This window comes from Myotis daubentonii, chromosome 11 (assembly GCF_963259705.1).
Source record: "Myotis daubentonii chromosome 11, mMyoDau2.1, whole genome shotgun sequence".
In the NCBI taxonomy this organism is placed as follows: domain Eukaryota; kingdom Metazoa; phylum Chordata; class Mammalia; order Chiroptera; family Vespertilionidae; genus Myotis; species Myotis daubentonii.
In genome coordinates, this window is record NC_081850.1 from 57,276,779 (window position 1) to 57,420,957 (window position 144,179).

Sequence of the window (144,179 nt, forward strand, 5' to 3'; positions counted from 1 at the left end):
GTGATGAAAACAATAGATGAGCCGAGTGGAGGAGGAGTGATTGTAAATCTGCCATGTGTCCACATGATATCTGCACAGAGCAAGGGGAAAGAAGTAGCCATTCCCTGAAATACAGCTGTTTAGAAGTTGAGTGGGAAAACAACGTGTGACCAAAAACACATACTGGTTTTGAGGCTCCCCTTTTTTCTTTTAAAATTATTACGTTTTTTTTCTTAGTACAAAAGCAACATATGCTAATTGTAGAGAAAAAAAGGAAACATAGACAAAAAATAACACTACCTATAATCCCAATGCCAAATTTTGTAAAGGATTAAAGAATAAATGTGTGCAAAGAATGAACTACTCTTTAAAGACTACAACATGTTGGTGTATATCCCTCTGATCTTTTATGTCATCTTTTTGTAAAAATGTAGTCAAATGATATTTGGTGTTTTATACTACTTTTTGGTTTAATATATTACAACTATATAGCGATAGGGTTTTAAAGCATTTATGAACCCAATTTTATAGCTGCATAAATTCTATTGTAAAATTTATTATAAATATCATAATTTATTTTACCTACCTCCTGATTTTGGACATTTGGATTACTTCTATCCTGTGACTATTGTTGTACATAAATCTTTGGGCATATGAGTTATTTCCTTAGCATAAATTCTTAGAAATTAAATTGCAAGCTCAACTTTTAAAATCAATTAATTGTTAATTCAAAGCTTACATATATTTTAAGGATCTTGATAATTTGCCAAATTGCTCTGAAGAAAAGGACTATCAATTTATGATTTATATACCAGCTTGTATAAAAATGTCCAATTCTATCTTTAATAATTCTAGTCATTGCAATTATTTTTTATATTTTTATTCTATAGGACTAGTCCTGCCCTCATAAAGATTTCAGTTTAGTGGTGCTGGGACAACTGATTAAGCATTTGGGAGAAAAAATGAACTTCAAGGCCTATACAGAGATCTGACAAAAGGGATGTATCTAGAACATATAAAGAACTCTACCACTCACCAATAAAAGACAAACTGCCCAGTTTAAATGGTACTAAGGACATGGCAAGGGGCTCCATATCTGTCATTAGGGAAATGCAGATTTAAATCACAATGAGAAGCTACTTCAAGCCTACTTACATGGCTAAGATTCAGAAGACTGCAACAAATGGTGAGGATGGGAGGCCACAGGAACTCTCAATTTTGCTTGTATGTGTATCAAGTGGTACAGTCATTCTGGAAAAAGGTTTGGCAATTTGTTTAAATTTGTTAAAAAGTTTAAATCGTCATCTACCTGAAGACATATCTATCCTAGCTATTTCCCTGGGGAGAAATGAGAAGATCTATCCAATTTGTCCATAAAGATGCGTGTTTGTGAATGTTCATGGATGCTTTATTCATTAGAGTCCAAACTGGAAACAACCCAAACATCCATCAACAGGAGAATGGGTAGACAAACTCTTGTATGTTCGTACAATGGAATACAGCTCAGCAGCCTTAGCAATAACGTGGAAAAACCTCAAAAACATTATATTGAGTGAAAGAAGACAGACACTGTACGATTGCATTGAAATGAAGTTCAAAATAGGCAAAACTAACGTATGCAATGGAAATCAGAACAGTGGCTATCAATGAGGTCTGTGAATTGATGGCAAAAAGCCACATGAGAACTCTTTGGAGTGATGAAAATGTTCTGGAGCTCAATATTTTTCTTGTTTATTTGGGTGTAAATGTTTGTCAAAAACCATTGAATCATACCCTTAACATCTGTGTCTTTCTCAGTATGTGAATTTTACCTCAATGAAAATGCATTGTGGATATATTAAAATTTTTTAAAGATATATTAAAGAGCATATTTTCATAATCTTGGGAAGGGAGAACTTCCTAAGCAAGACAAGAAACTCAGTTGCAATAACAGACTGAGACATTAAACTTCAGAAACTTAAAAACATGTACATTTAAACATAACAAATGAAAGCAAAAGATAGAAGACATAAAGGAAAAATATTTTGACATCTATGATAGACAAATTTAATAAACACTAATAAACAGTGATAAAAATAAGGCTAATGCCCTAATTGAAAAAATGAGCAAAATACATGCACAGAAAATTGACAAAAAGAATGCAAATATCCAGTAAATACATAAAAAGGTGCTCTGTTTCACTAGTACTTAGGAAAATGGGAAATTTTGAAAACACTACATGTTGGTGAAATTAAAAATGGGTAGTCATACATTGTTGATTGGGATTAGAAATGTGAGAACTTTTTGGGAAAACATCTGGCAATACCAGTCAAGGTTTAAAATACATCATGCTTACCATGTGATGTGCTAACAAACCACTTGTGAGAGCCAAATGTTAATTTTCAAGAACTTTGTGAGCAGTTGTTAAGTAAATTATATAAACATATACCTAAATAAATTATATTAAAAACAAAGGCAATACTTAGATTGAGGTGATGGTTGAACAGTTCATGTTGGCTCACCATGAAAACAAACAAACAAAAAAACACATGGTGAATTTAAGGAAACACACGTGTAACCTAGGTTGGCTGCTAGGCCCTCATTTTGTGGTTGAACAGGAGCCCTGAGCAGGAAGAATAGTTGTTATGCAAGAAAGACCTCTGAGAGCTGTTGGGTGCCTGGGTTCACACTGCTTCCCAGACCTTCTGCCTGAGTGTGGCACCAGCAGGGGGGCGGGGGGATTCTCCCCCTTCATTACCCAGAATTGGGGGCCGTTGGCTGCTGCTGTGCAGCCTCAGGCGTGAGGGGTCTTGACATAGCTTCTCACTGGAGCAGAGCAGGAGAGGAGGAAATAGGGAACCTCAGTGTGAAGGCGGAGACACCCCAATTGGGAACCTCAAAAATAGCTGGGGAGACTTTTGCAGGGGAGTGTCTCAAAGCCCTGAAATCTTTGGTGAGAGTGTGTTAAGTCACATGGAATCTGGAGAGGACCTTATATAGGGTGACCGTACAATTTACATTCCCAAACAGGGACACCTTTGAGAGTAAAAGAGGGTTGTTATTACTAAAAGCCAGGACAAAAGGCGACAATAGTCCTGGGCAAACTGGGTGTATGGTCACTCTGCTTCTAAAGGATCGAATCTAGTAAGTAGTTCGGGAAGGGGACGGGCAATCACCTGTGAGGAGCCTTTTCCAGAATAAATATGCAGCCGAGGTTGGGGAGATGAGTGGAGCGGAGAGCACAGTTATTCAGCAGAGTTCCTCCGGGAGAGTATGCATTTACAAGAGCTCTCGGGGGACTGCCTTGTTTGCCCATCCTGCCACCCACACTGAGCATCACAGAGGTACGAGGGTCCCAGGCGGCAGAGGCAGGACGGTAGCCAGAGCCCAGCACTGCGCCTGGCACAGAGAAGTCTTGACTGACTGCTGGACGGACATCAGACGTTTTGCCCTCTAGTCTGTTTTCCTTCCCACGCAGTTCAGCCAGTTTCCGGGGCGGGGCAGCCTGAAGCTTTCGAATGCGCCTGCGCACCTGTCTGGGTGTGGTGTGCGCCTGTGCACCTGTATGGGTGTGGTGTGCGCCTGCGCAAACCCAAGGCTGCAGCCTGGCTCTCATCCGCTCGCTCGCACCTCGCACCTTGAGGCCAGGCCGCCCTCAGGCTGTTCCTGGCTTCCCGGCACTCACTTGTGTAAGTTCCCAGCAGGGGGTCGCGACCCCAGCCGCCCAGGCCCCAGCCGCCTGTGTCAGGGTTTCGCTCGGGAGACAGTGCCTTCCAGCCACCAGCCAAGAGCCACGTGGCGCAGGGCGGCGGGACCGGCGCCATATTTCCTGGGTCTCGGCTGTGAGTAAATGATGTGGCACAGATGTTGCTGAATATTTTATGATGCACTTGCCCCAGGGGTCCCTAAATGTTTTACAATTTCTGGGTAAAGAAAGAAAGCATCCAGGGCTGTGTGCTTCCTGTAGCAAGCGCGGCACCCCAAGATCGGAGACCTCCTCCTCGCCATCACGCTTTTAAAAGGAGATAATAGCCGTGAAGGTTCACGCTTCGGGTTTAATGAGAACAGTAGGAACCCAGGGAAATAACCACATCCAACCGGTGAGGTGGAGACTCATCTCAGGACCCCAGCAATGATCTGCGGATTGGATTTGGACGGGATCTTGAAACTGAGATTAATGTCTCATGAGAATGAGTAGGGCGCCTGCTCACTTACCATGCTGGAGTTTTGAAAAACGTTACACACCAAGGTTATATATATATATTAACTGACTAAAAATAATCCTTATAAGATGTGAGTAGGTTTTGCTGATTATTTCATATTGGTTTTCCATTTATTTGAGAGATGCTGGTATTTCACATGTAAATGACGTGAGAGTGTGGAATTCTGAAATAGAAATTTGAAATCATTCTCTGAAATAATGCTACGCTGTTTCAGGGAGAAGCTCGATACACCCAAGAATCAAACCAGTTTAAAGAAGAGAGACATAAACTGTTTGGAGGTGCTTTCCAAACGTTGTTCCAGATTTGGGGTCTGAAGATGCCAGGCAGTGGCTTTCTATCGCACTTTGCTCAGAATGGTAGGAACCTTTCTTCGATGCAGTTGATAGAATTTCAGTCTTTAAGGTTTTTTAGAAAAATCACCTGTTCCGTTCTCTCCCCATCCTCCAATTCAGTAAAAATTTCCTGGCATGAGGCCAGGTTATCAGCATTTTTACAAGCTTCTCAGGTGGTTCTGCTTTGCAACCAGCATTGTGAGCACCTTGATTTACACCTGTGGTTCTCAACCTTCTGGCCCTTTAAATACAGTTCCTCATGTTGTGACCCAACCATGAAATTATTTTCGTTGCTAACTCATAACTGTAATGTTGCTACTGTTATGAATTGTAATGTAAATATCTGATATGCAGGATGGTCTTAGGCGACCCCTGTGAAAGGGTCGTTCGACCCCCAAAGGGGTCGCGACCCACAGGTTGAGAACCCCTGATTTACACCAACTCATTTTACTGATGGGGAAAGTGCTTTTTGCTGGTGGGGAAAGTACTTGTCCATCTTCCATGGAGTCTCCAGAGTAGAGAGGCTTAAAATAGAAATCCAGCAGGTCAAAAACCTTCAATGACCCCTATCCCTTTTCTGCCATCTCCCCTCAGTTTTCAGGACAAAGTTCAAGGTCTTCCATTTAGCTCACAGCTTTCAAGATTTACCTCCTGCTAGCCATCTCACTTCACTTTTCCTGTTCTCCTTACTTCTCCCCTTACACCCCCCTGCTTGCATTTCTAGAATGTCATGTGACGCTTCACACTACCACACTTTAACACATGATTTTCCTTCCTCCCACTTGGCTGCCTGTATCTCTTTTTTCATTTTCAAAATGCAGCTCAAGGTGAGATAACTTAATATAGAGGCAATGAGGGGACATTCATTAGCTGTGGCTGACTGGGTCAAAACACTGGATTTCTTTCCTTTTTTTTTTTTTTAATGGGGAAAGACTATTTGAGATTCCTGAATTTCAAGCTCAAATGGGTGGAGTACCAAGTATAAGACAAAAAGTGATGGACTCTGGCTGCCTAGCAGCATATGCCTCATTTAAAGATGACTAACTTCAAATTTTTGAGAAACATGGTGCGGTTATCCCAGGGGCTGTCAACTCACAACCCTTGCAATCACCCTGTTTTGCAGATGAGGAAACAGAGCCAGAGAGGGCCCTGGGAACTTGGTAGTGAATGTCTGTGTCAGAGCTCCAGGTCTTCTGAATATAGATCCAGTCTTTTTCACAGCACACCATAAAATTTTGGTATATTTCCTACTGCATTTATTCCAGAAAATAATTCTCAGTAACGTATATATAATCTTAAACCATTAGGAAAAAGAAGCACCAACTTCTTTTTCTAAACTATATGTTGGGAAGGTGCTATAAAAAAGATGTTTCATGCTTCTAAGTCAGACCTTCTGTTTGCGGAGGCAGAAGACAGTTTTCTCAGGTCTGCCTGGAGTGGGCCTGCTGTGGAGTCTAGAATCTAGTCTGAGACTGTGTAGGGGTCAGATGGGTCTCTGCCACACTTCTCTCCCAGCTCACAGTTAATATACAGCAAAATCTTTTTTTATTTTTATTGATTTCAGAGGAAGGGAGAGAGAGAGGGAGAGGGAGAGAGAGAGAGAAACACCAATAATGAGAGAGAATCATCAATTTGCTGCCTTCTGCACGCCCCCTACTGGGGATTGAGCCTCGTTCAACCAACTGAGCCACACGGGACAGGGCACAATGAAATCTTAAGCTCTGATATATGATTTATTGATTTCCTTCTCTAGGTTGCTTGGGTTGATTTTACCCCTTAACCCTTTTCAGTCCAACCTTGAGGCTGACTTGACAGACCAGGCGCTAGGAGCAGGTCCAATGTCGAGCAATAAGAACATTAAAAAGTTCAACATTCAATCCCGTCAATTAATTTGGACCAGAGTGTTTGAATTCCAAAAATAACATTGGACTGCAAAGGGTTAAGGATTTCTGAAAAGAAAAGCATCTTCCCCAGTCTTCTTTTTGAAAAGAAAGGAGTTTATTCACCCAGAAAAAAGTATACACTAAAATGTTAAAGCTATTCTCATGCAGAGATTGAGGCAGGGCATTTTCTCTGGCCTGGTAGACAGCTACTGTATGGACTGGGTTCTGAAGGCTTCCTTGCTAGGGGAAAGATAGGGCTTTGTTCTGACACCTGGACACCCTGGGCCCATGTGCCTGCTTCAGGTGTCATGTCCAGCGTAAATTCTGGAGAGCACCTGGGTCTGCTTTGACTCTTTAGTGGGATTTCTCTTAATTCCATGTTTCTCTAGGTCTCAAGAGACAACTAAAATAATAGCTATGTTTGCCTTTTTGCCAAGAGTCTCGTCTCACTGTTGGAGATAGAGTCTTATACCATACCATCAACAGGAATGGGAAAGAGCAGAAGTACTGACTGGGTACAGGGAGTACTCCTCATTACTTGCTCAGGAGATGGCACAGATTTGGAGAGGAAAGGCTGGGAATTTGGGATGTTCATTGTGTTTAAGATGATTCCCCCCTTGGCCCCTTACACTAAAAGCATCTTGTAATAGATGGGAGATTTCCTTCTTAGCTCCTGGGCACTTGCAATCTTTTTGTATTGTCCTCATATTGTGGTGACCCATAATGGTTTATGAAATGCAGGCAATTTCTGGCCCAGTCTTTATGCTGTGGTCATAGAAAGGGTAACTCTTTTTGAAAAGCAGGAAAGTGTGTTTAATGCCAACTTTCCTCAGTTAATACACTTTCAGACATTGAAAGTCTTTTTTGAAGAAATATAAATATTTACGTTAAAAAAATATAAATTTAAAATGAAAATAAACCAACAGGGTCTGAGGAAGGGAAAGGGACAAGCTATAGGTTTATTTTATTTTATTTTTTTAAAATTACATCTTTATTGTTCAGATTATTACATTTGTTCCTCTTTCCCCCCCCCCCCCCATAACTCCCCTTCTCCCAGTTCCCACCCACCTCTGCCCTCACTCCCCACCCACTGTCCTCATCCATAGGTGCACGATTTTTGTCTAGTCTCTTCCTGCATCTCCCACACCCCTTTCCCCCCCAAGAATAGTCAGTCCATTCCCTTTCTATGTCCCTGATTCTATTATAATCACCAGTTCATTCTGTTCATCAGATTATTTATTCACTTGATTCTTAGATTCACTTGTTGAGAGATGCGTATTTGTGGTTCATAATTTGTATCTTTACCTTTTTCTTCTTCTTCCTCTTCTTAAAGGATACTTTTCAGCATTTCATATAATACTGGTTTGGTGGTGATGAACTCCTTTAGCTTTTCCTTATCTGTGAAGCTCTTTATCTGACCTTCAATTCTGAATGATAGCTTTGCTGGATAAAGTAATCTTGGTTGTAGGTTCTTGGTAGTCATCACTTTGAATATTTCTTGCCACTCCTTTCTGGCCTGCAAAGTTTCTGTTGAGAAATCAGCTGATAGTCGTATGGGTATTCCCTTGTAGGTAACTGAGTTTCTTTCTCTTGCTGCTTTTAAGATTCTCTCTTTGTCTTTTGCTCTTGGCATTTTAATTATGATGTGTCTTGGTGTGGTCCTCTTTGGATTCCTTTTGTTTGGGGTTCTCTGCGCTTCCTGGAGTTGTAAGTCTATTTCTTTCACCAGGTAGGGGAAGTTTTCTGTCATTATTTCTTCAAAGAGGTTTTCAATATCTTGCTCTCTCTCTTCTTCTGGCACCCCTATAATTCGGATGTTGGTACGCTTGAAGCTGTCCCAGAGGCTCCTTACACTATCTTCGTATTTTTGGATTCTTTTTTCATTTTACTTTTCCGGTTGGGTGTTTTTTGCTTCTTGGCATTTCAAATCTTTGACTTGATTCTTGCGCTCCTCTGGTCTGCTGTTGGGAGTCTGTATAATATTCTTTATTTCAGTCAGTGTATGCTTAATTTCTAGTTGGTTCTTTATCACAACATCAAGGGTCTCATTAGATTTCTTGAGGCTCTCACTATATTTATCGGCGGTCTCACCAGTTTTTTTGAGGGCCTTACTAAATTTATCGGCGGCTTCTAGACAGTTCTTGAGAGACCTTAAAAGTGTGGTTTTGAACTCTATATCCTCCATTTCTGACATTTGTGTCCTGTTTCTTTGTCTCCGCATTTTTTATGCTTTCTTGGTCCACCCCTAGTGGTCTTTGTGCGCAGTCTTGTTGTAGTTAAGCCTAGATTGTTGTAGGTAATACTGGGGGGGATTTGACCTCCAGGCCAACTGGCTGTGAGAATCAGCTGTGTCTGCAGTGGGAGAACTTCTGTCCTCTAGGGAGGTGCTAATCTAGCCTTTGCCTGAGGCTATCCGGCAAATGCCTCTGTGCAGGGCTTGGGCAGGGCGGGTCCCAGGGGATCAACAGGGTGGGCTGAGTGAGCAGTTATGGCTGCTCTCAGTCCCATCCCCAGTGGCTCTGCCTCTCAGTGTCCCAGCAGCCGCTGCAAACCTTGGAGAGAAAGCTGCCCTCGAGTTCTGACCGATGCCAGACAGTCCTGCTTCTCCCGTTTGAGTCTGGGTCCCTAGAGACTCGCCAGGATCTGGAGCTCAGAGCCTGAGACTCCCTCCCAATTGAAACAGACAACCGCGCCCTCAGCCACCAGCCCGCTCTGCGAGCACCTCCGCACCTTAGTATTTTACTTCTGTACTGCGCCTCCTCTGAGTCTCGGTATGCTTTTCTCTTTCCTTCTAGTTGTAGAATTTCCACTCAGCCAGCCTTCCTGTGGTTCTGGGTGATGTCCATTCTGTCTTTTAGTTGTATTTTTGAAGTGGTTGTGGGAGGCAGCAGTCTCTGGTGTTTACCTATGCTGCCATCTTGGTTTCTCCTATAGGTTTATTTTAAATACCAAGATCTCCAGTAATTAAAGTTTCCTTTTATATACAACTTTAAGGAAACAATATTATTTTATTTGTATTTGTTTATTATCTACACTTTTCTCACTGTTCATCTATATATACTGGAGGCCCAATGCACGAAATTCGTGTAAGAGTAGGTCTCTGCAGCCCTGGCTGCCTTAGCTCTCGCAGCCTTGTGGCCCAGCGGCCCCACTCCCTACCCGCTCTGGAGGGTCGTTTTGCTGTCTGGTCTAATTAGCATATTAACTCTTTATTATAAAGGATAAAAGCCTAAGTGACCGACCAACCGGTAGCTATGATGCACACTGACAACCAGGGGGCAGATGCTCAACGCAGGAATGGAAACCACAGACATGGAAATATGGAACAGACTGATGAATCTCAGAGGGAAAGGGCAGGGGGAGAGGGCAGGAAGAGATTAACCAAAGATCCTATATGCATACTAGAGGCCTGGTGCACGAAATTTCTACATGGGAGTGGGGGTGGTTCCTCAGCCTGGCCTGCGCCCTCTCACAGTCCGGGACCCCTTGCTCCTTACCGCCTGCCTGCTTGCTGCTCCTTACTGCTCGGCTCGCTGCTTCTTAGCGCTGCCACAGAGGCGGGAGAGGCTCCTGCCACTGCTGCTGCACTCACCAGCAGTGAGCCTGGCTTCTGGCTGAGCAGCGCTCCCCGTGTGGGAGTGCACTGACCACCAGGGGACAGCTCCTGCATTGAGTATCTGCCCCCTGGTGGTCAGTGTGCATCATAGCGACTGGTCATTCTGGTTGTTCCGCTATAAAGGTCACTTAGGCTTTTATTATATAGACTAGAGGCTGGATTCGAATCTGTGCACTGGGCCTCTAGTTTTAAATAAAAAGAACTTTATATATAGAAACCTAAGTCATCTTTATAGATAAGAAAGTTCATATTTATAAAAGCTTCTTTTCCATTCAGGTCTTATGATATTCATAATTATGACTAAATTGAGCTTTGTTTTATCCCATGGTTACAAGTTTCAAATTTGTATTCACAACCTGATAAAGTTGTAATTAGACATTATATATTTTATTTCCTGTGTTGCAATGTCCTTATGTATCTGACACTATGACATTTTCTGGATTTACTGCTGGAGATATCCCTCTTCACAGACCAGTTCTTAGAAAATACATAATATTCAAAAGGAGCTAATGAGTGGGAAGCATCACATTTATTCTTTAAAAGATTTTAAATGCTAAATGAATCCAAAGGAAAGCCATCTTTCATAGTGGTTTCCATGTTCATAAAATCCCCCAAATGTTCAGTTTTTTCCTTTGGTAATTTCATTTCTGCTGCGGATGTCTATTCAAATTATCTGTGATCTATCATACACTTTAATTTATAGTGAAAGTGCTGGCCCAGATTTGCAAAGAGATAACATTTTTTCCTTACCTCATTCCAGTTTCAATAGATATTTTTTCATTATTATTAAGTTATCTTTGGACATTAATGCTTTTGGATATTGACTACTTTCACAAAGTTTCCCCCAGCTGTCACATTTTAAACCCAACACACATGGAACCTTCTTGTTCCAATATTGCTTTATATTTATCTTAATAAAAATTATTCTAGTCTTAAGTCTGAGTCATTCTACATTAAAAATGGACTTAGAGAATCAAAGGTTTGAAAAGAATCTTAGAGGCAAATAAAACATGTAATTTATTTGATTAATAAGTGTTATCTATATTATACCTGGAGAGTGATCATCTGATCTCACTTTGATCTTCTTCAGAGACAAGGAACTTATTCTTGTTGCAGATACCCATGGTCGTCATTTAGGCCTAATTTCTCCAAATACAACTTGTGAGTCCTTGAGCAAGTTACTTACCCTTATATAGGTCAGAATGTTCTCATGTATATAGCAGAAGCGTAGTATTTGCCCTGCCTACTTCAGAAAAAGGCCAGTGGTTGTGAGAAATGAGTTTTGTGGTTAGAGGGGCCAGCGTTAAAGTCTTAGCTCTGCTACTTAGTACAGTGTGATTCTTGAAAAGTTAACCTTTCTGAACCTCAATTTCTTCATCTAGACCAGTGGTTCTCAACCTTGGCTGCACATTAGAATCATCTGGGAATCTTTTTAAAATCCTGATTTCTGGGCCTCCTCCTCTGGAAATTCTGTTTCTTTGTTATGGTGCGAGGCCACAACATTAGTAACAAAGAAACAGAATTTCCGGAGGAGGAGGCCCAGAAATCAGGATTTTAAAAAGATTCCCAGGTGATTCGAATGTGCAGCCAAGGTTGAGAACCACTGACCTATACAGTAGGGAAAATAGTAATACCAACCTATAGGTTGAAGATGAAACTCATGTGTGAAATGTAATTCTGGGCGTATTGTGTGTTTCCTCAATTATTTTTGGCATATTTATACAAAATTTATAGGTACCTATTTATGAAGATAAAATAAAATATACACAAAAGTGGTTTGTAAGTATTAAGGAGCTATTCAGATGTGTTGGTACCATTACTTGAACATTCTAGGTGTTTTTTTTTGTTTTTCTTTTGAGCTGGAGACTTACAAACCTCCTGGGAATCTGAATGAAGCAACCACTCAGCCACAGGAAGGCAGATCCTTCTCAACCTTCTGTCTCTGACCCCAAATAGCACCACCCTCTATTGGGCAGCCACTGTATTACAGGTCCTTTGCTTTGCCTGTTTTAACATTGACCCTCACAACAGTCTTCCAAGGTAGGTATGGTGGTGCACATTCTACAGATGAAGAAACTGAGCTCAGCAAATTTAAATGCATTTAGTAACTTGTTTACATTTATATTAAACAGCTTAAGTTGGAGAATTAAAGTCAAAACTGAAGTTTATCTGTTTGTAAAGATGTATGCTTTTCAATATGCCATGTCTCCCAGTGAGAGTGTAACAATAGTTGTTAGACAGATTTATAGCTTGTCCTGGATCTGCCTCTCACAAGTCCCATGTCATAGGTAATTTGGCTTATTACTCAAGCCTAGGTTTCTTTATCTGTAAAATGGCAGTAGCAAGACCAACCCATGGGGATGTTGTAAGTATTAAGTTAGAAAGCACATAGTAAGTGATTAATGACAGCTGTTCATATTTTGTCTTTTGGTGCTTTCCATCTCCCCAGGGGTTGCTGGAGGTCTGCTTCTTTCTCTGAAGGCCAGCAGGGGGCAGTAGAGACCATAAAGGATATGACCAAATCAGGGCTATATACTTAGACACTACCAGCTGATGTCCACCTCACAGTCTAGGAATCTTTGAATCAGATCCTGGTGCTCTCTAACTCTGAATCTCATAAGAAAAAAAAACCCTGATATTTTTAGACAGAAACAAATACAAATACAAAACCACCACAATAGTAAACCCTAGTGTTTGCATAAGGCTGAGATTAGATGGTTTTATATTATACACGAAGGCAATCACAGTTGGCTCATGTTAATGGTTTCATTAACCTCATGAGGATGTTAACATCATTAGGAAAACAGAAGGAGAATACTTCAAACTCCTCCATTAGACCCAATTAGCAGAGCGCTGCAGCACAAAGTAGGCCCAAGCATGCCTGTCTGTGCTCACGGTTGCAGCTGCTATGATCCCTATTAGATTGTCACTTGCCAGAGTCATTAAAGCAACCTCATTTGTGGTATGGAGACATCATTCCCAAAATAGATTGCTTTCAAGAAATGACTATTGGCCCTAACTGTTTTGGCTCAATGGATAGAGCGTCGGCCTGTGGACTGAAGGGTCCCAGGTTTGATTCCGGTCAAGGGCATGTACCTTGACTGTGGGCACATCCCCAGTAGGGGGAGTGCAGGAGGCAGCTGATCGATGATTCTCTCTCATCGATGTTTCTAACTCTCTATCCTTCTCCCTTCCTCTTTGTAAAAAATCAATAAAAAATATATTTTTTAAAAAAGAAATGAATATTGGTAAGTAATAATGATGACAAATTAACACAAGATGATAAAGTAAATACAAATGCAGACTGTATCCAACATTGATAGATGGAATGCAGGTGGTATATCTTAGTTGCAGTTGCTTTGAAATATTATCTTATGTTTCTTTCTTCATTTTTACAACATCTATGAGATCCGCATTATTTTTATTTTTAGTCTTGGTTTTTCTGGCTTGCTCTCACTTGCTGTCATGTGCCCCTGCAAAGTCCTCTGTGTTTCTCTGGTAGTTCTCAAAGGTGGCAGTGGTGTGGGAGCTCACATGTATTATGAACAGATACAACTGGTTTCCACGTGGCATGTGTAGCTTAATTCCCCTTCTGGCCTCATGTCCTCATAGGCAGGGATCATTTCCTCCCACTGGCCATGGTTCCCTGTGCTCTGTAATGTGGCTGCTGCTTTTCACTGGCTATTCGTATAGGTGCCCTCCAACTCTAGAGGTGTCACACTTGTGGTGCTTTATGTCCAAGTGTGTGTGTGTGTGTGTGTATGTGTGTATGAAGGTTGTGCCTTTCCTTTTCTTAAAAAGATCACATTCTTTTAGACAATCTCAGCACAGTACCAAGGGGCCCCTGGATTCTTTATGAACAGAGACATCTTTTGGTACACCCTACCAATTCTCATCCTTCCAGATTGAGTTTAGATATCCTATTCTCCAGGAAGTCTTCTCCAAATCCCAGGTTGTGTGTGAGAATCCTCCACCCCTTTGATCCCAAAGCACCCTGCTTATTGCCAAAGTGTAGTGAGCACCCCTTATTCACCTTTGTATCCCTAGCACTAGGACAGTGCCTGTCCCATAGTGCGTGCTAAATCCATGTTCATGAAATGAACCTAATCTCCTCTTTGGATTTTTTTTAGAGATTGCTCCTGTTCCTGTCCCTTCCACCCCTTTACCTTGCTCTAATCATCTCTGTCTGCTGCCTGCCTTCTTAGATATATCACCTTGAATGCCTCTTTTTACCTAGGTCTCTGGATTACTGGTCTGGTTTTGAATGGAGCCCCAATTTTTTTTTTTTTTTTACATTTACCTTTTGATAAGGAGATCTTAAGCACATTGCCTTACTTACATAGTACTGGAAAACTTGAAGGGTCAGACCATAACCCAGCCTGATGTAAGCTCCTCAATCGCTGCTGCCTTCATAATAATTAGAAGCAGAAAATACACTAATAACCTTCTCATCATGTCAAATTCCATACCCTTCAGACTTATGTTCATGAAACCTAATGAGCATCTTCCACTGGCATTTATTGAGAAATATAGTAAGTATTGGGAGATAATATCTGGTCCAAAATAGCAGCCCCCCTTCTGAACATGTGTTTGGATACAGCCTCTTTTGCCTCTGGGATCACGCCACACAATATTGAAAACCTGTTCCCACCACTCGTGCTTTGTTAACGGTTCAGAAAGGGATCCATCTGTTCTGACTCCCTGAGGTATATCTACTTTATTTCTCTTCAGGTCAGTATCCTGGTCTCCATCTATTGGAATTAGTGACATCAGCACATATTTCATTTTGTTTCTTTGTAGATGGTGAAGTAAATTCAAATCTTTGGAGTTTGATACCCAATCATGTGTGACCAAGACTTTATTGTCAATGATTGTATGAATTGGGAACCAGGCATAGACTTCTTCCAAGATTTATAACACCCCCACCCCCCATGTAGCTTATATTTATGTATGACTTCTTTTGTGAAGCTGAATCTCATATTTGTCAAAAAGTCTTGATGGTTCCCTCTGTTCAAGTCCAGGTCACCAGGATAGACAAGAAAAGTCACAAACAGGATCATCAGGATTTCATGAAGTTTTTCCTCCATCTAAAAAATCACCATTAAAAGCATACGGATTCCTCCCTGAGGGGAAGCTATTCTTGTAGAAGATGAAACAGAGATACTCTAGTTTCCCATGTAGATCATCACAGATTGCTAACTGTTTAGAGGGGCAAGTTTTTTTTTAATTAATTTTTTTCAATTATAGTTTATATTCAGTGTTGTACTCTAGTAGTTTCAGATGTATAGCAAAGAGGTTAGAAAATAATATGCTTGACAGAGAGGTCGCCCCTGCTGCTTCCGGTACCCACCAGGCCCCATTCATATTTATCACAATCTTATTGACTATAATCCCTATGCTGTAATCTCCATCTCTGTGGCTGTTCTGTAACTACCAATTTGTAATGCGTAATCCCTTCACCTTTTTCACCCAGCCCCCTAATCCACCTCCCTCTGACAACTTTTAGTATTTGTCTGTTTCTAGTTTGTTTTTTTATTTTGTTCATTAGATTCCACATGTAAGTGAAATCACATGGTATTTGTCTTTCTCTGTCTTATTTCACTTAGCACAATACCCTCTAGGTTCATCAATGCTGTCCCAAAAGGTAAGATTGCATTCCTTTATACAGCTGAGGAGTAGTTCACTGTGTATAGGTACCACAGCAATTTTTATCTACTCATTTATTGATGGGCACTTGGGTTGCTTCCATATTTTTGCTATTGTAAATAATGCTGCAATGAACAGAGGGGTACAAATATCTTTTTGAATTAGTGTTTCAGGTTTCTTTGCTTTTCTTTTCAGAAGTGGAATTGCTGGGTCATAAAGCAATTCCATTATTTATTTTTTGAGGAACTGCCACACTCTTTTCCATAGTGGTTGTACCAATCTGCATTCTGGAGGAATATGTTTTATGTGAGTAAAATTCAGCATTTGTTTTAGGACTTTCTTGGTTTCCAATAGCATTTCTAAGACATAATAAGCATGAAGAATCTTTGTTCTTTGAAGGACTCAATAAGTAAATCAGTATCAGTAGATGTGAGTAGAAATTACAGCCAAGGGCCACTATAGGAGTCTGGGACACCTATCAGCCCCATGTGTAGTCCTGTCTGTCCTTGTTTTCCTGGTGTAACTAACTAATTCTGAATCTTTCTCACTTTCATTGTGTAGTTTTCCAACATGAAGGAAAAGAAGTTGGAGAGCTGCAGTTGGCCCTGTTCACTGGCATATTTGATGGACTGGAAGATGGTGAGTGCATAGTGTTGTCTTATCTTCAACCGAGTGCTGTAACCTTGGTGCCAGTTCTGGATGATCAATGCAGATCTTAGTGCATTCTCAGATTTCTTGCTTTTTGTTGAAGATGAAGCCCACGTCTTCTAGATTTTGTACATTCAAAAAAGCTTCAATTTCTTATTCCAAGATGGTTTGAAGAGTGCCTCCCTTATGCCTGGCTGGCGTGGCTCAGTGGTTGAGCATCAACCTACAAATCAGGAGGTCACAGTTTGATTCTGGTCAGGGCATATGCCATGGTTGCAGGCTCGATCCCCAGGAGGGGGTGTGCAGGAGGCAACTGATTAATGATTCTCTCTCATCATTGATATTTCTATCTTTTTCTCCCTCTCCATTTTTCTCTGAAGTCAATAATAATAAAAAAAAGAATGCCTCCCCTTATGCTGTCCCAACTTTTTGGGTGCTAAGAACATTTAACATGTTGTCTAGCCTCTTAAACATTTTTAAAAAGTGTATTGACACTGTATTGTTAACTATAGGCACGATATTGTAAAGCAGATCTCTAGAACTTATCTTGCATAACTGAAACTTTATACCCATTTAATATCTCAATTTTCCCCTCCTCTCAGCCCCTGACAACCACAATTCTACTTCTATGAGATTGATTATTTTAGATACCTCATATCAGGGCAGTATATCTTTATAAGGACATGTTTATATTTGATGAGAATCAATTTGTTGCAATTATTTGAACTTACATGACAAATTAATTTGTGTGTAACTAAAATCCAACAATTCTGAGCCCATCATTGTCTGTTTCCATTATTTAAGTCCCATATGGTCAAAGTCATATTTATTTTAACATAGTTTTGAGCAATGTTCATTAAAGAACTAACTCTTGGTTGAGTACATGCTGAGTATTAGATTATTTATATCAATATTTTCATGAGGTAATATTGTTTATAGATAGAGAAATGAGGTTCAGAGAGATTAAATAATGTGTTGAAGGTCACACAGCTACCAAGTGTATCAGCTGGAACACATACCCAGGCTAGCTCACTCCAAGGCAAGAACCAAAGCTCTTACCACCCAAATCTCTGTTGCTGGAAGTTTGAGTTATTGGCATAGAAGGCTCTTAATTACATGTGCAGAAAATAAACTGGCGGACATTAGGCAGGTGTGGCCATAAACACTGCTTTGTTTCAGTGGATTTAATTGTCTCCTGCTATGGCTTGATTGGCGATGAACACACTGATAGAAAGTAATCAAGGAGCTGAATGCTTCATAGGGTCTCCACCAGGCCAGCAGAGAAGTGAATGTGTCCTTTGTTTTTAATAGGCCAAATATTTCTCTCTTGTTCCCTAGGAGGCAATTGGAAGAGACATGCTGATAGCTCCCCTTGGGGCATTAACCAGAATCAAATTAGTGAAGTGAAGCTTAACTTGGTCATTGTATTCCCAGTTCACAAAAAAACAGGAAATGAATGGTAGTGGGAACAGACATATTTTCGAATTCATCAAACCTTACAAATTGTATTATTGCAATATATTCATTATAGTAATTACTTCGTGGGCTTAGTAATATAAAAGTATCACTTCAGATAAATTCCCATTTTTCTGCTGTGGTTCTTTTAAGGCAAGTCTTTTCTACTATAATGAATATATTGATAACCAACATGGACCCCTCCCCTTGCCTAGATTACTGATTCCTCAGTGACAGAGTCCCATGATCTACGTTTAGTTTGTGCCTTATAGGTGATAAGCGCAGCTTCCCTGTCTGTGGGGCATGGATGACCTCTATGAAAGTGAAGTGTGCCCACCCTCATGAACTCTGGCCATATGTTTTGAGTGTCTTATAATCATGACGTAATTTTCAATATATCATTTGAGGAGTCAAAGAAAGAAATAATAACAATCCCATTTGCTCTTTTAACATTTTTTTCCCCCTGAGATAAAGTAAGAGAGGTTGAAAATATCTTAAATCAGAAAAGAAACTTATGGGCAATAGGAATCCCCGGTGTGGGGATACTTCCATTCTGGGGGTTTAGAGTTGTTTCATGGAGGATCAAAGTGCAACTTTAAGTAACTTCTAAGGTTCCATGTAAACAGAGGCCTGAAAAGAGAAACAAGACAGGCTTTTAGTGTTTCAGTGCACTGTGTTTTTCTCATAATCCACTAAATTACAAATTTAATGAAGTTTTTCAGATACCTAGGAAATCAAATGAGAGTTGTGTATTTTCAGTTGAATTATGCAGCTTGACTATTGACATGTACAATACTTAATTTATTGCTACTTACACAGTTATGGACAATCATTGTAAATGAGCAATGAATTTGGCTGCATTTTCAAAGCAATAGCCTCACCTGGGAATATGAACAATAAATGGATGTGGCAGCTCTCCAAAGGGAAGAAAATTTTTTCACGGATATCCCATTTGATATCATAACTATATATAACTATTTAGTTGAGCAACAATATGTTTTTATCTCCAGAGCTGTCATTATCTTCCTGGCCTGTGCTAGAATCTGTGGTTTCTGCAATAAATAAAATAGTCCTTTGATTTTAAAAAAGCCCATAGTCCTTTATTGTGTGTACCCTGAGAAAGAAGATACCTACTATGAAGTGTTTCTGGTGGCTAATTGGGTTCAAATTTAAAAAGCAGAACCCAGCAGTCATTTCTATATAGGGGCATCTCATGTAAACTGTACTGCACAGAAGAATCTGTACTGAACTGCCTGCCTGTACTGTGTTCCTGCCTTCTGCGCCAGCCCTTATAAAGGAGTTCCTGGAATCCTATTTTAACTAAGAGAACTGAGGCTTTCCCCATCTAATTGGAACTACACAACTTCAACCAATCAGAGTAACTCCATTCTGACCAATCAGGACAGTGCCTTTTAAAGCAATCACACTGTATATTTGGAGTCCTCATTTGCATGAGGACAGACCAATCAGGAGTCAGGGGTAGGGACATTTTTTCTATATAAACCAGCTCCCCGCTGGCTTGGGGAGCACACTTTCCCTTTCCACTGAAGATTTAAGACTATGTTTTCCTGACTGAGCTGAAACACCAAAGATGTCTTGCCAGTGCATAATGGAACAGACCAGCCCAGACCAGCACAGTGCCAAGCAGACCAGCATGGAGCAGGGCCTGGCCTCAAGTCCACCTAGCCCAGGGCCACCTCCATAGCTAAGCTGTTTTCACAGTCTTTGCACTGAATAAAGTTTCCTTCTTCACCACACCATAAGTTGAGGATTCTTGTTGGTGCTGAATTGGTGCCAGCAACCATTGGTTGAGGATTAGAAGGTTGAATTATTTATCTTTAGTAAGTTGAATTGTGTCTTACACCTATTATCATATCCAATGAATTAAGGTTCTGTATGATAAATTATTTTGTAAAAATATTATTTTTGTAAAAATAAGTTACTACAAATTGATCTTTTTGTATTCTTTTTCTTAATGTGGGGGCCTATCTCAACATATCTGCCTCTTAAAACAGGTGTTTCAGATAATAAGATGGGGGGACTTCAGGCTTTGTGAGCCTCCTGTCTTCTGGCTACTTATTTCCCACTTCCCCTCCCTCTCAATCCTCCACTTCAGGGCTGCTTCCCTTACTGGTTCTCACAGCACTTGTTCTCACCTTCCTTAATAATTTGATCAGTATGTCTCTTTCACCCAGAATTTATTTACTCTGATAATACAATCTTTCATTGATTTTTAGGGTTTAGTCCAACTTCTTCCTTCTTAAAGCTTGCCATGCCCTTATCCAGAACTTCCTTTTAGTCATTGAATTCTGGGAATAATGCCAGACCAATTAGCACTTTGTCAGTTTCTAGTGTTATAATAATATTAATGATAACAAAAACAAGAACAACTTCGATTAAGTGCTTAGTGGGTTCCAATGTTACAACCACCTAACACACAGGCACTATTATTATCTTCATTTTATAGATGAGAACATTAAAGCCCAGTGGACTTTAGTAACTGAATCATGGCCACAGAGCTGGATAGTGGTGGGGCTAGGAGTCAAACCCAGACTATTGGACTCTCAAGCCTGAGCTCCTGTTCACTGGTGTTTCTTGGTGTGTCCTTCTGGCCTAGTGCATTAATTAGAGTCACCTATGTGGGTGCTGTTAAAAAATGCAGATTGCCGAAACCACCCCAGATCTACTGTCGTGGAATCCTTGAGTCTAGATGTGGAGCCTGGGAATCTGCATCCTCAACATGCTTTCCAAGTGATTCTTATAAACTGTATTTTGAGAACTATTGCACACACTTTGCTGACTTTTCATTTTTATATTCACCTCTCTAATCAGACTGCAAACATTTTGAGGTCAGGGATTGTTATCAACTACATTCGGAATCCTAAAATTCCCAAAGTCTGCTATAGACATTTAGACATTTACTACCTGTCTACTCAATACTTGCATTTTTGATGTAGGCAGCAAAATTAAATCTATTCATTAACAATGGGAAAGATTCAATACGATGGAGCTTCCAATCAAAGCATCTGGTAATAATGGAAGGCCCCACAGAGTTAGAACCCAGAGTTAGGACACAGTCTCATGAATACTCTAGGTTCTGACTGATACTCACTGCATCTTAATTTCCTGCTTCAGTTTGCCTGCCTTTAAAATTGAGGAGATTTTAATAATAAAGGAATAGAGATATTGGTCAGAGTTAATTATAACTAGAATATAGAATTTTAAAAGTGATAAGACTAACATACCACCTAGAAATTTAAGATAAATGAAATTAGCTCATTATTGGAGTGAGATCATACAGGGTCCAGAAAAGCACTCTTACAATCCATTGTAACAAAACTTCCATATTAATTCAATTTAATAGATATTAAGGGGCCACACCAAACTGTCCTATATATTCTGAGGGTCTTGGCAATTGTTGGACAAGCCATGACAAGTCTGTCATTGTTGTGTAGTGACAAGGTCTTCTTGCCCACGCCATCCTGTCCATTGTTTAGATATCTTCCAATTCAGTCTCATAGTTTTAGAGATGAACTATGTAATCTCCCAAGGTCAAGCCAGATTTTTAATCCAGATCTTATTCCAGATTCAGTGTTCTCCCACTACTTCATACTGCTTCCTTTGTAACATGTCACTGAACATATGGGCAAGAGAATAGCCTAGGTAACATGCAAATAAGCCAATAACAGAAAAGAGACTTATTATATGCCTCATTTGTTTTTGCTAACCAATCTCTTATATGGTATCAGCTCCCAAAGGACCATGATTATTGAATTAGTTATTTAAATTTTATCCATTTACACTCAAAATTATGAAATACGACCCTTTATTTTTAATCTGAATGCTAAGTATATCACTAGGCACTTGTTACCATTAAACTTGAACAATAGGCTAATGTACAATTAATAATTTAAACCTTGTGGAATCCTGTGGGTTACTCTCCTACCTAAATGTGTTGCTAATTCTAATCAAAATTTTGTATAAGGAATAGTATTGGAAATAACAACAAATGGAAAATGTGAACATCATCCATGTACTCTGTTGAGGATGGAAAATGCCTAAAATTTACTTAGAGATTCAATGAACTGAGGATAGACTACGCTACCTTTGCCTTTCTGGATGTCATTTGTTAAGGTTTTGCTGTGACATATCTGTCTGTTACCTGCCTGTAAATGTTTATAGATATGTCCATAGAAATTTGTTTATTATATTTAGATATTCAGTTAGATATTACTGACAGGGGAGTTTAGACGTTATAAAAATACATAATTAAGTAGTTTCTTAAGCATCTATGTACTCCAAAAAGCTTCTCTTCTCTTAGAGAAATCTTAGGATGAGTTAGCCAGTGTACACGCATTGCTGAAGGCCATCCAAATGGAAGATGAATTCGGCAGCCTCATTCCTTTAATGGCCTCCTGCCTGAAATAAAACTGGTGAGCAAACAGTACTTATCGTAGTGATGTTACCCTTTCATATCACAGAGTGATCGTGTAGTGTCATAAACAGAGTCCAAAAGTGCTGACTTTTAAAGGCAGTTGATTTTTTTACTTGCTACTGTTTTATAGCTTTGCATTAAATGCTAATGCCACGACATTTGTAGAACTATTAAATCATTTTAACGAAAGAGTAAAATGAATTAGTTATATAACTAATTCATTAGAGTGTATTTCCCTTGCAGAATTCTTTAGTAGATGATTGTAATGGGAAGGAGGTTTTTGTGTTTTTTTTAGCTCCATAATTTTGTTCTCACATGCGACCAAATCCCATTATTTTTGTGTAGTTTGTCCCTAAGTCTAATGGAGCCAAATCTATTGACAATTTGTTGTCCCAAATCTGGGCTCATTTGCCTCATGGCCCCCACTTAATTTGATCTATAATCTAGGCAAGCCAAGCCTGCTTTTATTGAGAAATATGGCGTTCTGCTTCCCTTTTAAAGGTTTAGGGGTCAATATATAGTCGTGCATTTTCATTTACTGAAAAATGAGCTCAATTGCCATAACACTCAATCAAGGAAAATATTTGGGCTTTAACAATTATCTTGTGATCACATAAAAAGACAGCTGGGATTGATTCTTATCCTGGGGCCCCATTCAGCATATGCTGTCAGACCAGGGCCTCTGTAAGAGGAAATGGCTGAAAATTCTTGGAGACATTAAGCACTGTGAACAGCAGAATCAGATCTGCACTCCCAAATAGATCGCCACTGTACAAACTGCAGCTTTCTACTGGAGGAGAAATGATTCTTGTCTCTCTCTATCTGCGTTCTCTCTGTCTTTCCAGACAAAAGTCCCGTCCCCATTTATAAATAATTCTTGAACAAAAATTTTCTTTCAGAAAATTGCATTTTCCGATACCCTCAAATGCTTGGGAATCGCAGAGAATTAGCTTCATTGTCAACATATTTTTTACCCCTCATAAACACATATGTTTTCTTGTGAAATGTGGGCGCCTGAATTTACTTCGCTTATCCTGCCTATAATTTTTTTTACTTTTCATCACTTGATTTTCTTTTGAACGAGCTAATATTATTCTACTATAAGTTAAAAGGTTTTCCTGCTGAAATGTTCAGTCATTCAGACATATATATATATTTTTTCACCCCAGGCTTTTTTTGAGCATAGTTGCAGAGAGATGCAGAAATTAGAATGTATTTCCTCAGGATGAACTAATTCTTTATTAAACCCAATATCTGGAACAATAATGCTTTTCTGCATTTTATCTAGTTTTGATTAATCATTTTGGAACAGAATTTCCTTCTAAAATAATTTCCATACATATCACTCCTAAGATACAACAGTGAAATTGATGTCCTTTTAATTCCCTGGTGTTCAATAGTTTACCATTCACACAGTGTTACTGATTAGATGAAACACATTTGTGCAGGTTCTTATTGGCAGCCTAATTTACTATATTCCATCATTTACAATGAAAGGGCTAGAGTTTCTGTTTGTATTTGTCTATAAAATTTAATAAATATTTTTCAGATAGTTCATCAGAATGCAAATTTTGTCTGTTAAAATGTCACATTTCTTGTGGTTACTATTTTACTCATTATTTTTTATAAACTGTAGTAAAAGTAAATTGAAAATCACTGACATTTAATTCTGTGTAAGATTAGCTATACATTAAACTTTAGGGATCTGATACTACTAAGAACAACCAACAATTGTACAGTAATTGAAAGTTTGTAAAACATTTTCACCAGTATTTGGCCTTCACAACATTCCTGTAAGGTACATTTGTAATCCAAGTTTTACTATTGAGAATACTGAGGTTTCTACTAATAAACTAGATGTTTGGTTCCTGCCCCCCCCCAACTTTATTGAGATGTAACTGACAAATAAGATGGAATATATTTAAAGTGCATAGTGTGATGCTTTGTGAAATGATTACCACAGTCAGGTTAATTAATATGGATGTTAGCTTCTGACCAGTGTCCTAGATGTCATTTACTATATGTTGCTGAATGAGCTGAAAAATTACATCTAAATTGTTTGTTAGCGGGAAATAAGGATGAATATAAATACCTCATTTGCATGGGATATTGTGGCCACAACAGTACTGGTGCGTTTCCGGAAAGTTGTCATTCAGGTCTGCTGCGTAATATTATTGCTGGATAGATTTGGTTGTCATGAACTTACTAGTAGATGTATTCTATTTTTATGTATTTAGGTAAATAGATTAAAATATTTTAATTTTTTTTTAGTATATATTTTTTATTGATTTCAGAGAGGAAGGGAGAGAGAGAGAAAGAGATAGAAACATCAATGATGAGAGAGGATCATTGATCGGCTGCCTCCTGCATGCCCCACAGTGGAAGCAAGCCTGTAGAATGTGCCCTGGCCAGGATCGAACCTCCTGGATCATAGATTGACACTTCAACCACTGAGCCATGCCAGTTGGGTTAAATTGATTTTTTTTTAAAATATATTTTATTGATTTTCTACAGAGAGGAAGGGAGAGAGAGAGAGAGAGTCAGAAACATCGATGAGAGAGAAACATCGATCAGCTGCCTCCTGCACATCTCCCACTGGGGATGTGCCCGCAACCCAGGTACATGCCCTTGACCGGAATCGAACCTGGGACCCTTCAGTCCGCAGGCCGATGCTCTATCCACTGAGCCAAACCGGTTTTGGCAGTTGGGTTAAATTGATTTTTTAATTTAAGAATAGTTGGTCTACAATCTTATATTGGTTATATTAGTTTCAGGTGTATGCTGTAAGTATTGGACTATTTTATACCTTACAATGTGATAACCCCACTAATTAGATGCATTTTAGATGGTGCCTGTGCCATTGCCAGTTTAGCATCAGCCCATGAAAAGGCCAGGCTTCTATCAGTAAGGTGTAAGGTAAGCAAGTGTTTTTGATGAAAGAGCATTAAAAGATTACAGATTCAAAGACTAGCAAGGACCTCACAGACCACTATCATTTTCTCGTTCTTTCAAAAAGCCTTAACTAGAGAGAGTAGCTGACTTTCATGGGTGTATTTGAGTACAGAAAAACTTTCTTGCTTTTTACTACTTCTCCCTTAAGCATGATCTATTCCTCTTTCCACCTATTTCAAATATAGGAATCGTTCTCTTGGGTAATAGGCATTTGGCTGAAATATCTGCATAATTACTTTCGTAGTCATGACACATTTTTTCATGTGTAAACAAATTTAGTGTTTTCTAGGCTGTCTCTTCCTCTTTTCCTTCTAGACATTTTTCCTGGGTAATTTTGTGCATTCCCAAGTATTCAGATATCACTAATATACTGGATTCTTGATTCTGTAGCACATCATTCTGATGTTCCAGGCTTTTTGTTTTTCAAATTTAAATCCAATTCATAATCTTGTCCCCAGAATTTTATTTCATTGTCTTCATTAATGAATGGCACTCTTATCTCATCAGATGCATAAGTTAGGAACCTCAGTGTTTCTCTTCTTATATGTGAAATAGGTTGTTATTGTGTTGATTCTACCCCTCAAAGACTACTGATGCTGCCTTTTTCTCTGCATCTCCGTGACCACAGCCCAGCTTTAGCCCCTCATCATCTCTTTCTGTGCTATGGTTCTCTCCTTTCAATTCATCCTCTGTGCTCTTATCACTGATTTTACAAAGCTATGCCTTTCTGCTAGATTCAAATTTCTTTTTGTTTCTTTTTAAAAAGAAATATATTTTATTGATTTTTTACAGAGAAGAAGGGAGAGGGAAGGGAGAGGGATAGAGAGTTAGAAACATCGATGAGAGAGAAACATCGATCAGCTGCCTCCTGCACACTCCCCACTGGGGATGTGCCCGCAACCAAGGTACATGCTCCTGGCCGGAATCGAACCTGGGACCCTTCAGTCCACAGGCCGACGCTCTATCCACTGAGCCAAACCAGTTAGGGCTAGATTAAAATTTCTGAATGGTTTCCCTTAAGGTCAAGTTCAGTTCCGTAAGAGTTATAGTCAAAGACCTTCACAATCTGATTACAGTTTAACAACAACAATATATATATATATATATGTATGTACATGTATGTTTATATATGCAAACATGAGTATACACACACGTGTATATGTATATATGTGCACTCTATTTTATTTTTGCTATTTCCTACCATGCTGCCTATGTGCTAATCCCACTAGACCAGTGGTTGGCAAACTCATTAATCAACAGAGCCAAATATCAATAGTACAACGATTGAAATTTCTTTTGAGAGCCAAATTTTTTAAACTTAAACTATATAGGTAGGTACATTGTTATTAACTTAATTAGGGTACTCCTAAGCTGGCCTTTGCTAAAAACGTCCTCAATCTGTTGGGTTGACCTCAGCGAATGTACCCCCACTTCTTCTAATGCTACTTCTTCAAAATAGACTCGCCCAGGCCGAAAACCGACTTCTGCGCATGGACCACGAAGTTTCAATCGAACTGTATGTGCGTGCGTGCCTGCATGTGGTATTTTGTGGAAGAGCCACACTCAAGGGGCCAAAGAGCCGCATGTGGCTCGCGAGCCGCGGTTTGCCGACCACTGCACTAGACCAGCAGTCGCCAACCGGTGGTCTGCGGACCGCTGGTGGTCCGTGAGGTCCAAAAGGTTGGTGACCACTGCTAGACAAGCCATAATTCCTCAAGTGTAACCTATATTTTAAGCCTCCTTGCCTTTCCTTCTTCCTATATGATAATATTCAATTTATGCTCTATAATCAAGATCAATATTATTTCCTTATGAAACTCCTGTTGACTATTTCTTCTCAATTCCTTGTCCAACCTAGTGCTCCCAGGTGGAATTAATGCCTGAGGCTCCCCCCACCCCCACACAAACACCTTGTTATAGAATGGATCTGAGCATTGCATGTAGAATGGATTCAGTGGTTGCAATTTTTCCCATTCTTGAAGGAGGGAAATAATCAAGATTTACTCATGAGGCTTGGTCAGTGGTTTTATTAACCTTAGCTGAGATGGTCTGATTTCTCCTTACCTGAGCCTATCACATCCCTTTTATTCTCAGACTTTTATGGTTAATCTCACCTGGGCAAACTATTGCCAAAGCTGGGGAGGGAAATTGTTCAGTAACCCAAGCTCTTCAGATGGAATGATTCAGTTTCTATGAATTTATTTCTCAGAATATTACTGATTTTTCTAAATCTGTGCCTGACCTAACTTTAGATAGCTGATCTTGTGCTGTTAGCCACCTGCCTGATTATTTTCTTCTGTCAATTACCTGCCATCTGAATCCCTGGGCACTGGACTGCTGCCATCTGTACCTGCCATCTCTCTTGGCTATTCGCCAAGCTGTCCAGTATTCTGTGCTTCTCTGGTCATTGGAAGTATTTTACCTTGATCCTCCTTGTTCTGACCAGTGACCTCTAGCTCAGAATCTTGGAGCCAGACTGATAATTTGTTACCTTTGAAGAGAGATATTCTAAGGTACTTATAATTAGAATATAGTGTGGTTTTTTTGGTGCTAAAAATAGAGAATATGGCTGAGAAAATGAGACTCTGTACAGGTAATTTTGACAGAGAGAAAAAATAGGGGATATGCATTTAGGGGGCTCTCTATGGGCAGGTCTGAGTGACACATGACAGTAGTATGGTATCTAGGGAAAAGGTGAAGAGACATCAAAGACAGCTTCAGCAATTTCAGTATTTGGCATAGGCCCAGGCAATTCGGCTGCATATGCCCTCACTATGCAACATAAAACAACACTCTCATGGTGGATATAAATTCACTAGCTAATTTATATAAGCTTTTAGAGTTGGGAGTAGGTCTGATCATTTAAATACATAATAAAAGCTCCATGTATCGCTTTATGCATACTATTACAGTTTCCAGGATCTAGCACCTGAAAACTATTATTGGAGAAAATAAAAATTTAATTGTAATATTTCATTTCATAGAAAAATTCAAATTTAATTGCATACATTTATAGTATACAATTTATTATTGAAGTATTATTTAAGGTGGGACAGTGTCCTTCCTGTACATTGGTAGGATTAAGCATTCAAAGATTTGCAGTGAAATAACATGACTTGGGTAGACATGGTTTGGGTATACTCGTTATCCAGAAATGCTGGCTGTCAAGGAGGGAGTGGGGTCTTTTCACCAGGCATAGGGTAGGGGTTGGTGAAAACTTGCCTAGTGATAGAGGCTTGACTTGGAGCAAGAACACAATGGTCTCAAATTTATTCTGAAAGGAAAAAGGTGGGTATAGCCCCAGGTAATCCAAAATCAATGCAGGGTGATCATTGTTTTGGGATATCTTTCCATATCCATGTGGAGAATGTGGAGATAAATTCAGATTCTAGGGAAAGGGGCTGGAAAGATCTAGAATCCAGGAGGCAGTATGGTGCAATGGAACAAGTACCCCCTGTTACCTTGTCTATAAGATGGCAATAGCACTCACCTGAGGTATTGTTGAAGGTTAGAGGAATAATATGAGAGGTAATGTGTTAAATATATGAAGAACTTAGTATAGGGCCTTACTATTAGTAGATGCTCTCCGTAGATCAGTCACTATCCATAACTCCTAGCTATATCCAAGTATTTTTATTGGGCCTGGAAATCAAAGTCACCTTCATATAATAGGACTCTAGCCAAAAATAATGGAAATGTGGGCAGAGGTCCAGTCCTAGAAGAGGCGCTGCAGCCACAGGAAGGGTAATAAGTCAAATGAATGGGGCAAAGGTGGGTGGGCTGCAGCTGCCTGGTGCTGTCACAAAGCACTGATTTCTGTTCCGGGCTAGCAAAATGAGGGGATTAGAAAATACTTGATCATAAAAAGACAGTTTATATGATTTATTGATGCCAAATGTGCATAAGAGATGATCTTAAAAACAATAGTATAAAATGTCCAAGTCATTCTCTGGGGTTATAATAATGTTGTCTTGTCCTTTTCACCAAGAATGCTAAAGCATTTTTTTTCCTGTTTAATGCTGTAATAACAATTGTTATTATTACTGACCTCATATCCCATTAACTTCTATGTGAAACAGGATGCTATGCAAATCTCTAGTGGCCAGACTAAACTCAAGGAAGACACTTAAAATCACGTGCCAACCAAAGAATGCCTTCCTTTATTACCCTGCCAGGGTGCTATATGACATGAGAAAAACAACCATGATGGGGTGATCTCTGGGGAAGATACTAAGAGGGATAAGCACAGAGGTGAATGGGGTACTTCCCTATGCTGTGGATGCAGCTTCCATGGGGATTATCAGTTGTCAGTAGAAATGTGATTTCAGATCATAATTCATTCATGGTAATGCCCTCTATTGCTGTACATGGCTGATTTCCCCCAAATAAATGAAAGCAGGGGTTAAGAAATCTAGGGTCACTTATTTGTAAATCACACATTGGAAATTCTGTTGAAAACTTTATTAGAAAAAGACTACATGTGAAACATGAGTGAGGTTTGGCAAGTTCCTATTCGTTTATTCTGCAAGGTATGATCAGGTGACGGAAACACTCAGGCAAAACAACAGTTTTCATTTAGCAACTGTTTGTGTAAGCTGCTGCGTTTTCTTATGGTCCAAGAGCTAATGGTGTTTACATTTTTATATGGTTGAAGAAAACCGGAAAGAAGAGTATTTTGTGGCATCTAAAAGTTATATAAAATGCAAATTTCAGTGCCTATAAAGTTATATTGCAACACAGTCACATTAATTATTTTCATATTGTCTGTGGCTGTTTTTGTGCTTCAGTGACAGAGCTGAATAGTTGCAACAGAGACCCTATGGCCCATAAAGCCTAAAATATTTACTCTCTGGCCCTTTATAGAATCAGTTTGCTGAGACCTAATCTTGACTTTCAGTAGAGCTAAAATAACATAACAAATCATGACTATTTTACTCTCTCTTATGTATAAAAAATTTAGGTCCTTAGAGGTTGAAGCACATTGAATGAGAAGGATTGACAAGTCCCTGCACTTATCATTTGAGAAAACGTGAAATTATAGTATCTGACACATAGTAGGTCTTTTAATTATTTATTAGATGAATGAATGAAATGACTATGACCTGAGGCAGAAAACATATGTATGCTAAATACTTAAATATGGTTTTTGGTAATAGGAAAGGCTGTGACCATGATAGAAAATAGATCATAATATATATGTTAGCAGTATATCATATGATATGCTGTTTATCTAAGATGATGATGATATGCTAATACTATTTCCTCCTCAGAATCTTATGGAAACCAACACTATATGTAATAGCCCTATTAAATAATGGTGGTGTTCTTAATATTAAAAAAGAATAAAGGATCAAGTTCATTTGTTTTGGCAAGTGTCACATATATTCTCAAGCTAGAGGGCAATTAATCTTTCCCCCAAAACCTACTGTATCAATAAGGAATAAGTTCTGCTGCAACTACCAGGCAGCCTAGTTAACAGAGGCCTAAACAAATAGGTACTTACTTGTTTATTTATCTTTCTAACTCAACTATGCCATTGGGGACCTAAGCCTTTTCTATTTCTCCCTCTCTTGTCCTTGGCATGCTGACTTGTAATTGCATGGCTGCACTACAGCTGCTGCAGGTCCAGACATAACACCTGTGTGTAGAGAAGGAAGACAGTGCTGTGGGATGGGTTGGGATGGGTCATGGGGGGTGTATAAACCTCATCAGGTTAAGCAGAAGTTTCCAGTGGCTGCTGAATGATTTCTGTTTATGACCCAGTTTATGAATCAGTGGCCCAGTGCACAGATTCGTGCACATTCAAAGGAAATTAATTAGAAGAAAGATTTGTGTGGTAATTACATTACTGCAAAAAATTACATGTCAAAATAGTATATATAATATAGTATTATAAAATTAAAATACAAAATATTTTAATATTGCTATTTGCCCATTCTCTAATAGAAGTGTTAGAGATGAAAGAAAATTAGTAAAATGTCTATGAAAATAATACATAAAAACAACAAAGACATTTTATATTAAAACATGATATAAAAAAATTGATTAAAAACAATGATTGATAAATCTATATAATAAAAAATCAGTGGTTGTAACGCCATAACGACCAAAGACTGGTCACCAGGAGGTTGCGTGCATGGCGAGGTGTGCATGGGTGGGCGGGGCTGTGTGCACAGCAAGGTGCGTGCGGGTGGGCAGGGACTTGACTCTGGGTCCCGTGGTGTGCTGGGACCTGGGGGAGTCCTGTGGCGCCAGTGGGACTTGGCGGTCCCAGGTCTCGTGTGATTTCCTGTGGGTCTGGGTCACTAGTTGATTAATAAATAAACAACAACAACATGATATAACAACAACAAATGGCCCATAGTTGGTCTTCAGATACATTCTGGCATTGTATGCGATTGGTGCCAGCAGGAGCTTTATATATATCCTACCTGTGTGAGTCAACGTTTATTTTTAAACTAGAGGCCAGTGCAAAAATTCGTGCATGGGTGGGGTCCAGCTGGCCTGTCCTGATCGGGGGGCTGATCAGGTCAGGCTGGCCAGGGGGAGGGGCTATGGGCAGTTGGCCAGCAGGCCCAGCTCCCGATTGGGGTGGGGGGGCCAATCGGGGGTGGGGCTGGCTGGGGCCAGGGGCCGCAGGCAGTTGGCCGGCTGGCCCCATCCCCTTGTCGAACTTCCAGTCGAGGGGACAATTTGCATAGTACCCTTTTATTATATAGGATTGCCAGTGCGCATCATATGTACCGGCCGGTTGGTTGGTTGGACGATCGGACGGACGTATGGTCGGTCACTTAGCCTTTTATATATTTAGAAGATAGCTAGAATTGTCATATGTTCATTTTTAACTTTAAGAATAGGGTGGAGAAAGACAAATATCACATGATCTCATTTATTTATGGAATCTAATGAACAAAATGAATTGACCAACAAAATAAGACCTGAAGCATGGGAGCATGGAACAGACTGACATACCTCAATGTGGGGTTGGGGAGATGAGAAGATATAAACCAAAGGACTTATATGCATAGTCCATGGACACAGGCAATAGGATAGTGAAAACCTAGGTTAGGGGGTAGGGGCTGGGAGGGGAAGGGTAAAGGGGAAGAAAATGGGAGATAATCTGTAACACTATAATAATAAAAGCGTAATATGCTAATTAGACTGGATGTCCTTCCAGACATCCTTCTGACGACCTTCCAGACAAAGCCAGGGCTGTGAGAGAAGCCTGGGTCCCAGGTGCCTGCCAGTGGCTGGAGGGAAGCCCAGGTTCCAGGTGCCAGAGAGAAGCAGGTGCTGGCAGCCAGGGGAAGGAAGGCCTACTCTTGCATGAATTTTGTGCATCAGGCTTCTAGTCAAAAATAATTATATATCTATATCTATATCTATATATATTCTGATTGTCCAGATTATCATGACCACCAGATGTTTGTAGGCAAATTAGCCGTACACTCATCGTATGTGATATGGAAGCCAAAGGCCTGTTTGAACACCTTTGCTGTCTGCAGTTACCAAGATAAAACATCTCCAATTCGCACAGGATCGGACAGTCGAGCATTGGAAAAAAGTCATGTGGTCCGATGAATCACGTTTCCAGTGGCGTCATGCAGATGGCAGAGTGAGAATTTGGCGGAAACAGCATGAAAGCATGCACCCCACATGCATGAGTACAACCCTTCAGGCTGGTGGGGGCAGTGTTATGGTTTGGGCATGTTTTCCTGGCATGATTTGGGCCCTTTAACTCGTGTGCAACAATGTCTGAATAACACAACATACCTAAGTATCGTTGCTGACCAAGTTCATCCTATCGTGTTGATGGCATATCCCAATGGAGATGGCTTCTTCCAACAAGACAATGCGCCATGCCACGGTGCTCGTATTGTGCAGGAGGTTTCAAGAACATGAGGGAGACTTTACCTTGCTTAGGTGGCCCCCACAGTCTCCAGATCTCAATCCAATTGAGCATTTGTGTGACGAAGTTAAAAGAGCCATCAGGCAGCTGGTTCCACAACCATCAAATCTCACAGAACTGGACAGTGCTATTCATCAGGCATGGTGTCAGATTCCTCACATCACCTTTCAGCATTTCGTGGAGTCAATGCCAAGAAGAATCGCCGCAGTATTGAAGGCAAAAGGTGGCCCAACGAAGTACGGATGGGGTGGTCATAATAATCTGGCCACTTAGTGTGTGTGTGTGTGTGTGTGTGTGTGTAAAGAATAGGCTGGAAATGTATTCAAACTTTAATGAAGACAGGTAGGTAGAAGAAGGATGGCAGGCAGGCATAGGTATTGGAAGTATTTGCCACACCCACCAATAAATGTAAGTAACCACTGTAGATATAAGTGCTCTAGCTTTTTGTTTGTTTAAGTACACTTTTAAAAGACATAAATGTTCTTAAGGGACAAAGCCAAAATGGGCAATGAACAAAGCAAGATTCAGAAGCACCTGCTGACTTAGATACAAGTGATAGCTATTTTAGAGAATATGTCCATGTTCATTTCCAAATAATCCCAAAACATGTTTTCTATACCATACAAGCATAGTTAATAGTTTCACATATTTGGAGAGGAAAGGGGCATTGCATCATCTTTGTGACTTTTGCAAAGCGATTAAACATTTTTGTGCAGAAACATTTCACATGAAACTGGGACTGGCTGTGAAAATGTTCATCTGTTTCCATTTTAATTCTCATTTTATGATTAAAATGCAAAATCAGAATGTTGGAGCAAGTAGGAGGGCCTTCACAGACCATTTAGTCCGAAGTCCTAATCTGTGATTCAAAGCGGGAGTCCCTGTGCCAGCCCTATGGGAAGGTATCAGTGTCTTCTCCAGGACGACAGGACGGAGCTGTCTGTTGCCTCAGTGACTTCCCTGTGTTGATGTACAATATACAGGTCAGCACTTTCCCTTTGCAGAGATAGTCTTTGCATGTATAGCAGATGGAAACTTAGGGAGTGCCAGATAGTCTTTCTGCCCTCATTGCTTCTGTCTGTTGGAATGGTGAGTGATTTAATTGTGCCCAGATGCAAGTCCTACTGCTGGTCTAGAATCAGTTTTGACAGGAGGAGTCGTTCTGTATTACCTATAATCTGATTCACAGGAAATCATAGATGCTGAAGTTTAAGGGAGCATCCAGTTCAATCTCATTTTTTTTGAATGAAAAAATAAAAAATAAAAAACAGCACCCAAGGTTTGAGCAGTATGCTAAGGTCACACATATATTTAGTGCTAAAATAAAAATTTGCTTCTGATTTCTAACCCAATACTCTGCTTATTATACCACACTCCAGAGACTATTATTTGAGGTTATACATAGAAGCAAAGGGTAAAACCAAACCAAACCAAAAATGATTATAGGATCTGAGACCAAGATGAAAACCTATGTTTTTGTCTTTGACCTGATCTTTTAAAAACAGCTTTATTGAGGTATCCTTGATATACAACAAACTGTACATATTTCTTTTTTTTAAAAAAAAACCTATTTTATTGATTTTTTACAGAGAGGAAGGGAGAGAGATAGAGAGTTAGAAACATCGATGAGAGAGAAACATCGATCAGCTGCCTCCTGCACATCTCCCACTGGGGATATGCCCGCAACCCAGGTACATGCCCTTGACCGGAATCGAACCTGGGACCTGAGCCAAACCGGTTTCGGCAAACTGTACATATTTCAAGTGTACAATTTGATAGTTTTTGGCGTACACAAACACACACTTACACCCAGATATCTGTGTATAAATACAATGTGAAGCAATAGCCAGAATCAAGATAATGAGCATGTCCATCACCCTCAAGTGTTTCTGAGGGCACCTTTGTAATTTCTCTCCCTCTCTTTTTAAAATACAGTGTCTTTTATTTCTGGCTACTTTTATTTTTTATTTATTTTTTTATTGCTTAAAGTATTACAAAGAGTATTACATAGGTCTCCTTTTTTTTCTCCCCTTGACATTCCCCCGGGCTCCCCTACCCCCCAGTGTCTTATGTCCATTGGTTATACTTATATGCATGCATACAAGTCCTTTGGTTGATCTCTTACCTCCCTTCCCGCCCCCCCAACCCTCCCCAGCCTTCCAGCTGTAGTTTGACAGTCTGTTCGATGCTGCTCTGCCTCTGTATCTATTTTTGCTCATCAATTTATAATGGTCTTTATTATCCATAAATGAGTGAGATCATGTGGTATTTTTCTTTCATTGACTGGCTTATTTCACTTAGCATATCTGGCTACTTTTATAATTTATCTTCTCCTCTAATGATTATTTTATTTTTCCAATTTGATTATGATGTGCCTTGGTGTAATTTTCTTCTCAATTCTTTTATTTGAGTTCATTGAGTTTCTTTGATCTGTGGGTTGATAGTTTTTAACAAACTTTGAAAAATTTCAGCTGTAATTTTTCGAATATTTTTGTCCTCTTTTTATTTTTCCTCTTTTTCAGGACCCTGAAGTCACATATATAAGCCATTTGAATTTGTCCCACAGCTCACTGATGCTATGCTATTAAAATATTATTTTTTCTCTTTGTTTTTCTTTTTGGGTATTGCTGTTTTCAAGTTCAGTAATCTTTTATTCTGCAGTTGCTTTTTTCCTATTAATACTATCAATGTATTTTAATTTTATGCATTGTATTTATAATCTTTAGAAAATCAATTTAGGTCTTTTAAATATCTTCTCTGTATCTACTTAAGATTGTGAAATCATGGATCACAGTTATAACTCTTTTTAATGCCTTGTTTACTAATGCCAACATTTGCGTCAGTTCTAATAGAATTTTCTCCTCACTATAGATGATAGTTTTCCTGTTTTTTGTTGTTTTTTTGTAGGCATGGTAATCTTTAATTGGATTCCAGACATTGTGAATTTTATTTTGCAGATTCTAATATAATTTGTGGAGGTATACTGACTAAAGAAGCAGTGTACTACTATCAAATATCATTTACATGCAGAATTTAGTAATGTGGATTCATTCATCAAGTATATGTGTAATTTGCACATTATGGTGATTTGAAGAAAGAATTAGCATATTTTTTTTCACTTAGTTGCCATCAAACATAATGAACTCTAAAATGTATAAAACTATGGATAATTACATTGTCAAAATGTGGTTTAGCGTTAAAGTTTTGCATAGGAGCATCGTCTAATGGTGCAGCTACAATGACACAAGTATTCAGTAGTTACTTAGATTATATTAATTTATGTTATATTTATTTTTTTAAATAAACATATTGCCATCAAACTTATACCTACAGTTTTTTAGCCTGCCTTATTTACTATCAAGATAATAGTAATTTACCAATACAGTAAGTCCTCATTTAACATTATTGATAGGTTATTAAAACTGCAACTTTAAGCAAAACAACGTGACACCAATTTTGCCATAGGCTAAATGATAATTGAATTTAGTTTCTACAGCATATTTCCAGCCACAAAAACATCAGCAAGCTTCTAAATGAAGACCCAAACAATTATAATATTAAACATTAAAATGAATGTGAACCATACATACATTTAAGAAAGATTAATAAAAACAAGTAAGATGATTTTCAACCTGCTTATTCTAGTTCAGGGTCATGGGTGGCTGGAGCCTATCTCAGCAGCTCAGGGCATAAGGTGGAAACCAACTATGGATAGGATGCCCTTCCATTGTAGGATGCACTCACACCCACACTCACGTTCACTCAGACTGGGACAGTTTAGGCACACCACTTCACCTCACCTGCACATCTTTGGAGTGTAGGAGGAAACTGGAGTGTCTGGAGAAAACCCACACAGACATGGGAGACCATGCAAACACCACAGACAGTGGTCCTGGCAGGGAATAGATTTTTCCCCCTCATCAGTGTTATAACAAAACAATGTTGAATGACACAATTGTATTCGAGGACCTTCTGTAGTATATTGGCATCTTTCTCTGTTATCAAAATTTATTGCTGGGGGAGGTAATTGAAAGGACATGATTTTGTATTCTGCAACTTTACTGAATTCATTTATTAGTTCTAATAGGTTTTTGGTGGTCTTTAGAATTTTCAGTATGTAAGATCATATCTGTAAACAGAGACACTTTTACCCTCTTCTTTCTGATTTGGATGCCTTTTCTTTCTTTGTCTTGCTGGCTAGGCCTTCCAGTATTATGTTGAATAGGAGTAGGGAGTGGGCACCTTTGTCTTATTCCTGATCTTAGAGGAAAAGCTTTCAACCTTTTGCCATTGAGTATGATGTTAGCTATAGGCTTGTCATACATAACCTATATTATGTGGAAGTACATCATTCTATACCCAGTTTGTTGAGCGTTTAATTATGAGAGGATGTTGAATTTTGTCAATGCTCCTTATGTATCTACTGAGATGACCTTTTGGTTTTCATCTTTTATTCTATTAATATGATGTTGCACATTTATTGATTTGTGTATTGAATTATCCTTGCATTTCAGGAATGACTCCCACTTGATCATATTGTATTATCTTTTTAAAGTGCTGTTGAATTCAGTTTGCTAGTATTTTGTTGAGAATTTTTGCATCTGTATTAATTAGGGATCATGGCCTGTAGGTTTTGTGTGTGTGTGTGTGTGTGTGTGTGTGTTTAGTGCCTTTATCTGGTTTTGCTCTGAGGGTAATGCTGACCTCATAATATGAATTTGGGCGTACTCCTTATTTTGGAAGTGTTTGAGAAGGATTGGCATTTATTCTTTAAATGCTTGGTAGATTTCATCAGTGAAAGGCTTTTCTTTATTGGGAGGCTTTTGATTATTGATACAGTTTCTTACTCATTATTTAATCTTGGTAGGTTTTATGTTTCTAGGAATTTCTAATTTTTTTCTTGGTTGTTCAGTTTGCTCATATATAATTGTCCATAGTAGTGTCTTACGATCCTTTGTATTTTTGTGGAATCAGATCTGAGCACTTACTTGTTGCTATAAATCCTGTTCCCTTCTCCATTTCTATTTGATCACCAGTGGTTGGGCCTAACAGATTCTATCAATGATCCCCATGGGATGAGACCTAAGTGGGCCTCTTGCAAAGTGTCCCGTAAAGCTAGGGAAGCTGAATATCTACCTTGGGAACTTTATTAGCCACTGGAGAAATTGTAAGCCCAAGGGAGCTCTTAGTGTGGTGCTGTACTGGTCTACGGAGGGGCAGTGAGTTCAAAGTGAAAACTCTCCCCATCCCCTTCTAATGGGAGTCTTCTTGGTCTCTGTGGTCCACCAGAGGTTTCAGCCTTACCTCAGGATTCTGGGATTTTCACAATGGTGTCTTATCTATGGAAAGTTGTTAGTTGATCTTCTTATGAGGGGGTCTGAGGTCAAGAACAACCTATGTCACCATCTTGTTGATAATATCATTAACCTGTGTTTCATCATTTTCATCTCTTCATGTCTCTGGATTTCATTTTGGGAGTTTTTTGAGTATCTATTTTTTTAGTTCACCAATTCCCTTTTTAGCTCTGTCTTGTCTATTTTATCCCTCCATTGAGGTTTTAATTTCATTTATTTTAATATCTGTATCTAGAATTCTACTTGGTTCCAATTCTGTATGCTTAATTATTCTGTATGGACTCTTGTTTGTTTATCATATTTTCAAACTCTCTTATTTCTTTAAATCATGGGTATTTTATTTTCAGGGCCTCAGAATTCCATTTGCAGATCTTTTGGGGAGGGGTCTATTACATATTTCTCATTTATATTGCCTTATTTTCCTTGTGTGTTTAGTAACTTCTTTCTTACTATGGACTCTTCATTTTCTTTGGAATTCTATCTCTGAGCTCTGGATTGAAGTTGAGTTCCTCTTGGTGGGATTAGCATTGGCTTCTGCCAATTGCTTAGTGGAATGACTAAATTGGGACTACTTTGAATTAAATACTCTGCTTGAGGATTTTTGTCCTCATAGGTGGTGTGAATTTAGACTGCAAACTCAAGTGCAACCTAGTTGTTACTAATTCTCAGGAGATCCCCTCCAACCTCCTACCCGCCATTCTCCACTTGTTGCCAAAGTGAAAGTAGGCAAGATTTTGACATTCCTTTTTGTGCAGTGGGATTCATCTTGCACCGGAGACTGTAGTGTTTCAGCTTTATGTGTAGTTTTTAAAAATTAGTTTACTCATTTTGAGTAGATCTTGGGAGTGCTCTCTTATCCACTGAGATCCATGCAGCCATCAAAATAGAAGCTTGAGGTCCCCAGGGTTCAACAGAAGCCTTTGGGTAAAAGCCAGCTTTGGTGCTTTGCTTACCTGCATGAGTGCCTGTTTTCACTTCATTCTAGGGCTCTGTGTGTATATTACTTTCTTACCTGCTCAGTTTTGTATTGAATTGCATTTTAAAAGTATTTAAAAAATTTTATCTAACATGCTATTGTTTTAGTTTTGAGGACTGTTCATCCACTCTCATCTACCATGCTGCTATTTTCATTAATGAGAATTTGGCTAATCTTTATTTCTGCTTTAATCCTTATTTCTGTATTTTTGGCATTTACTTTTGATAATAAGAAACTTCAATACAATTATAAAATAATACTCTCTAATGTTTAAATGGGAATACTAGAATCTTATAGAAATAGCTTCATGTATGAACAATAATTTTCTTAATAAAGAGTTTCCAGTTCCCCTAGCATTCTTGGTAAACTTGGCACATCATTGACTTCTAAACATTTATTTATTGCCATGTCCACTTCCAATTTCTTCTTTTATAATATTAACAAATTATTTTTAATTAAAGACAGCCATCCATTCTCCATTAGCTCAATCCTTGATGAACTTCTGTATTCTGTGCTATACAGTCTGTAATGCTAGTGATATTTATTATTTAGCCAGGAACATTAAAATCACCAATTCTCTTCAAAGGACTTCATTTAATAAACTGCATTAGCAATCCACTTAATGCAATCATAGGGTAATTGAATAAAAACAAGAACACCAGCCCTGACGGGTTTGGCTCAGTGGATAGAGAGTCAGCCTGTGGACTGAAGGGTCCCAGGTTCGATTCTGGTCAAGGGCATGTACCTTGGTTGTGGGCACATCCCCAGTGGGGGGTGTGCCGGAGGCAGCTAATCGATGTCTCTCTCTCTCATCGGTGTTCCTAACTCTCTATCCTTCTCCCTTCCTCTCTGTAAAAAAATCAATAAAATATATATTTTTTAAAAAGAACACCAGTATATTATGCCAGGCTAACCTACTGGAATTTGTAGAGTTTGCTGGGAAAACACAGTTAAATTATAAAATCTTCGCTATATGCTCTACCTCAGTTCTTTCTTCCTCAATAGGAGAGAATCTGTATTATGGCATCATTATGTAAAATACTTGATGGTGCCCATAATGTGCAAAACTGCACTTACAGTATTTTTATTCATGGTACATTCTGGCATAAAGAACTATGTGCATTTAAAAATATATTAAAGATAGTGGAAGATGGAGGATAAAATAACTTGATGAGATTCTTTCCTCAAGGAGTTTTTTTTAGGTTGCTCTGAGAGAAGGTATATTTGATGTTGACTCCCCAAACCATCAGGTTATTTCAAGCTTAGGTTAGCTAAGTTTTCATAGGAGTATATCTTTCTTAGGTGGCCAAAAGCATCATTACATTACTACATACATTACTATAAAGTGAAGAGCATTTCAAAATGTGGATATCTTACTGCTTTGATATATTGAGTTAGTTGAGCACAAACTTCCAGGTGAGTTTGAGAGGGTGGAGGAGGGTTTTCTCTACCTGCCTGTGGTTTCCACCCAAAGCTTTGGCCGTTGCCTGAGAAGATATTTCCAATGCCACAGTTGCCTTGGAAAGCCAGATGAAATACTTATTTTCAGAGTGATCCTTTTGTTCTGCAAAAAAATCTGCTCCAAATGCAGGGCCCCGGCAAGGTCAGGGGATCCTCTTGGGCTCTATAGCTCCCTGTAAGAAGCATGCGTCACACGGTCCTGATGTCTGTGTGTGTCTCCCACCAGACTGCCTAATCCCCACCCCTGTCTTCCCTATGAGATTCGTCAATCTGTTCCATGCTTCTATGTCTCTGGATCTATCTTGTTCATCAGTTTATTTTGTTCATTAGATGTACCATTAGGATTTATACATTTCTTTTATGTGATGAATCTTGATTCTTGCTTTGACTTTTTAAAACTGCCCCTTTGATTCTACACTCATGCATGGAACACTGAATATTCTACTTTGATACATAAAGAGGGTAAGAATTAGACTCTTCTTGACATGTTTTAGAACTAATGGGCAAGAAAGTGGTAGAGATGCTGCCAAGAAAAGTGTGCATGTGTTTGTCATTAATTGTTACAATTAAAGCACTAAGGAGGGACAGACCTCCCACCCCCACCCCCTTCCACTGTGAATACCTTTTCCCCAGAAGTGCAGGGCTAGGAATTTTCTACGTTTGTTGTGTTCACTTGTTCACCTATCCAACAAGTATTCTCCACTATGTGCCAGGGACTTGGAATCAGTACCTCTGCAATTGTTTTCTCACCACCAGAGGAGGGGCAGACATTATTTGCAGACTGTCTGTCACATGATGAAAATGCCATAAATATTAGTTGTTACTGTTATTATTATAGTAATGCTACAGTATGGAGGTCCATAGACCAACAGTGTCATTTACACTGTCATTACATCTTAGCTTTGGACACAGGAAAACCATATTTCAAGAAGAAAATGTAGGAACTACATTTATTTATTTCAAATTATTTATTTCAAAGAACCCATCCACCAGGAAGATTGACAACCCTCCTTTGATGAGTCAATACGACAAGTTCAGGGACAGCCCAGTAAAATCGGAGGCTCCTTGGGGGCAAGTCCACAGCAGGAAGTGTAGTAAGGATGCTGATGGACAGTGTCACCCGCCCTCATTATTGCTGTCCAGGGCCCCTCTTTCGTTCATTTCAGGTGACACCAGGATGTGCCCTGGCTCTCTGTCCTTTTCCCTGCTCCAGGCTGCCTGCCCTTACAGTACTTAATCCATGTAGTTTACTGTTCTTTAGTACTATATTTGTTATGTTATTAGTTTCTCACTTAGAAAGTGTCCTTACTTTTTCTGGGACATCTTTTATTTTTCATCCTCACTGCAAATTAGAATTCCAAGACCTATTCCAGGTTGTGATACTGGTGTTACTATGTAGGGTCTTAATTTATGAGCCTCCCACTTTAATAGGAGTATTTTAACTCAATTTATTTTCCATTTTAATATGAATATTTTAGATCTGAGATTCTATCTTGGATATCATACCAGTGTGCTTAACTGTGATTTATGAATCAAAGCCACAGGGAAGGTATGAGACAGATTCCTGTTACTACTTCACATCTATAGTACTTCCGGTGTAGTGTCCCCCCCCCCCCCCCCAGTGTAACTTTTCAAATTTACATTGTGAACTTTCAGAATAATGTCATGTTCTGCTTTTTCCCCCCTCTTGAAATAAACATGAAGCCAATTTGGCAGTAGAGAAGAAATGTTATTAATCAAATGACAATGTATTTTTCATAAAGCTTAAATTAAGCAACATTCTATAGGGAACATACCAGCTATAATAATTTTCTATAAAAAACAGAATGAATTAAAATTATCATATTTTTAGCACATTATCAGATATGTCACCTGTAAGGATTCCCACGTGCAGTGGTGATATGCTCCAATAAAACATGTCACTTTAATATGTTTTTATGTTATTTTTAGTAAAAAACCTGTTTAACAGAAAACATGCATCTAATCTCTCAGCACTTTCCTGAACATTTCTAGATTATCAAATTTTCATGTCTCTTCACCTGTCTTTACTTTCAATATTAAATGCCCTGCTTCAGTTTAATTCAATCAGACATTGATTGCACATTTACTATGTGTCAGTTATAGCTTTCTCCCTTTTCTAAGCTCCTATAAACTTGCTGTCTGAATCACTTATATGGCACTGATAGATATATTAAGGTTTTTTTGTGTTTAAGTCTCATCTACTTGACTATATTTCAAGGTCTTGAAGTTTAGGAAAATACATGACTCTGTTCCTTTTACAGTACTTAATACCTAGGCACAGAGCAGTCAATAAATATTAGATGATTGGATTAATGAGTAATTCTGTGTAACAGCACTTACTGGGACATAATAAGTAACCTGATGGGTAAATAAATTTATTTTTAAGCCCTGGCCAGTTTTGCTCAGTGGATAGGGCATTGGCCTGCAGACTGAAGGGTCCCGGGTTTGATTCTGGGCAAGGGCACATGCCCAGGTTGCAGGCTCGATCCCCAGTCGGGGGAGAGGGGGTGTGGCACTTGCAGGAGGCAGCCAATCAATGATTCTCTCTTATCATTGATGTTTCTATCTATCTCTACCACTCCCTTCCTCTCTGAAATAAATAAAAATATATTTTAAAAAATTATTTTAAAATTTACTGAGGAAATAAACACACCTAAGGTTGGTATATTTTGGGAAGTGGTGTTGGGCACATAGAAGGGAACAGTAAATTTTTGGTAAATTATTCAACTGATGATTCATATAAATCTATATAGTGGTAATTTTACTGAGGTTAGATCTGTTTGGAATCAACTAGACAGGGAGGCAGTGAATTGGTAGAAAGTTATGGGCTAAAGACAATTATAATAGGGATTAATTAGAACATGGTAGGATAAAGGATAATTTATCCTTGGTTGAGCATGTGTTGATAAGAATTGAGGATGTTGGAATGAACTGGATAGACAGAGACTTGGTTTCCCTCTTGGTTAAGGCAGGTGGATGGTTTGGTGTAGAATTGAGTCCTGGGAGGAAGTTTAGTTTTAGTTACCATCTTCAATCTTAGATTCTATCAAGTAAGTAACTCTCAGCTTACATCATGGAGATGGGGCTAAGGAGTCTAATGCAGAGAAGACTAGGATCAGATGCCAAAAAAGACCCCCCCACCCCCCGCCCCCAGTATAGTCTCAGCAGTGAAGGCAGAGCCAAATCTGTACTGGGATCATTCTGTGTGGCATCTGCTGGGGAAGTTGGTCACCTGTGCTCACATTGTCATTTATTTTGGAAGATCTTGTTATTTATCCTACGTTAATGTGTCCTGAAGTTTGAATACATCAGGTCTCCAAAGTCAATCAAACTATCATATTCAGAGCAGTAGGTCACCAGCAGAAACAGAATCTGACAAAGTTTAATATCTAACAATCATTTTCCATTTCCTTGGTGTCAGGAGATGTGGCTATATTGAAAGCTGATATGATTCTCTCTCTCTCTCTCTCTCTCTCTCTCTCTCTCTCTCTCTCTCTCTCTCTCTCTCTCTCTCTCTCTTCCATACACACAGGCGTAAATCCAACACATTTAATTGTTTTGAGCTTTTTTTTTGGGGGGGGGGGCGGTCAGAGCTTCAGCGGCAGTGTGTTTTTCTTTGCAATTGAATGCACTGCTATTTTGTTTTATTTTTAAATCCAAGCTAAAATTAAGTGTTCCTTTTATCATTTTAACTGGTTATGAGCCTCATCAGTTGGTGAGAACACATTCGTACTAATATGCTATATTATAAAGTCTTTATGCTTCCACTCTGACTTCCAGCAATAAGTACAAACGTCACCAGGTTCTCTGGAAATCCGGATGCTTACCTGTACTAAAAAGTCTCTCCTGGTGTCGAGCCTCAGGCTTTGGAGTTTTGATTTCTGTGTTGCTCTGTACATGAACCTTTGTCTACTCTGCTTTAGGTCACCACAAGATTCCTGACTGGCATTTTTAAAACTTCTTCGCATGAATATTGGGCACAAGCCTTTGTCAGAGTGTGTCCCCATTAGATGATTGAGATCAGACTGACCACAACATCAACAAGACTGATGAATGTTAGGGTCGCTGAAGGAGGAACGCACAAGGCCAAAAGGGGTGAAGAATTATAAATTTATTAGGTCATCTGGATACAAGATGAGCCCCCAAATGGCTCCAGCTCCCAAAGATGGGGAGTCAGGTTTTTAAAGGACTCTACCAGGCTTTTTCTGGATGGAGAATTTTCTGTGCAGGTCTGGATTCTGGGAAACTCCGGATAGTGGTCTAAGCAAGATAGAGATAATGGTCTAAGCAAGTGGAATGTCCATTGTGAAGTGGCCTAAAGGTCAGTTCCCAGGGAAGAGGGTATCGATTCAATTCTTCGATCAGACTTAACAATGAATATTTAAGAACAATGGAAGGGAAGTACACGAAATGGAATTTAACCCCAAACCCCTTCTAGATGAGGACCTTCTTAGTTTTCATAGGTCTGGATCCATGATGATGGGTCCCTCAAGGCTGGTGACACTTTGAAGGCCAGATCCAATTTCCAGAGAGAGAAATGAATTTCTTTCTTTCTCTAGTGTATGCCTGGCTTCTCAATGTTCACTTTGTGCCCCAGGATCTGCTCTTTTTCAGAGAAATTGGCAGCAGGGATATTTTTTCCTTTTAAAGAAATTCCCCTGCCAACTGATCTTGACCAATGGCTCCCATAAAAGCAACTATACCAAGTTACAATAGCCTAACATCTGCACATTAAGGATTTACAGATTTAAGTAAGGTGGCCTATAAAAGGAAGGTGGCGGTATTCCTGTCCAGTTTGAGCCATGCTGAGTCCAGTTTAGTTATCTTTTAAAGCAGCTGAAGATCTTGCCTGCTTGTTTCTTTGCCATCTTGGGAGTCTCATATCCTTACCTATCTAAGCAACTCTCAATACAGCTTCCTTTTCCTGAACCCACGCATTTCCAGGGAAAAGCAATCATATTATTTAAATCCATGCATAGAAAAGAAATAGTACTGTAAAGATAAACAATAAAGCCTTAGAGACATAATACTGGCAAAGACATTTTTACAACAATCTGTATTGACAATGGAAATTGAGTCTTCTCAAACTAAACATCTGTGTTCATATTATATCACCATTTTCCTGAAGAATGATGAATGATAACAGTGGATTAATCAAAGGGCTCATCTGAGATTATTTTTCCATAAAAAAGGGAGAATCAATCAGAAAAGTGAATTCAAATCTTCGCCATTAGAGAGACCCAAATGACCTGTAGCTACTTGGCCAACTATTGTGTTTTTCTTCCTCCTTCTTGCTTCTTTCTCTCCCTTTTTGTGCACTTTCCTCTCTGTGTACTTTGTTCATGGATTTGTTAAGGGAGACTAAACTATGGAAACACTTTGCCACAGAAATTCTCTCTCTCTTTTTAATCTTCTTATTATAGAACTAGAGGTCCAATGCATGAAATTCATGCATGGGTAGGGTCCCTAAGCCTGGCCGGTGATCAGGGCTGATCTGTGGGGCAACTGGTGGGGCGAACGGGGTGGGGAGGAGGGCGGGGGCGAGGCCACTGTCATCCGCCTTGGCTGGCCTGGGGCCTGCGGCCTGGGGGCAACTCCTGCATTGACTGTCTGCCCCCTGGTAGTCAGTGGACGTCATAGCGACTGGTCGTTCCACAGGTCCTTTTGCGGTTCGGTTGATTTGCATATTAGGCTTTTATTATATAGGATATTTCAAACATATATAATAGCAAAATAGAAAAATGCATCTTCATGTACCCATTAACCAGCTTCAACAGTCATCAAATTCTGCCAATCTCTCATCTATTCCCTCCCCACATATTTAGTTTGGTGGCACATTTAAAGCAAATCCATGTAATCCATAAATATGTCAGTTTGTTTATAATATAGAAGTATTTAAAAACACCACAATACATTAGCAAAGATTTCATATCATCTGATTAAACAACCACTTTGAAAATATTCTCATTTGTCCCCAAAATGCCATTTTAAGTTGTTGTTTATTTTTTTTAATCCATACATTGCATTAGTTGGCCTCTCTTTCTAAAGTCTCTCTTTATCTCCAACAGCCCTTCTCGCCTTCACTTTTTATACTGTTTATTTCTTAAAGAAACTGGGACAATGAATTCGTCTCATTTTTGTAGTTGGCTGATTGCATCTTTATGGTTTCTTAACATCCTCTTCAATTTCATATGTTCCCTGTATACTGTTAACTTGATCTAAAGGCTCAACTAGACTTAGATTCAGTTATTTTGGCAAGAATAATTCACAGGTGGAGAGACACAGAATGACTGTTTCACTTTTCATGGTATTTTAAAGTTGATCTGTAGGTCTAGGTGGTTTAGCCAGATTAACGTTCACTATTAGCTTGTCACTTAATGGTTTTAGCTTCCATTGGTAATTAAGGTCAGATCCTTTATTCATCAAGCTTTATATAAAGGTGTTTTTTTTTCTAATTATTTTATTTTCTTTTTTAAGAACATTTCTCTTTTTTTATATATTTTATTGTTTTTTTTTACAGAGAGGAAGGGAGTGGGATAGAGACTTAGAAACATCGATGAGAGAGAAACATCGATCAGCTGCCTCCTGCACACTCCCTACTGGGGATGTGCCCGCAACCAAGGTACATGCCCTTGACCAGAATCGAACCCAGGACCTTGAGTCTGCAGGCTGACGCTCCATCCACTGAGCCAAACCAGTTAGGGCTTTTATTTTCATTATTAGTAGAAATTCTTTTATGAAAAACTTTCCTTCATCATCATTTTGTTTATAGAAACATTTAACAATCTAAGTGGAACATATTCTTTTGCTATTGGCAGGCTACCTCTCCTAGAATCAGCTCTGGAGATCCCTTTTAGTTCATGAGCCCCATGGAACACAGCAGGCACTTCATCAAGTCTCACCACTAGTCAGTGGCTCCCCTCTTACCACCATATCCATCTCCTATTCTCTGGCAGCCTATTTGGTAATCAACTGATGCTCAAAGGGAATCACAGGGCCTTTTGATAAAGAGGTTTTCCTAGCCAAAACTATGAGGTGGATCTTATCAAAATACTCTCATAACTGTGAAGATTGCCTGCATTCATTTAGCCGTACCCTCATTATTGATCCATGTGTTGCAGTCCCCAGGACTTGGTATTTTTGTGAATCTTCAGGGCATTACTGGGCTTAGACAGGCATGACATGAACTTTGCATAGCTGTTTAATACTGTCTAGAAAGCTCTCTGCTCAGGAACACAAGAGCTGAGTCTGTTAGCCTTCTGCTTTGTGAATTTTCTATGTGGGAGGATTCCTTTTGCTGTGGGCTTATAAAAGTGCCTTGATCTGTAGTTGAAGAGGACATCCATTGCTCTGTTAATGAGTACATGTGAGTCATAAACTCATATTCTGTATTGGTGCAAGTAAAAAAGAGAACAAAAAATCTGTAGCTTTAAATTCAGCTGCTGATTTCATAAATTTCTTGAAAGATGTATAGTATTTTTTCCCCCTCCAGAATGGAGCAGTTAACAAGCAGTTTTCTAAAAAACTAGTTAAGTTGTTATCTAAATTCTTCCCAGTACAGTGGAAATCCCCAGCCTATTTCATTATAATTATAGATATTTTGATACTAACTCCTTTCTTAGAATTCCCCCTTAGATGGAAATAAGTTGAAAGAATGGTTGAAAGATTTGCTCTAGAGACAACTTTTCTTCTACTACTGAATCAATTTAATAGAATTGGCTACATGGTAAAATTGAGTCCCCCCTCTGTGCTCTAGGACAGTTTTAAAATGGAAGTCCGAGGGTTTTCAGTACATATATTCATTGCTTTATTTGAACAAATTCCAAAAATTTTGATTTCTATGTCTGGTTTTATATTTTTCTATGGATTTCTTCAGGTTAACATTTAGTATGGGATTGAGGGGGGTTGATGGCTCTGCCATTATTTGACCAAAAATTTAATATTTATGTATGTTGACTGCCTTTGAGCAAGGCAGCTATTTCTTCTCCAGTCTCCTCATCTGAGACAGTAGGAAAAGGCATGAAAAATGAATGTGAAAGGAAGTGGCTTTAACTCACTGACATGCCGGATTTATTGAAGCAGGATCAGTGGCAAAACGTGCCCAGCACTGCCAATATATCCAAGGGGCTAACACCCTATAAATCAATGAAATAAATAGCTGCTTGGTGCTATATTTTCACCTATTTATTAACTGGCAGATAAGTCCCTTTGTTGCTATGGTAATATGAAAGTGGAAAAAGGAGCGGTAGTAGCAGGTAGTTACAAAGTCTAAAACTTTTTGAACTCCTTCCTAAAAATTTAAAAAATTTTTGATTTTTGTTTTGTGGGTTTTTGGCTCTATTGGCATTAGTGTATTTTTGCAAAAGGTATTCTTTAAGAATTTGATGTCATCTGTGGCATCTAAGTTGCTCTAGAGAATTCCCCTAAAGACCACGAGTTCTTATCCTACAGGGGCTCACTTTGAAAGCTGCAGAGACCTGATATGTCACATGACAGAGGGACCTGGAAAAGAAAGGGGTAAAATAAAATTTAGGGGTAAAAGAAAGTTTTCCTTGAAAATTCTCCTTTGATTAAGAAAAGAGAAATAGATTTTCTATAGCAGAATCTTGCAACCTAATTGGATTTTCCTAAATATATTAGTGTTAGGACTATAATGTATAATCAGAGTGTTCATACATCTTTTTCAAAGAACTTTCACATCCTCTTCCAGACTAAGCTTCCTAGTTGCACTATGATAAAGGTAAGCCTTATCTCTACTTCCCAGACAGAGATACTGAGGCAGTAAATGTAGATGAATTGAGCAGATGCAGAGTTACAGCTACAATTAGTGTTTTCTGTTCCTTGAACATAATGTTTAGATTTTTAAAAATATTACAGCAATGCTTAAATTATACCTTTGTCTGGGGTGAATTCAACCATCAGGCTCAGTGAAATCTCCAGAAATAGTTGAATGTATGAAATATGATTTACTTAATAAAAATATGACTGAAATATTTTATTATCTTAAACATTGAAAATTATGTTGAACTGAAATTATTGAAATATTTTTTAAAAATATATTTTATTGATTTTTTACAGAGAGAAAGGGAGAGGGACAGAGAGTTAGAAACATCGATGAGAGAGAAACATTGATCAGCTGCCTCCTGCACACCCTGCACTGGGGATGTGCCTGCAACCAAGGTACGTGCCCTTTACCGGAATCGAACCTGGGACCCCTCAGTCCGCACGCCGATGCTCTACCCACTGAGCAAAACCGGTTAGGGTGAAATATTTTAAATATATTATTTTTTTAAACATTGAAAGAACACAACCTATTTGGTGTATGAGACAGTGTTCAACCATCTGAGCCACCCAGGTAGGGCACATATTTCATTTTGAACCAAATGACCTCTTGATGATCTATATAATAAAAGCATAATATGCTAATTAGACTGACAGCCAAACAACCTTCTAGACGTCCTTCTGGATGAAGCCATGGCAGCGGGAGTGAGGCAGAGGTGGTTAGGGGAGATCAGGCAGGCAGGCAGAGGAGCTTAGGGGCGATGAGGCAGGCAGGTGAGTGGTTAGGGGTGATGAGGCAGGCAGGGGAGCAGTTAGGGGCGATCAGGCAGGCAGGCAGAGGGGTTAGGGGCAAACAGGCAGGCAGGCAAGTGGTTGGGGCAATGAGGCAGGCAGGCGAATGGTTAGGGGCGATGAGGCAGGTAGAGTGGTTAGAAGCAATCAGGCAGGCAGGCAGGTGAGTGGTTAGGGGCAATCAGGCAGGCAGGCAGGCAAGTGGTTAGGAGCCAATGGTCCTGGATTGCGAGAGGTATGTCCGACTGCCAGTTTAGGCCCGATACTGCAGAAATCCCACCCCTGGGGGATCGGGTCTAAAGTGGCAGTTGAACATCCCCTGAGGGGTCCCGGATTACGAGCGGGTACAGACCAGGCTGAGGGGATCCCCCCCACCCCCCGTGCACAAATTTTGTGCACCAGGCCTCTAGTTATTAAATAAGAAATGTTTGCTCAGACAAGTTGAATGTTGAAAACTACAGAAAAAATATTCATTGCCTTTCTGAGAGTGACTGAACTTTTTATTGATCAACTGTTGCATTATTGCAGTGAAATTACTCTTGAGATTGTAATTCTTCATCCCTGATCTTATTGGAATTGTTCCTTGAGAAAGGTTTAGTATTCTCTTTTTCCAACTCATACCTCATCTTCAAAATAACCATGTTGGGCCACCAAACATGTTTGTGAAATGTAAAACAAAGACAATAAATAACCACACAAAATATCACAAAAAATGAGTTTCAAAATACAATTTATTTCTAACCTTGACAAACCACATTTTGCAATGTTTAAAATTATAGCAAAATGACAGAAATAGCAGGAAAGCAATTGAATCACAGCACATAAAAATTCACTCTTTAGAATGAAAATTTTCCTCAAATTCTTTTTATTACACCAGAAGAATTTCTTTATTCACATAAACAGCCCATAAATAGAGGTTGGGTGATGTAATTTTGGAGAGAATGTCTTCAGCCCACCGTAGTCACCTTTATGCAGGGCAGCACTCACCAATTATTAACAACCTCCTTTATTTTATGTCAGAAACAGAATGGTGTTAATGCAAAAACAAAACAAAACAAAACAAAAACCCCCAAAACACGATTCTATAGTGCAGTGCTGTAAGATCTCTTACTAAAGACCTCTTACTAAATATTGGGCTATTGAGTCACTGTCCATCATTTCATCACAAGGCATTTGAAGTTTAAGACTAACGTTGATTATTATTTTGATTATTATTTTTTTGAATTATTATCTTTCACAGAACCACTTGGGTTCCTTGAGAAACACAGTGTTAGAGTGTTCTCCTCTCTGAGGTCAGTTCTATAGGAGGTTTTGTGAAGACTTGTTGGTTGGGACCTTCCTTTTATTGGGAATTCTCATATGTCTTTTTTGGGGGCTATTCAGGGCTCTATTATATTTCTGCGTGGAGACAGGACTATATATTTGTGGCTCTTAGTACTCTTGGGTCTAAGCAATGCAAGAAGGCTGGATGAGAACCTCACTATTGAGAATGTAGACTTTTTATTTACCACTCTTGTTTTTAGCATGGCACCTCTTCCCTACCTTCCACTGTATGTCGTGTCTGGGTTTGGAGAATCTCTGGTTTAATTTCTTCATAGATTTAATTCCCTGTCCTACTGCCCTTTGCATAGACAGTCAGCCAATGCTCATATTTTCAGCCCCATACTTCATCTGCAATTTTGTAAACCTGGTGCCACCAATTCTTAAATTTTTATGAGGCTAACGGTATGAATTGATTTACTTCTCCTTATCATCCTTCATTGCAGGATTTGGTATTTTCAGCTAAGATAAATCCTCCATTTATTTTCCATCTTTCAAAAGTTTGTTGGCATATCTCCTATCTTGTTATCTTTATTGTTGCAGTTTTCTCCACTCTTTTCTTAGTCCTTATGGAATTCTACCTCATTATTCTCATTTGTGGAGTTTTGAAGGAGTAGAGATAAGCGCATGTGTTCAATGTGCCACGATTTACCAGATGTCTTTCACTGAGAGTGTTAATCCCTTTCCTATTGAGGAACGATTTAGCATGGTGAGGGATGTTCATAAAAAATGTTGGAACTGAAGTCAGATGTTCAGGCATAAGCTCAACCCAGAAGCAGAAAACTAGCAGCCTGCCGATTCAAAACAGCCCCAGACTGTGTTTTGTTCGAATATACAAAGCTTGCTCTTTATTGAATTAGTACTATTATAAATATGGGGCAGTGTTCACATTATAACCAAGAATTCATACATCTTTAAAACAGATCAGAAGAGGTGGTCATACATTATCACCTGGTACCAATTGACTGGATATGAGGGGTGATTGTGCATATGCTCATTGGCTTGCTACAGTCATCCCAATATCAGCTCCATTCACAGCTCTGCAACAATTATCTGTCACTGCCCAACCCTGGAACAGTGTTTCCCGGATTTAGGAAATTAATTACAGCTTATACACTTGTATTATTTTCTATCCACCGAAACATGTTATCAATAACCTCTTTTAGTAAAATATATCATTTTTCCCCTCATTTATTTTATACAGATGTAGCTTCATTCTTTCCTTTTCCTCCTTTTGAAATTATTAACTATAACTGTTTTCTTGTAATAATAAGACAATGACAATATCATTTACACAAGACAAAATATAGATAGTAGAAAAATTCATGGAAAATGCTCAACCATGTCAGCAATCAATGATACATCATTTTGTGCCTTTTTTAAAGTAGATAATTTCTCTCCCTCAAAACCCCAAGAATAGCAAAAACAACACATCAATGCAATACTGATGAATTTATGATAAAACCAACACACTCATATTGCTGAGGGAAATATAAAATGATGATTCCCTTTGGGAAAACAATTGGGTAACATGTATTTTAAAAGAATGTATAAGTTATATGCATGAAGGTAGTTCTGAAAGTTAAGTATAACAGCAAGAGGGGAAAAAGAGGAGGGAATTTTAAACATCCAATGAAAGAGAAAGATTAGGTAAATTGTGATCCAGCAACATGAAAGGAATATCATAGGTTTATTTAAAAATATAATAGTCTGTTATATGTTAGAAAGATTATAATACAATGTTTGGTGAAAAAAATAAGAGTATTTATACTTTTAAAAAATTATGCAAACATGAAAGCATACTGACCAAGACCAGAAAGTGTATTAGGATTTCCTGTATAGACAATTAAGTTGTCTATGGGTAAATATAGTTTTATTTCTTCAATTAGAATATCTAGTACTATGTTAAAAGATGGAGGTAAGAACAGAAATCCTTATTTTATTCCTGATGTTCGGGGGAAAGTAATTATGTTTCCCTTATGGAATTTAGGAAAGTTGCTAATTCCTAAATACCAACAATTATGTCACATTTTAAACAAAAAATATATTGTGTTTAATAAAAATAGCTTCAAAACCATTTTTTTCCCTATGATTTATATGAGTGAATGTTAGAGTTCATTCACTTTTAGGATGTAACATAATACTTAAATATTTAAGTTTAGGAAGGTGTCATAGTAACTACTTTCATAGTAACATGTCTTTGCTATTTAAAAATTAAACGATGTTGGAAGAGGCAAGTAGCCACATATTAATAAAATGGTGTTTGTAGTGGCTGAGGGCTGTTAGTGTTGGATAGCAGTGCTGGTTCTTAGGAGACCAGAAACATTTTTGCTTTATAACATTCAGATTGTTCTGGACAATAGACAGTAAGATTCTCCAAATCTATAAAGCCGCTCTTTTCTATACTACATACTTTAAATGCTGACCATGGTAGCAAACCCCGATTTGAGTCTAAAAAGACTTACTTATGAGTCTTGATGGGAAAAGCCTACATCGTAAGATTCATCTTTGTCCTTGGGGTTTCTCTATCAGACTCAGCAGAGTTCAAATATTTACTGAAGACCCAACCAGTATTTTCTTCATATGCTTTTCTTATCCTTGGTAACCATGGGGGTGTCATCTAACAACTAGCACTGCTAGAGCAGTCCTTGAAAGGGGTTTCAGCTCCAGAGGATAAGAGGCTCTTAAAGCCACTCTGCCCAGAATTCATTTTGTTTACTTGAAACTTCTGTTAGTTCCAAAAGGATTATTTAGAGTGCTGTCAGAGATCTCCAAGGAGCTGTAAAACACTGTATGTAACATGGTGTCTATACCAGCTGACATTGTTACATCTCTTAGAAGCTTGCCTACTGGGTCTGAGAATATTAATTGAAGGTGTAAGCTGTTTTTATGCCAGAAATGAGTAAAATGAGTCAGGCTCCTTCCTCTCACCATCAGTACCCTATACTTTACCTTTCAACTCTTACTCGTCCTTCGGTCTCTCTGCGTCTCCCTCCTCGACCTGGGCTGGGTGACAATCCTACTTTCGGTCCTATTAGCATCTTGTGCTCCCCTTCACACACAGTAACTGACTGTGTCATGATTGCCTCTCAACATGTTTGGATTTCCCACCAGGTTATAAAACTGTATGAGGTGGCCCACTGTGTCCAGCTTAGTCATCATTATGCCACCAGCAACAATGCCTGGGCCATAGTTGGCATTGGTAGACATTTGTTGGACGACTGTATGAATGGAGAAATGTACAGAACAGATGCTGAGTGGGTAGGAATATTTCAATTCCCAAGTAAAAGTAGTAAGAGAAAGTTTTTCTTCTTAATGAATAGAATTGGTTGATGAGGATTTGAAAAGTAAATGAAGGAATAAATTCAGAGTTTTAGGAAGAAAGGAAGATGACCATTGCTATAGAGCAGTGGTTCTCAACCGGTGGGTTGCGACTCCTTTGGGGGTCGAATGACCGTTTCACAGGGGTCGCCTAAGACCATCGGAAAACACATATATAATTACATATTATTTTGTGATTAATCACTATGCTTTAATTATGTTCCATTTGTAACAATGAAAATACATCCTGCATATCAGATATTTACATTATGATTCATAACAGTAGCAAAATTACAGTTATGAGGTAGCAACGAAAATAATTTTATGGTTGGGGATCACCACAACATGAGGAACTGTATTAAAGGGTCGCGGCATTAGGAAGGTTGAGAACCACTGCTATAGAGATTAGAGGAGACTGCCATAGGAACCTGTGAGGGTCTGGTTGTGAAATTACCTGTTTGTGACTGGGGTCTGCAAGGAGACTTAAGCATGGCTTCTAAAACCTCAAGTTTAGATATGTGTGCTCTTATCAGCAGGTTGGTGCATGGGTGTGGAACACTGTGGTAAAGGCTCAATCTGTTATAAAAATGTAGAATATTTTGACAAAAAAGGGAAGGGAATGCTGCTTGTTCCTATTTGTAGGTCTATCTGTATTGATCCTTGACATATTTCTGACCTTTTTTTAACTCTGCCATTGTATTTTGGGAAGTTATAAGATTGAGGACTGGTGTTCTTTTGGTATATATATATATATGTTTCCCGAAATATTCATGAACTTGGTTTTCTTTTACTCTCGTTCTTTTTGGAAGGGGGGTTTTCTCAACATGAGTGAATTTGAGCTGGGGAGAAAATGGACACAACTGGAATGTACAAAATTTAACATTTTAAATATATATTTGTTTTTAAAATAGTCATACTATTGAACTCTCCTATTAGTTCCAATATTTATTTTTATTATCTTGGATTTTTTTCAGATAGATATTTTATTATGTATAAGTAAGGATAAAATTTCCTCCTCTTTTCTGATATATATACTTCTTTTTAACTCTAGTGGTCTTATTTAATTGCCTAGAACTGCCAGAAGGATGTTAAAATATTAGCTGTGATGGTGGGCATATTTGTTTCATTCTTTACACTAATAAAAATGTCCATAGTGTTTTAAAATATTTAAGTATTATGTTGCCAATTAATTTGACTATGGAGATTCCATATCATATTGAGGAATACCCTTCTATTTCTACGTCATAAATTTAAAAGTTTATCAGTGGGTTTTTTAAAAAAACCTATGAGAAAATTAGATGGTTTTTCTCCTTTGATCTATTAATATGATGAATTATAGATTTTCTAATATTGGCCCATAATTGCATTCATTCCTGGAATAAATCCTACTTTGTCATGGTGTATTATTCTTTAAATGTCCTGACAGATTTAATTTTCTAATGTTGTATTACTGATATATGTATGTATCGTTATAATTGCGATTGCCTAGAAGAGTGGGAATTTGACTCATAGCTACTCTTGCTTTCATCCCCTGCAGGTGTGAGCTGGGTTGGGTAGGCTGTTTGTGACTTTTCCTTTGGGTTCTGGTCCCTTTCTTCCCAGCCAGATTGTGCTCTTTTCCTTCATTTTGTCTTCATCTGTTGTCTGTGCAGCAGAAGTTATTTATTTATTTTTAAATATATTTTTATTGATTTCGGAGAGGAAGGGAGGAGAGAGAGAGAAACATCAATGATGAGAGAGAGTCATTGATTGGCTGCCTCCTGCACACCCCCTACTGTGGATTGAGCCCTTGACTGGAATCCAAACCGGAACCCTTCAGTCCACAGGGTGACGCTCTATCCATTGACCCACACTGGCTAGGGTCAGAACTTTAAAAAAAATCTTGTTTACTAGTTTCTTCTAATTCAGAGTGCTCAGTTTTTTTCTTCCTTTTCTATTTTCCTTTGCATTTTATTCATTAAAAATTGGGAAGGGGGGTAGGCAAAACCAGTTTTATTAATCCAAAATTAATTGCTACTTGCTGCCGGGGTCCAACCCCAGCAGGTCCAGGGGTTCCCAAAGGCGTAGACGGAGTCGGCGAAGAAGGAAGGACACGGAGACAGCGTTCAGATGATCAGCAGCCTAGCCAGGATCTCTAGCCCGGATCTCCAGCCAAGTTCTGGTCTGGATCTCCAGAGAGGTTCTGCTGTTTATTGTCTTGTTACATCCGTATTTATACCAGTTGATTTTAATCCTGTCAATTTCTATTACAAAGGTTAGGGTGTTTCTTATCTCCATTCCAGGGAGTAAAGATTATGTAGCTTAAGCATGATTGTTTGTAGTGATTAACTACCCGCCTGGCACTTAGTTAAGGAGTTTCATCCCCTCCCTGACTTCAGGGAAAAATTCCTACCTGGGGAAACAACCTTTCTAGGAGAGGCATCCCCTCCCTGACTTCAGGGAAAAATTCCTACCTGGGGAAACAACCTTTCTCGGAGAGGTGACCTTGGTTAAAACACACAGCGCTAAGGGGAGCAAACATATTAAGAACAGTATGCTATATACGCCAGGTCCCTTGAAACATATGCTATGCAGATGTTTCTTTCCTGCAGCGACTGTGTCAGGCAGCAAGGATGGACCGGCTTCCGGCAAATTCCCCCTTTTTTATTTTTTAAATGCTCACGCATGCAAATCAGTGGCCACCTCTCAGATTGGGCCATTTAAGTCTCGGAAGAAGAGTGGCAAGCAATGATAGTGAGCATAGCTATAAACATAGTGGATGGAGCGCAGAAGGAGCCCCATTCCTGTAGAAGGTTGCCAGCCTCTTCAGTCAAGGGATTTCAGCTGTCCTCAAGTTATTGGTTTGATTGTCTTTGTTGGTCTGGCTAGCGGGCAGTGTCACTGGCGACAGGCTTCCTGAAGCGTCTGCAAGTTGAAGGACTGCATCAAAGGGTCCATCAGTGCCGTGGTTGATGGTGGTGTCGATGTCCGAGGAGGAGTAAGCTGTGCCCTCTGGATCCAGCTGATATGGAAAATGGAGGGTAGTAGAAAAAGAAGAGAAAGCAAAAGAACTACAAGGCATGGAAGTGTTTAGAAAAAAGAGGGAGAAGAAAGGGAAGAAGGCAGCATCCTGACACAGCCCTTTCCTTCAGCTTCCCCTTTCCCTGTGGTCCCAGGTAGAAATGGGAAACAAGTCCTTTTGCAGTGAGAGGGCAGCTGCTGTCAGCCAGTCTCTGTCTTTACCTGGGTCCCGATCTGAGCTGGGCATGGGAAGCAGGAAGCAGCCATGGGGACAGGAGACCTTCCTCAGAAGGGGCGAGTGTTCAAGCCCCTGCACCATTGGGGAGGGGGGCCTGTGCCCCACCTTTGTTGCACCCCAAGTTTTCTCCTACTGGCCCCCGACTGTGCCTGTCTTAGGTTGCCCCACCCTGTGGAGTCTTACCCGTCGTTGACTACCAGCCATCTCTGGGCCAAGTAGGGTGATGTGAGGTTCAATTTTGTCTCCTTGATAGCCTATGTCCCTCTGGCCTCCATGCCCAGCAACTGCCTTTGGATTCCCTCGCCTGCTGGCGGGGCTTTGGCATTGATCATAGGGAACTCAGGTTTCTTCTCTAGAGAGGGCCCAGCTTACGCCATTGGGCCAGAGACAGATCCGTGGTACCAGCCACCATGAGGCTTCAACCTCAGCATGAACAGAGAGCTCAGGCAACAGCTATGGGCAATTGGATTGTAAGAAGAGGGTCCCTCTTGGCACAAGGGTAAGAGGAGCCAATACAGGACAAAGGAGAGTCCTGGAACAGGGCTTTCTCAGCCCAGGATGTCAGGCTCTTGGCACAAGACAACTCCATGTATGGGACATATACCAGACACCCCCTAGTCATGGCAGAAAAGGGAGGTGTCCTTCCTGGAACAGTAGGGTAGGGAGATTCTAGAAAAGGCTGTGTTCAGGAAAGAAGGAGAAAGGCCAAAGAACCAGCAAACAAGTAGTTAGATTTAAAAAAAAAAGGAAAAAGGAAAGGAGATGTGGGGCAAAGCGGGGACATGTGGAAAGACAAAACGGAGGCACATGTGATCCTCTCAATGGACAGATAGTTCCAGCTCAGGGCTGCACATCTGCTGCAGACGGGCACTGGTCAGGTGTGCTATGATGAGGCAGAGATGGCGGGCGGTGAGACATAAGGTCGGACTAGACGGTCTGGAATCCACACAGGTGAGTCTGCGTCCTGTGGAAATATACAAGCATATCCTCTCCCCTGGGTTAAAAGTACATCAGGTCCCTTCCAGGCTCCTGTAAGCAAGTCTCTCCATTTGACGAGGGCTTTAGGTTTATATAGATCAGGGTTCCAATGCCTGTACATCGGGGAATTTCCCTCAGAATCTACATTTAGTATATTAATTACAAATTGAGCATGTTGTAGAACATGATGAGGAGAGGAATATTTAAACTCATTTTCTTGTAATTTTTTAATTTGTGTTTTTAAAGTTTGGTGAGCCCTTTCTACTATTGCTTGGCCTTGAGGATTGTAGGGTATTCCTGTAGTATGTGCGATGCCGAATGTAGAGCATAAGTTTTTAAAAGCTCTAGAGGTATAGGCAGGCCCATTGTCAGTTTTAAGTGCCCTTGGTATTCCTAGGTAGGAAAAGCATTGGAATAGATGTTGACTTACATCTTTAAAGGCTTCTCCTGTACGTGCAGAAGCAAGGATACCTTTGTATTGAGAAAAGGTATCAATACAAACATGCACATAGCAAAGTTTGCCAAAAGATGGGACATGAGTAATATCCATCTGCCATAAGTCACAGGGTCTAAGTCCTCTTGGATTAACTCCAGTAGCAGGGCTAGGAAAATGAGTAGGACAATGGCCGCAGTCACGCACAATACTTCGAGCAGCTTCTCTAGATATGCGATAATATAGACGGAGAGCAGAAGCATTTTGATGGTGAATGGCATGAGACCGCCGGGCTTCTTCTAGAGCTGTACAAACTACTGGGCGAGTTAGTAAATCCGCCTGATAATTTCCTTCGCTTAAGGGTCCTGGTAGGCAGGAATGAGCTCTAATATGTCCAATATAGAAAGCCTTTTCTCGTTTGTGAATGCAAGTTTGTAGCTGAGTTAACAAAGAGAAAATGGCTGTTCTTCCTTGTGGGAGAGAGGCAGTCTCAATATGAGGAAATAATTTAACTATATATTGAGAGTCAGTGTACAAGTTAAAGGGAACCTGTTGCAATTGTTCAAAAGCATAAATGACTGCCAAAAGCTCTGTTCTCTGAGCTGACGTCTCTAGAGTTTGTTGAACATGGGTTATTGAGTCAATGATTGTTACTGCCCTACCATTAGAGGAACCATCTGTGAATACTAAGGAGGCAGGAGGTGATAATGGTTCTTTTGAACATTTAATAGGAAATATAAATGGATGTAGGGAGAGAAATTGCAATATAGGTGATCTTGGCAAATGATGTAAAATTTGTCCTGGGAAGTTACCTATAGCTATTTGCCACTCTTCTTCAAATTGTAATAGTGTGTCTAATTGTTCTCTTTTATAAGGTATTATTATCTCAGTAACTTCTCTTCCAAAGAGTTCGATACTGCGTCGTCTACCTTTGATAATGAGAGTGGCCACTAGGGAGGGATAGGGTGGTACAATCTTCCTAGGAGTGACAGGTAAATGTATCCATTCTAATGGTCCTTCCTGCCACAAGCATCCTGTAGGAGTGTATTTAGTGGCTAGAATAATTAAGGCCCAAGATTTGGAATAATCTAGATACTGTAGTTGCTGTTTATTGATGGCCTGTTCTATTTTTGCTATAGCCTTTTCTCCTTCTACAGTTAATTGTCGGGGAGACTTAGGGTTAGAATCTCCCTTTAAAATGTCAAATAGAGGTTTCAAGTCAAGAGTGGTTATTTTTAGATATGGCCTGACCCAGTTGATATCACCTAATAGTTTCTGATAATCATTCAATGTGTTTAAATGATCTTTTCTTAATTGTAGAGGCTGATGGGTGATAGTAGAGGTATGTAATATTCTGCCTAAGTATGAAAAAGAAGGTTCAGTCTGAATCTTTTCTGGGGCTATTTTTAGACCATGTTCTTCTAAAGCAAGGATGGTCTGAGTAAGAATTTCCTGTAAAGTAGCCCGATCTTTATGAGCTAGTAAAATATCATCCATATAATGAATAAGATATAGATCTGAAAATTTCTTTCTAATAACTTGCAATGCCTGATCTACAAACTTTTGACATAATGTAGGACTATTTTTCATCCCTTGTGGGAGAACCTTCCATTGGTATCTCTGATAAGGCTGTTTAAAGTTTTCTGATGGTATGCTGAATGCGAATCTTTGACAATCAGCTGGGTGAAGAGGTATAGTGAAAAAACAATCCTGTAAGTCAATAACAATAACACAATACTCCTGTGGAATTGCCACAGGGGAGGGCAATCCAGGTTGTAAGGAACCCATATCTTCCATGGTGGCATTTATGGCTCTTAGATCTTGCAAAAGTCTCCACTTGCCTGATTTCTTTCTTATTACAAATATGGGTGTGTTCCAGGGACTATTTGATGGCTCTATATGTCCCTCTGCTAATTGCTGATCAATTAATTGTCGGGCTGCTGATATTTTCTCAGATGTTAAGGGCCATTGCTCAACCCATACTGGTTGTGACGATTTCCAGACTATGGGATCAGCAGTCCTAAGGGCAATGGCCCCAATTACAGATCCTGTCGAGGAGTGTGAGGTATTACTTTCCTTTCCTAATCCCTTTCCTGGATTAAATCTCGTGTCTAGCATCTGTGATGTTACTCTATCACTGGGGCTATATAATACAACTCCCATTTGAGACAAGATATCTCTTCCCCATAATGTAAAGGGGATAGTCGTAATTACATAGGGACAGAATGTTCCTGAATGTTGATCTTCATCAGCCCAAGTTAGAATCTGAGAACTCTTTTTTACATTAGATGCCTTGCCTAGTCCTACTAGGGAAGTGGAGGTGGTGTGCGTGGGCCATGAAGAGGGCCAATCCTTCTCTGCTATGCAGGAAACATCTGCTCCTGTATCCAATAGACCTTCAATTGGTTTTCCCTGAATTTGTAAAATTTTTGTAGGTCTAGTAGCATGGATTTCTTGTATCCAAAATGCTGCATCACTAGATCCAAAGCCTCCAGCCCCTCTAGTTTCCTAGGTAACAGCTGTCCCTATTTTATGTATTGGTAACAGGATTAATTGGGCAATTCTCTGGTTGGGCTGAATCTGTATAGTTGTGGTGGGTGGGGAAAGTAAAATCTGTATTTCTCCTGTGTAGTCTGCATCAACAACTCCTGGGATGACTAAGATCCCCTGTAAGGAGGTGGAGCTCCGCCCTAATATTAAACCTACGGTTCCCTCAGGCAGCGGCCCAGACACTCCTGTAGGAATGGCTGCTACTGGCGAGTCTGGGGTTAGTATTGCGTGGGTGGTTGAGTGGAGGTCCAATCCTGCACTGCCTGGGGTTGCCCTGAAGAGGTCACTGACTGATCGAAATTTGCAGAGGGGTTGAAGGTTGATGCCCCTATTATTGCAGGGGCCTGGGGCTGGCCCCTTCTCAAGTTTCCCAATTGAGGTGATGGGATATAACCTCCTTGGGAGCTATTTGTAGAGTTTAAAGGCCGACCATTTTTACGGTATTTTGATCTACATTCCTTTGCCCAATGGAATCCTTTCTGACATCGGGGACAAACGGTTTTTGGAGGATTAATATTATTCCCTAATCTATTTCCAGGCTGTCGAGGAGCTTGCCATCTGGCCTGAGTATTATTATTATTTTTATTTGGGCATTCTCTGCTAAAGTGCCCAGATAAGCCACAAGAGTAGCAGTTCATATTTCTTTTATTACCTCTATTATTGCTGGCTTGTCCTATAGCCTGTACATATTGAGGGTATGTCTCCCCTTTGAGAGCTGCAGCTATAGCTACACCCTGTATAAATGCTGGACTTACATCAGCACACTGTTTTATAAAATCATTTATAGTTCCTGTTCTGTGAATCGGCCTTAATAAAGCCTGACAGGTATTATTAGCATTTTCAAAAGCCAGTTGTTTGATTAGGATATCGGCTGCCTCTTTGTTATTGATTACTCTCTTGACTGCCTGCATGAGGCGAGAAAGGAAATCCTGATATGGTTCCTCGACCTTCTGTTTAACCTCTGTAAGGGTGGTTGTTTTTCCTGCTGTACAAGGTAGGGATTTCCAGGCACTTACTGCACAACTGGTTACTTTGGTAAGTGCCTCTGTGGGCATATTCATTTGCTCCTCAGCCGTGTTAAAATCACCTTCTCCTAATATCATGTCTAGGGTTATTCCTTTTCTGGTTTTTCCGCTAGTGGCTACAGCTTTCTTAGCAAGATCATCATATTCAGTTTTCCATAATAAGTAATCGCCTCCTGAGAGACAGGATTTACAAACCTGTGACCAATCATAAGGAGTCATCCATTTACTGGCTAGGGTTTCTACCAAGGTTTGTGTGTAAGGAGCTAGAGGTCCATATTCAGAGCAGGCCAATTTTAATTCTTTAAGTACTTTGTAAGGTATAGGCTCCAAGGTGGGGTTTCTATTCCCACCAGACTCATTCTCATATGTAACTGGGAAGCAGAGTGAGAATTCAAGATCTCCATTAGCTTCAGCTTCTCTTATCGCCCTTTGAAATTTAGACATGGAGCTCCTAGGAGCCACAGGACCTGGTTTAGGCTTCCTTTCTAATTTGGGGAGCCTGTTTTGAATGGGAGGGCCACTCTCCTCTCTACTGACTGGAAAGGACCAATGGTCATGTTTATGATATTTATTCTCCTCCCGATCAGTAGGCATAGCTAAATTGCTTTTAGATTGAGCTGAAGACAATGATGATGTATCCTCTCTGGGTGGAGCCGAGGGACTATTTAAATTTTGAGAAAGTTCAACCGTTTTTGCCTCTGGTGCCAAGGTGTCACAGATTGAATCCCAGAGGGAAAAGAAACATGGCAGGACCTCCTCAGATCCATGGTGTTTCTTTAATTGCTTTCCTACTTCAACCCAAGTTTTTAAATTAACAGTTCCATCCTCTGGAAGCCATTGACATACTTCTTCTATAAAACTTTCTGTCTCACTGGGAGTAACCTCAACTCCAATTCTGCTAGTAAGCATATGCGTTAAAAGATTAATACAAAGTCTTTTTTCTTTAGACTCAGTATGACCCATCCTGTCAATCTAAGTTTTGTACTAACTACCCGCTTACCCTACTTATCCTCTATAGGGGGGGTCTGAAGCACACTACGGTGCAGTCCTATCCGTCCCAAGTACGGGGGGACTTACCTAAGGGAACCCTGTTCGGGCGCCAGATGCTGGGGTCCAACCCCAGCGGGTCCAGGGGTCCCCAAAGGCGTAGACGGAGTCGGCGAAGAAGGAAGGACACGGAGACAGCGTTCAGATGATCAGCAGCCTAGCCAGGATCTCTAGCCCGGATCTCCAGCCAAGTTCTGGTCTGGATCTCCAGAGAGGTTCTGCTGTTTATTGTCTTGTTACATCCGTATTTATACCAGTTGATTTTAATCCTGTCAATTTCTATTACAAAGGTTAGGGTGTTTCTTATCTCCATTCCAGGGAGTAAAGATTATGTAGCTTAAGCATGATTGTTTGTAGTGATTAACTACCCGCCTGGCACTTAGTTAAGGAGTTTCATCCCCTCCCTGACTTCAGGGAAAAATTCCTACCTGGGGAAACAACCTTTCTAGGAGAGGCATCCCCTCCCTGACTTCAGGGAAAAATTCCTACCTGGGGAAACAACCTTTCTCGGAGAGGTGACCTTGGTTAAAACACACAGCGCTAAGGGGAGCAAACATATTAAGAACAGTATGCTATATACGCCAGGTCCCTTGAAACATATGCTATGCAGATGTTTCTTTCCTGCAGCGACTGTGTCAGGCAGCAAGGATGGACCGGCTTCCGGCAACTTGCTTCAAATCTAAGAGCAATAAACAAAACAAAATTGCATAAGATTTTCATTGAATTTACATTTGAGACTAGCATTTCTAAATCAGGGTTGAGCTTTTGAATATTTCATAATGGTAAATAAAGTCTTTGCCTCAGGGAGGGAACAGTACCACGGAGCTGCTTCCCTTGTAGTTGAGAATACCTCAATGGTTGGCCAAGATCACAGCTGAGGAAGCCGACAGTGCAGGTCTTGAGTGCTAAGCCTTGTGTCGTGAGGAGTACTTCACTGTGAAGACTTTTATGTAGGTGCTATAGGTAGAACCTTTTGTTAACGCTGGTAATTGGAACGATGCACACTTTTGAGACCACTGGAGCTCTACCTGCTTTTATGCTGTGTAGTATTGTGAGACAAATAGGAGACACATTCTGAATCTTGTGTATACTTACTATTAGGCCCTGAAATACCTGGAGAACATACAAGTGAAACCCTCATAAAAACCACAGTCACACCAGCAACCAATTGCAAACATCAAGGATGTAGGGAGCTTGTGCTAAACAACACTTTTCCATCCATAGGGTTCACCCGGGGAGTGGCCCATACAGCAGATGTCTCACTTGAGGGTCCCTTCTCTGCAGGGTCTCTGTCTCTATCCCTTTTCCTTTTCTTTCTTCTAGCCTTCCCCTGGGGTTTACTTTCCTTAGTTGGTGATCCTTATAGACAAGGTCAGAAATTCTAATTCTGAATTCCATCCTGGGAAAAGATTGAGGATCTTTTTGGCTCAAGGATTTGAGGTTCTTTGGGGGTAGAGCCTCAAGTTGATAAACCTTTCTCTGGTTAAGGCCGGTTCTTCTTCAATAATGCAAATATACTGATTAGCAAAAGGAAGGTTGCCTCTCCACCAGGAGTGGCTGTCTGGAGGGTAAAGGCTCTAGAGGCTTCTCCTGTCACCTATTTCCAGTGGTAAGGGCCATTTTAACGGCTATTTTACAGAGCATTGCAAAGCTGGCTAAATGAATGTATCGCCAGGGTCTCTGAACTCAGGGTAATGAATTTGGTTTTCCATAGCCAATGGGTAAGCAGTCCGGACAAGAGTCTCAGGGCTACTGTCTCTCTGAGCCTCTGTGTCCCTGAATGACCTTGGGCAAATGCATTACTTCTCCCTTGGTAAAAGGAAGGTGACTGTGCTGTCTCCTCCATTGCAGAGCTGTTGGGAAGACAAATGTGAAGGTGTCTGTAAAGAGCTCTGAGCTTCCCTGAGAAGGGCACTGTGTAATTACAGGGTGTTACTATCACCACTCCTGTGAGGTGCGTTGAGATTGTGGTGGCTGGAACTAAGTAGCTGCACATGCCGGTCTTTTATCTTTGTCTTTAAATGCTTCCTGTCTCCCATACAGCCTGTAAGCAAATAAATATTATTTTCCCAACTCAGGCTGTCTTCCAATGAGTCAGGGTTGACTCTTGTCCTGTATCCTTGAGCCTGGCCTCTTTGATTGACTGTGTGGGGAGTGGGTTCTTTTCATGGCCAGACAGCCCCAGCCTCACCGCTGTCCAGCACAGTGGCCTTGATCCTGTTACTAAACCTCTCTAAGGCTCTGTGTCTTCAGCAGTAAAATTGGGTTACTTACAAGTTTTGTATGGACTAAATGAGATTAGTTCTCCAAAATTCCTGGCAAGCAGAAGGTGCTCAAAAAACATCAGTGTTGTAAAATTTAATTTTCTTTTATTCTCTCACTTTTTGGCTCTGGCATTAATGTGACATATACATATCTATTGCAGCATCTTGTTTAGGGTAGCAAGTGATATTTTGGATGCTTCAAGATATGGCGTCATTATTCTGTAAGATTTCATTATGAACCGTGTGTCTTGATTCTCAGCATCCTCAAAGCAATTTAAACAAACCAAATGCATAAAAGCATCTACTCTGTGACATTTATTTTCACTAGCTTGTGAGCCCTCACATGCTCTTAATAGAAAGTGAAAGCTACAAAAGCTGGCCTGCTTGTTAGGAGGTGCTATTTAAAGCCTCAGTGGGCCAAAAAATGACAATTTGAAACTGCGGAGTGTGACGATGCCAAATACTAGCAGACACCCAGGAAACCTGTCACATTTGCCATGTGTTACCAAAAATCTCAAGACATTGCGGAGGTTTTTGGAAGAGTTTTTCTCTTGGGAAGCTTTTGCCATTTTAATCTATAGATTTCCCTTTTGCTGTGGATGGAACATGATATGGACAGGAACCTCAGAGTGCACCCTGGGGCTCTGTGGATAGGGAGGCTTTCTCCCATGCAGAGAAATTTGTGAGGCTTCCTGCTGAGTTCAGCTACTTGACAGCTTTATACCTGGGAATAGTGATTTCATTGAAAAGTATCTTTTTCTGCTGCACATGGTTGTTTCACGGTGGTGTAGAAGCCTGCTCTGCCTCTGACTAGCTAGGTGACCTGAGTTACTTAGCCTGTGGGTGTCCATTTCACTGTCTGTAAAATGGGGAGAGTGACACCAACCTCATGGCATTTTTGTAAAGATGTGTGGTAATGTATATAAAGTCCCTACATCGGTATTTGACATATAGAAGGTACACTGATACATTTTAGTTATTTTTCCTTAAATGATTTTTTTTTAATAGTTGCAATGGTTATTTAATGTACTATAAACTCACTTAGCAATCTACTTTAGGATCTAGGCTGTTTCCAAGTTTTTGCATTTCCGTATTTGATTTAATTTTCAGGATAGATGTCAAGAATTGGGATTATCAGGCTATAGTTGCCAAATTGGTTTCCAAAAATGCTATACCAGTCTATCTTTTCTAAGGTAGAAATGAAATCCACTTAAAATGGAATATTGTTCTTAAAAGATCTCAGGCACAAGAAATTTCTGACTGGCTGCCTTTCCCCCACAGGCTCTGGCATCTGGCTGTGTCCTTCAGCTCCCTCTCTCAGTCTGCAATTCGTTTTCAACCTTTCACTGCTCACCCAACCTCAAAGTTCCATTAATTTCTAAAACACAACCATTTGGTCTTGCTCTCTTCTTACATTATAAGCCCCAAGGACCTCATCTTTGTCATCCAAAATGACTCATCAAGGTATTTTCCTTTTTTTAAAAAAATTTCTTTATTGATTTCAAAGAAGAAGGGAGATGGAGAGAGAGATGGAAACATCAATGATGAGAGAGAATCATTGATCACCTGCCATCTGCACGCCCCCTACTAGGGATTGAGACCGCAACCCAGGCATGTCCCCTTGGCCAGAATCAAACCCGGGACCTTCATTTTGCAGGCCGACACTCTATCCACTGAACCAAACTGGAGCAGTGGTTGGCAAACTGCGGCTCGCGAGCCACATGTGACTCTTTGGCCCCTTGAGTGTGGCTCTTCCACAAAATACTGACTTCTGTGCACGGGCCACGAAGTTTCAATCACACTGTACACGCGCGCCCGCACGTGGTATTTTGTGGAAGAGCCACACTCAATGGGCCAAAGAGCCGCATGTGGCTTGTGAGCTGCAGTTTGCCGACCACTGGGCTAGGGCCAAGGAGTTTTTCTGAACAAAGTTAGTTCCCTCCCTATAAAAGGCTCTGGAGCCAGTTGTAAAGATAATGCTTTCAACACTTTGTTTCACTAATGCTTGAAAAACATCTATTTACTTATTTGTTTATTTGAAAAACATCTGTGCATTTCGGATTCCAGAATTCATATATATTTGTTTATTTAGGCTGATGGGTCTTAGGATCCTAATAAGGATGAACTTTCTAGGTATAGTAGGTGTCTTAAAGAGAGAGTGGCTTGCAGGAAGTAGTGAGCTCTCTGCTACTGCAGATGTCCAAGCAGAGACTGAGGATCATTTGTTGGGATAATTGTAAATGGAATTCAAGTAACAGTGACCATTGGGCTAGAATAGATGACCTTGAAAATCTCTATACTCTTGGGAGTCAGTGAATCCATGATTTTTCAACTTGTCTAAATATTAGGACAGTTATTTATTAACTAGAGGCTCAGTGCACAAAATTTGTGCACAGGTGCGGTCCCTAGGCCTGGCCGGCGATTGAAGTGTGAGTGTCTAGTGTGGAAGGGCAGGTCCTAGATAACCTCTGGGCCCTGGGCAGCACCTGGACCTCGGGAACCCACAGGCCCCCCTCTGCCTGAGTCACAGTGCCCAAGTCCCCACGCGGAGATGTAGTGAGTGCAGCCAGACACCGCAGTCTGGGGTGCAGTGTGGGCCTCTGGGCTGCCCAACGGCGCCACAGAGAAGCCAAGCGGGCAGCACACTCTTCCCCGGCCAGCGTGCTCTCTCCCGGCCAGCCTCGCAGACCAGCTCCTGCACAAAGCCCACGGGGAACCTGACTGGTCCCTGCGGTTCTGGCGGCTGTGGCCTGGCTCACCTGGAAGATGCCGTGCGTGTGCCTTTGGGGCGGGCTCCTCACCTGAGCGCAGGTGGCGAGGGGGGTGGGGGTGGGGGTGGGGGGGGAGGGGGCCTTTCCCTGGTGCGTCCCAGGGGACGGTAGCAGGGGAAGTGAAATCGAGCTCGGCGGACACCCTGCATTCTCACTGCACCTCTGTCCCTGTCATCCCCGCCCCCAGGTAGCTGGCAAGAGGTTGCTGACACTTGCCATGTTCTGCGCCACCCCTGGTGGTCAGCGCATGTCATAGCGAGCGGTCAAACTCCCAGTCTCCCAGTCGAATGACCACCCAAGGGGGCAATTTGCATGTTAGGCTTTTATTATATAGGATGATCTATTTTTAAGGCCTCTTTCTTTAATAACAGGCAGGCTTAACGTGTTGGCCAATGGGTTGGACACTTATGTCATGTCGCTTCCCCACCTGTGATTCAATGTGTTAATTCCCTCTGGCAGGGTTGCTCCCAGTGGAATCTTTTTAGGTACTTTTTCTGCCTCTGAGACATTTCATCCTTTCACTATTTTAGGAACACACTTCTAAATTATACAAGGTTTTGCTGACACAAGGGCCATAACACCTTGTCCAGAGGAATTCTCCACAAATGGAATAAATTAAGAGAGAAAGCCTGTGAAATGTGTATCAGTGCAGCTCAGCTGCTCTTCCCCAAGTTCAGCACTGCCTGAGGCTGAGGATTCCTGACACTCAGGACCAAAGATGCTCTTCATATCTGAAGTTAGTGACATCAGAAGTGCTGATACCTCAAGCAGCCTGGGCCAGGAGATGCTGGTCTGGTAGCCAGCCCATGTCTATCAGCAAGTTATCTTCACTGGCTACACACATCACCCATACCTTTTATTTCAACATCATGTTGCTGTTCAGAGTGGCTAAGGAGCACCCTAACTTGAGTTAATTATTCCACTTTGCTTAGAAACAGTCTCCTAGACCCATCATAATAAGCCCAAAATAACAACATTGAAAAGAACTTTGATTGATATAAATCCTGGGGCCTGAAAGGTACCAAATGTGGACACTTTTTATCCCAACAACTTTACTTCTTGCTAAGGAAATAATGAGATGTTCAAGCATGCCTTATTGCAGCTCTTTATAATATCCAAAATCTGGAACTTGCCTCAATGTCCTCAAATATGAGACCATGTTCTATATTTAAGAAACATGTTGTAGAAAAAGATTTAGAGTGTAGAGATGTTTATGATACACTACTTAGTAAAAGAACCAGGCTACCAAATAATTAACATTTTGTTATTGTTAAAAATGGGCATGTATTCTTAAAGATTGTGTTTGACATAGATCGAATAATAATAATAATTAATATTTATTGAGTAAATACTATATGTAAGGCACTACCCGAATTGCTTTACATGTATTAACTTACTTAATGCCTAACAAAACTCTTCCAGGTACCATTACTGTCCCCATTTTACAATGAGAAAACCGAGGCACAGATAGCTTAGATATCTTGCTATGGCTACTAGGTAGAAGTGGGATTTAATTGGGTAAACCTTTGCTTAAAAGCCTGAGCTGTTAACCACAACACTGTTTCCAACAGACTAAAAAAGACAACATCAGAAAGCTAAATGTAAAACTAGAAGCAGGGTTGCAGAGATACTATGCTACTGGCCTTGAAGATGAAGGGAATTGGGGTTAGGGTGGGGGAGGGACGCCCAAGCCAAGGAATGAGAGCAGCTTCTAGAAGCTAGAAAAGGCAAAGAAAATGATCCCCCTCTAAATCTCCTCTAGATCTCCAGGAGGATCAAACCCTGCCTACTTCTTGGTTTTTAGCCCAGTGAGACCCACTTCAGACTTCTGACCTCCAGAACTGTAATATAATAAATGTGTGTTGTTTTAAGCCACTCAATTTATAGTACTTTATTACAGCAGCGATAGAGATCCAATCTAGAGGATGATTCCCATTTTATAGATGAGAAGCGAGAGGAAGAGGCTTGCCAGGATTTGCACAGTAGCGGCTGGGAGCCCGACCCTGGTAATCGGGTTCCAGAACTCATGCTCCTAACCACTGCTGCACTGCCTGTGAGAAAAGGATGCCTGGCGGCGACTCCTACCACCTGTGCTGATGTGGCAAAAGTGAAGTTGGTGAGCTACCGAGAGACAGTGACTCCAGAGGGAAGCAAGCACTCATGTACACTCCTAGACCTTTGTCACATGAAACTTTTAAGCCCTGCTGAGAACTTTGAGCCTGCAGTAAAAGTTTATCATCCAGACAATTTTAAATTCCTATTTACTTACCTTTGCCAATGGGTGCTTTTTGTTATTTATTTAAATTTTATAATCACTTTATGGTTTATAAAATGCATTACATTTGTTACTTACTTGATTCTCACGATCATCTTGTGTGGTAGATAAAGTAGATGGCACTGAAGCTCAGAAAGCTAGTTTTGCAGCTAAGCCCATACAACTAATAAGGGTCAAAGCAGGAATTCTAGAATTTCATTTCTTTTTTAAAATATATATTTTTTTCATTGATTTTAAGAGGAGGGAGAGGGAGAGAGAGATAGAAACATCAGTGATGAGAGAGAATCATTGATTGGCTGCTTCCTGCATGCCTTCTACTGGGGATTTATCAGGCAACCTGGGCATGTGACCTCCTGGTTCATAAGTCGATGCTCAACCACTGAGCCACACTGGTTGGGTTATGGTTTCATTTCAAATCTAGAACTATATGCAATATATACAATACATCTTGATGTTGATATTGATAGCTTCTGTTCATAGCTATAAATCTGTTTTTTCATTTATATTGAGGACAACCTCCTCCTTTTAGAAAATTGTTACTCAGAGAGTCTGATAATGATACATGAGAGACTTGAGAGCATATCTGTCACTTTCAGTTACAATCCCTACACAATACATCTTAACATCAAAGACAAATAAAACCCAATTTTTCTGTTGGCTTTTATTTGTCATTTTCTAGTGAGTTATTCATTATCTTCAATCATTAGTCTGTGGCTATTGTTTAACGTCACTGTGCTTAAAATAACACTCAAAACTATCTTATACAGCTGGGTCAAAATCAGTTTTGTGTGTCTATGACAGGCAAACCCAGAGGACTGTGAAAAGAAAATGCTGGTTAGATGTAAGTTTTTGTGTTTGAAGATCTATCCTATGGATATTAAAATGTCAATGATGGGAGATCTTAGAAGTATCATAGCTTGCTCACACATTGGAAATAGTCGTAAAAACATTGATCATAAAATAACTCTGGGCCTGCATCAGCTAATTAATTAATATATTAATAATCTTCTACAAGTGGCTTGCATTGCCAGGAACTGTGTAATAGGTATAAGATAATCCAAAAGTGAATTAGACTTAGTTTCCACCCTCAAAAAACTCACAGAATTCCAGTCGAATACTGAACCATAAAACATAAACCTCAAGGCAATTGAGTCCTAAAGGAGACTTAAGTCTTTTTGCAGGTGGAAAGTAGGCTAAGAATAAAGGTGGTACTGTACAAGGCAAAGAATTTTCAGGAGTTTCAAATGGAGGCAAATAAAGTGTGTGTGTGTGTGTGTCTATGTGTGTGTGTGAGAAAGAGAGAGAGAGAGAGAGAGAGAGAGAGAGAGAGAGAGAGATGTTGTATGGCCAGGGTAGGGAGTATGGGTGTGTTCAAGTAGGTAATATGAATCATTGAAATATTTTAAGGAGAAACAGGTAAAATCATTAGAAAAATTTCAATGTGTCACCTTGGTTGCTATGTGGAGGCCTATCTGAGGATCAGTAATTAAGATTCATGGCTGTAGTTACAGTGAGTAAGGCTAAGGGTTTGGACTAAGATAATGGAAGTGAGAATGGAGGGAAAGGGGTGGAATTGTGGGATCTCTTAGAAATGAAAGCCATGGGCATTTTTAAATGGAGACAATATTGAAGGAATTATTTTTAATTTTGTTATTAATTTTTTCTGAAAAGATAATCTATTTGGTGCCCAAATGGTTTTGATTTTATTTAGTCATTCATGCAATAAGCATTTGTTGAGTAGCTACCTAAAAAAAATCACCCTTCAAAATGGATAAAGGACTTAAATGTACGACAGGAAACCATAAAAATTCTAGAAGAATCCAAAGGCAACAAAATCTCAGACATATGCCGAAGCAATTTCTTCACTGATACAGCTCCTAGGGCACTTGAAACTAAAGAAAAAATGAACAAATGGGACTACATCAAAATAAAAAGCTTCTGCACAGCAAAAGAAACCATCAACAAAACGAGAAAACCCACTGTGTGGGAAAACATATTTGCCAATGTCATATCTGATAAGGGCCTAATCTCCAAAATTTATAGGGAACTCATACAACTTAACAAAAGGAAGATAAACAATCCAATCAAAAAATGGGCAAAGGACCTAAATAGACACCTTTCAAAAGAGGACATTCAGAAAGCCATGAGACATATGAAAACATGCTCAAAGTCACTAATCATCCGAGAGATGCAAATCAAAACGGCAATGAGGTACCATCTCACACCTGTCAGACTGGCTATCATCAACAAATCAACAAACGACAAGTGCTGGAGAGGATGTGGAGAAAAAGGAACACTTGTGCACTGCTGGTGGGAATGCAGACTGGTGCAGCCACTATGGAAGACAGTATGGAGTTTCCTCAAAAAACTGAAAATGGAACTCCCATTTGACCCTGTGATCCCACTTCTAGGAATATATCCCAAGAAACCAGAAACACCAATCAGAAAGGATATATGCACCCCTATGTTCATAGCAGCACAATTCACCATAGCTAAGATCTGGAAACAGCCTAAGTGCCCATCAGTAGATGAATGGATTAGAAAACTGTGGTACATCTACACGATGGAATACTATGCTGCTCTAAAAAGGAAGGAACTCTTACCATTTGCAATGTCATGGATGGAACTGGAGAGCATTATGCTAAGTGAAATAAGCCAGTCAATGAAGGAAAAATACCACATGATCTCACTCATTCATGGATAATAGAGACCATTATAAACTTTTGAACAATAATAGATACAGAGGCAGAGCTGCCTCAAACAGATTGTCAAACTGCAGCGGGAAGGCCGGGGAGGGTTGGGGGGCAGGAGGTAGGGGGGTAAGAGATCAACTAAAGGACTTGTATGCATGCATATAAGCATAACCAATGGACATAAGACACTGGGGGATAGGGGAGGCTAGGGGACTGTCTAGGGCGGGGGGATAAAATGGACACATATGTAATACCCTTTGTAATACTTTAAGCAATAAATAAAAAAAAAATCAAAAAAAATCACCCAATGTTTTAAGCATGTGGGACTGTGTATTTTATATATTATTTGGTCTTGATCTTTAAGAAGCTTATAGTGTAGGGGAACTTATTTAAGGACCTGGAAATATTGTTTTATTCTTTAAAAAATATATGTGTGTTGATTTCAGAGAGGAAGGGAGAGGGAGAGAGATAGAAACACCAATGATGAGAGAAAAGCATTAATTGTCTGCCTCCTGCACGCTCCCCACAGGAGATCGAGCTTGCAACCTGAGCATGTGCATTACCTGGGGATCAGACCATGACCTCCTGGTTCATCAGTCGATGCTCCACCATTGAGCCATGCTGGCTGGGCTTGTTTTATTCTTAAGTCATGCTCTCTTCTGGGATTTTCAAGTAGAGCAAGTGACACGGAACCAATGGGTGGTGGTCCCTTGTAGGCTGTGCCCTAGAGCCTCTTCTATCCACAGGATGGACTAGAGTTTCTGCATGTTTATCCTCTGGAGCTTCCTTGGTTCCTATTTCCAAAGCTGATTTTCCAGCCTTTTCTTGATTATGTGAGTCCCTAGAAATCCTTTGAAAACATTCCTTATCCTATCTAATAAAAGAGAAACATGGTAATTAGCGTACATCCGCTACCCTTCCCATTGGCTAATCAGCGAGATATGCAAATTAACTGCCAGCCAAGATGGCGGCCGGCCGCCAGGCAGCTTGAAGCTAACATGAGGCTTGCTTGCTTCAGTGAAGGAGGAAACTAACGTTCCCCGCCTGCCGCTGCCGGCCTCTGAGCTTGCAGTTTGAAACCTTCTTACAAATATAGAAGCTAAACAAAACCCCAGAAACCTGCTTTCAGCCCGCCGGAATCTCAGAGCTGGAGTTGATACAGTGTTTCAATTATAGAACCCAAACAAACCAGATACCTGATTTCAGCAGCAGAGGCCTCAGAGCTGGAGCCAGAGCTAAAGCTAGCCCAGAATAAAAAAGAAAAAAAGAAAAAAAGGAGCAGTTGGGAGCTTCAGTCACCCGACAGCCTGAAAATAGCCCTCAGTCCCTCACCCAGACTGGCCAGGCACCCCAGTGGGGACCCCTGTCCTGAAGGGTGTGTGACCAGCTGCAAACAGCCATCATCCCCTCACCCAGGTTGGCCAGGCACCCCAGTGGGGACCCCCACCCTGATCCAGGACACCCTTCAGGGCAAACCAACCAGCCCCCACCCATGCACCAGGCCTCTATCCTATATAGTAAAAGGGTAATATGCCTCCCAGCACTGGATCAGCGGAGCTGAGAGGCCTCCCGGCACCAGGATCAGTGGGACAGGGGGCAGCGCCCAAACCCCCTGATCGCCCTGCAGCTCTGTGTGTGACAGGGGGCGGGGCCACAACCTCCCCATCGACCCTGCCTTGAGTGTGACAGGGGGTGGTGCCCCAACCCCCCAATCGGCCCTACCCTGAGCGTGACTGGGGGTGGCATCGCAACCTCCTGATCTGCCCTGCTCTGTGCATGACAGGGGGCGGCACCCCAACTCCCCAATCGGCCCTGCTCTGAGCCCGACCAGGGGCTGCACCTAGGGATTGGGCCTGCCCTCTGCCACCCGGGAGCAGGCCTAAGCCAGCAGGTCGTTATCTCCCAAGGGGTCCCAAACCGCGAGAGGGCACAGGCCAGGCTGAGGGACCCCCCACCCCTGAGTGCACAAATTTTTGTGCACCAGGCCTCTAGTCTCTCTATATAAAAGGCTAAGTGTCCATCCAATCAGTAGCTATGATGTGCCCTGACCACCAGGGGGCAGACACTCAATGCAGGAGCTGCCATGACGCGCACTGGCCATTTAAAGATAAAGGGCACTGCGGACCTGCCATTTCCCCCAAGTGGGACACAGGCCCCACCACCACCCCTGAGCAACATCGCCCAAATCGCAGCTAACGCTGCCAAGACCTCATGTCGCAAAATGTGGCCCACAGCTCAGTCCCGGAAATGGTGGCTGTGGGCTCCAGGTAATGATGTCATGTAGCAACACCCAGCTTCTTCTCCCTAGTGACTAGCCTCCTTGGAGTTTCTTCATCCCAGGGACCTGACTTGCTTTATAGCCAGGTGCAAACATTTTACAGTTTAACCAAACGTTTGTGAAGATTTTTCCCATGCCTCATTTCATTTGATCCTCACAGAAGTCCTGGAGTAGTTAGATAGGAGACTCAGTAGAATCCTATTTTCTTTTCATTAGCAAGAAAATGGAGATTTAGAAAGTTTAGAATCTTGACCCAACTGAAAAGAAGTAAGAAATGGTGGAACTTGAAAATGAGTTCAGGTTTCCTCTGACATTTCTATTATAGAGAAAGGGCGAATAGCGATATTAAAATATCTCTTATAATTAATTTCTTTTCAGTGTGCATGAATCCGTGCACCAGAACACCAGTTTCTTATATTAGTCAAAATCAGTTTAATTGGCATGTCTTCCACATGTGCTCATATTTTCAATTTCCTGTGTATCTTTGTTTTTTCCCTTCTACATTTATGGAAATTTTCAAGTTTGTCTTTTCTATCATTGATTCCATTTTCTGAAGTATTAATTCTGCTCTTAATTGCTTCCAATGTTGATTCTGATTTCTCTGTTGCACTTTGCTCCTTCCATCTCCTTTTCTGTTGTAATCTCATCAGCATTGTTTTTCGTTTTAGATTGGTTTCTTCATCTGGATATTTTTTCTTCTTCCACAGGGAATTTGCCTTTCTTCATACAATTAATTTATCAAAACATTTTATTTGGATTAAATACCAAATATTTTCTGACCACAGAAATAATGTCTCATTTCCTTGAGACAGACAAAGCTGTTATTTAATTCCTGAAGTCAGTTGCATTATTAGGGAGAAAGCCCAGGATGCTGGAAATGATGCTTTGAAGATTATATCACAATGGAATTCAAATACATTCCTTCTCACTGTCCACATCAAAATGTCAAGGCTTCAGAATTAAAAAAAAAAAAGAAAGAAAGAAAAATAAAACAAAACCAATCATAGACACCCCTGGATCTATGGCTTTCAGTTTGGGGTCTTTAATATTTTCCCTCCCATTGTATATGAAGTCTACTTCCCTGGGATTCACAGGCCATTTCTTCCATAAGCAAGGCTTATCACAGCGCATTTTTATGCCTGCCTGGCCATGTTCAGACATACATCATAGTATTTCAATGGACTAGAAAGACTTCTTTACATTGTCACTAGATGAAACTTGTCTCTGTTTTGAACCATCATTTTACTAATGCTCATAGGTTTTTTGTTTTTCTTTGCCGTCCACCGAAGATGTTTTGGCTCACACCCAATTCTCATTTCCTTAGAATTTCTATCATTTTCTACAGAATGGGAGAAACTCTACTTTGCCTCTTTTGTTAAACAATGAGTATCTTTTCCTATTTTTCTTCTTGTCATCTTTCTGATTCTCATTTTAGAGGCTGAGAATAGGCTGAATGTAAGAGATTGTGTAGACTTGCTCTTTTACATTTCGTTGAAGGAGAGAGAAATGAGGCAGAAAAAACTTATGTAGTGTTGTTTTATTACTCCTTATATGCTTTGTATGTCCACCTGCCTGTGACTTTCCACTTGGATAGCTCACAGGATCCTCAGACTCATATGTGCAAAACTATGTTCATCTCCCCCAACTCTGAACCCAACCTGAAGCCTGCTCTCTCTCTGCTGGCCCTGAATTCAGGAAATACCACCACTGTTCACCACCCAGAAACCTGGCACTCACCCTTGACACCTCCACTCGAAAACTTCTCTTTACCAACTGAAGTATATCTCCTGAGTATCTCTCTTAAATCTCAAATTCGTCACAGTTATCCATGTTTACTGCTACAACCCTACCCTTTGCTAATGGTATTTCTTTCCTGGAGTACAGCCTCTTAAGAGTTATCTCACCAGAGCCGGTTTGGCTCAGTGGATGGAGCGTCGGCCTGAGGACTCAGGGGTCCCGGGTTCGATTCCGGTCAAGGGCATGTACCTTGGTTGCGGGCACATCCCCAGTGGTGGGCGTGCAGGAGGCAGCTGATCGATGTTTCTCTCTCATCGATGTTTCTGGCTTTCTATCCCTCTCCCTTCCTCTCTGTAAAAAAAATCAATAAAATATATTTTTTAAAAAAGTGTTATCTCCATAAGGAACTTTCAGTGGCAAATAATAGAAAACAGCTTAAACAAGAAAGGACTTTTATTGGTGTATATAGTCAAAAATGCCAGAGTTAGGGTTGGCTTTGGGCAAGACTTGATTGAGAATGTCAACAGTATCCCCCCTAATTCTGGTTTCTTTCCATTTCTCCTAGCTACTTTCTGCTATATTATCTTCCTGCTCAAAATAAATAAATAAATAAATAAATCATCCTGTCAAATAAGGGGGCTATGAGGGGGTCCTAGGTCCTCACAATTCTTTGCTCATGATCTTCATAAAGAGAAAATATTTCTACTAGCAGGTTCCATAGAATAGTGACAAAGCCTCTTAAAAAAGACCCTCGTACATCATCTAATTTACGAAGTTCGGGTCATATCAATCAGAGTAGTCAGAGTGATGGGTTTTGCTGATTGGAGCCTGACTCTTAGAGTTAGAGGTAGAGAATCCCATTCAAACTACAAGGCTAAGAATGTCACAGGGGACATAACTTGGAGGAATTTTGGGGACTTGTAAACTGAGAAGGAAAGTCAAAACTATGTTATCACAGGAGTTATCCCTATCCCACGTTCACTTTTCCTCCCTCCAGTCTTTTCTTCACAATGCAGGCAGTGCAGTCTTTAAAAAGAGAAATTGTATTGTGCCACTCCATTAGTTAAAGCCATTTTTTGGCTTCCCTTTGCTCCTTGGGTAAAGATGATAATACTTAAGACACCTTACAAGTTCCTGGTGATGTGACGTGCCTACTCCTCCAGCTTCATCTGTTACCACTCTCTGTTCTCAGTCACTGTCCTCTCACAGAGCTGACTCTTGTTCATTCTCTTGGATTTTCAGGGCTTTGTCCTGTTTCAGAGCCTTCAAATAGGTTGTGCCATCTACCTAGAATGATCTGACCTACACCCTTTACCCGGACAACTCCTGTTCACCTGTGCTTCTCTGTTATAGTTCTTTTCACTATTTAAAATAAGTTCTAATGAGAGTGTCCACTTAATGCTTATCATTCCAAATAGATGGTTTGTACCACGAAGGAAGGTAAAAGCAGGGCCTGTACTTTGGAAAAACCACTGTGTCCCTGGTATCTAGTATAGTTCTCCAGTCTTGTTTAGTAAAGACAACCACCACTTCCACTTGAAATAAAACCTCTTGTTGGGTATCAGCAGCTGTTGCCCCTCCTGCCTCTATTTGTTCATTTGTTAGATAGGACAGCAATACCCAACTTATTCTTCACTTTGATTGAGAATCTTGGCTTTAAAGACCTTAAGTGTCCTCATAGCTAACCAGGGGAAAAGGTATTTGCCTCTTAGGATGTTATGAAATTAAATTAGCTAAAGTATGTATAAATGCCTAGGATACTTGGTACAGTCTGACAAATATTTACTAACTTAAAATTGGAATCTGTGTTTAGAGAACTTTCCATCAAGTGTCTAGCACTGAATTAACTTCTTCCCTGGAAAATAGCTGAATGACTCTTGGAAAGTTATTTTGCCCTTTATCTTTATAAATATTTGTGGAAAGCTTGGGATATGTAGCGTTTTCCGAGGCTACTTAAGGACAAGTGAGGAAGAGCATATTGAAGACAGAAGAGATAATGCTACAGAGCTGCCAGTCTTGTTTGCACTTGACCCCAACTTGACATTAAAATACTCATTTTGCATTAAAATTGTTTTCTATTATTAAAAACTGAATCTCATTATATACCAACTTCCAAGGTCTTCATGAAGGACTCGAGTCCTTTGCTCATGTTTTAATTTTTTAGGTTGTATCTATGCTTGGCTGGGTTTATTCCTCAGATGTGCTTTGTGAAAGGCACTATTATAAAAAATAATCATTTTTATCTGAATTATAATTTTAAGAATGGCTTTCTTAATATATTTCTAAATATGCATTAAGGTGAATCCTATGTTAGGAGTGGCTAACATAGGCACTTTAGTATTCATTATGTCCGTTCATTTTAAAACTTACCTTTTTTTGTGTGATAAAAACAATGCATGGCTTTTTGCTACTGAAAATTTGGAAAATATAGATAAGGAAAATAAGCATTTGTACCCTTATCACTCAAACATATAACCATTATTGACATTTTGATATTCTCATTCTACACATACACCCACATGCATATGTGGACACACACAGACACATGCATGGACACTATTTCAGATAATTAAAAGAAAGTTAAAATATTCATCCAGTTTTTTAATGTGCTCCACTGAACAATAAATTGTGGTCTTAATTAACTCTTTTATCAGTTCCTGTAGTTTTACCACTGATTTTCTTGCATTTATCAGATCTATCACATAAATATATTTTGATGTCATTTTTGCAAATATTTACATTGCTGTTTTTGTTTTCCATCATAATTGTGTTGACTTTCCAGAGCAATTATAATTAATTGTGATAAATAAGCCTGTCATATTCTTGATTTCAGTGGAATTGTATGTAACTATAGGTATGCTGTGTGTGTATGTGTGTGTATGTGTGTTCCATGTGTATGTTAGAATTGATGGTATTATATGAAAGGTGTCCTGAGAGTCAGAGATTGGTTGGTGGGGTGGGATAAGTAACTATCAATAAAGATTAGGGGACTGAATAAATTTAGAACAAATTGGTCCAGTTTTGGGGAGTTAAGAAAGGATTCAAGACAATGGAGAATCAAAGCTCACTCCCCACTGCTCTTTCTGAGACAGTAGCAGCTGGTAGAAATTCCCTTACACACCATATTTTGGAGAGGAAAAGGTGAGCTGGGATGCAGAAAGCACACAAACCATTTAGAATCTCTTTTGCTGACTTGGAGCAACAACACTGAGAGCGGCCCGGAATCCACACAGCAGCTACTAAATTAAGCAAAGGCTGGCAGCCTGAAAGGGTGTTGGCACCCAGCAGAAAGTCGGGAAGGGAGGCTAGTGAGGGCCAAACCAGGGAACTGGTGCACTTGTGGGCCAAGCACAAATCTCTTAAGAGAAAACTGGCCTGTGTCACAGCTGTGCAACCAAACACTAAGAAGAAATGACACGTGAAGCTTCCTTGCTACAGCTGCCATTGGTTCGCTGAAGTGTGAGGTGAAGCTATATAAAGCAGCATTCAGCTTAAGGTGTAAGAGATTCCAACATGCCCTGGGGCAGTGAGGGCAAACCTGGGCCTTGGCGGACCTCTTAATTCCAGTGTGAGCAGATAAAAGAAAACCAATAGGGGATCCTTCAAAAATAGGGGAAGTCACTAAAAATTCAGAAGCACAAACGTTCTGATAAAGATTTGCTACAGGATTTATAAATTATTTTGATAGCATCTGTTTATAGAATTAACTAGATTTGTAGTTTTTCATCAACTCTATCATGCAAGGTCAAAGACAGTGTAATGAGACAGCCTGTTGAAATGAACACAAGAGCTTTTTGAAAGACATGAAGAAATAAAGACCTGAATTCGAATTTAAATGAAAACATAACTTCAGGTTTAAAATCAGAATTAGGAGCTTACAAGACAAGAGAGATTTTAGAAAATTATATATGTGGAAGACAATTTTAAAATGCTGTGTTAGAATATAAAAAAAAGGATATGAAACTATAAAGATGATAGGGAAATGATGGGAATGGAAACAGAAATTAGAAATATAAAGGCCATTTAGAGAAATCAGGACAAAAGGAAAATACATTGCTTAACATTTTTTTTTCTCACTGGAAAACCACCTGAGTTTGCAGGTCAAAAGGATTTGCAGAGTCTGAAATGAAAATCCTGGTAAGAGAAATACATTTCATGGCTAAAGGAAAAATCAATAGCGAGGGCCATGCCACCTGGAGTTCCTTTTTTACACACAGATCAATAACCTTTGGAAGTGGCTCTGATGGGGCTTAGAGAGTAACAGGATCATACCAGATAGGAAGCCAGCAGGGATCAGGCTTTCACTTGACGTGCTTCTCACTAATAAGATGGAATCCCCCCCCAAAATGATGGGAGTAATGTCAGGGAGAAGGAGCCCGTCAATCATCCTGAGTGCAAGAAACAGAGAATCAAATACAGAAAGGCAGCTATGGTTTCTCAACAAAGAAGTGATTAACCAAAGACCAGTGCTGCCATCCCCACAGTCCCAGATCCCTTCCTCAGGCTGCTAGCTTAAGGAACTTTCCTTCATTTTAGGATTTAAGGGAGAAATTTACCAGATCATTTTGGGATACATAACAGGTTAAAGTTATCCTCATTCAAGGATAATAATGCCAATACAGAACAGAATGGATGTCTACGGCCATACCACCCTGAATGCGCCCGATCTCGTCAGAACAGAATGGAATCTGACAGAATTATAAATTATTCTGAAAAGTAAAGTAAAAAAAAAAATAGAGGCAGAAAATATACTTTTGAGAAAAATTTTCAGCAAGAAACAGAAGTGCACCTACACTGTGTTATAAGTTAAAAAAAAAAAAAAAGAGAGAACGTTTGCCAGGCTGGTGTGGCTCAGTGGTTGAATGTCAACCCATGAACCAGGAGGTCACAGTTCCATTCCCAGTCAAGGCACATGCCTAGGTTTTTGGCTCAATCCCCAGTAGAGGGTGTGCAGGAGGTGGCCAATCAATGATTTGCTCTCATCATTGATGTTTCTATCTCTATCCCTCTCCTTTCCTCTCTCTGAAATAAATAAAAACATTTAAAATTTTTCTAAAGAAAAAAAGAGAACTTTTGTAACAAGAGTTAATTAATGGGATGTTAGAAAAGCAGCGGAGTTAAAAATGGAGCCATCCCAGTAACGCAAAGAATGTAGGGAAATGTCCCAAACACATGTTAAAATGTCATTAGAGAAGTGCACATTAAAACAGCAAGGTATTACTGCATGTCTACTAGAATGGCTATAATCCAAAAGATTGGTGATATCAAAAGTGGCAAGAATATGGAGAAAATGCAACCCTCACACATTGTGGGAATAAAAGGTGCTATAACCATTCTGGAAAAACAGTTTAGCAGTTTTAAAAAATTTTGGATTTTTTTTTTAGTTTTATTGGTAAATTGTTGACATACATCACTGTATAAACTTAAGGTGTACAGCATGATGGTTTGATTTACTTACTAGGAAGTGATTACCACACTAGGGTTTGTTAACATCCATCATCTCATATAGATGCAATAAAAAGAAAAGAAAAACATTCTCTGTGTAATGAGAATTCTTAGAATCTAATCTCTTTAACAATTTTCCTGTGTGTCATACAACAGTGTTAACTATAGGAGGTCAAGAGGTACAGACTCTAGTTAACTCTGCCCTATGATATATAACTGATTCTTAAAACTTTAACCATACAGAGTGGGGCAAAAGTAGGTTGACAGTTTTGAGTACAGAAAACACAGTTTATTCTTGTATTATTATTTATTAGTATTCTCCATAAGAAGAGCTATAAAACAACTTTGCCCCACCCTGTATTTATAATACTTAGCACAGCATTCAGTATATGGTTTAGTCACAGTAAAAGTTTATTGAATGAATAACCAAAATATATATTCTAACCATAATTATTTCTAAGAGGTAGTAATAATTTCTTCATAATAATTTAAATTTTTCTAATTTTTCCTTAATTGACATTAAATTACTATTTGATATTAAAATTATAAACAAATGAAAAAAAATCAATGGATCTGAATCCAAGTGAATTTTGCCTACACGACTTTTGGGGAATTTCTTTGAATTACTTTGTTTTTATTGCAACTAAAAAAAGTAAGCTAAATAATCTGCCTAGAAACAAGAAGAAAATTTTTGATAGGTTGTTAGGTGACTGAATCATATACAAAAACCCAGTTTTATTTCTGCGAAAAAATGATATAACTTGTAGTTAAATTTCTGAAGGTACTGTGAGGTCATGCTAATTGGCCTTTTAACAATTTGTTGCTTATTAAATATTTAATAAGACTCCTAGTGAGCAGGGCTATGGTATCATATGAGTAGCTTCCAGACTTTGTAAAGTTGAAGAGTTCAAGGTGATCCTCTATGACCATGATCCCCCAACGAGTCAATACTGTAAATAAGCAGAATATAAAGGAGTTGCCACTGACAAACCATGGAAGGCATACAGGAAATGTACTGCAGTACAACAGTTTTGTGTTTTACTAATATCATTACTTACAGGTAAATTAGTTTTTAATTTCATTATAAAATTCCATTATTAACCAGCAGGTTCTCAAAGCTATTTATTCATGTGCTTAGTCTGTTTGTTTTTATACAGTATCTAATCTCTGACTTTTCTTAATGATTGTTGACGTTGCTGTAAACTGGATCACTTAATCATTGGATGGTATAAATGGAAAATCACTCTCTGTGCTGCATTTCATCTTGCAGTTACATAACTCTACAGGCTCTTTTAGGGCAAATGAGAAAGCCAAAGGGAGGAGGATTATCAAGCATATATTGTGAGTATGAAAGAAGCCCTTCAATTTGTTGCAATGTATAGTGTTCTTTTATAAAATGTTTTTATTGATTTTAGAGAGAGAGCAAAAGAGAAGGAGAGGGAGTTAGAAACATCAATGATGAGAGAGAATCAACAATCAGCTGCCTCCTGCATGCCTCTTTTTGGGTATCCAGCCCGTAACCCCGGGCATGTGCCGTGACCTCCTGGTTCATGGGTTGACGCTCAACCACTGAGCCACACTGACAGGGATGTACTAGTATCGTGTTCTTTGAATTAATCATTGCATAAACTATACTGAACCTTCTGCTTACACCAGCATGATAACAATGAATTTTACTATGTCATCTTTGGTTTTAATGTTATTTTGAATCCTTCTCTGTTATGGATTAGGATTAATAGAATAGGCGACTGTCATTATGAATTATTTATATTTATTTACATATGCACTCATGTAGATATATATTTGTAATAGCATCACTGCTTTATCTCCATGTCATACCTGGGTACATTTGACTCATGCTGTAGCATCAGGAAAAAGTATGGAGTCAAATGACTATTTTCATCCAATCTACCATTGCTGGTCACGGGTACATCAACCCACCCTTCATTTTAGATCCCCAAGAAGGGATTTGATGAGCATCCAATGTACAGTGAAAAAAGTCAAGGAAACGAAAAATCACTGTTGACAAACATGTTGTCTGGGCAGACTGCTTCTCATTTGATGATGAAAACAACCACCACCACCACCACCTCAGCAACATCTGCCACAACAACAAAGGCCAATGGAAAAGTTATTACAGAGCCAGGGACAGGAAGGAAGGACGTGGCCTGCCTTGGAGGCTGAGGCTAAACACTGTGTATGTATGTATATCATGAAGCTAAAAATTATGTATATGTGTGCATGTGTATAGTTTTAGAAAATTATTTGTTAGTAAGAGTTACTGCTATTTTGGAAAAGGAAAAACTAGAGAAATAGAAGCAGAAGCAATAATAGAGATATATAACAGCAGAAAAGTTTCCTGAAAGGAATCTATAAAAATAAAAAAGAATTAAAAAGTATAAAGAGAAAAATCACACATAGATATTTACTGGCAAAATATGTTCAGATGAACAGAAAATTTTTAATGCATATAACATGTACCTGGAAAGGAATAAAAATCTGGCTGGCTCAGAATTCTCAGGGGTGATAAATGCTAGAGAACAATGGGGCACTGATTTCAAATTTCTGTGAGGAGACTTTTGGAGCTCACCAATTTAATACCTATTTAAGGTAGATTTCATGTGTAAATGGAAGAGAAACACATTTTCATATATGCAAAGCATGGAGAAACACTTAAAATTATTGAGTGTTTTATTCCCATGTCCCAAGAATGAGCAAAACATATGGTTATAAAAGAATTGTGGTTATGTGAAAGTAGTGAAACATAGGATTAAGCCAAATATTTATAGTAAAATGAGTTGTTTTTTTTTGTTTGTTTTGTTTGTTTTTTAATCCTCACCTGAGGAGTGAGGACATTTTTTCCATTGATTTTTAGAGAGAGGGCAAAAGGGAGGTGGGAGGAGAAGGAGGAGGAGGAGGGGAGAGAGAGAAAGAGAGGAGGGGGGGGGAGAGAGAGAGAGAGAGAGAGAGAGAGAGAGAGAGAGAGAGAGAGAGAAACATTGATGTGAGAGAGACACATCAATTGGTTGCGTTCTGCTCATGCCACGACTAGGGGTGGGGATTGAACCTGCAACTCAGGTATTTGCCCTTCAAAGGGACTGAACCCTTAACTCTCTGGTGTGCAGGCTGACGCTCTAACCATTGAGAAACACCGGCCAGGGCATAAAATGAGATTTAAATTAAATGAAAATTTCAAATAATTTTTTGAAGAGTATATGTAATCTTACAATTTTATTAACAATAATTTGGACCTAATATGTCAGGAAAGTTGGAGGTATATGTGATGAAAAGCATTCCATATATTTTTAAACACACACACACACACACACACATACACACACTGTTCTTACATATTCAGTTCTTATGTATTCAGTTGCTAAATACAGGAATGATAGGCAGTCAGCACACATACACTGGCTGCCCTGTGTCATTATACAATTTGTTTATAGCTGGTAACTTTTCTGATTAGACAAAGTGAACATTCTGATTGACTGTACCATACCAGGTGTTAAATGTTTTGAATATCATCCAAGTTGAATGAATGAGTGGATAAATGAATTATTACAGTTGATCTCCCTTCATCTTCACCCTATATTCTTCAGGATGTTTTCATCTTATATTTAAGAGTCTCTGAGCAAGGTGTATATCTTATTTACACTAAATATGCCTCTCCTTTCTTCACATAAAGCATAATCAGCCATTTTTATGCAGCTGCCTGACCAAGTCTGAGGACAATATTAATGTTGCCTTTGTTTTTTTATTTTTTACAATATAAAGATTTTTCAGTTCTCTACCAATACTCTATATCAGGGGTCCTCAAACTTTTTAAACAGGGGGCCAGTTCACTGTCCCTCAGTCTGTTAGAGGGCCGGACTATAGTTTGAAAAAAAACCTATGAACAAATTCCTATGCACACTGCACATTTCTTATTTTGAAGTAAAAAAACAAAATGGGAACAAATACAATATTTGTATTTGCATGTGGCCCGTGGGCCATAGTTTGAGGACCCCTGCTCTATATAATAGTGGATGATCATCTGCAACTATGGCTATTATTTCTGAGTCTATTCTTAATTTTTGTCTGTGGGCATACTGGGTTCCTTGGGCACTACTTAATTCTTTCCATGCCATGCCTGTTAGGTATCCTTAATAAGTGGATATATACCTCACTTCTTAATTTACTCCCTCCCCAATAGAGATACATCTAATACTAAGATTAGAAGGGCTCATGGGCGTTATGTTGTCCTTTAAAAAGTGACTAGGATGGCAGTGATTCAATAGTGGTATTTAATTATGCTTAATTGAGGCAAAGCTTCGACCAATGTCCAGACCTCCTGTTCCATTTTCAGGACCTTTTAATCAGGTCAGTTCATTTTGGGGCAAACATATGCTTCCCTGTATTACTAACGTGTGCTGCATTTCTAGCCCAAAGCTTAGCATTTTGGTGCTTTAGCTTGCAGTCCAGAAATCTAAATTTCAATCCTTGACACCATCTGCGTAGCCAGTCTTTCACCTCCCATAGCCTACTTTCTTTGTGAAGCTCCCAAATGTTAGTTGGAAGAAGCAGTGACAGCACCACCTGTGCCCCTCACATTCCTGATCCAGACTCTCCAGTTCCAGAAGATGTTTCCTGGAGACTACTTTATTGTGTAATTAATTAATTAATTAATTAATTAAAACTTAGTGAGCAGCTATTGTGTGCCAGGCAATGTGCTAGTTGCTTCTCTCCCAGCTGAACTGTAGCTGAACCGATTATGAATTTATGGGAGTATTTCTCTTGCAATATGCAAACAAGTAAGTTGCCTTTCCCCCTGCTAAGAGTATTTCTGGCTTGCTTTCCCCCTAAAATTCTAGAGATACACTTAAGCTACCTTGGAATAAAACTCCGTTTTATTTTTTAAAGCTTCTCTTTTTTTCTTTTTAAGGTAAGCACGTTGTGTTCATTTAGACACATTAGAAAATTCAGGTAAGCAAAAAAGACAAAAATTGTATAGTGCATGCTTTAAAAAGATCTGGGAGAAAGTACTCTGACTTTCTGGGACTTGAGACTTGAGGCAGAGGAGGGGAAGTGGCTAGAGAAGATACTTTGTTCACTTCTGTATGGCTTGAATTTTTATGATCGTATATTGTTTTTATGTGAAGAAAAGATCTAAATATACAATATGAAACAAAAACATCAAGGTCACCTAGAATTGGCAGTCTTTTCCCTTCGGAGACACACGGGAAGAAAACTTAAGGAACTAAACTGTACTTGCATTTAATTGTTAGGATTTTATTAGATTCAGAATGTGGCTTGTAATCTATTGGTGCTGTCTGGATCTGACCTTGAGGAGGCTATTGATAGACAATTCTGAAGGATGCTGGTATGGGTTGAATTATGTTTCCCCCAAAATATATGTTGGAGTCCCAACCCCCTGTACCTCAGTATGTGACCTTATTTGGAGATAGGGCCTTTACAGAAGTAATCAAGTTAAAATGAGGTCATTAAGGTGGGCCCTAATTCAACATGACTTATGTTCTTATGTAAAAGGGAAATTTGGGTACAGAGACAAGACAAAGGGAAAACACCATGTAAAGACGAAGGCAGAGATCAGAGTGATAATCTACCAGCCAAGTAACAACGAAGATTATCAGCCAACCACCTGGAAGAGATCTTTTTCTAGTGCCCTCAGAGGGAGCATGGCCCTGCTGACACCTTGATCTCAGGCTTCTGTGAGATAATAAATTTCTGTTGTTTAAGCCACTCAGTTTGTGGTACTTTATTATAACAGCCTAGCAAACTAATACAGATGCTAAATTGTAAGGCATATTTCAGATGTATAGTAAATTGGCCTTTAGTAAAAATCTGATCTTTGAAGTTTAGCTAATGTAATTGCCTGAATCAGATGTTCAAAATATATAATTCTTAAAAAGGCCATTTTTCTCAGCATTTGCACATACATATTTATGAATAAAAGTTCCTAATATTGTAAAAATTTTATGGCCACAATATAATGAAATGAAATAGAAATTCTTACGTTGATGTTTGTTTTCCTGTAGGTCAAAAGATCTATTGGGGCCCTAGCCGGTTTGGGTCAGTGGGTAGAGTGTCGGCCTGTGGACTGAAGGGTCCCGGGTTTGATTCCGGTCAAGGGCACATGCTTGAGTTGCGGTCTCGATCCCCAGGGCAGGCGTGCAGGGGGCAGCCGATCAATGATTTTCTCTCTCATCATTGATGTTTCTATCTCTCTCTCTCTCTCCCTCTCCCTTCCTCTCTGAAATCAATAAAAATATATTAAAAAAATAAAGCATGATTAAAAAAAGAAAGAAAAAGAATCTATTGGGCTCCCAATCAATATACTCAAAGGTTAGATTTTTCTGGGGTTTCGGGTCTCCAGTTCAGGAGCTAGTGGGGAGGTGTCTTTTCTTCTGTGTTTGATGTCTATCAATCACGTTGCTTGTGATTTTGGGATTTATTTATTTATTTATTTATTAAGTTTTTATTTTTATTTTTTTTTTATTGCTTAAAGTATTACAAAGGGTATTACGTATGTATCCATTTTATCCCCCCGCCCTAGACAGTCCCCTAGCCTCCCCTATCCCCCAGTGTCTTATGTCCATTGGTTATGCTTATATGCATGCATACAAGTCCTTTAGTTGATCTCTTACCCCCCTACCTCCTGCCCTCCAACCCTCCCCGGCCTTCCCGCTGCAGTTTGACAATCTGTTTGAGGCAGCTCTGCCTCTGTATCTATTATTGTTCAAAAGTTTATAATGGTCTCTATTGTCCATGAATGAGTGAGATCATGTGGTATTTTTCCTTTGTGATTTTGGGATTTAGAAATCAATCAAGGGACAAAAGGAAGAATGGAATACCGTATTATTCAGAATTTAGTTTAGAAAACAGGACACACTCTAGGTATTTCTGCAAGAAGGGGATTTAATACAGATAATTAGGTGCTTTCAAAACCATTAGAAGAGCTGAGGGTATAGAAGGTCAAGGAAGGCCATTGCTAGATTTCAGGTTTACCACCAGCTTTCAGGGAATTAGCAAGTTCTAGGAACATCACAGTCCCGCAGCACCAAGTTGGAGATTCATGAGGAAACATGTTAGAAGTACTTGTAAAATCCTGCATATACAAAGGCCCATGTTCACTGTAGCCAGGGAACGATGTTTGACTTTCCTCTCTCCTGTCCCTGGACTGATTCTGTGCCAGGTTGTGCTGGGGTCTGGTCCTGCCCTGGCATGGCCTATGACTCCAGGTTCTGGACTTGTGCGAGAAAGATTTCAAGAACAAGTCTTGAGAGTCCAAGTGAGAGCAATAGCAAGTTTTATTCAGTTGGAGACAGGACAGGATGTGGGTGCCGCTGTGAAAGAAGCTAAAGTACACATCTGAGTGGACATGGGCCAGACTGAGAGTGAGTTGCGCATGTGGTCAGTCAGTTCTTGGATTTTATGTGTTTCCAAGGGGTTGTTTCTAAGCTTTGGTGCTGTATTCTGACTCCACCTTCTGGTTGGGAGGGTGGTCTTGTTTCTAATATAGTCTGTTCTGAAAGTGTCATGGCATTCATACTCTTATACCTGTGGTGTCAATTTCCATTATAATGATGGTATAATGAGCTTTGGAGTCTGTGCTCAGTTTTTCCTCCATCTTGGATGGATATGGTTTTATCTTATCCTTGTTGTTTTTGCTGTTAACTTCTGGACCAACGAAGGGTTTTCTTCCATAAACTATTTCCCTTTGATCTTGTGGAGGGGGGCTCTGGTGAAAGAACCTAGAGACTTATCCACCTGAGATGTCAGCTTCTACTTCCTCATCCCACTTGTCAGGATTTCCCCCTAACTTCTTTTTATCCTGCTTCACTACCTTTGAATCATACAGGATGCCTCTCATTTGCATTCTATAATCCAGAACTCTGTTATAGGGATTTTGGGAAATCTAGTTCCCAGGCAGTCATTCCCTGAGATGAAGGTGACAGCATAAAGGGGTGGGTTGGGTGGGATAAATTATAAATGGACAATCTGCACAGAAGCCTTCACCAATATTAGATAGAGGATCTTTTTTTCTGTCTTGAGTACAACTTTGAACTTTCCCAAAGTGCAGTTCCCATAGTCATTAAAATATATTATAGTTGAATATTTTCATTATAAATACAAAGTATAAGGTCTAAGTTTGCCATGAAAACGACATCATTTTTCAAACAAGGAAAAAAGCTCATTATTCCGTTTGAGAAAAGCAAAAGCCTTGGTGCATTTATTAATATGGTCAGGTATTCATTTAATTTATTGTTCAGTTACAGTTTACCTACAATATTATATTAGTTTCAGGTTTACAACATAGTAATTAGACATTTATATAACTTCTGAAGTGATAACCCTGATAAGTCTAAGTATCCATCTGAAATCATACACAATTATTTCAATATTATTGACTATTCCCTATGCTGTACATTACATCCCCGTGACTACTTTTATACCAGGCAATTTGTACTTCTTAATCCATTTCATTTTTTTTCACCCTGTTCCCAGATCCCACTCCCATTGTGCGACTATCAGTTTGTTCTCTGTATCTATGAGTTGTTCTTGTTTGTTCGTTTCTATTGTTTTTTAGGTTTTATATAAGTGAAATCATATAGTATTTGTCCTTCGCTGTCTGACTTATTTCACTTAGCATAATACCCTCTAGGACCATTTAGGTAGTCACAAATGGCAATATTTCATTCTTTTTTATGGCTGAGTAATGTTATATTGTATATATGTACCGTGTCTTCTTTACCCATTGACCTACTGACAGACACTGAAGTTGCTTCTGTATCTTGGCTATTATAAATAATGCTTCAGTGAGTATAGGTGTGCAAAGAGCACTTTTCAAATTAGTGTTTGAGTTTCTTCAGATAAATACCCAGAAATGGGATAGCTGGGTCATATGGTAGTTCTGTTTTTGAGGAACCTCCATATTGTTTTCCGTAGTGGATGCTCCAATTTACAATCTCAAAAGTGCACAAGAGTTCTTTCTTCTTCACATACTCAACAACACTTTGTTGAGTTATTGATGGTAGCCATTCTGACAGGTGTGAGGTGATGTCTCATTGTGGTTTTAATTTACAATTTGCCCGTTTATTTGGTGTTAAGTTGTATGTGTTCCTTTTATATTTGGGATATTAACCCTTTGTCAGATATATCATTAGCAAATATTTTCTCTTGATCAGGAGGTTGTCTCTTCATTTTGTTGATGGTTTTCTTCACTGTGCAAAACTTTTCAGTTTGATGTAGTTCCATTTGCTTATTTTTTTATTTTGTTTCCGTTGCCCAAGTAGACATACCCAAAAAATATTTCTAAGAGTGATGTCAAAGAGTTACTGCCTATGGAAAGTGGTTGTTTCATTTTTTTTTTTTTGCATGTATCTGCCCAGTTTTCCCAGCACCATTTGTTGAAGAGACTGCCTTTATGGCATTGTATATTCTTGTCTCCTTTGTCATAGATTAATTGACCATGTAGGCATGAATTTGTTTCTGGGCTCTCTATTCTGTTCCATTGATATGATCAGCTATTGAAACATCAATCAAGATGGTGGGCTTCTGCCAAGTTAAGAGAAATACTTAATTGAAGCAACTTGCTCTATATGTTAGAAGAAGTGAGTGATTATAACTCGCTAACATCCTGCTCTATGCTAGCAGCTTTCCCTAGGATGAAATCCTCAAGGCTGAACATACATCATAGCTTCAGTTTTCTGACAGCATCTGCAGAAGGCATCATTGCCATAGCAGAACAGTCACTGTAAAATACCCGAGTTAGAAAAGCGAGAGTCCCTCAGAGAAATTAAAGGAAGAAGACAAAGAAGGAGGCATACTACGAATTTTACCCATTTATTGCTTATTTTATTTATCCCCATACATGTAAACCACAAACGTCACAGGTACTTAGTTTTGTTACTTCTGTATTTTTAGGGTTGGAACAGAACCTGGCATATAAAAGTTACTCAGATATTTTGGGGAATTAACTATTCAATCATAAGATTTGTTTCTAAATAGGGAAATTTGTAGTTCTTAGGTTATAAATGCCTTGAGGGTAGCCATTTGACACAAACAAAATATCAACAATGACTTGATTAACAAAGAATTTTGCAGTAGTATACACTGATATTTCCAGAGTTCTTGAAAAAAAAAAGTAGTTAGAAGAGATTAAAGATTAATGTCATACGTGGGTCTCCTATCACTTTGTCTTAATTTGCTTAGGATAGCAATTCTTTCACAAACTACAGCTAAACCATTGTCATACTTCATGAGAGATACCAAATTAATGGGGTCTGAATGAAGTGATCTTAATAATCTGTATAGAATTGATGACTGTCTATTGTAGAAACATCATTTGGTCTATGTATATGTAATTCATATCTTAAGGGGCTGATGGAAGGAATTAGAAGATTTAATTTATGCTATGAAAATATTCTTTCTGAGCCTCACTCACCAGTTCAAAACATAAAATCAAAAGTTTACTCCTATATAGTAAATATGGTAAGTGGATAATTTGAAAGGGAGGAAGAGGAGAAAGCTATAGAAAGAGGTATAGTTTTCTAGAGAATAATCTCTTTCACCCTTTGTCTTAAGGAGGTTCTTTTGTACCCCAAACAAAAGGGATAAATGGCATTGATCTTCAAGCTTATAGACCTTAATGCTGCCCAGCAGACTTAGAAGAGACTGACAGCAGACTCATGCATATCATATTATGCAAGTTTTTGAGGTTAGAAATATTTAACAGGCTGAAGACACTATTGTTCTTGAGATTAGATGGATCAGTGAGTTTGAAAATGAAACCAGGGTGGAGAGCAAAACCAGAAAGGATCTAGAACCCGTGACATCTTACATTTTGTAGGTCAACTACAGCCCTGAAATGTGGTTAGTGAGGTCTTGTCTTGAGGCAACATTGCCAATAGTTTGCTTAGCAGTGGTTCTCAACCTTTCTAATGCCGCGACCCTTTAATAGAGTTCCTCATGTTGTGGTGACCTCCAACCATAAAATTATTTTCGTTGCTACTTCATAACTGTAATTTTGCTACTGTTATGAATCGTAATGTAAATATCTGATATGTAGGGTGTATTTTCATTGTTACAAATTGAACATAATTAAAGCATAGTGGTTAATCACGAAAACAATATGTAATTATATATGTGTTTTCCGATGGTCTTAGGCAACCCCTGTGAAAAGGTCGTTCGACCCCCAAAGGGGTCACGACCCACAGGTTGGCAACCCACAGGTTGAGAACTGCTGGCTTAGAGCCTAGAGCAGTGGTTGGCAAACTGCGGCTCACGAGCCACATGCGGCTCTTTGGCCCCTTGAGTGTGGCTCTTCCACAAAATACCGACTTCTGCGCATGGCGCACGAAATTTCAATCGCACTGTACATGTGTGCCCGCACGTGGTATTTTGTGGAAGAGCCACACTCAAGGGACCACAGAGCCGCATGTGGCTCGCCAGCTGCAGTTTGCCGACCACTGGCCTAGAGAATTGTGAGTTCTTTTTGGTGTTGCACTTGAGGAGAAAGTAGGCAACAAATGAGAAAGAGGAGCCTTTCCAGTAGCTGGAGGGAGCATGGTACCCAGAGAAGACAAAAGGAAAACATCTCACCTGAACAGTGTTGCTCAGTGGTTGAGCATTGACCTATGAACCAGGAGATTATGGTTCGATTCGCGATCAGCACATGCCCGGTTTGTGGGCTCAGTTTCCCAGTGTGGTATTCAGTTGAGCCCCCTGCATAGGAGGCAGCTCATCCATGATTCTCTCTCATCATTGATGTTTCTGTCTCTCCTCCCTTTCTCTCTCAGATAAATTAAAAATATATTTGAAAAAGGAAGACATCTCAGTGTAGGTTGGATAACATAGTATGCAATTGTGCAGAGGCCAGCAAAGTCCACAGCCAGGGCCACTGACTTATCAGAGTAGTAAACTTGTGCAATACAAAGAGAATTCTTAGAGAATGTTATAATTATTTTAACTATAGGACAGAATGTCAGACGAGGGCATAATAAAGAGTTAAAGATGTTTAGGACTGGAATGAAAGTAAGAAGATAAAACATCCTACTCCTAAGCAAATACATCCTCTTATTTTTATGTTCTGGGTTTTTCCTTCACTAAGCAATAGAAAACAATTGAACTATACAAGGAAAGCCCCCGCTTCAGGTGGCTTTGTCTCAGGAGGGAATATGGTATTTAGAAAAAGGACCCTATCGTGCTCTCTGGGTTGATGCTGAGATCTGACACCTCCACCTTGGACGAGCCTCTGCAGTTGAGAAACTAATGGCAGTCCCAGGTTCAGGAAGGATCAACATTGAATATACCATTGCTACATGCATTTCTGGGGAGGGAGTTTGGATCTGGAGAGTGTGTTGCTGTGGGATCAGTGGAGTTGGGTGCTTGAAGGTATTAACGCTTTCTTTTCTTTTTAAAAAAAATAGTGTTCTTTAATGTATAAGCCTTTGCTTCAAGATCTTGGGTATTTTAGGTATTCAGTTGGCTCGTGTGGGGCGATTTAAAAGGCTTGGTAGAAAAAGTTCCCCATTCTCTTTAGGTAACTCATTAACCAGCAGAATGACTCTAAGCATCAAACACCAGGAAGGAACAGTATGAAGGCCTGTGAGGCAGTCACTGACATCCCCAAATTAATTTGGGAGTGGAAGACAAAGATAACCAAAAATGACCATATCTATCAGAAAATTTAAAACCCTAGTTGCAAGGAATAATTTAATCTTATTCAAAATCTTAAAACAGAAAGGTAATGATTGAAAACTGAGTCCAGATGCAGTATAAAATTTTATCTTAAATCCAAGATTTGCAGTTGCTAGAATGTAAGTTGTCATGTATGTCAGGAAATTTTAATATTCCAGTGTTGGGAAAATGATTGTGTTTTCCCGGGTTAGTTTTTTCCACTTGAAGACTGTAATTGTGTGCACAGTTCCTGGTCCTTAGGATGCAATGATGGTTTCATAATCTCACCCCACTTAGTCAGTGCCTCTGCAGTGCACCCTACAAAGCACTGAATAGACTTAAATAAAAGTCTTCTGACTGCACAGTAGAGAGATGATTAATAGCAAAACAGCCAGGTCCGCCCAGAGTGATTGCACCATAGCTCATCTTCTCAGTTTCTCGCATTTTTTATTAAAATGGTAGATTGATTTTTCTGCTTTCACAGCTTTTATGGTATAAGATGATGCATTTCTTGTCTGGCAGCCTGCAGTTGGAAAGTTGAGTCCCTATGACTGTGTGTGTGTGTTCGTGTGTGTGTTCGCACATTTGTATTTGTGTGTGTGCATGCATGTGCATGCTCATGCATGTGCAATAGTGCGAAAGTTTTGGACTGAGTGCTAGGAGACCCAGGTTTTATTTTTGCTCACTGTACTCACAGTCCAGATGACTAACCACTTTGAACTTTTACATTTTGCAACATAAGTGTTTCTTTGGTGTTTCTCACAGGTGTGTGAGAGCACTTTGTCAGTGTTGCTAGGTGAGTCCATGAGGCACTGTGGTGTAATGGTTAGGATCACTGGTGCTGAACACAGACAGATCTCTGTTTTGAATCCTGGTCTTGTCCTTTATTCTCTGTGTGACTGTTGAGAAATTGCTTTGCTTCTCAGACAGTGTTTCCTCATTTACTTGAATATGCTGCCATGAGCTTCACATGAAAATGTGTTGATACCAGAAAACCAACATCTTCCAAAATGATGACAACTTGTCTTTTGATAATTAGTAAATTTGATTCTCTTTTAATATAAGATCATACCTGATAATATATCTGGTATTAATCTTTAATCACTACCTTTCTGGTTCAAGAGAGAATTCAGAAAAGATCAGTTAAACATCTTAAAGATAGAGTTTGAAGTATACGTATGTAGTCCTGTTCCTTTCTTTATACTTTTTTCTTCTTTATCCCCAAAATTCTTGGGGTCTGCAGGGGGCCACAGTGATTGATATTGGAAGTTTTCAGATGAACCCTGAATTTTTCTAGTACATAAAATCATTAATATTGCCACTATATTACCGTCAACAATAAAATGCCTAATCTCCAAGACATATTCCTAGTGTCCTTTTAATCAACCTTTGTTTCAGATCATCCATGGGTATTTTATTTTAAAATGTTCTGCCATTGTAACCAGCCTGTTTTATGGGGAATCCCCCCAAAATCTTGCATTGTTGCTTTGAAGAATTATTTATATTCTCCCCAATTTGCCATGAAAAGAAGAAAGATGTACATCATAGTGGTCTATTATTTATTTTCCTAGTAGCAATTTTGTTTGCGCTTTGGACAAAAAGGCATTGCTAAGCTCTTTTTCCTCGCAATCAGGGAAAGCAGTGAAAACCTGACAGAGAGTAAGTGTGATTTGTTTCCTTAACAGTGGCTGTTACTCAGAGTTAAGAACATTTCATCATTATCACTGCATTTGTAATATGCGCTTGGCGATAGGTGTTCCGTTAGCAAAGGAAAATACCAGGTGGGAATAAAGTCAGTGAAAAGAAGATGTTCACTAGGAGGAAGCTAATTATCTAACAAAAATATTTCTTGAGTGCCGGAAGCCGGTCCATCCTTGCTGCCTGACACAGTCGCTGCAGGAAAGAAACATCTGCACAGCATATGTTTCAAGGGACCTGGCGTATATAGCATACTGTTCTTAATATGTTTGCTCCCCTTAGCGCTGTGTGTTTTAACCAAGGTCACCTCTCCGAGAAAGGTTGTTTCCCCAGGTAGGAATTTTTCCCTGAAATCAGGGAGGGGATGCCTCTCCTAGAAAGGTTGTTTCCCCAGGTAGGAATTTTTCCCTGAAGTCAGGGAGGGGATGAAACTCCTTAACTAAGTGCCAGGCGGGTAGTTAATCACTACAAACAATCATGCTTAAGCTACATAATCTTTACTCCCTGGAATGGAGATAAGAAACACCCTAACCTTTGTAATAGAAATTGACAGGATTAAAATCAACTGGTATAAATACGGATGTAACAAGACAATAAGCAGCAGAACCTCTCTGGAGATCCTGGCTAGAGATCCTGGCTAGGCTGCTGATCAACTGAACACTGTCTCCGTGTCCTTCCTTCTTCGCCGACTCCGTCCACACCTTTGGGGACCCCTGGACCTGCTGGGGCTGGACCCCGGCACTTGAGTCTAAAAATGTGTCTGGAGATCTCAATGCAAGGACCATGTTGGAATTTATACCAGGAAAAGAGACCACACTATGAGAGTCAAAATAAGCAAAACACTTTATTTGGTCAGACTTTGATGCTTAGGCTATTTGTATTCTGCCAGATTCATAAGATGATTTAAGGTATCACACAAAGATTCATATATGGTAGAAAGATAAAATAAGTTGGAATTGGAATAAAAAATGAATCAAAGGAAAAATAAAGATAGGAAAGTACAATGGAGCCCGGAATTACTTTAGTACAAAAAGATGATCGGTGAAATCCTATGCACTTGCCAAGAAAGGGCCAAAAGTTGGCTCACACCTTCCTGTTGGCCATAGTTAAAGGGAAATGCAATCCACTGTGCAGTTCACAATATTAGTAATATACTGAGACATCCCTCCCAAGGATATTTATAGGGAGGGCATTTTGAAATCTAGTTAATGATCATCAACAAAATAAACACAATTAAAAAATTGTGATAAAATGCACATAACATAAAATTTACCACTTTACCCATTTTAAAGTGTACAATTTAGTTGCATTAAGTATATTCACACTATTGTGCGACTGTCACCATTATCTAGTTCTAGAACTTTTCATAAAATGAGAACCCTATATCCACTGAGTCGTCATTCCCCTGACAGTCACCAATCTCCTTTTTTTTTTTAAACAACATTCTTGTAGTAAATGTAATAAACACTTTCACGTCCTGTATTATAATGTTACAAAGTGGGTGACAGCATCCCATTTTCATATTTATGTCTAGAAAAACGGACTTGACAGAAGAGAGGGTAGATGGCCTCCCTCACCTCTGAGACCACCAGGAGAAACAACTGGGGAGAATTGTTCTACCTAAGTGATTAGGTTGGAAGAATTTCTAAAGAGAGACATTCACCATGATTACTATGGCCTTTAGTTTGGTGAATAAAAAAGGCTTAGGTCAAGTTTGTTGAAGAATGACTTATAGCCAAGGATTATTGAACTATATTAGCATTTATCACAGTCCAAAGGGTCAACTCAATTTCTTCTATTGGTGAGGCTAATCCAATGTGAGGAATAGAGGGAAGCCAAATGGTTGCTCTGAAGGAAAAAGAAACAAGCAAAGATTTGGAAAGCTGGAGGTGAAATAAGTATGATTATGTCCACTGTGGTAAATTCCAAATAAGCAAGGTTTAGGGTAGGGAGATGGGAATCAGTAAAATCAGTGTGGAACTCAATTGGGCTCCTTAATTTTTATTTTAATGTGCTAAGAAGAAAGACTGGTTGATTTTGGCTCCAATATTTAATTTGAGTTTTGAGTCATGAGTAAGAGTAGGCATCCTATATAATAAAAGCCTGATATGCAAATTGACTGCCTGGCTGAACGACCAGTGGAACGACTGGTCACTATGATGCATACGGACCACCAGAGAGCAGATGCTCAATGCAGGAGCTGCCCCCAGCCCACAGGCCCCGAACAGTGGCTGTGGCAGGGGACGGGGCCAGTGAGCAGGCAGCGCCAGGACAGCCAAGGCAGGTGCCAGCGGGGGCCTCCCTGATCGCTCCACCGGTTGCCCTGCAGAGGGAGGTGACTGGTGGCGGTGGCAGGGGTTGGGGCCGGCGAGCGGGTGGTGCCAGACCATCCAAGGTGGGTGCCAGTGGGGGGTCCCCCCAATTGTCCCACCGGACACCCGACAGATCAGCCCTGATCACCGGCCTGGCCTAGGGACCCTACCCGTGTACAATTTCGTGCACTGGGTTTCTAATTTGAGTGTAAAGGATCAGCATAAGTTAAGCTATGGAGGCTTACACTTTAGGGTACACTCAAAATCATTTTTTTAGTCAGATATCCAGTTATTTAATGAGTTTTCTTATTTAATCAGTGTTTTTCTTTCCCATAATTTCTCTCCCATTCTTAGAGTCATAACCGTAATGCACATCCTTGGCATCTTTTGTTTGGTTGACTCCCGAGGCTTTGCTACTGGTCTTTCAAGCTCTTGACCATTTAATTCTTTCTTCAAACTTCCCAGTATAAGTCCCTAAAGACTGTTTAGGTCACTCCACTCATATTACCCTTTTCTTCCTAATCATCCTATCTAATAATAGAGAAACATGGTAATTAACCATGACTTCGCTACCCTTCCCATTGGCTAATCAGGGCGATATGCAAATTAACTGCCAACCAAGATGGCAGCCGGCAGCCAGGCAGCTGAAGCGAACAGGAGGCTTGCTTGCCCCAGTGATGGAGAAAGCCAAGGTTCCCCGCCTACCGCTGCCGGTCTCTGAGCTTGTTCTCTAAAAGACAATGTTGCAATTATAGAAGCTAAACAAACCCTAGAAACCTGCTTTTAGCCGTCAGAGCTGGAGCGAGCAGGACCGCAACAATGTTACAATTATAGAACCCAAACAAACCCAGATAACTGCTTTCAGCAGCTGAGGTCTCAGAGCTGGAGCCAAGCCTCAGAACTAAAGCCAGCTCTCAGCTCCAGTGACAGCCATAGAAGGTAAATAAATCCCAGAATTTAAAAAAAAAGAAAAAAAGGAGAGGTTGCGAGCTTCAGTCACCCGCCAGCCTGAAAACGGCCCTCAGCCCCTCACCCAGACTGGCCAGGCACCCAAGCAGGACCCCCACCCTGAAGGGGGTATGACCAGCTGCAAACAGCCATCAGCCCCTCACTCAGGCTGGCCAGGCACCCAAGCGGAACCCCCACCCTGATCTGGGACACCCTTCAGGGCAAACCCGCTGGCCCCCACCCATGCACCCGGCCTCTATCCTATATAGTAAAAGGGTAATATGCAAACTGACCCTAACAGCAGAAGGACTGGGAATGACTGGTCACTATGACACACACTGACCACCAGGGGGCAGACACTCTATGCAGAAGCTGCCCTCTGGTGGTCAGGGCACTCTTACATGGGAGGAGCTCTGCTCAGCCACAAGCCAGGCTGATGGCTGCCAGTACAGTGGTGGTGGTGGGAGCCTCTCCTGCCTCCTCAGCAGCGCTAAGGATGTGTGACTGCAGTTTAGGCCTGCTCCCTGCTGGCAAGTGGACATCCCTTGAGGGCTGCCAGGCTGCCAGAGGGATGTCTGATTGCCATCTTAGGCCCAATCCCCCGAGGAGTGGGCCTAAGCCAGCAGGTGCTCATCCCCTGAGGGGTCCCAGACTACACAAGGGCACAGGCTGGGCTGAGGGACCCCCCTTCCCCCCTGAGTGCACAAATTTTTGTGCACTGGGCCTCTAGTTTAAGAAGCATATGATAGTGGTGCCATCTAAATTAGCAGAGGAAAAAATGATATCCTATCTAATAAAAGAGAAAAATGGTAATTGGCGTACGACGATAACCTTTTCATTGGCTAATCAGGGCTATATGCAAATTAACTGCCAACTAAGATTGGCAGTTAACTGCCAACAAGATGGTAGTTAATTTGCATATGTAGGCACAATGCAGGGAGGCGAAAGGGAAAGCAGGAAGAAGCCCCCTGCCACTGACAGTGATTGGAAACCGAGGGGGGAGCTAAGAGCTGGGGGGCAGGGCAAAGGCGGCCCTGGGGCCGCCTTTGCCCTGCCCCCCAGCCATGATCGGAGAATCAGGCGCCTTTGCTGCCCTGGCCAGTGATAGGAGGAAGTAGGGGTGGAGCCAGCGATGGGAGCTGGGCACGGTCGAAGCTGGCAGTCCCAGGAGCTAGGGGTCCCTTGCCTGGGCCTAAAGCGGAGCCCACGATTGCGGGGCCGCTGCAGCTGCGGGTCCCAGCTGCCCGAACCGGACGCCTCAGCCAGAGGCGTTAGGCCTGGGCAGGGGCGGAGCCTGCAACCGCGGGGAGCTGGGGGTCCCCTGCCCAGGCCTGACACCTCTGCTGGAGGCCTCAGGCCTGGTCAAGGGGCCGATCCAGTGATTAGTGATCGGAGGGTGATGAGGGTCAACTCCTCTGGCCGAGGCATCAGGCCTGGGTGGGGGGCGGAGCCGGGGATTGGGGGGATATGATGGTCCCCTTGCCCAGGCCTGAAGCCTGGGTCAGAGGCGTCAGGCTAGGGCGGGGGGTGGAGCAAGCGATCAGAGGGAGATGGGGGTCCCCTGCCCAGGCATGATTCCTGGACCAGAAGCCTCAGGCCTGGCGGGGGCCAGAGCCAGTGATCAGGGGGAGATGGGGGTCCTCTGTCCAAGCCTGACACCTCTGGCGGAGGCGTCAGGCCTGGGCAAGGGGCTGATCAGGCGATCGGAGGGTGTTGGGCGTCTACGCCTCTGGCCGAGGCATCAGGCCTGGGCTGGGGGCAGAACCAGTGATGGGGGGAAATGAGGGTCCCCTGCCCAGGCCTGATGCCTCTGTCAGAGGCGTCAGGCCTGGGCAAGGGGCTGATCAGGCGATCGGAGGGTGTTGGGCGTCTACGCCTCTGGCCGAGGCATCAGGCCTGGGCTGGGGGCAGAACCAGTGATGGGGGGAAATGAGGGTCCCCTGCCCAGGCCTGATGCCTCTGTCAGAGGCGTCAGGCCTGGGCAAGGGGCCGATCCTGCGATTGGAGGGTGATGGGGGTCAACGCCTGAGGGCTCCCAGTATGTGAGAGGGGGCAGGCTGGGCTGAGGGACACTCCCGCCCCCACACACACACCCAGTGCACGAATTTCGTGCACCGGGCCCCTAGTCTATAATAATAAAAGCATAATATGCTAATTAGACCAGACGTCCTTTTGGACAACCTTCCGGATGAAGCTGGGTCTGCAAGGGAAGCCTGTGTCTGGGGTACCTGCTGGCAGCCGGAGGGAAGCCAGGGTCCTGGATGCCACAGGGAAGCTGGTGCTGGCAGCTCGGGGAAGGAAGGCCTCGTCTTGCATGAATTTTTTGCATTGGGCCTCTAGTTTCAAAGAATTGTGCTCAGGCATAAATTATTTACCTTGAGAAAAACACCACTTAAATCGTCATCACATATCATAATATATTGCATTAATAATTGTATTAAAAGAATAAAAGTATTCAAAATACAGGTGAATATTTCTCTAATTGAAGTTTAGGTAAAAGACTTTCAGTGGGAGAAACGACAAAGAAAAAACTGGTGGCCTTGACAACATACAAATTTAAATTATTCCGGTAAAGAATATCATAAAAGAAAATGTATGCATGAAGCTGGTCAAATACATAATGAATATGAGAAATCCCTCTTGTGTCTTTTTATTCTTTTACCCTTACCTTGTGGCACTTACTCTTCCCTTGCATGTGCGGTTCCCTCTGCCTGGAATGCTCTTCCTGCATTTCTCTCCATGACTGGTGTTTCTTTATTGTTTAGGTCTAAGGGCAATATTTTCTTCTTAGATAGGTCTTCCCTGTTAACCTTCTTGAAAGTAGCCAGTCCTCACCATTTCACCCTTTTTGACCTTTACTCTGTAACATTACTTCATAGCTGTTATCACTAACATAAATCATTTAATTAGTGTTCTCACCTATCCCCTAGTATGCAAGATACATAGAATGTATAGACCTCATCTGTCTTGTTCAGCGGCATCTTTTTGAAACATGGTAAGTGCTCAATAAGTGTTTGTTGAATGAATGAATGAACAAATATATATGTAGAAAAATTGGGAGGATACATAACAAAATGTAATAGTAGTTAGAATTTTATAGATGATTAAGTTTTTCTTTTTAAAAAAACGTTTGTGTTTTTCCCAGATTTTCTAAAGTGAGTATGTATTACTTTGTCAGAATTATAACTAAGTGGCACTAGGAAGACATTTTATTAAACAATAGCATCTATTGTGTCAGGTTATTAATTTCAATTAGCATTGGCAAAAGATGATAAACTAGCAGACTATAAAGAACAAATTTCCTACAAATAAGACTGTCAGCTTACATCCTCTTAAATATCCACGTATCAAATACATCCAATTAGCTTAACTAATAATGAAGAAATTAGGCCCAAAAGCACTATCTACACTGGACCTTCTTTTAAGATTCTAAAATAAAACTCTTCAAATAAGAATTTAAAAAAATTAAGTACCACTGCCTTGTTTTAAGAGATGGTTGCCAGAAGTTTAGTCTCCCTAAATCTGGCAGATATTTAAAAGAGAGGCTGGGGAAAAGGCTTGGGTATAAAATAATTTGAAAAGTATCACAGGGACACTGTCTGCATTGCCTAGTCTTTGGGGGGAAGCTTTCATCACCCTGTGAGTTTCTGCAGGTGTACCTAACAAATTAGCATGTGCTTTACGAGGGTAAATATAAAAGACCAAGGTTGGACTGGGCCCTCTCTTTAGACAGACTCTAATGAGGAAGGAAGATTTAATGAAGAATGAATCTGAATGCTCTGCTGAAATTCTCCTTTTGGTACTCTCGCTAAGCAGGCAATGAATTGAGACTTTTGAATTGGTGTGTGACCTATGAGCCTGTGTAACAAATGACTTTGTATATCTGGGGAACATTGGCAATTCTTGAATGTCTGTGTGTGACATTTAAACGTGAGTAACACTTGAGTAAGTCCCAGAGTCAGCTGGAGTCAATAAATGCTATAATCAATATACCATGACATTTGTAACTTGTATCACAGCTCCTCCTAAATCTCTAGGTGCTTGCTTCCTGCAACACATCATTTCCATGCTTTTGTTGCACAGTCCCAGCTGCTGCAAATCTCATCGAGAAGCATTTTTTTCTACTCTGCATTTTCATAGAGTTCAACTTGTATGTTCCTCATGGTTTAGCTCATGTCTTGTCTTTTGTGATGGGAGTGATTTATACTAGTATGCATGACATCTCCCCTGGAAGATGTAACAACTCTCAGACTCAGGGCCTGCACCCAGGCACATCCCTGGGAGCCTACCTCAGGGTGGCTCATAAATTCCCATCGGCTATTATTAAAGTCACTGGTGTCTGATCACTACCTGGCAATCTTGATATCCTGCTTCTGTTGCTCTAATATTAATCTAGTGACTCTTAGGAGCCTATTGATCCCAAGGAGGGCTGTTAGACTCTCTCAGTCTTTTATTGCCTGCTTTGGATGTCTGGAATGTAAGGTACGTTTCCCTGAGCCAGCAAGGAAGATATTCTATAGGTACTATATTCAGACATTCAAGAATTGCCAATGTTCCCCAGATATACAAAGTCATTTGTTACACATGCTCATAGGTCACACACCAATTCAAAAGTCTGTATTCATTGCCTGCTTAGCGAGAGTACCAAAAGGAGAATTTCAGCAGAGCATTCAGATTCATTCTTCACTAAATCTTCCTTCCTCATTAGAGTCTGTCTAAAGAGAGGGCCCAGTCCAACCTTGGTCTTTTATATTTACCCTCATAAAGCACATGCTAATTTGTTAGGTACACCTGCAGAAACTCACAAGGTGATGAAAACTTCCCCCAAGATATTCTATAGGTATCTCGTCTCCAGTAGTTCTTTTCAAGTCTAGTGTCCTATGTCCCATGAATGACCTCGAGATAAGGATCTTACATTCTCTTTCTTTTCAATTTTTTAAAATTTAAAAGCAGTCTAGTGTTTATTCCTTTAAAGGTAATCCTTTTTTCCTTTTAAGTGAATTTACTGGGGTGACACTGGTTAACAAAATGTTATAGGTTTTAGGTGCACAATTTCACAACACATCATCTGTAAACTGTATTGTGTGTTTACCACCCCAAGTCAAATCTCCTTCCATCACCATTTATCCAATAGCCTCCACTATCTCCCTTCATCCCTTTCCCCCAGCAATCACCACACTGTTGTCCATGTCTCTCTTTTTTTCTCTTTTGCTCAATCCCTTCGTGCCCCCACCAAGGCTCCCCCTTTCCTCATGACAACTGTCAGCTGTTTATGGTGGTAAAATACACATACTGTAAAATTGACCATCATTTTTGACTGTATGGTTCAGTAGTATTAAATATATTCAGATTGTTATGCAATCATTACTACCATCTATCTCCAGAACTCTTTTCTTGTAAAACAAAAGTTCTATATGCATTAAAAAATAACTCCCAGCCAACGTGGCTCAGGAGGTCATGGTTTGATTCCCGGTCAGTGTTACGTGCTCAATCCTTAGTGTGGAGCATGCAGGAGGCAGCCAATCAGTGATTCTCTCTCATCATTGTTTCTATCTCTCTCTCCCTCTCCCTTTCTCTCTGAAATCAATAAAAATATATTTTAAAAAATAACTCTCCATTCCCCCAATCCCCATCAGCCCCTGGCAACCACCATTCTGCTTTCTTTCTCTATGTATTTGACTACTCTAAATACCTCATGTTAGTGGAATCATTCAGTATTTGTCTTCTTATAACTTAGCATAATGTACTCAAGGTTCATCTGTGTTGTAGCATATGTCAGAATTTCCTTTTTAAGGTAGAATAATTTTCAATTGTATCTATATATCACATTTTGTTTATTCATCCATTGGTGGACAGTTGGCTTACTTTCATGTTTCAGCTATTGTGAATAATGCTGCTGTGGACATTCTCTTTTATTTTAAGTTTGATTCTTTTTTATCCATGGAAGTCCCTAAGAGACTGGATTTATTCTATTTTAATCTGTGAGAAGACTGAGAAGAGGATTATGTGTAAGTGATGGATTAAAGAAGCTCCCAGGAGACTTAGTAAGGGATTGGGGGAAGTGGAATTGGAAAGAGGACAAAGCCATCACTTGCAATTTCAGGAACTTCCAAGAAGGTAGCGTTAGCTTGATCTCATAGACAAAATTTGGAATGTAGATTAGGATTCAGTGCTGTCAGTAACAAAGCAGAGATCTGAGTTTCATACTCCTGTACCTTTTAGTCACCCCCTGTGGGGTATAGACTCCCAGGCACTTCTGGCTTTCAGTGTGCTCCAGCAGCCCCAGGGCAGTCCTCCAAATTAGCACACCATAGCTGGGAAAGGGGCATACAATAAGTAGAAGGGACCTGAGGGGATCTATGTAGAGCATAAGCAATGTCCACTCCAACTTCTCACTGGGCTGTTTACATTCAGTGTCCTAGGTATAAACCATCACTTACAATGTCCACTTAATGGCATTTCCAGGAGGTCCATTAAGAATTCACCAACTCTTTCCACTGTATTTCCATGCCACCATAATGGTGCCATGAATGTCCTGGCTGATGCTATCAAGAGTATCAACAATGCCAAAAAGAGAGACAAACACCAGGTTCTTGTTAGGCAGTGCTCCAGGGTTGCCATCTGGTTTATAACTGTGATTATGAACCATGGTTACATAGGCAAATTTAAAATTATTGAAGACCACAGAGCTGGGAAAATTGTTAGGAACCTCATAGGCAGGTTAGACAAGTGTGGAGTAAGCTTCAGATTCCACGTGCAACTCAAAGATCTAGAAAAATGGCCGAACAACCTGCCTTGGGCCTATTAGCTTGGTTCATTGTACTGACAGCCTCAGTGGGCATCATAGACCACAAAGAAGCAAGACCAAAGCACACAGGAGGGACAATTCAGGGATCCTTCTAGGGTTGTAATACATACTTGCATATAAAATGCCTAAATGGAAAAAAAGAATTCATAAAAATATGACTCCTAGTCACATTCTTCAGTATGCCAGCATTTCTTAGAGGGATACTTCTGTAGAAACTCATCATATTTTCTAAATCCCTCCTTAGATGGCCATTATTATCTGTTACTGTCTTTGCAAGCCTCCTGTTTCCATTGAAATTAGTTTTGAAGGTTGTTCATAAGTTATAAGAATGACTTTCCTCTTACACTATGGAAGGCAAACATTTTGGGACAATATGGCAGCCAAGGGATATTATTAATGTTATTTTACAAATTCATGAATATAGCCTTGATTAAATGAGTGAACATTTATATCAGTGTTCAGCTTCTAGAGACTTCCTGTCATTGGCAATGCTGCATGGAGGAAAGATGTTATTAAAATCCACAAATCCATCTCTCCCACCGTGAACATAACTTTTAATTTGACGGTCATAAAAGTCATCAACTATAACTATAACCACCATTTGAAAGATAGAGGAATTGAGGAAGAGAAAGTAAAATGCATTTCACTGAAGTTGTATTAATCCAGCAATAGATCCTTCTATTAACTACAACTTACTCAGTTTCAGTAAAAAATACATTTCTTTCATGGGACATGATTAGTAATATGGTTTAAATCTCTTCAAAAAAATTTTCCCCTTTCTAGCCTCCATTCTTTCTATTTGCCATATACATTTAGGTTAAAACAAATGAATTTTGAAACTCAATGGTAAGATTATGCGTTATGCTATTAGGGCCTAAGAATCTTTGATGTTTGTAGTCAGGATATTGAGATAGAATTTTATGGAGTGAAGTTCAAATTAGATTCAGAGTCAACCACTAGGTGACTTCTATGTATGTTGACCTCTGTGAATATTATTCAACTCAATCCATACAATACTCTTATAAGAAGAGATTATTGGTCCCAATTTTACATTGAAGGTTACAATTTTAACAGATAGAATTATTATCATTTATTATCACTATATCTAGCAACATCATTCTCCTAAGTCCCATGATCATCTGGAACTCTCACTTAAGAACCACATAACTGGCAGTCATTGATGCTTTACCAGAATGGGGAAAAGAGATTAAATTTATGACCTATTATTAAAAGCAGTCCTTAAATATTATGGATATTATAAGCAGTATCTATAGAGTTGGGGAATTTCCAAACATATATTCTGGAGAACAAGGGAAGTAGACATTATGGGAAAAGACAAAAAAGACTGTAAGGGCATTTGTTAGCTTTTGCCAATGGAAATGTAGAAACAGTGTAAACATGTACTGAACAAGCACAGTGCATGGCATACAATAATAAAATCAACTTTATTTTAGAGTCGTAGTGTATCTTTAAGTTGACTGTATAAAGATACCTCTCCCCTTGCACTGGGTGAATACCCCAATGCCAGTGAAGACAGTAATAGCAGAAGTAACAATAATACCACCATATATTTTGATACGATTTACACTGTACAAAGTGTTTTAATTTAGATGCTCTAATTGAGTATACGTTTGAGTATAAAAAAGTTTTAGAAATTACTCCCATTTTTACAGTTGAGAAACCTTAAATTCAAGGAAGAGTAAGGACTTTTCTAGATGATAATAACAATATTAGTAGATCATGTATATTGCTCATTAATTTTAATGTTTATTAATAGATGGTGTCTATTGACATTTAATATTATTAGCTACTAATAGGTAATATTTATTGGCAGCTCAAGTAATTGCATAATTTAATCATCACAAACCTCTGATTAGGTACCACTTTAAAATGTCCCAATTTTCCAGATGAAGGAACTGAGAGAGGAAGTTAGGCAACTTGCTCCAAAGTCTAGGATTAGAACTCAGCAAGTCCATTATACTTGTATGTTGGCTTAGATTCATACTCTGGCTTTTCCTCTGTCCTAGCTCTAGCCCTTGAAATCCAAAGCTCAACATGGGCCCACTTAGTAACTTAGTGGTTCCAATTCAACTACCTTGTAAGAGAAGAAAATTTAACAACTGGCATGCCTGTCAAATAATCTCACAATATATGAGATGCTGGGTATTGAGAGCATATGATGGTACAAGCCAAAGCTGTTGATCAAAGGAAAAAAAGACCCATACCTCTTTAGAGTTAGCCTTGCATTTGTTTGCAGCTGAAAATAATTATGAGTTTTTGCTATAATCGAGCAAATTGACAAAGATCTAGAAACTGCACAATTAAGCCAGTCTCAACTTGGCATTGATAAGGAATAAAGCTCCAGCCCATGAGATGCCTGTGTAGTTATGAATAAGGATCTCCAGGTGTTTTTCAGCCCAACATTTTGGAGGTTGGATGATTCATGTGACTCCAACTCTGTGACTTATGTGAGAATAAGTTTTGTGAGGGAGCAGGGGCAGAAATTGTGTTACACAGATGGAAGGCTAAAGCGCAATTTGAAGTATTGTCACATTGTGTCAGTGGCTAAAAAAGTTTCTGCAAGCAGTCAGAACATGTTGCTGCACATTATTCACATAAAAAGATTGCTTAGTTTTAGCAAAATTCTGCTGGTCATGAAGATGAAAACCATATTGTCAGAGTTTCTTATCGTCATCTATAAGACAGATAGTAATCTTCTATTACATGGATGTGTGTTGTGTTAAGACAAACCCTCGCCAATGTTCATCAGTGACATTAATGAGGCCTAATTCAAATACCATATATAATTTTTATAAATATATTCTATAGCCCTTCTTATTAAAAAGATAGGCTCGATTAGGGTTTCTTAGTTGTGGCATTCTTTTTATCTTTATTTTATTGTTATTTTTTTTATTTCAGAGAGCATAGGAGAGGGAGAGATAGAAACATCAGTGATGAGAGAGAATCATTGATTGGCTGCCTGCTGCATGCCCCCCACTGGGGATAGAGCACGCAACCCAGGCATGTGCCCTGACTGGAATTGAACCATGACCTTTCAGATCATAGGGCAACATGCAACCACTGAGTCATGCCAGCTGGGAGCCGTGACATTCTTGACATTAATATATTGTTGATATTATGGCTCCAGCATTTTTATGGCAGATGTGATTTTACTTTTTTTTTTTAGCATCTTCCCCAATTTAGGAGAAAGGATAGCAAATATCAGTTATGTCACACAACACAATGTTAGAAAAGGCAGGAGACTTCACAATGTTTTCCCCTATTTTTTTTATCCTCACTTGAGGATATGTTTCCATTGATTTTTAGAGAGAGTGGAAGAGAGAGGGAAAGATGGAGAGAAACATTGATGTGAGAGAAACACATCAATTGGTTGCTTCCCACATGCGCCCTGACCAGAGAGGAGCCTGCAACTGAGGTACATGCCCTTGACCGGAATCGAACCTGGGACCCTTCAGTCCACAGGCCGACCCTCTATCCACTGAGCCAAACCAGCGAGGACTGTTTTTCCACTCTTAAGAAAAGTTAAGGGGTTAAAGATCCAGTTACCAACCCTTGCTTTTAACTCCAGTTTGGCTGTGTGATCTTGGACATGTGCTTAGGCTCTTGGTACTTTTACTTTAGACATCTGGCATATGGTTGATTTCTAAAGCTGCCTCTAGCACTGTGAATTATTCACCTTTATGACCTCAGTATCTCCTATGCTGTCTGATGTATAGTAGGAACTTGATAAAGTTTGTTGAATGAATGAATATCCTGAATGCTTTGTTATCCTGAATGCTTTGTGAATCTAAGATGGCATTTTCATTAGCATTCAAAATTATATTTGCTTGTCTTATTCACCATTCTGTATCCCCAGAACCTACTACAATAAGAGGTGCAGTGTAGGTACTTAGTAAATATTTATTTGAACAAATGAATAAATTCTATAGGATTCTTAGATTATGTGATCATTAACCACAATATGAATTCCAAAGCTTTACCATATTACTCGTACTCTTATTCAAAGTCTCTCTCAATGAGGGGCATCTGCAGCAAGATGTGTATGTATTTCCATCCAAGTCATATGATTTCAACACAAAGTCATGGTAATATCATACATGTCTGTCCAAAAAGTGAGTAATTCTTGCATTGGATTAGAACTTGTCCAGGCAAATTCTGCCTCCTACAATAAGCTATAGTTGGTCAAAGACAATTTCCTTCATCTTGGGGAGAGCTTTTATTAGAAGCTAGCCAAATTTTGGTCCCTTTAAGTCAAAATAACACAGAAAGATAGAAGGGGAAAGTCCACAGACTTTGGCATTAGAAGGATTTAGGTTGCAGGTCCAGTTCTTCAGCCTTCTAGGGATATGTGTTTGAGGAAGTTTTTATCCAGTGTGAGTCTTCGCTTTTTCATATTTTAACTAGAGATCTAAAAGATGTGACAAGTAAATGAAAAAACACAAAAAACCCAAACCACTCAATAACTATCAATATCCATTCCTTTTTAATAAGCTCACTATTTTACTTTGTGATATATAATGGATGCATTCCAAAAATTTGTGTGTATGCACACAATTTTCCCTGAATTGCATTGTTCTAGTTTGTTTTATTTGAGATTTTAAGTTTGAGTATACATTGTTTTGCAGCATAGCATCTTATTGTTCTCCATTATCAAATGATCATTTTAGATTTGTATTTACTTTAATTGAAATAAATATGGATTTTTGGTCTCCTAAAGTGTTCTAGCCTTCTGATCATTTTGTTGTACATATTGAAACAAGTCATAGTGCTTAAGAGCACTGGAAGCAAACTGTCCAGTCTCTTGCCTAGCTCTGATATATATTACCAACTATGTGGCTTTGGAAAACTCTTAACCTTGTTGTACCTCAGTTTCCTAATGTGCAAAATGGAGGCAGAAATAGTACCTACCTTATGTTGTTATTGTAAGACTTACAACATCTGTAGGTGTTTTATATATGACTACTGGCCTGGTCACGAAATTCGTGTGCGTTAAAAGGGAATTAATTAGAGGAAATACTTCAGTATTGCTATTTGCCCTTTCTCTATGATAGAAGTGTCAGAGATGGAAGAAAATTAGTAAAATGTATATGAACATCTTCCTCCTGTCAGAGTCTGGGGCACGCCGCAGGACCTAGAGTCAAGTCCCTGCCCACTACCCGCACGTGCTTCGAAATCAAGCGAGACCCGGACCCGGACGGCCCCACCCCCGTCAAGCCCCACAGGGCAGGGGGTGCAGCCTCAGGTCCCCCGTCAAGCCTTTCTAGGTGGGGGGCATGGCCTCAGGTCCCTCGGTCCAGTGCCGGGGTGGGGGGTGCGGCCTCAGGTCCCCTGGCCCTGCACGAGGGTGTGAGAGCATGATAACCATTTGCATATTAGCTCTTTATTATATAGGATAGGTATTAAAAATATTTTATTTATTTAGTTATTTCAAAAACCTGTCCTGGAAGTTGTGCTTGTAAATTATAAAGGTGGAGCTAGCAGAAGGCATGCAAAATCCTGGGTTTATTTTTTCAACTTAGAACACTATTCACAAAGCAGTTATTTAAAATGAGGCTCTCCATAGTGTTTTTGAGATTTTTCTGGTATATATTTAACTCTATTGCTCTTCCCAAGTGCGTTCAATATACTTAGATGGCTTCACAGTTGAATTTTCTCATCTGTTGTGGAATTTACTAAAGATAGTATACAGCTATAAATAAGCCTACGCATGCAACTGTAACCATGGCAACCACCAGCCTTCAACCGGGAAGAGTGGGGCTTACAGGCTGGTCTTCAAAACAACCCGACATGTCCCTTTTCAAATTAGACAGCTCAGAATTGTGCTTTGCACACAACATAGTCATTGTTTGCTCTCCGCAGAGTGTCTATCATTTACTTACATCTAATATGATTCCTTTTTGGCTTTTACACATTCTTTGAAAGCATTCTATGAGGATCTTAGCTTAAATGACTTAAGCTAAGTTCTTTTACCAACAAACAGTGGGCCTTTCTAACATTTACATTTCCTGGGTCACTCCCTTGCTAAAAACTCTTCAATGGCTCCCTGGTGGACATAAATCTTGCTATTGCATACATTTTAGCTTTATTTCTCACTCTCCTTCCCGTGATACCTTAAACATCAAGCTCTGTCTGAAAATCCCATGTTCTCCAATGCTGTTCTCTCTGTTTCTAAAATCCTCTCCATACTATCTTATTTGCCTTTCAAATATTTAGTTTTTCTCCTAGCCTAAGCTCGTGTTTCCCCTTTGAAATTTTCTGTTGTGGTCTGTGTTTTTTTTTTTTATTAAATATATTTTTATTGACTTCAGAGAGGGATGGAGAGGGAGAGAGATAGAAGTATCAATGATGAGAGAGAATCATTGATCGGCTGCCTCCTGCAAGCCCCCAACTGTGGATTGAGCCCACAACCTGGGCATGTGCCCCTGACTGGAATCGAACCCACACCCTTCAGTTCACAGGACAACGCTCTATCCACTGAGCCAGGTTTGTGTTTTTTTAAAATTCTTTATTGTTTAAAGTATTATATATGTCTCCTTTTTCCTCCATTGACCTCTCCCCAGCCACTCAAACACCTCCGAGTACATGCCCTAACCCTCCTAGTGCCTGTGTCCATTGGTTATGCTTATGTGCATGCATACAAGTCCTTCGGTTATCTTTTACCCCACCTCCCACCCCCCGCCTTTCCTCTGAGGTTTGACGGTCTGTTTGATGCTTCTCTGTCTCTGGATCTATTTTTCTTCATCAGTTTATGGTGTTCATTATATCCCCACATATGAGTGAGATCATGTGATATTTATCTTTCAACGACTGGCTTATTTTGCTTAGTATAATGCTCTCCAAGTCCATCCATGCTGTTGCGAATGTTAAGAGTTCTTTCTTTTTTACAGCAGCATAGTATTCCATTGTATAGATGTACCACTGTTATTTTATCCACTCATCTGCTGATGGGCACTTAGGCTGTTTCTAAATCTTAGCTCTTATAAATTGTGCTGCTGTGAACATAGGGGTGCATACATCTTTTCTGATTGGTGTTTCTGACTTCTTGGGATATATTCCTAGAAGTGGGATTACTGGGTCAAATGGGAGTTCCATTTTTAGTTTTTTGAGGAAGCTTCATGTTGTTTTCCACAGTGGTTGCACAAGTCTGCATTCCCACCAGCAGTGCACAAGGGTTCCTTTTTCTCCATATTCTCACCAGCACTTGTCATTTGTTGATTTCTTGATGATAGCCATTCTGACAGGTGTGAGATGGTATCTCATTGTCATTTTGATTTGCATTTCTTAGATGATTAGTGACTTCGAGCATGTTTTCATATGTCTGTTGGCCTTCTGTATGTCCACTTTTGAAAAGTGTCTATTTAGGTCCTTTGCCCATTTTTTGATTGGATTCTTTATCTTCCTTTTGATAAGATGTATGAGTTCCCTATAAATTTTGGAGATTAGACCCTTATCAGATATAACATTGGCAAATATATTCTCCCATGCATTGGGCTTTCTTGTTGTTTTGTTGATGGTTTCTTTTCTTATGCAGAAGCTTTTTATTTTGATGTAGTCCCATTTGTTTATTTTCTCTTAGTTTCCATTGCCCTAGGAGCTGTATCAGTAAAGATATTGCTATAACATATGTCTGATATTTTGCTGCCTGTGGATTCTTCTAAGATTTTTATGGTTTCCAGTCTTACATTTAAGTCCTTATCCATTTTGAGTTTATTTTTGTGTATGGTGTAAGTTGGTGGTCTAGTTTCATTTTTTGTATGTTTTTGTCCCAATTTTTCCAACACCATTTATTGACTGGGACTCCATTGTATGCTCTTGCCTCCTTTTTCAAATATTAATTGAGCATAATGACTTGGGTTGATTTCCGGGTTCTCTGTTCTGTTCCATTTATCTGTTTTTGTGCTAGTACCAGGCAGTTTTGAGAACAATGGCTTTGTAATATAGCTTGATATCTGGTATTGTTATCCCTCCAACTTTGCTCTTCTTTCACAGGATTGCTGCAGCTATCCAGGTTCTTTTTTTATTCCATATGAATTTTTGGAGAGTTTGTTCTAGGTCTATGAAGTATGCTGTTGGTATTTTAATGAGGACTGCATTGAATCTATAGATTGTTTTGGTAGTGTGGACATTTTAATGATGTTGATTCTACCAATCCATGAACATGGTATATTCTTCCATTTGTTTATGTCTTCTTCTATCTCTTTTTTCAATGTCCTGTAGTTTTCTGAGTATAGGTCCTTTACCTCCTTAGTTAAGTTTATTCCTAGGTATTTTAATTTTTTTGGTATAATGGTAAATGGGATTGTTTTTGTTTGTTTGCTTGTTTCTCTTTCTGTGAGTTCATTATTGGTGTATTAAAAAGCCATAGATTTCTGGGTATTAATTTTGTATCCTGCTACATTGCCAAATTCATTTATTAAGTCTAGTAGTTTTTGATGGAGTCTTTAGGGTTTTCTATGTATAATATTATGTCATCTGCGAATAATGACAGTTTTACTTCTTCTTTTCCAATTTGGATGCCTTTTATTTCTTCTTCTTATCTGATCACTATAGCTAGAACTTCCAGTACTATGTCGAACAGGAGTGGTGAAAGTGGCCATTCCTGTCTTGTTCCTATTATTAGGGGAAATGGTTTTAGTTTTTGCCCATTGAGTATGATGTTGGCTGTAGGTTTGTCATATAAGGCTTTTATTATGTTGAGGTATGATCCCTCTATTCCCACTTTGCTGAGAGTTTTTATCAGAAAAGGGTGTTGGATTTTGAGAAATGTCTTTTCTGCATCAATTGATATGACTATGTGATTTTTCTCTCTCAATTTCTTTATGTGATGTATCATGTTAATTGATTTGCGGATACTGCACCATCCTTGAATCCCCAGAATAGATCCCACTTGGTCATGGTGTATGATCTTTCTAATGTAATGCTGGATCCAGTTTGCTAGAATTTTGTTGAGGATTTTAGCATCTGTGTACATCAGATATATTGGCCTATAATTCTCTTTCTTTGTAGTGTCTTTTTATCTGGTTTGGGGATTAGGGTAATGCTGGCTTAAAAGAGCTTGGAAATGTGCCTTCTTGAATTTTTTGAAATATTCTGAGGAGGATAGGTTTTAGTTATTCTTTGAATTTTTGGTAAAACTCCCCTGTGAAGCTGACTGGCCCAGGACTTTTGTTTGCTGGAAGTTTTTTGATTACTGCTTCAATTTCCTCCATAGTTATTGGCATATTCAGATTTTGAGATTCTTCCTGATCAAGTTTTAGAAGGTCGTATTTTTCCTAGGAATATGTCCGTTTCTTCAAGGTTGACCAGTTTGTTGGAATAGAGTTGTTCATAGTATTTTCTTTTTACAATCCTTTGTATATCTGTGGGGTCTGTTGTTATTTCTCCTCTTTCATTTCTGATTTTGTTTGTTTGGGTCCTCTCTCTTTGCTTCTTGGTGAGCCTGGCTAGAGGTTCATCAATCTTGTTTATCCTTTCAAAGAACCAGCTCTTGGCTTCATTGATCTTTTGTATTGTTTTTTGTCTCTGTGTCATTTATTTCCACTCTGGTCTTTATTATCTCCTTCCTTCTGCTCACTCTGGGCTTTTCTTGTTGCTGTCTTTCTAATTCTTTAAATTGTAGAGTTAGATAACTTATTATCAGTTTTTCTTTTCTTTTCTTTTTTTTTAGGTAGGCCTGTAATGCTATGAACTTCCCTCTCAGGACTGCTTTCACTGTGTTCCATAGATTTTGGATTGTTGTGGTTTCGTTGTCATTTGTTTCCAGGATTTTTTTTTAAATTTCTTCTTTGATCTCTTTGGTAACTTAATCATTGTTTAATAGCTATGATTAATATGCTATTAAACCTATAAGTGTTTGAATTTTTTGATTGTTTTTATTGTAGTTGATTTCTAATATTATGCCATTGTGATCTGAGAAGATGCTTGATATGATTTCAGTCTTCTTGAATTTGAAGAGACTTTGCCTGTGACCCAATATGTGGTCTGTCTTTGAAAATGTTCCATGTGCACTTGAGAAGAATGTATATTTTGTAGCTTTGGGGTGAAATGTTCTGAAGATGTCAATTAAGTCCATCTAATCTAGTGAGTCATTTAGGATTGCTGTTTCTTTGTTGATTTTTTGTCTAGAGGATTCATCCAGTGATGTCAATGGGGTATTAAAGTCCCCTACTAATGATTGTATTTCTGTCGATCTCTCCCTTGAAATCAGGGAAGTATTTTATTTATTTAGGAGCTCCTGCATTGGGTGCACATATATTTACCAGAGTTATATTTTCTTGTTGTATTGATCCCTTTAGTATTATAAAGTGGCCTTCCTTAGCTCTTGTTATGGTCTTCACTTTGAGGTCTGTTTTGTCAGATATAAGTATTGCTACCCCAGGTTTTTCATTTTCATTTTTGGATGGAAAATATTTTTCCATCCCTTCACTTTTAGTCTGTGTGAGTCCCTTGTTCTGAGGCGGGTCTCTTTTAGACACCATATATATGGATCATGTTTTCTTATCCATTCAGCCACTCTATTCTTTTGATTGGAGCATTTAATCCATTTATGTTTAAGGTTATTATTGATAGGTACTTGTTTGTAGCCATTTTTATTCTTTATGCCTAAGTTCCTTCTTCCTTTTCTTTTTCTTCTTTTTACAACAATCTCTTTAGCATTTCTGGCTTGGTAGTGATAAACTCCCTTAGCATTTTTTTGTCTGTGAAGCTCCTGATTTCCCTTTCAGTTTTGAATGATAGCCTTGCTGGATAGGGAATTCTTGGATTCAGTCCCTTGCTTTGCATGACTTTGTCTACTTCGTTCTATTCCCTTCTGGCCTGATGTGTTTCTGTTGAGAAATAACTTGATAATCTAATGGGAGATCCCTTGTAGGTAACTCTCTCTCTCTCTCTCGTAGCCTTTAAGATTCTCTCCTTGTTGTTGTGTTTGCCATTGTAATTATGACATGTCTTGGTGTGGGTCTTTTGGGGTTCATCTTGTTTTGGACTCTGTGCTTGTGTGACTTTTTTCTTCCCCAAATCTGGGAAGTTTTCTGTCATTATTTCTTCAAATAGGTTTTCTAATCCTTGCTCCTCTTCTCATCCTTCTGGCACCCCTATTATACATATGTTACTTCATTTTATGTTGTCCCAAAGCTTCCTTAGGCTCTCCTCCTGCTTTCTTTTTTTTCTCTCCAATTGCTATTCATATTGGGTGTGTTCTTCTGCCCTGTTTTCTTACTTGCTAATTTGTTCCTCTGCTTCTTCTAGTCTACTGTTGAAACCTTTCATTGCGTTTTTTTATTGTAGCTATATCATTCTTCATTTCCCCTTGATTTTTATATAAGTTGTTGATGTTCTCATCCATCCAGTTTAGGAACTGTATGACCTTTATCTGAATTCTTTTTCTGACATATTACATGCCTCCATTTCATTTAGTTCCTTTTCTGGCACTGCCTCCTTTTCTTTCCTTCGGGAGTTGTTTCTTTGTTTCCCCATTTTTGCCCTCACCAAAGGGTCCAGGTGTCAGGTAGCATGGGGCCTGTGGCTGAAGTAGTGGGGCTTGGCAGGAGGGTCGTTCACTCCAAGACTCACTGGAGGGGCCAGGCACCAGGTAGCATAGGGTCTGTGGCTCAAGCGGTGGGTTGGCGGGAGGGGAGTGCTCTCTGTGGCTCACAGGGGCCTGTGGCTGGGGAGGCTGGAGTCCCGGTGTCTGTGTCTGTGGGTAGCAGGTATTTGGTCAGATTGGCTGTAGCGTCCAGGATGGTGTCTGAGGCCAGTCTGGGTGGTGGTGAGGCTGGGCTCCTAGTTACAGAAGCTTTTCCCTTCAAGATGGCATGGTTTCTGTTATGGTGTGGTTTTAAGGTTAATTTAATACGTATAGAAGCCAATCAATTCTTTGCTCACAGTAATGAATCAAAGGAATTAAGTATTTACCTTAATAGGTACTAGCAAATGAAAAACAAAAACAAAAAAATCCAAAAACTTATTTTTAAAAATGGATGGAAATTGCAAACATTACTTAGCCTGTGTCAAAATAGAAGGTGCTCATGATTTTTTTTTAAATATATATATATATATATATATATATTTAAATATATTTTTTATTGATTAAGATATTACATATGTGTCCTTATCCCCACGTTGCCCCCTACCCCCCCCCCCCTGCTCATGCCCTCCCCCCCCTCATTGTCCGTGTCCATTGGTTAGGCCTATATGCTTGCATATAAGTCCTTTGGTTGATCTTTCCCCCTTACCCCCACCCTCCCCTACCTTCCCTCCAAGGCCCTACAGTCCAATCAATGCCTCTCCGTCTCTGGATCAGTCCCTGTTCATCAGTTTATCTTGTTCATTATATTCCACAAATGAGTGAGATCATGTGGCATTTATCCGCTCTCCAGTTCCATCCATGCTGTGGCAAATGGTAAGAGTTCCTTTTTCTTCTTCCTCTTCTTAAAGAATACCTTTCAGCATTTCATATAATGCTGGTTTGGTGGTGATGAACTCCTTTAGCTTTTTCTTATCTGTGAAGCTCTTTATCTGACCTTCAATTCTGAATGATAGCTTTGCTGGATAAAGTAATCTTGGTTGTAGGTTCTTGCTATTCATCACTTTGAATATTTCTTGCCACTCTCTTCTGGCCTGCATGGTTTCTGTTGAGAAATCAGCTGACAGTCGTATGGGTACTTCCTTGTAGGTAACTGACTGTCTTTCTCTTGCTGCTTTTAAGATTCTCTCTTTGTCTTTTGCTCTTGGCATTTTAATTATGATGTGTCTTGGTGTGGTCCTCTTTGGGTTCCTTTTGTTTGGGGTTCTCTGCGCTTCCTGGAGTTGTAAGTCTATTTCTTTCACCAGGTAGGGGAAGTTTTCTGTCATTATTTCTTCAAATAGGTTTTCAATAACTTGCCCTCTCTCTTCTTCTGGTACTCCTATAATTCTGATGTTGGTACACTTGAAGTTGTCCCAGAGGTTCCTTACACTATCTTCATATTTTTGGAATCTTTTTTCTTTTTCGGTTGGGTATTTTTTTGTTTCTTCGTATTTCAAACCTTTGACTTGATTCTTGGGATCCTCTTGTCTGCTGTTGGATCTCTGTATATTATTCTTTATTTCAGTCAGTGTATGCTTAATTTCTAGTTGGTCTTTTTTCATATCCTCCAGGGTTATCTCTTCTTGACCTTATCTCTTGAACAAAACATAGTTGAAGACCTCATTCTCTCTTTGGGGGAAAACTGCAGTAATGTCTTAACTAATCCCCTTTCATCAGGCTCTTCCCTGTCAACTGTCTTGACCAATAACTATTCTTCTTTTTTCTCTGTGCTGCTAGGGACATTGTAAAAATTGTTGTTACAGAACTTAAAATTTTTATTTGTAAGTTCACCTCTATTTAAGACTATGAGTTCTTTTAGGGCAAGGTCTGTGTCTTATTTCATTTGCACATCTGGCTTCTTGCAGTGTTCAGGAAAATAATAGGTGCTCAGTTTGTGCAAAAAAAGAAAAAAGAAATTTGGAGAGAAGTACTGTGGATAGTATTTTTGAGCCTACTTTAAAAGTGTGATTGAAAGCAGTCTCTAAAAATGTCTGTTCCAAGAATTTAGATAAATAGGCAGATGTGAATATTAAGAAAATCTAAGACACATGAATTCATAAATCATGGTGCAGCTGTCATAGATGGTACTGGAGGAGTTTTTGAAGATTAATACTTTAGTAATTTCTTAAGCTCTTCAATAAAATTTTCTAATTCTCTGCCCAATCTTTCTCCTTTCATTCCCCTTCCATATTTACTATTAAACTAAGCAACTATTATGTCATGTCCTAAGATTGGAACACCATAATTGGGTTAATTTCGTACACACAGACTATTAGATCACAATGTTCCTTGGAAAAGAGAAAGTTGAGAATTTAAATAGAGATATTAAATTTTCTTTGCCAGAGATGTGATGAAGAATGCTTCAGGGGATATTAGAAATATGATGATATAAAATGCTGAAAAGAAATCTGAATATAATCTGTGTATTCTTTATGATTAAACAGAAAATTAAAACCAGCTTAATAGTCATGCTGTTTAAGCGTTTTGTAGCATTGTAAGGGCATATTTCAAATTTTAGTATCAAACTCATTATACAATATTTTAGATATCTACATTTTGCCATAACCACAAGATCATTAAAATGTGCATTATCCTTTTCTTGTGGGAATTATATGCCATTTTTTATTTATTAGCCTTGAGGCATGTTTTGGGGTACTTGGTATAGCTATTTATGATCCGAAGTAGACAAAATAAAAATGAATTATAGTCTCTGTTACTTGTTAAAATTTAGATAATTATATAAGACATTTCCTTTTAAAATTTATTTTTTTTCTTTTAAAGGAAACGACATTTATCTTGTTATTTATAGAAGTGATGCAGGTTAATTGTTTAACATTTTGAAAGCAAATAAGAGCAAAACAAAGTAAAAAATCTCTCAAAATCTCATAACCCAACATTTTATTTTATATTTTACTAGGGGCTCAGTGCACGAATTCGTGCACCTTGAAAGGAACTGTGGGCCGCAAGACTGCAGTGGGCACAGGGGCAGATCTCAGCCCATCCTTCATGCCCCTGCCCGGCCTCTCCCAACATGGCTCCAGTCCCCTCTCTGCCACCGCTGCTCGCACCCACGGATGGCACCAAGTGATTGGGGATGGCACCGGACGCTGGCAGTGGGTGCAAGCAGGGCTGGCGCCGGGTGCCTGCAGTGGCTGTGAGAGGGGCTGGCACCAGCAGCAAGTGCAAGTGCCAGGTGGGACTGCGGTGCACGGGAGCAAAGAATTTTCAGTAACCACCAGAGACTTGCCCCGATGACAGTGACTGGTTCCCCGCCTAGGTCTGGCGCCCCTGCTCATGGTGCCAATGCCTGCCATGTTCTGCGCACGTGCCCCCTGGTGGTTGGCACACATCATAGTGACAGGTTGTTAGGCCATTCGGTCTATTTGCGTGGTGTGTGTGTGTGTGTGTGTGTGTGTGTGTGTACACACACCTTTTTTCTATATAAAAGGCATATCTTACAGATATAGTTGCAAATTCAAATATAAAAAATATTTCTGCAGTTTAATTTGTATATTCATTGGTTGCTTCAGTGGAAGTCGAGGAAGGGGTAAGACATGTATTACCTTAGTACCATCTTAGAACAAATGAGTTGAGAATGAGAAGGAACCAGAATCAAGTTACCACATGAAAGCTAGGAATACAGGTTGGGGAGTGGGGTGGGTCATGTTGGCTAGTGTCAGAAACAGCAGAATCAAAAACAGGAAGGAAGGGGAGACACAGAGGCGAGGCCCATGGGCTGGAACAGACAGGGACAGAGACATAAGGGAATCTGAGGGACCGTACATTTTTTCTTTTGTCCCATCCTGTTTGTCATCAACTGCAAAAGAGAGTGCTAGAGACAACCTGTCACTCTCATCTTTCACTGTACTGATCAAAGGCAAATGCTCTAATCACTCATCAACTTTACAGTGTCTTTATTTCTGAACGCAGAGTTTATCATTGTGACCCTCAAAGAAAAAAGGGGATTGGCAGTGGAAAGTTTAAACTTCAGGTCATGATTAGGTGGAGGTGTGTGCACCACTGGGATAATTGGTACTCAATGCTCTTGCAAATCTCAGGCACAAGTGTTGCCTATATCTACCTTTGTATTACTAGCTATTAAACTAGACATCCCATAAGAGAGCTACCAAAAGCCCTAGTTTACATCCAAGTAAAATGAGGTTTAGATAAGTTAAATTATGTGTTAATGAAGAAGTACAGATTTCAATTCAGGTCTATTGACCATGAAGGATGATGCATGATTTTTAAGAATCTTTGAAATCATTGAGATGAATTCTGAAATATTAAAATTATGGGAACTCTGTAGGTTTTAAGGCTGTGAACAAAATCCTATAATGGGAAGAACAACTTTAATTATGGAAGTAATTTCCTTAAGATTTGGTGTCATTTGAGATCAGTCTGTTCAAGAAAGATTTTCAGAAAATTGCCATAGGAAAATTATGGATATTTGAATACATTTTCAACTTTTAAGGCTTTATGGTCCTAGGAGAAGAAAAAAAAAAGCTTTGTCCTCTCACAGAACAACTCTGTGTGGCACTAAGATAGACCAGAAAAAGTGTGGGCCTTGGATGGAGACAAATGGATTGTGGTCCAAGATCCAAATTTTAGCAACACCATTAGTTATCTGTAGGCATTGGGTATAGTAATGTTTTTGAGTCTTTGAATTTTGATATCTGTACAAAGGGATAATTCTTTTCTCATTAACTTGATGTGATGGTTAAGTGAGATTATGGATTATGAAAAGCTGTTTAGAATGTTGGTTATTGTTAGACAACAACTATTACTATACAGTGAAAAAAATCATTCTTCCAGAAAAACACCAGATGTTATTCTTGGTTGTGTTTCAAAATGCATTATATGTGGTTGCATCCTCAGGGTGATTTCTTTGTAAACCAGGTGTGAAAAGGAGGCACTTGACCAGAAGGTATCAACAGTCATATCAGCCAACTCCCATAATTCTAGATCAACTCCAGGTACCTGGCCCTCTAATGTTTGAGAAAATTATAATTTAATTCCTATTTGCAGTTAAACAAAATAGACAAGAGCATCTACCATTGCCTAATCACTGTCAATTTGTCTGCTCTCTGTATAATTTATAGCATTTCAGTTGATTGTCTCCACATCTCACCTTGGAATAGTCTGGAAAGAATTTCTGTAACCTTGGCCAAATATTGAAACAATCAGTAGAAAATGCAGATCTCCTTTTACTTAGATACTCAGTGAACTGTGTTGTATTATATCTGGCTTCACCTTTGTAAAAAATCCTTGACCCACAGAATAAAATATAAGCTCTTTAAAGGTGTATGTAAAGGCCTTCACAAATTAATCTCTGAGGCTTCTGCCCCCATATTCCTCTTCCTTTCTCCATGCTTTCTGTATTCTAGTCAGATGGCTTCTCAGGGTCCCTAACCCCTCACTTCTTTCCTTCTTGATTGTCACACCACCTGCATCAGGTCATCCCTTTACTTTCAGAGTTGGATGAGCATCACAGCCCAATGTGGGATCTGGATCCTTGATTAGCTGTGAGGGGGCCAGTACACCCACTATGGAGAGAACCTAGACAGATGGGAAAATAGACATAATTTTTTTTCTCCCCTGTGCACTGCTCCTAGGCGTGGCTCATCTGGAGAGGTACTGAGCAACTGTGCTTGCTGAGTGATGATGATGTGCTCTGTCTTTGCTTGTGAAGCTGTAGCTATTTTAATGCATTGCATCACCTGATATCACATTTTCCCTCATCTCCTTTCTGTTTTTGTTACATTTAGTGTCTTGGGATTATACCTTCCAAATTAAGTGTTAGCTCCTTAATTCTTACTTCATGTCCTGCTTTATAGAGGATCCAGGCTAAAATTTTCTTCTTCAACCCACCACACTCTTCCACACTTTCTCCATGTCCCTCCTCTTACCCTGTTGTCACAGGAGGCTTTGATAGCAAAATACACATGAAAATTTTGTGACATTTTTTTTTAAGTTAATCTAGTACAGGGGCATTCCTTAACTCCCCTAGTGTAAGGTACAACAGGTGTAAAAAACAAACAAACAAAAACTCTTAAGATTTTCCTAGACAAATAGTATTGACCATTTATAGTCTTACATATGGTCCCATGAATCCCAAAGGGGCATGGGTGCAGAGAGAAGTGGATCTGGGAGGTGTTGGAGACAGGGTTGAAGGAGGAGCTTGTGATTCAGAACCAAGAGGTACTAACATTTATTGGATGCACTATTCTAAGTATTTTACACATGTAATTTCTCCAATGACAGTATTGTGAAATAGGCATTATATCTTCATTTTACACATGAGGAAACTGAGAACACAGAAGTTTTGGCAATGTGCCTAGTGCTACACACCCAGGAAGAAACTGAATATTAAAAGTTGCCCTTTGCGCACCTATGGGCATCCCTTTCAGATGTGGTGTGGCAAAGGCTCTCCAGGAAGAAGACAGTTCTGCACTTTAGATGATTTTTCACCTTTGCCTCCATCTGTTTCCACTTTTATTGAAATACTTGTTATATATTAGACTATTTCAGGCACAAGACTACTTCCTAAAAGGGGAGCCATATCTCACATAACTTCTAGGTCGCCAACAAAATGAAGATTGATTAGCGGTAGTTGAGACTGGCAGTTCAAGAGTTAATGCCTGCTGGCATAAAGCGTCCCATGGAGATGAACTGAGTGGGGATTTCAGCATGTTGGACTTTGGCAGGCGCAGAGTGCAGCAAATGTGCCTCCTGACATATGAAGGCATCTCATTTGATTTGACATCAATTGAAAAGCCTAAAGAATGTTCTAAGCTTTCGCATTTTCTTCTCCAGCAGAGATAATATTCACATTATTTCTGAGGAGAGCAAAAAGTTTTGTGCACTTTTTGAATTTAAGAACCCAGAAACAAGTTCTTATAATTCGAATAATTCAACCGAATGTTCAGATAAAAGGATGTGAAAGCGTTCCCCCCCTTTGTTTCTTTAGTTTTTCCTGTTGAAAAGCCACTTTAAGAGAAAGACTTTTCTTTCCTCTTTTCAAGGTAAAGACTCAAGCCCCAAGAATCCACCAAACTAAATTATTTCCCAGGACTTATTCAGAAAAGAAGCTCATGTGAAAGTTTCTTAATTCTTCCACAAAGCTCTCCTACTCCCATAAAAAAGAAAGTTTTAAAATGTAATAATGAGGAGTTGGAGTCCAACAAATTGTCATTGTTGGGAGAAAAATCTAAAAGCAGAGGTTTACTCTAGGTGGTTCCATTTTAGAGTTTCCTTTTTAGTGGCACTGGTTTTCATATCTACTCTCATGTATTTACAAAATGCCTTTTCTCCCCACCTTCTGTCTGGCCATCATGTCTTGCCTTCTTTTTAAATTTAATGTGACAGAAATGGAATGCATCTACTTTCTCTAAAAGCCCACTTTCATTCTTAGCCCACCACCTGTTTTTATTTTTCAAAAATACATTTTTATGGATTTCAGAGAGGAAGGGAGAGGGAGAGAGAAATAGAAACATCAATGATGAGAGAGAATATTTGATCGGCTGCTTCCTGCATGCCCCTTACTAGGGATTGACCCCGAAACCCAGGCACGTGACCAGGAATCAAACCGTGACCTCCTAGTTCATAGGTTGACACTGAGCCACGCAGCCAGGCCCACCCTCTATTTTTAAAGGAATGGCGTTACCTTCACCCATTGCAATTCAAGGAGCCACCTTGAAGTCCTCTTCTTTGTTAGTTGCCTCTCCAAATAGTCACCCTTCTCAGTAGCCTTCTCATGTGCTTTTGCCTTCTTGTTTTCTAAGCCACCAAGCTCTTTCAGGCCATTGTCACTTAGTACACAAATCACTGCCATGGTCTCTTAATTGACTTCCCCTCATCTGATCCAAACATCATTGCTTCTCATGGCTTATAGTAGACGATCCAAAGCTGTCTGGGTTTTATTAACTAACTCCACTGCATGTGGAACATTATGATTCCTCATTTGTGGCCAGGCAGTTCTGTTCATGGTTCTTCCAAAGCACGATGATATTCTGGGCACTATTTTAACCACTTTTCACACACCAACTAATTTTCTCCTCATAATAGTATAGTGAGTAAGAGTGCTGGCTTGTTGTATTGGGTATTGAAATTGGGTAAGTAATGTAACTGTTCCATGTGTTGCTTTTTTATCTGTAAAATAAGGATAATACTGCTAGCATCTATCTCATTGAGTTATTGCAAGGGTTTAACACAGGCATGTATTAACAGTGCCTAACCCATAAAGCCTGCTCAGTAGATGTTGGCTGTTAATATCATACCATAGAAGGTATGATAGAAGGAGACACTGAGGCACAGACAGGTTACACAGTTGTCAAGTTACTGTAACCAGTTAGTGAACTTGGAGTTTGAATCCAATCTGACTTTAGAATGTACCCAAACATTATACTCCGTGGCTTCTCTTCATATCATCTATCCTTGCAGTTCATCCTCAATCTTTTTCCTTTGAGGAATAATTCAGAACTCCGTGACTGTTAGTAGCTGACCTCCCTTTACTACTCTGAGATGCCATGGAAGCCATGGAGAGAAAGCAGGTGACCCCAGTTTGTGCCTCCAGACACTTCAACTTGACTCCTGTCCAGGCTGTGACTATCATCTGCTGACCCCTCCTGTACTCTCAACACTTTAGGTGAACATGCCAGTTAGGTCAGAGTGTAAATCTCTCAAGAGGAGGTTGCCTGGACTAAGGCCTGTGTATGTTCCCCCACATCCCACGTGGTTCAGGGTTCAGGATCTGGAGGAGGGGCCGCACACAAATGAAAGAGACGAGACAGAGATAATTTGGAAATATTGGGGGGCCAGGCGGGCAAGCCCAACTCAAGGGAAAGGACTTCCACTGGTGCCCAGACCTCGCCAACCCTTTATTAAATTTTGGATGCACATCTAGCTCTTAGGCAGGTAATTGCGGTAACAGCCAGACTATCTTAAAGGTCGGTAAATATTAGAAGGATTTACTCTGAGACTATTTGATCAGGAAATAGCTTGAGCCCCCATTGTCTGGACTAGGCAATCGGTGCATAATTCTGGCCCTTGCCATGGGTTCAAGGTTCACCAGCGTTCTCGGATCCTTGTTTGCACTTCTCTGCTAGTGAAGACAATGGGTGGCTTCCTGCAAAGGCCCTCACTAAGGGACGCAGATCAGTGCTTTTTTCCACATCACAATAAAGCCTTCTAAAGAGACCCAACCTATACTTTAGGATGCCAGAGCTGACTGAGCGGCCCATGTCCACCCAGGGATCACCTTCTGGTGAAAGGAGTCCATTTTCAGTGCATGGGTCATGTTCATGCCTTACAGATTTACATTATGCCCCTGATTAGTCAATTATAAAACAGGAAAAAAAACCTCTTGGGATTAGTTAAAATGGTTAAGGCAGAGTAAGTTACCTAGAATGCTAGAGGGAAGAAAAGAAAGCATGAAACTAACACTTTATTGTGTGAGGATCTCTTCTGTGTCAGACTTTGTTTCATGTTGTCATGTATTCATTAATCCAGTTCATAAAAATTTGATGTGCACTTATCATGTGCCAGGGACACCTGTGATAGGTCTTGGGGTGCTAGGATTACTATGGCAGGCATCCTTCTTGACCCCATGGAGCTTAGAATCTAGCAGAGGGAAAGATGCAGAGTGAACATTTGTGTATTCTTTCCTTCAGTTCATGAAAAGCAGGAATGTGGAAACTGAGGCCCAAAGAAGTGAGCTGTCTTGCTTGATGCCAGGGTCCAGCCCCAGCGGGCCAGGGGTTCCCTAAGGTGTGGACGGAGTCAGCAAAGAATGAAGGACACGGAGACAACGTTCAGATGATCAGCATAGCTCTCTTTAGTCTCCATGGATCTTCCTGTGCCTGGCTGAGGCCACAGAGAGAGATCCAGAGGCAAGCTGAGCCTTTGTTTTATAGTCAGAGGTAAACAAGGTAGTGGTTACCATAGTTACACTGTTCTTGTGAGTTTCACTTGTTTTGGCAGCACTTCCTGCACCTCCCTCAGCCCATTAGCTTCCCAGATAAGATCTAGGGAGCATTATAAGGTCAAACCTAATTATGCTAAAAGGACTGTACCCTCTAAGCTGGGACTTGTTTGTGACTTTGCCAACAGGTCAGTCCGAGGCTTAACCCTATAGCTACAGCTTAATATAGCAGGTGCATTAAGAAGTAGAGTTTCATACTCAGTTCTTTCTAGACATTAATTTTTATTTCCTTCCATTTGTCACAGTATCTTCTGATATTTATAGTTCATTTTTTGTAACATTTGATTAAACAAATCATTTCAGAGGCAAGCTTATGAGACTTTCACTTATGTTGATTGTTCTTCAGGAAATAAGCCAAATCCATTCATTCAGCTTACTAAAATGCTCAACATCAGAGTTTTGAATATTGACTCTCTTGCTTAAACACCAGGTATATTAGGCATAATTATTTCTGCATAACTCAATAACAATCAAAGTTTTTCTCTATCCAATCCCTTAAAATATATATTGATTTAAAATTAAATTATTTCCAGGTTAAATAATGGCTCAAATGCTAGTGTTTAAACCCTTCTCCTCTCAGCCCCAGCAAATAGATTTCCTCTGAAATGGTTGAAAAGATATCAAATTAGAGAACATTTTATATCATCTCTGGAAAATAGGAAAGAATGTATGTTAGAACAGGCTTGAGAAAGCCTCCTCAAGCTTGTCTGTGTGTCTGATATAATACAGGTCTCTTCCTCAGTCCTGCCCTCCTTCAGATCTTTGCTGAAATATTATCCTCCCAGTAAGTCCTTAGAGTCAAAATTTCCTAGCCCTTTCCTCTGATGCTATATTTTTTCTTTCCTGTTTTATTTTTCTTCATAGCTTAAAAACATCACCTGCTGCCGGGAGCCGGTCCATCCTTGCTGTTTCAAGGGACCTGGCATATATGGCATACTGTTCTTAATATGTTTGCTCACCTTCTTGGCGCTGTGTTTTAACCAAAGTCACCTCTCCGAGAAAGGTTGAATCCCCAGGTAGGGATTTTCCCCTGAAGTTAGGGAGGGAATAAAACCCCTCAACTAAGTGCCAGGCGGGTAATTAATCCCTTTAACTATGAACAATCATGCTTAAACTACATAATCTCTTCTCCCTGGAATGGAGATAAGAAACGCCCTAACCTTTGTAATAGAGATTGATAGGATTGAATCAACTGGTATAAATACAATTGTAACAAGACAGAAACACTCAGAACTTAGAACAGAATCAAGAAGACAGAACCTACACGGAGCCTACAGACAGAAGAACTTCGCTGGAGAGAGCATGCCGGAGGATCCTGGACCGGGACTGGCCTCGGAGCCTAGAGACAGAGCCTAGCGGGAGAACATGGCACGGGATCCTGGACTGAACCTGACTACAGAGATTGGCAGGAGAACCTGACTGGAACCTGGACACTGTACCTGACTGGAGAGCCTGGACAGAACCTGGCTGGAGAACCTAGCGAGGGAACATGGCTACAGAACCTCGCTGGAGATCCGAAGCAGAACCTCTCTGGAGATCCAGACCAGAACTTGGCTGGAGATCTGGGCTAGAGATCCTGGCTAGGCTGCTGATCAACTGAACGCTGCCCCAGTGTCATTCCTTCTTCGCCGACTCCGTCTACGCCTTTGGGAACCCCTGGACCTGCTGGGGTTGGACCCCGGCATCTGGCGCCCGAACAGGGACCCCTAGGTAAGCGCCCCGCACTCGGGACAGATAGGACTCCACCATAGGAAAAGGGTGGATAGTCTTCGCCGACTCCGTCCACACCTTTGGGAACCCCTGGAACAGGATTCCCTTTGGTAAGCCGCCCCATTGAGAACCTCCACACTCGGGACGGATCAGACTCCACCGTAGGAAGAGGGTGGATAGTCTTCGCCGACTCCGTCCACACCTTTGGGAACCCCTGGAACAGGATTCCCTTAGGTAAGCCCCCCCATTGAGAACCCCCACACTCGGGACGGATAGGACTCCACCAGGGTGCTACAGACCCCCCTATAGAGGATAAGTAGGGTAAGAAGGTGGATAGTACAGAACTTAGATTGAGAAGATGTGCCATACTGAGTCCAAAGAAAGAAGACTCTGTATTGATTCTTAGATTGAGAAGATGTGCCATACTGAGTCCAAAGAAAGAAGACTCTGTATTGATCTTTAGATTAAGAAGATGTGCCATACTGAGTCTAAAGATAAAAGACTCCGTATTGATCTTTTAACATATATGCTTGTTAGCAGAGGAATTAAGGTTACTCCCAGTCAGACAGAACATTTTATACAAGAAATACGTCCATGCTTTTCTGAGGAAGGAAAGGTGCCGGAAAGGTAAATGTAGAGGCATGGGAGAAGGTAGGCCCAAGGAGCCTTATCCTTAACCCCACTGCAGCCTTTCCACCCTGGGAAAGTGCAGGATTGGCAAGCTCTCCCTGGGGTGATAGATCAGGACTCAGGTAATAGCAGAAAGCGCCAATCCTACTCTTAAAATGGATACAAGAGAGCGTTTCAGGTTTTTCTTTTTAATGCTTGCTTTTAAAAAATAAAAAAGGGGGAATTTGCCGGGAGCCGGTCCATCCTTGCTGTTTCAAGGGACCTGGCATATATGGCATACTGTTCTTAATATGTTTGCTCACCTTCTTGGCGCTGTGTTTTAACCAAAGTCACCTCTCCGAGAAAGGTTGAATCCCCAGGTAGGGATTTTCCCCTGAAGTTAGGGAGGGAATAAAACCCCTCAACTAAGTGCCAGGCGGGTAATTAATCCCTTTAACTATGAACAATCATGCTTAAACTACATAATCTCTTCTCCCTGGAATGGAGATAAGAAACGCCCTAACCTTTGTAATAGAGATTGATAGGATTGAATCAACTGGTATAAATACAATTGTAACAAGACAGAAACACTCAGAACTTAGAACAGAATCAAGAAGACAGAACCTACACGGAGCCTACAGACAGAAGAACTTCGCTGGAGAGAGTATGCCGGAGGATCCTGGACCGGGACTGGCCTCGGAGCCTAGAGACAGAGCCTAGCGGGAGAACATGGCAAGGGATCCTGGACTGAACCTGACTACAGAGATTGGCAGGAGAACCTGACTGGAACCTGGACACTGTACCTGACTGGAGAGCCTGGACAGAACCTGGCTGGAGAACCTAGCGAGGGAACATGGCTACAGAACCTCGCTGGAGATCCGAAGCAGAACCTCTCTGGAGATCCAGACCAGAACTTGGCTGGAGATCTGGGCTAGAGATCCTGGCTAGGCTGCTGATCAACTGAACGCTGTCTCCGTGACATTCCTTCTTCGCCGACTCCGTCCACACCTTTGGGGACCCCTGGACCCGCTGGGGTTGGACCCCGGCAACCTGCCATGCCATAAACTTAGCTTTATTACTTGCGTATTGCCTATCTTCCTATTTTGCACCACTAGAACATGATCTCCATGAAGGAAGAGTTTTTTTTTTTATTTAATCTTTCATTGCTATGTTCTTATTACACCTAAAACAGGTCCTGGTACCTAATAGGTACTCAATAAATATTTCTTAAATGAATGAATCCCTGTTTTACTGATGAGGAAACTGGGATTAAAGAACACCGTAGTCTCTCATTCTGCCTCATTTCATGTTCTTCATTATTTCTGAAATCTCTTCATGTTGATATACATAGATTCACTTAATTCCTTTTAGGATAATATTTCATAATTTGAATGTGTTCATTTTACTTTTCTATTCCCTCATTGATAGGCATTTAGGCCTGAATTGAGACTTGTTTTTATTTTCTTTTTACTTTAACCATATGCTCCTAAAGCCCAAAGTTTTAAACAAATGGACTGTTGTAAACAACTTCATATGTGGTGGATTAACTCTTACTATGATGACAAAATGCCATTCAAATATAAAATGAAAATCATGTTGTTTTCAGAAGCTCAAATGGGATAGAAATAATTTTGATCAATTATAACAAAATAGTTCTACATGAAGGCTTGAATAAAGTAGACACCTAAATAGAGTAGTTTTTAAGTATATCAAGAAAAGTGTCCAAGGTAACTTTAAAATATCCTGACTAGGATTCATTTTTATAATGTAAAAAAAATCACACCTTAATATACAGTATATTTGAAGTGATTAAAAGCATCATATCATAATGCAATATCAAGACATTCATATATGATTTAGTTAATAAGGCATTTCCTATTAGCACTTATTAATTGCTTTCCATACACTGATGGTGCAATTTCTGATTTTATCATCTCTTCTACCTATAGTCCCTCGATCTAGAATGTCTTATCATCATTTTCCTCTGCGATGGGATAGCTTTTATTAAAGTTATGCTGAACCGAACTCAAGAGTTCTAACCCTTCACCCCATGATTTCTCCTCACTCTTTTTCAAATATGCTTATTGCATATTATGTTTGAATTGGATTTTATTGCCAAAGTTTTGATTAAGTAAATGCCATAGCTAGAAATTAAATTAGAAGCACTTATCAAATTGCAGCCAAGTGATATCGATCTATAAACTTAACCTATATATTCAATGCAGCATGCTATCTATGAAACGAGATGTAGCAATAAATTGGGTATGCTACATTCCTCATCATGCTTTTAGCATCCATTAACCAATTACTAAAAAGTGGGAGGGGGTGGTGGAAAAGGAGCATGTGAAGGCTGAAGATTTAAACATGTATAGTATTAGCAGTGAGGAGTGGGCATTACACTATTCACTTCTTTATAGTTCCTCCTTAGGCATTCCTTCCTAAAGGTGTTTCTCTACTGCCTATCATTAGATTGTCTGGTATCTAATTTACTGCATGTACCTCCAGTTGGTTCTGGAGAAATGCTACTACAGGCAGAATTTCCTTTACATTACAGCTCTTTGTGAGTTTTTGTCCAATCACAAGGCATTAGAGGAACTATGGCCAGTATTTGCCTATCAGCTCATCCTATATAATAAAAGGCTAAGATGCAAATTGTCCCTTCAACTGGGAATTTGCCCAGGAGTTCAACCGGGAGTTTGACCAGGGGGCGGGGCCAGCGGGCCAACAACCCATAGCCCCTCCCCCTTGCTGGCCCTGCCCCCAATTGGCCTCCCACCTTGATTAGGGGTGGGGCTTGACAACTGCCCGTGGCCCCTCCCCCCAGATGGCCCAGCCTGATTGGGATGGGCCAGCTGGACACCACCCTTGCACAAATTTGTGCACCGGGCCTCTATTAGTGGTATAACCTCCATCACTGAGCACACTGGTCATTCGCAAGGAAGGTTACTGCAGGCACTGATGCAGATCTTGAATTTGTTCAATTTGTCCCCTGCTTCCTGATGACCCCTGCTTATTGCAAAGTCCTGAATTTTGATGATGGAGGTGGGATGGTTTGGGGTGTATTATCTATTGCTTTGTAACAAATTAATTTAAAACTTAATGGCTTAAAACAACATTTGTTATCTCAGAGTTTCTGAGTGCTCAGAATGCAGGCTGCCTCATTGGGTCTTCTGCTTCAGGGTCTCTCACAGGCTTCAATCAAGATGTAGACAGGGTCTGCAGTCTTACCTCAAGGTTCAGCTGGGAAAGCAGCCACTTCCAAGCTCACTCACACAGTTGTTGGCTGGCCTCCATTCCTCAAGGGTTGTTGGACTGGGAGCCTCAATTACTCGCTGGCTGTTGGCCAGAGGAGTCAGGAAGCGGGAATTCCTTATAGGTCCTGTTTTTCAGGTATAGGGAACCTTATTCAGATGTTTAAAAGATTTTTTAAAATGTATTTATCTTGATTACCCAACTCTCAGTTCCTTGCCATATGGGCCTTTTCATAGAGCATCTTACAACATGAAAGAGTGTGCAAATGAGAAGGCACGAGAGGATTAGCAAGACAAAAGTCATAGTTTTTATACCTAATTTTAGAAGTGATATCCCATAATTTTATTGTATTCTGTTAGTGAGAAGCAAGTCACTAGGTTCAGCACACACACATACATGGGGAGGGGACTACGCAAGAGTGTGAATTCCAAAAGGCAGAGATTATTGGGAGTCATTTCAAGTGCTGCTTACCATATTGGGTTTCTTCTTCAGCAATTGTTCCACATATCTTAAATATTCATGATTGAACTTGGGAGTGGTACTTTCCTCAGCCAGATTCTATTTTTACTCTAGCTCATAGCAATTCCTCCAACTTGCTGGCTGATTAATGCATTTATTTTCTGGGTCACACTGAGGATGAAAATTTATTTTTGCTTTGAAATTTCAAAGGGAACTTGGGAAGGGAGTTAAATATGCAGGATCAAATGTTATTTTTATATGAAAAATTTTGACTGATTTTTAAAAAGATAGCTGCATAGGCAATACAGTTTTTGAGGTCTTGCGTATGAAGGTATCTTACTGTTGCATTTACCTGTAAAAGAGTTGTGTATCCACATACTGATACATATTCACTTCTCCTCAAAACTTTGCTGACATTAATTCACCACCTTCTATTATTTTCGTTGTGTTGTTGAGGTGAAGTCTGAGACTAACAAGGCTTTTGGTCATTGTTAGTAGATCCTTTCAGTGCTCTCCTCACATCACCTAAATATCCGCCATTTCAGTATGTATGTGCCAGTAGTGTCCCACTGCAGTCATCTGGGATCTTCTGTCTGAGGGCTTCTCCCAGCATATGGGCTGACGATGGATGGAAGTTCAGGATAAATATTCCCACTTCCTAACTCCTTGGGTGGATAATAGAGGTGTGTGCTCGATATTCCTAGATTTCTCTGTTAGGGATTGAGTCTCCATTGCCCATAGCTCAAACCAGCTCAGTAAAGTTCCCTTGGACGATTTCTTTCTCTTTCTTCTCTCATGTTCCCACACCCCTACAGATGCTTCCTGGGATCACCAGATCCCTATCTCAGAATCTGCTTTTGGGGGAACCCACTGGAAGATAGTTATTTTTAGGTGAGTTTGTTCAGGTATAGGTAACCTTATTCATATGTTTAAAAGATTTTTAAAAATATGTATCTTGATTACCCAAAATTTTGTGTGATTTGCCTAGAAGTTACATTTCTTTAACTCATTTTTCCTGGACTTTAGGAACTCTTTAAAAATATGCACTGGTCTTGCCTCAGCTCAAGGATTTTATCTATAGCTTTGATGATTTCTTCTTTTTTAATTTATTCTGATTTCTTAATGAAGTTTACTTTATTCTGGTCTCATTTCTAATATCACTAAGCATCATTAAATATCTGAATATTCCTTCTCCATTCTCTTATTCCATATCTATAAACATCTCTTATAACTTAGGTATATTTGTTCTTATTCCCTGCATTTTAAGAAGGCTTTTCAAGTTTGTTACCCACAACACTCCTTCAGTTTTCTGCAGCATCAGGTTTGCTCTTTATGCCCCCAGTGTGGTCTTAAACTCTACTATTATGTTTTTCCAATTCCTCAATATCTCATCTATCTGACCCTTTCATCTCATCTTAGATTTTAAAATGACTTTTTTTGTTTCATATATGACAAATCTTTTACACTTTACTGAATTTTCATTTGGATCCTGCACTTAATCATATAATAGTGGTCTGTTCTTCTCTGGGTCTTCTGGCTGTTGATTTTCCCTCTTGTTCTGTAGTTTTATATTTTGGTTCATATTGAAATTTCTTCTCTACTCATCCTGGCAAAGTACATCTATCTAGATTTAGTGTTTGTTAACAAATAGGGTGATTAGTTTGGCCCATGTGGTTCTTTCTATTTGCACAGAAATCAGATCCCTTTTTTAGGTCCCTTGTTAGGAGAGGGAAGTTTCGTGTACACAGGTGCTGGGAAAATTTCCACTCTCTAGCAGGCATGAACCCAGGAGGGCTTCTTCATCATTGCCTAATTTGGCGGGGGGCGTGGGGGGGGGACATTAGCAACTATAGTTAAATTGTTTAGGCTGTCCCATGTCATTTCTAATTGTGCCCACTCTTAGGCCTTCTCCCTGTTTCCTTCACAGACTCTACAAGGAGGTAGGGGGATGCCAGTGAAAGTGGAAAAGAGTAGTCTTAGGAGTTCAGAGAATTCCACAATGTACAGTACAGGTCTAAGCATTTTAGAGGGATGATTTCTCAGAGCAGGCCCTACATTTCTGTTTAAGAAACATGTTGCAAGGGTGACATTAGATTTTTTTCCCTACCTTATTTTACTTGGTATGTTTTTCCTAAAGCAAACTGGTTAATGCCATGAGCTGATGCTTGGGTGAGTATTCTAAATTCATGTTCGTATTTATTGTAACTATTACTAGTTTATCAGTTATTACTAGATTGTATGAGTCTTAATTTCTAGTGGCCTAGTGAATTGTCTTCTTTTAATGTATTATCATCAATATTTCTGTGAAAGTTTGGGAGATATTGGGTAAGTAAATGTCACTGAGACACGCTTTTGAATGAGAAATTTCATCTTCCAGTCTATTAAAATAAGCACATAACGGTTTGTCTAATTAGTTGAACACAATGTATACTAATAAGGCTTTGTGAGTTCTTGTGTTTTAAACTTTATTTATACAAAACAATAGTTTCTACTACAGGTTTAAAATATCATCTATGACAAATAACTTTATAAGCCTACTTTGTGCTATAAATGTCTACCTTAAAATTATTTTTGAGCCAACAACCTCAACTTTAATCTACCTGCTGATATTGAGGAATATTGCTGTCAAAAATTATGACAGAATGCTCCAAAGTGTAGATATTCATGGCCATTGCTTCATGTCTATCCTCAGAATTCATGATTACATCCAACATAGTGACAGAAACTCGGGGGAAGAGATCCAAAAGAGCAAAACATAAGCCATACTAAATACTCCTCTGTCTTTAACAGGCATTAAAAACATCATCCTGAGAGTGATTGTTGTACAACGGGGTAACATAAAAAGTGCAAGCCTTTGAAGGCCTTTTCTGATATGCTAAATTAAAAAAAAAAGGAATCCAAGTTTCAAATTAACCTGCTTGTTAATTTGAACTTTGGCCTTTAACCTTTGATTAAGATGAACAGTAGAACTACTTAATTTTTCATGGTATAAATCAGGGGTGGGTAACCTTTTTTTCTGCCAAAGGTCATTTAATTAACTCACTCCTGATGCCTTTGCAGGGTCAGACCAAATGATTTCGCGGGCCTCTTATATGGCCCTTTGGCTGCATGTTCCCCACCCCTGGTATAAAGAAGTATGTGTGGACCAGTGACCAAGTGTTACTTAACCTATTGATTAGTAGCAAAAAACTGCACATTTAGTTATTTTTTAGGAGTGTGCTGGGGCAGCTTTTATTGATTTCTGAGAACCAATTGTACAAGTCTCTTCTAAGCTCTGCGTTCAATAACATCACAGTGGTAGACAGAAACCAACCATGTGGGGAGCATTTATGTCATAGAAATTGGAAAATTATATAATTAGAGCTTTTTCCCCCCTAGAGAGCCAGTTGACAAACATTGATCAGAACCACCACTATTATTAAGGCCCTTTTTATACTTTCTTTCCTGGTGATGACATGGTTATATTTGGTTTATTTATATTAAACTCCCAGAATTCATTATAGTGATTGAGTCCCCAAGTGATATTGGATTTGAATTTTCATAAATTTGCTTTTACCCAAAAGTAGGAGCTCATATTCAAGCAATGATTTTCGTACCTTCTTTTTCATAAGAAATTGTTAGTTGTAGCTAATAATTACAGAAGGGCAGCAACCATAAGCTAGATCCTCTTTGTTTTTTTAAATCATTAATCTTTCCAAACTAAAAGTTTCACTTCTTCTTGTTTTAAATCTTTAACATCATTTGGAGGCTGAATACCTCTGTATACAACAATAGACTTAATTTCCTTTGCCCTAGAGTAGTGGTTCTCAACCTTCCTAATGCCGCGACCCTTTAATACAGTTCCTCATGTTGTGGTGACCCCCAACCATAAAATTATTTTTGTTGCTATTTCATAACTGTAATTTTGCTACTGTTATGAATCGTAATGTAAATATCTGATATGCAGGATGTATTTTCATTGTTACAAATTGAACATAATTAAAGCATAGTGATTAATCACAAAAACAATATGTAATTATATATGTGTTTTCCAATGGTCTTAGGTGACCCCTGTAAAAGGGTTGTTCGACCCCCAAAGGGGTCACGACCCACAGGTTGAGAACCACTGCCCTAGAGAGTGTTTTATAAATGAGTGCCTCAGGCTTAGGGCCCTGCTCCCAGCTCTACTGTCACCCTGAGCATGGGGCCAGCAGGTTGCTGGAGAGGAGACCCTGAGTAGTAGGAAAGCAGGGGTCCATCTGGGACACTGCTGGCCTTGACCCAGCTGCCCCTCCATTTTTCTCGACCACCTTACTCTTTCTTCCTCAATCTTTCCAATTCTTCTTTCATCATTATTCTAGTTGATTGTTTATTTTGCTTATTAAGGTGCATTTATACCTCACACTTTAAAAAAAGAAATAGTTGATAGAAACAATGACTACACAGTCGTGTATGTGACCTAGGAGAAAAGCAGTTTGTCATTGCTTTAAACTGATATTTTAAAAATGCACGTTCAGTATTTATTTGAGGAAGAGGGACTGTCTGCACTTGTGAAAGCACTGCTCCTGTCTATTCTGCAGGCCCAGATATCCATGTCGTTAGCTCAGAAAGTAACTGAGGGCACAGGGCTGAGTTAGCCGGCACCCTATTTTCAAGTTAATTAAGTGAACTTCAGTGTTCCTCAGAGAAACAGTTCTCAACTTACCATGTGCATATCTACCTGCTAGGAATGCTGTTAACAGCAGGTTCAGTGAATTCTGATTGATTGTCTGAGGCAGGGCCTGAGATTCTGCATTCCTGCTACTTTCCTCCATGATGCTCATGTTGTTGGGTCAGGGACTACACTGGTAGGGTGTGGGGGATGCCACCTCATTACTTTACCCTGATTCCAATATTTCCATATGGAAATGGGGGTGGGGGGAGGATTTGCTAGGTTTGTTTTCTTTTTAACTCATTTACTTTTAAAAAATGTACTTATTATTTATATGTTTATATTTATCTATATATCCTTAAAACATTTTTGAGTAGTTTACTGGCTCCTAACACTAAATAAATTCCCTGCTTTATTTTACATATATTGCCAAAAATGCAAGTTATATTTTTAGGAGAGAATTATATGATTCTGTGATTTTAGAATTTACATTTTTGAAGTTGCTGCTTAGAATAAGAGATATAAAAGCCCTGATAGGCTTATACTCATAACTGTTTTTTTTTTTAATTTTTTATTGTTACACTATTGCAGATGTTCCCCATGTTCCCCCCCTTTGCCCATTTCCACTCAGCACCCCCTTCCTTGGTCCTCCTCACACTGTTTTCTGTGTCCATGTGCTATGCATATATCTTCTTTAGCTAATCCCTTCACTTTACCTGTGACTGTTTTAAAAATGACAGAATTTTGATCTACTCAATAGGAATCTTTGTAAAAAATATTCTTTTATAAAAGGAATAATAAAAGGACATTAAAAAATGAAAAACATGAAACATAAAGCCCTCCCATAATGATTTAAAGTCAACACCTAGACATGTAGACAGTAATGTTTCTGTAGGAATTGTCACGATAAACATGTAAATGTACATCTTCATGCACCAGAATATTCTGATATATAAGTATGGAGATACACAGCTACCATGCATAGAGCAGATTCCCCACTCCATATGAAGTTTTCAATTATACAATTTTGAGCGAACCACAAGCTATCTATGATGAGTCTTTGTCAGGCACATACGAGATAATCAATACATATTTGTTGAATGAATTGATTTCAAAGGAAACTCATATATGTAACTTACATACTCGTCTGCACAATTGAAATCATGCCTGCCACAAGCACGTGGCTCTAGAATGATTCCTCCTGTACTGCCCTCTTCAACCCGGAAGATGAGCCGTGTTCTTTTGTTGGGCATTGTGATCTGATGCCCACCTCCCATCTGTTAAGCACCCCTCAAGCATTTAAACCAACACTGAGCTTTCTTCTTCTAAACACCCATGGCACTTATTGTATTTCTGCCATTCGTATTTTGAAAAGATTGTATCTCCAAAAACACTGTGAAATTTTTAAAAGCAGAGACAACATCATATTATTCTTGTGGAATCCAGAGCAGGTATTCAATAAAAGGTTATTCAATTGATTTCCTGTTTTGATAAGTGATTGTTGGTGGCCCTTCATTAAATACCTATGTCAGGTATTTCAGGCAAGGCCCTCCAGACTCAACCAAACAAAATATGTCATTGCTTTAAGAAACTTTCTTACGACTTGGCCTTTGGAATGCCCGCAGAATATTTATTATTTTATTTATTATTACTATTTTTTTTTAGAGAGGGAGAGGAAGAGGAAGAGAGAGAAATATTTATGAGAGAGTGAAACATCTATCAGATGCCTCCTGCATGCCCCCTACCTAGGATCCAGCCCACAACCTGGGCATGTGCCCTGATCTGGAATTGAACCAGCAACCTTTCTGTGTGCAAAAGATGACCCCCAACCAACTGAGCCACACCAGTCAAGGCAGAATACGATATTGCTTGATTTAAAAAAGGCTGAGGTATGTTTCTCCAAGGTTCAGCTAGGCTTGGTTGTTGGTGCATTTCCCCAAGGTATAGTTGAGACTAGCTTTTGTTATATTTCTATTAGTTACTATTGGTTGATGTTTTCTCCCTTTTTTTAGGATCAATTGAATATGATTTTGGTGTGACTACTTCAACCACTCAGTACTCTGAGAAGCAAATCCAACTCAATCATGGGGAAATGTAAGTATCCTATCTAATAAAAGATAAAAAGGGTAATTAACTGTACCTCTGCTACGCTTCCCATTGGCTAATCAGGGTGATATGCAAATTAATTGCCAACAAAGATGGCGGCCGGCAGCCATGCAGCTGAAGTGAGGAGGAGGCTTGCTTGCTCCAGTGATGGAGGAAGCCAAGGTTCCCCGCCTGCCGCAGCCAGGCTCTGAGCTCCAGAAGCAACAATGTTTCATTATAGAAGCTAAACAAACCCCAGATACCTGCTTTCAGCCGGCCTCCGCCTCAGAGCTGGGAGCGCCAGTAATGGCAACAATGTTTCAATTATAGAAGGTAAATAAATCCGAGAATAAAAAAAAAAAAAGAGAGAGACTGGGAGCTTCAGTCGCCCGCCAGCCTGAAAACGGCCCTCAGCCCCTCACCCAGACTGGCCAGGCACCCAAGCAGGACCCCCACCCTAAAGGGGGTATAACCAGCTGCAAACAGCCATCAGCCCCTCACTCAGGCTGGCCAGGCACCCAAGCGGGACCCCCCACCCTGATCCGGGACACCCTTCAAGGCAAACTAGCCGGCCCCCACCCATGCACCCGGCCTCTATCCTATATAGTTAAAGGGTAATGTGCAAACTGACCCTAACAGCAGAAAGACTGGGAATGACTGGTCACTATGACTCACACTGACCACCAGGGGGCAGATGCTCAATGCAGGAGCTGCCCTCTGGTGGTCAGTGAGCTCCCACATGGAGGAGCTCTGCTCAGCCACAAGCCAGGCTGATGGCTGCCTGTTCAGCAGTGGTGGTGGGAGCCTCTCCTGCCTCCTCAGCAGCACTAAGGATGTCCAACTGCAGCTTAGGTCTGCTCCCCGCTGGCAAGTGGACATCCCTCGAGGGCTGCCGGGCTGCCAGAGGGATGTCTGATTGCCATCTTAGGCCCAATCCCCCAGGGAGCAGGCCCAAGCCAGCAGGTGGTCATCCCCTGAAGGGTCCCAGACTGCAAGAGGGCACAGGCTGGGCTGAGGGGACCCTCCCCCCCGCCCCCGAGTGCACAAATTTTTGTGAACTGGGCCTCTAGTTGTTAAATAAATATAATAGCTAACATTCTTGAAAGCTTACTCTAGAATACATCCTATTGTATGTGCTTCAATTTAGAGTTTAATCTGTCTTTGCAGCAGTACTATGAGGTAACTAATATATGACTCCCAGATATAATGATAGACTGAAACTCAGAGAATTAAAGTCACTTTCCCAATGTCATGGGGCCAGAAAATGTCGAGGTGGGACTTGGACTCAGGCTGTTTCTAAAGCTGTTCTGTCCAATATAAATTGATTGAAATTACATAAAAATTCAGTTTTTTTCCTATTAAGAATGTTTTAAATCTCAAGAGCCACATGTGGCTAATGCCTACCATATTGGACAGTGCAAATATAGAACATTTCCAACATTGTAGAACAAGCATGTCAAACTCAAAGGATAACATGGGTGAAATAAGGTTTAAGTTTATATGGGCCACAAAAAACCAAAAGCTTCAATTTTCATAGAAATGTAGGTTTATTTCGATAGGGACATGCTGAATAGAAAGGGCTGAAATAAATGAGTGATTGTTAA

General features: G+C 40.0%; 2 pseudogenes; one reads left to right on the plus strand and one right to left on the minus strand.

The window, feature by feature from the left end:
• Positions 1-2,922: 2,922 nt before the first annotated feature.
• LOC132211707 (serine/threonine-protein phosphatase with EF-hands 1-like) lies at positions 2,923-91,447 on the minus strand (annotated as a pseudogene).
• Positions 91,448-107,982: 16,535 nt separating this feature from the next.
• On the plus strand, positions 107,983-108,359 carry LOC132211708 (small ribosomal subunit protein uS8-like; annotated as a pseudogene).
• The last annotated feature ends 35,820 nt before the right edge of the window (positions 108,360-144,179 follow it).